General features: G+C 41.4%; 1 protein-coding gene and 1 long non-coding RNA gene across 4 annotated transcripts in view; both read right to left on the bottom strand.

Moving 5' to 3' along the window:
- Nucleotides 1-11,070, bottom strand: part of LMO4 (LIM domain only 4) — a 15,870-nt gene extending 4,800 nt beyond the window's left edge. Inside the window, exons 1-4 of one of the 2 annotated variants that reach the window (XM_005298097.5) lie at nt 10,377-11,070; nt 7,729-7,967; nt 640-736; nt 133-288 (exon numbers count right to left, since the gene is read on the bottom strand). In XM_005298097.5, the coding sequence (XP_005298154.1) occupies nt 133-288; nt 640-736; nt 7,729-7,964 (489 nt within the window). In that variant the 5' untranslated portion in view covers nt 7,965-7,967; nt 10,377-11,070. Of the gene's footprint in view, nt 1-132; nt 289-639; nt 737-7,728; nt 7,968-8,274; nt 8,413-10,376 lie in introns of those variants that run through there. The other variant, XM_065554195.1, reaches the window with a different exon arrangement.
- Nucleotides 11,071-52,531: 41,461 nt separating this feature from the next.
- Nucleotides 52,532-143,851, bottom strand: LOC122172192 (uncharacterized). 2 transcript variants are annotated; one of them, XR_010589688.1, is made up of 3 exons: nt 141,441-143,851; nt 127,259-127,313; nt 52,532-54,859 (listed from the first exon to the last, which is right to left on the bottom strand). It is a non-coding gene; the product is annotated as an uncharacterized LOC122172192 (long non-coding RNA). The 2 variants fall into 2 exon arrangements; XR_006172264.2 differs by lacking the exon at nt 141,441-143,851 and adding an exon at nt 127,548-129,329.
- Nucleotides 143,852-144,179: the final 328 nt, after the last annotated feature.

Raw genomic sequence — 144,179 nt, 5'->3', positions numbered from 1 at the left:
AACTAAATTCAGTTATTGAAAGGCTCCTTCAGGGTGGGTGGGAGTGGAGGAATAGTGTCCACTATTAGGTTGAAAAGAAATTGATCTTAATGTAACTCTAATAAAGCTTATTAGTAATTGCTGTGTATTCACCTTCTGGTCTGGCAGTAGTGGATTGCTCTGAAGTGAATTCAAATGGCCATTGATGAGAGCTGTAGGTCTATCATGTTCACAAAATAAACTGCCATTGATGTAGTGAAACCGGTCTCCTGGGACCAGGCGATTCCGGCAGGTAGAGCATGTAAAACACTGAAAAGGAAAGACACAGCAAATGAAACTGGCACAAATTAAAAATGCTGCAGGTTTAAATGTTATTCTTGAGAGACCATCAGTAAAGCATGAGGTCTGAAGCTACTTAGTTTCTAGTATCACCAAATATAGCATTTGTCTTACCTGCTGTTAAACTACATTTGAGTTGTGTTACTGATTATTAGAGGACAACGCTATGCACCATGGGAAGTTTGATAACACACACTCTTATTAGTAATTATTGCCCTTCACATTTATGAATATATGAAAGATGTAGACGTTATACCATATAAGAACCACAGAGCGAAGCAGTGCTATTAACAAAGTCAACAGACAGGAGAAGGGACCTACCTTAAGATGATAGACATTGCCTTGTGCCCTCATGACCAGCTCACTAGCAGGAATTGACTGTCCACAAGCGCTGCAAGCACCACTATTTCCAAATAACCTGAAATAAGGGTGATCATAAATGATTTAATACACAAGAGGCTCTTAATATTGTTTTTGTGCATCAACATGACAAGATATTATATAACTATTTTAGACTTCTGATCCCAATTTTCCAACTTGTTTGCATACTGTAATGTGCAAGATGCATTTCTGTATAACCGGAAGCTTCACCTTACCTCACAGACAGGGATGCACAGAATTTAATCAAAAATATTGACTAGCACCTCTAGCAAATACAAAACAATTCTGTACTACACACATTTTATCAGATTACTGGTTCATCATAAAAAAAAAAAAAAAATACAATTCATGACTGGAGTTTAAATGCATTGTGTCCTTGAAATTATATGAAGAACTCTTTTGTACTTTAATCATATCTTGAGATATGAGTCATCAAAAGGGTTAAGAGGATTTGATTGTATATCTAAGAAGACATCATGCTCAGTGTATTGAAACTCCAGTAAACCTCCATCAGTGCAGAGTTTCCATTAGAAACTCTCTGCTATCCAGGTTGATATATAATGTGTATGGGTTAACCTTTTCAATCATGGTGTCAACACTTTAGATTTGCCTCTGCTCATCTCTTTCATCCTAACCTTCTCTCTCTCTCTTGATAATGAAATGCTTGCTCCAACTTCCCTCTATCTGCTCCTGAGTCCACAATTTAGATTACTTCATCTCTGCTAGCAACAAACTGAATGAAATTTCGATTTGAGCAGAAAGTAATTTACCGGGATCTGGACCCATTTGTCATCATATCTCTCTGGGTGTTTGCTGTATCACTGCAGTTTTCCTATGCAATCAAATGAGACCACAACATCTGCCATGGGGTTGGGGGGAAGGGAGGGGGAAGTGTGTGTGTTAGGCAGAAGAGTAGTGAAGAAAAATATATACATAATTCTTCAAATCCATTTAAAGGCACAACACACTGAGTCAAGATATAATACATAAATGAATATTGAGCTTCCACTTTCACAGGACAGGTTAACTAGAATTAGAAAAGCTTTATTTGTTTTTGGTATTCTCCTTTTAATATCCACAAATATTTATAAGAGAAAAAAGGACCAAAATCATTTCATAGTGAAAAGGGAATCTGAACTAGTTGGCAGGGTCACAGACCCACTTTCCTACATGATGTAAAAACAGAGTAATAGGATTTACAAATTAACGTATTGGTGTCATAATAAATATTAATATTTGCATTTCCTTCCTGTCCAAATAAAGTCATAAAATTCTGTTTGTGTCAACTGAGGAGATGTGTTACTACAGAATACCCGTAATCTGAATGATTGCAGCATGCCTCCGTATAAAAATAATTGCTTTGAATTTTCAGAATCTGGGGTTGCAGAGGAGGCTTGTCATGTTCAAACTACTAATTTGCTGTCGCCACTTTATTGAAAATAGCCTGTAAGTTGTTATTAAATGTATCGACTGAACGACAGGGAGAGTAGTAAAACTGCCCCTTAAGATGGCTTTTAATAGGAAGCCCGAGAAACAAATTTTGCAGCAGCATCGATTTGAAGAGTTCAATCAAAACTCCATTTCAAAACTAATTAGTCTGAGATCCACGACACATTGACACGTTCTTGCAGAATCAGAATGGTTACAAAGGGAAAGCTGAACTAATACACTGTCAGGACCTCCTGCCAAAGGACTGCACTGCCTCGAACCTATGGGGCCTTTATTATGGTATCATCTAAACCAGACCCACTTGGCAGCATTTACGAAAACTACTGAGATTGCTCCCAGAGCTTTCCATCTTTTATTGTTACTATCAATGAAATTAGGATGAAGAAGAGGGGTATGGGAAGTAGTTTAAAGGCAGAAATGGGACCGTTTTACCACATTACTAAAATAAAACCCTAATTTGTATTTTTGGGTCCAAGTTTGTCAAAGGTATTATGGGGGGGGGGGGGGGGGGGAAATGAAAGGCAGAATCTTACAGCTGAATGGAGAAATGTCATTTCTCCTGGGGAGTATATATGCACAAGCATAATGTCTTTCATAACCCCATACAATTGTACCATACCATTAAAAATACAGCTTTTAAAATACTGATCTGTGTGCCACTTTTCTTCATTAAGTATTCATTTATTATACAATTCCCCCTGAATAAAATCAGTTGTACATCTTGACTGTCTGTCAAAGTGAATTTTAATAATCAATGTAGTCAAACTGTAATCCAGCAGCTTTTCACACATCTTACTCTTTCCCAACCATATTTCTAGAACAATTCAACATTTCAAAGTATCACAGCTGAAATCATAAGATTTACAGAGATTCATAAAAATTACTTGCAAAGTTAGAACATTATTACTAAATCTATCCAGTGCTTGGTCTATTATTTAACAAGAGAATGTAGCTTATGTTGTCTTTGCCATTGATATGAGTTCTCTTATTTTGTAGCAGCTTTAACAGAAAAGAGGTTTATGTCTTTAGAGAAGTCATTCCTTTTTACCAAGAACCAAGTCCACTATTGTAACTGTCCTTTTATCGAAAAGTTGTTTTTACATGGTTTCTGCAAGGCTGGAAAGCTAATTATCTAACCAGGGGGACCATCCAGAACAGTGTTTGATTTAAAAGGCTCGAGGCTTTAGGTACTCAATTAAGTAGCTATCGGTCTCGGACTGGACTTTAATGGGCTCTTTTCTCTTTAACTCCAGCAATGGGGAGAGATACCCCAGGTCAAGCTAATTAAAGCCAGGGGACTCTTTAATTGCAATGACAGAATTGGTTTCAGTTTTCTCTTTGGGTCCTCAGTCCAAGGAGGTCGTTAAATATTTCAACATTTGGGCAAGGCAATCAATCACAAACATCAAGAGGTTCCTTATATGTAGAAGAACCTTCCTTTTTCACTTACAGCATTATACCAACCTACCTTAAATTAACTACCATGTAATTCCTACATAGCCCCCAACTGGTTATCAGAACTTTGACAAGAGGGAGCCTGGGGGCAGCAGGAAACCTGTTCAGTCCAGTTCTACATCTTACTACCCAAAATCCAATGTTATCAATAGAAGTGCTACTCAAGTATACTAAAAAAATGTTAATAGATTCCAGGAGTTGTTTCCAAAACTGTAGAGACAGGCAGACCTGAGTGCTATCATTCCTTTTTTCTACACAGAAAGGCACACATTAGAACCCACAATATCCAAGCCTTATCTGACAGACAAAGGCACCTCCAAAACTACTGATCCATAAGCGACTGGTTTTCCAGCAGATTCCCTATATTCTGCACCAGCTATGTTAAATGTAACAAAGAAAGGCAACACAGAAATTGTGCCTAGAGCCAAGTCCATTAAAGGTACTTCATAATAACTGGAGGCTGAGCACCTTAAAAGCACCAGAAGCTATTGATACTTAAAGGGGGGCTGTGCATAATGGCAAGTGCTGCATTAGAGAAGGGGGGAGGGAGAGGAGAGAAGAAATCAGCCAAATTACGCTTGGTTAATTCAGAGTAACAGATCTGCCCCCAAGTGAATTGGAGGCCTTGAATTAATTCTGTTATGACAAATCAAGATAAACGTTCCCCCTAAATTGCATGCGATTTAATTAATTTTTGAGATCCTGTTTTTTTTTTCCTCCTAGCTAATAGTTCACATGCTCCTGTGCTGTCATTGTGCTTGAGTGGGCAGACTTCAAAGTGATATTAAATAACCAACTATTAGATTTACCTAGCACGTCCTATTGGAAAAGTGCCATTTAATTACCTAGCCTGTTCAATTAAAGGGACAGCATTCCCTGAATATAGCAGCTTGCTGTTGATTACCAGGGAAATGAACTCGTTGCCTGGCGGCTCCCTCCCCTCCCCTCCCCTCCATAACCCGCACGGCAGACTGCGGCTGCGGCCAGCCACGTGAATGGCAAGGAGGAGCGCGCTCTCCTCCCCCCTCCCCCGCCCCTGGAACTGGGCTCAAGCGCCTGCCCCGGCATGTCAGCGCGCAGCTCCACATTGAAGGGGTGGCCCCGTGGCGGCCGGGCAGGTTTCCTTCAACTCCTCTTGCAAACCCGGCCCGGTGAACTTGTCTGAACGGATGAGCTGCGGGGATTCATGCAGCCAGGGAAAGGAATGGGGGGTGCAACACGTTGTGAGAGTCCTCGCGGACAGGTTCCCCTTTCTCTGCTTTGATCCTTGTGTCCCTTCCTCGCCTAGCTGGGAGAGAGACAAGTCACCCATTCCCCACAGCCCTCGAGTGAGGGCGAAAGGAGGGGCGCACTGCATGAGACATTGGGGCAGGGGAGGATATGCAGGCGCTGCCCCTTTAAGAAGAGCCTGGTTAATCCTTCCTCCCCCCCCCCTTCCCCCACGTTAGAGGCCAATTTTGTTAATTAAATGTTTTGTTTGCGACGCGGCTCTCATTCATTTCGGACACGTCATTCCGAGGAGATCTAAGCCAGGGACCAGATCTCATTAGATAAAACCTATCAGAACGAAGAGAAAATGGAGGAGACACTAATTAAAGCTTTTAATTGTGCGGATTCACTGCCACGCTGCTGCTTTATCTGGAATCTTAAGGTGGGGAGGGCTGCGCACTCCCCTCCCTGCACATGGGGGGTGGGGCTGCATTCCCACCTCCCCAGCCCCTTTCCAGGCAGGCCGGCCTTCAGTGAAAGCTGCTGTTGCAGCTCTTAGATCTGTAGAGGGCTGTTTTCGAAAACCACAGCCCCTCACGTCAGACAGTTTAAAAGCCCCTTAATAAATCGGTCTGTGGTCCCTGCTCCGGGTTGGGAGCAGCCAGCCCCTTTCACGTGGCGGCTGCTGGGCTGATCAATCCTCTTTTCATTGTGATTCATGTCTAATTTTCCCCTGTGGCTCCAATTAAGAATTGTGCCTATGGATTTGGCCTCAGATAAGGGAGTGGTTGCAAGCTCCCTCCACAGCAATTGGAGAGAGGGCCCCACAGAAACAGACACTTGCAGAACGCTGCCAATCTAGCGGCATCGATTCAACACTGAAAGGTAGGAAGAGGAGTTAGTTACACCAGCGAGCAGCTGCGGTCCCACGTGGAAGACGGCTGTGAAGCCCAGGCAAACAAGGATCATGATTTTTAGCAACCAAATCATCTAGCCTAATGCAAGACTTTCTGAACCATCCTTGCATACACTATCCAGTTCAAGTTTCAGGGAGCCCCTTTCAATTGAGAGGTGTTCCTTTGGTAAATCAAATTACACAGATCCAGAGAGGAACCAGGCAGTAGAACAAGGAGATCAATTCAAAACCCTCACCTGATAAAAACATATTATTCATAATCACCTATATTAAAATAGTGGGTATTAAATTACGGCCACACAAAATTGGAGGAGATTCCAATAAGCATGCCTGAACTTGCCTTGGGGGATACAGGGGATGCATCTTCTCTTTTTAATTAGTAGTAATCAGAAGTGAAGGTTTGTTTGATGGCCTTGGTTGAGAGATGAATCTGTACCATTCAGTGCATCTGAATAGTAGTGTCAATTTTTCCACTTCAAACAAACCTCTTTTCTTAACACCGTTCTGCTCTATTTAATTACAGTTCTGCCAGGCTTATGCTGTTGGTTCGGAAGAGGACCAGAAAGCACCATTATAAACCTGCATGTGCTGATTTCCTAACATTTACTTACAAAAAAAAAGTTAAATGAATCCCTCAAACATCTATAGCTGTATTTCTTCTATTTAGCAGAATGAGGATGCAGGCCTATAATACGACAGAGGTTTCATTATCAGAATAAATAAGCATCCTTTTACCCCATTATTTTAACTTAATGAGGTCTCCAAGAAAAGTATTCCCACAAATGCAGTACAGTGCTATATCCAGATCTCTCACAATTTGGAGTACAAGGTAAGTGTTTCATTAGAAACAAACTTGAAATATTTATAGCCAAATGATTTACACATGGGGGAGGAAAACTTTTCAACCTTTACTGAAAGATAAACCTGGAGTAACTCTTGACATTTACAGTAAATGAAAAGTCAAAAGCATTTAAACAAAACAACTGTCTTAACTAGGAATTTCTCTTATGCCAGAATGTAGGGACTTGGCTTTTTGTTTTTTAATTACTGGATATTGAAATAGAACTGCTCCTTAAAGCATTCATGTGCATCAGTCTATCAAAGCATTTACTCAAATTAAATGTGTAATCCTTCAAAATGCCTCCTTTTAAATTAATGAGTTTAAGGAGCTTGAGTTCACCTGAGAAGATCCTATAGGAACCTGACCTCCTGAATTTTTTCCATTCATTGCAATTAAACTTGTTGGACAGGATACTGTACTTCAACTGATATAAGATTAATGGGGTTTAGTTCCCCAGCCATCCCCCAAATCTGAGGCATGTGAACTATTTAAAACAAAGGAAATCGCTTCCCTTAGATTCTCCCAACTTTTTCTATATTGAAAGTTAGAGAAATGTGGGTTCAAAGCCTCTCTCTAACAATGTGAAGACAAACATTACCACTGTTTTTTTTGGCTATAAGTAGAATCTCTGGCCCTCCAACTGATGGTTAATCAGCTCTTTTACAAAGAGAACAGAGAATGAGTCATTCTGTTTCCACTCAAAGGAGTTTAAAGGTGCTTATGTAAATATCATAATTAATCAGATACTAAAAGGCAGGCATTTCATTATTTAGCACCTCTACTGCAGCCTTATTCAAGCCCAGGATTTTAACATTTACCGTTTAGAGATTCACACTTCGCCACTACAACAAAGCAGATTAATTTAGCCTTTCTGATTGCTGTTTATTTTTAGTTAGGACTTGTTTTGTGCTGACAAGCACTTCAAAATTACAGGCCCTCCAATCTCTTCTCTTTGCTGGGCAGCCCAAACTGTGGCTGGAGAAAGAGCCAGAATTATTCGAGGTTTTAATCCTCCTTTCCCCCAAATCAAGGACTGACCAATCTGCGTCTCTGATTGCAGGAACTGGCCTGACCTCTCCTCTGCTATCCTGCGTGCAGGTACAGAGTTGCTCCTCCCCGCCCCTTGCTGTGCAGCCTCCTCTCTCTCTCTCTCTCTCACCTGATGTAGTCGTTTCTGCACAGGATCATACCGCTCTTGGTGTAACAGGAGGTGCCGATGTCCCCCAGCTGAGCCTGGCAGCAGGAGCACTTCAGGCATCGGCTGTGCCAGTAGCTGTCCATGGCGTAGAGCAAGAAGCGATCCGCGATCTTCCCCCCGCAGCCTGCACATCTTTTCCACGAGAGGGAGCCAGCAGTAACCGGGGGAGGTTGCGAGCTGCTGCCCGGGTTCACCATGGTCTGTGTAAGAAGAAGAGAAAGGGGGGGGGGGGGAGAAGAGAGATGTGGTTAACTCCAAGTCATGAATCGTGTCCATGCCCTTCCCGGTGCGGTAGAGGGAAGTGGGGGGGCAACAGAAGGAGGGATGGTGCAAAAGCACACTCCGTTACTTGTCTGGGGCTTTGTTCTGGATCCACGAGCCTGCCTCCCTCCCAACTTGTCACCGGTGGCCTGAGCTTTACTGCTGTCAGACTCTTCAAACGAGGCTCTGGTGCACCCCAAAATGCACGTGCACACTGGGCAACATGCACCGAACTTCGTACCCCACCTGGAGTGCCAGGGGTCCGGCACGATTGACATGAAAAAGGGAGAGTGGAGCGAACAGCAAATTGGCCCGCAGCCCTGCTGAAGCCATGTTCCGTGCGCAGGCAGAGCTCTGGGAAATGCAGCTGCAGTTCACAAGTTGGGAACAGTTCAGGGGTTTTGTGCTAAAGGAGAGATATGGGCAGCGTGAAAAGTTGTGAAACTGGTTTTTCAAATCTCCAAGCCATTGTAATGCCGGCTCCATGATTGTCCCAGATCTCGTTTTTATTTAGAAGATCAGTGGAGTGTTTTCTCTGGGTTTTTTTAAGACACTGGCCTGAATAAAAGATAATTGAACTTTAGAACTCCTATACAAACACTCCACTTTTGTCTCGTTAATCTGCCCTTGATCAGCAATTTAAATGCTAAACCTTTGTTACGCCAAAAAAGAAAAAAAGTTTACTGATAATACAATAGACCAGAACATTCAAGTGCACCACACTCAGGCTGGATCATGGCTGCCTCCAAAACTGCTAAAGTGCTTTTTTCACTTTCTAATAAATGCTTTTTACAAGCGGGACAACTGGGAGATAATATAGGAATCAATTCATAAAGCTTATTCTAAACCGATTAATTTGTTGCCTCCAATCCAGAGTCCAATAAGCTCCTAGTGTTCCACTAGTCATTTATAGTATAAACAGATCAAGTTATTTACTGCCAATTAAGCAGCATGTTTTGTCTTTGTCCTTTGTAAACCGTATGTGCTCATATCGAGGCATCTGGCTATCTGCTAAAGCCATTCAGACTGATACCTCCAAAGGAGGGAGGGCGAACTTTTCCTGCCCACTGGCCCAACTTGGCTACAGGGAGTCAGAACTTACATTCCTTAAATAGGCCGATTTTAAGCACACATTTCCCCAGAAAGAGTTCCTGAACTTCTGTCCAGTGACCGCACAATAAACCAGAAGAACTGCACCAATTAAGCTGTAACAAAAACCCTGAGACTTTGAAAAGAGAACCACTCTAAAAGCCATTAGCATTGCATTTATCTGAATGCATCATATACCTTTATGTAAATTGATTTCTGATGCATTTGCTCAAGGAATTGCCTTTTGTTAACAGTTTCTATCCATAACCTAAGCGAAGCTACATTTCCTGCTTTGAGACTTTAAACCTTTTTTAACGTTTTAAATCACTTCAGATCTCTTAAAAACTTAAGACTCCAAGCTGCCTTTCCCCAGTCTTGTTGAGCAGTAAATATATACTGTATTTTAAGAAAGGAAACGTTACACTGAGAAAGGCATCCAGTAACCCCATTAAGCTAAAGCTCTTAAGGACAAGCAATACCTTAATGCTGATTAAATCTAAAAGAGATGAATCAAGAGGACTGACCAGAAAGTGACTCCCCTGATAACTAAGGACGGGCCCTCATCAAGTTTCATTTAGAGTGGGGGGGGGGGGGGGAAGCTTTTAACTTAAATAGGCTTACTCTAGTAATTACATAGCCAAGCAATTTAGGTCCTGGGATAGAGTCAGTGAAATAGAAAGCAGAGCTGGCAGCTAGAGGCAAAATAACCCCCCTTTTAACAATGTCTCTGGTGTTTTTTAATGGAGACCAAGGGAGGGACAAGCGCAGAGCTGGCAATTTGTAGTTTAAAAAAAATGGATGCTTAATTCATGTCTTGGTTTTAATTAGGTGATTCGCCGGATTTCTTCTGGATTGAAACAAAAGACGGGGGGGCGAGAGGCAGGGAATTGGAAAGGAGAGAATTAGGGAGCTCACTTTGATCTTTCCTGCCACTGTTTCAAAATAGTGTTTACTACAAAGAGAGCGGGTGGCGGGTCCTCACACCCTCCTCTTTCCCTCAGTTCACCATTGAGCCAGGCAAAGCCCTTTTCCTTTAGCCGCCGGGAAGAGGGAAAAGCAGCCCAGAGCAGCAGCAAAGGAGCCTTTTGTAAGCAGAGACAGCTACAGTGTGTCCGGCCCCGCTGCTGCTCGGCTCCCCCAGAGTTTACAGGCACCCTCCTTATCTAAGGCGACCGATTGAGTTTACTCGAAATCCGAGACGATGGGGGGGGAGGTAGCGCCAAAGAAGACAGAGCGCATGCAAAAAAGAACCTCCTTACCTGTTTCCCCTCTATATTGCAAGAGGTCGGGGAGCAGCGTCGCTCTGGTTTATAGGGTGGTGTGTCGGGGGGCAGGCGGTTTTCTTGCAAAGAACCAACACAATGCTCGCTGGCTGGGGCTCGCGTCCGCCGGCAGAGTCCCCCACGCCCGTCAGTGCAGCCCGGCTAGCAAAATACAGACGAGAGACGTGCGGCAGAGTCCTCCCTCCAGCCCCCGCTTCCTGGAGGGGAGCCGCGGCGCTCAGTCCCGGCCGCTGGGCTGTAGGCGCAGGGCGCCGCTGCAATCGCTGGGTAAGTTTGGCAATGTGGCTTCACTTTGTATCGCTCCCCCCGCCCTCAACCTCCACCCTCCTTGGCCGGGTCCGGAGCCTCCTGCAGCAGAGAACCAACCTCCCGCCGCTCGGAAAAGCGCCTCGGAGCCCCGCGCACGGGCAGCGGGAGAGGGGCCGGGGCGAGGAGCCGCTGCTGCTACCGCTGGGGTTCCGTGGCGGCGGCGCTGGCAGGACTCGCAGGGAGGCCCCCTCTCCGTGCGCGTCTCTTTCCGCCGCCCATCCACATGTGTTACTGACAGAGCAAAATCCCAACTACATCCCGGCTCTGCTCCCACCGTCAGCCGCGCGCAGCCAATCCGCCCCCCGCTTGTTCAGGCGGAATAATAAAACCTGCCAATCCCCGCCAAGACAAAGGAATGAGCGAAGGCGCGGGGGGGAGGGAAGGGGCAGGGAGAGGAAGGAGGGAGTCAGGTGGGAAGCAGCAGCAGCAGCCTGGCTTGGCTAGGGAGCGAGGAGAGGCTGTGCTTGGTGCTGCTGATCAGCGTCACGGGGGAGGTGGGGGGCTGAGCGTCCCCTGCCCTCGCTGACTGTGCTGCCGGCTCTGGGGGGAGGCTCATAATATTACTGCCCCTTCCTCCCCCCCGCGGCCCTTCAGGAACTTGAGAGAATCATTTTTGATCGCATAGCGACCCCCCTGGGAACAGGTTGCAGTGGGTCCTCTTTAAGTGTCTCCTACCTGCCCTAAATCAGCCCTTTTATCGTCTGTACAGCAAATGCCCACACGCCAACTGTTGGGCTTTCCTCTTGCATGGGGTTATATTTAGAGCTCTTCTGCCTAAGCACTTTACATGGCTGGGTAATATTACTCGTCTCCTTTAAGCGAAGCGGAGGGGGCTAGGGTACACATAATCACTAAAGAGAGAATTCTGCTTCCTTTGGCATCAAGGGCTGCAGGATCAAGTCCTAATCTAGTTTATCCGGATACTTTTGTTCAGAAATTAGAGCAGGCACTTGGGACCGTATTCTATACACACAGCTCCCCATGAAAGGTGTGTATCGGAGGCCAGAATTTGACCCTTTGATAAGGAAAAGACGGGGAGGGGAGTTGCGAGTAAAGTGGTTCTCTAATTCTGCCAGTGGGCTAGACCATATCAAGCCATTGATTTTTAAGTACTCCCCACTGAAATCAATGGGAAGTTCTACTTAAAAATGAGTGCCACTATATAAGACAGTATTATTAATACTTCATAAAGGTTTAAAGGGGGAATATGTTCTACACTTGGCTGGCAGTTAACTGCACAGTGTGCCACTTGAAAGGTACTACTGCTACTCTAAAAAAGAAACCCAAACAGTATGAAAGCCAATTAGAGGAACTAATATTCAGTAGCTATACATAGTGGAAAAATTAAATATTAATTGCACAGTTCTCAAGTCCCCAGCATAGCACACAACACAGGCAAATATTGGGGGGGGGGGGGGAGACAGACACTGCAACTAAAAATTAGTAATGAAAGAAGCTTTAAATATAACAGTGGTTTTCAATCAGTGGTCTGCGGACCACTGAGGGTCTGCACACTATGTCTAAGATTTCCAATGGGGGTCCACACCTCCATTCAATTTTTTGGTTTTTTGTAGGGGTCCACAAATGAAAAAAAGGTTGAATACCACTGACATATAATACAACACAACTTTGGGGGTTCTATTCGTGCAAACAGTAATCCCTGCAAGTAATGGGAGTCTAGGGGTAACTTTTTTCAGGTTTAGTCTCTTATCTAGTATAGTCTCACACAGTGCAGGGCAATATGCTTTACAGAGCTAAACACAGCTAAAAGAGAGAGATAAATAATCATATATATAGGATTCATTTATTTAGCATAAAAAGTTTATAATCTCAAATTCCTCTTTTAGGATTTGATGTAAACAACAATAATTAAAGTTAGAACACCAGATTTATGTTGGTCAGAGTTAAATCCAGGTTTTTAATAAGGCACAATTAGTGGCAATATGTAAGGTACCTTTTAAAAATATCCCAACACTAGAATGAAATTAACATTTAGTCATAAATGTCCAAGGCCTACCTCATCAGGTAGAGCAATTGGTTGCTTTAGGCAGTAAAATGTTTAGTGATGATGCCACAGTGTGTGACAGTGCCCAGGGCAATACAAAATCTTAGAGCTGTTTCTGTAAAACTAATTTAGAAGTGATACAGTCACGTATGTTTGTGAAAAGCAACAGAGGGTCCTGTGGCACCTTTAAGACTAACAGAAGTATTGGAGCATAAGCTTTCGTGGGTGAAGCTTTCTGATGAAGTGGGCATTCACCCATGAACGCTTATGCTCCAATACTTCTTTAGTCTTAAAGGTGCCACAGGACCCTCTGTTGCTTTTTACAGATTCAGACTAACACGGCTACCCCTCTGATACGTATGTTTGTGAGAAGATTTTAGTTGGGGATATTTATTTGCAGATGGTGTATTTGTACTAATATGAAAACTGCGTTATCTCTTTGAAAGAGCAAAAAGTAAACGTCACTGTAATCAAAATCCAGGTGTACTTTAACCACAGCGCCACCTATAGGTGTCCTTTATTTCTGCATCTTGGCCTTAATTGGACCAAAAAGAAGTTAGAATTTAGATAGGAAAATGTTTAGATAAAAAAAAAAATCTATAGGAAAACAGTTGTGGATGACATAGATATAAAGTTATATTTTTGATGACATAACCATTAAATATTATACTTAAAAATCAGGGATACAATTTAAATGTAGAGAATCTTTCACTGCATTTCCACAGCATACATACAACACTTGATTGGGAGTTCATTGAAGGATAGGAACCTTAGTCGGAAGCGGACAAGGGTTGTGGTTAAAAATGAGGGATACATTTCTTTATCCTGTCTGTGCAGTTTATCACCTAGATATCTCCACGTATATACACATACATTCTCTCCAACTATATATTTGTCATTTGGGTTCTGGTACAATTTAAAACTTAAAGTGACAAGGTACATTACAGATATCAACAATTGCCATTTGCCTATGCTCTGACTGGCTAACAGCAATACAAACAGAACCAAAGCTAAAATAAATCAAAATCTTAATTATCTAAATCTGTAGGTCCTGAGGGCTACACCAAATTCCGACTCTGGTGGACCCATAAGGAGGGTTTCTCATAGGGAAAGGTTTTTTGTTTGTTTGAACCAAGAAAGCTCTGTTATTGACCCTGATGAGTTTACCAGTCTTAAACGTAATGGTATTTTATAAAGTGAGAGACACTTTCCCAAGCTGCCAAGTTCTAGACCAGTTAGGGTTTTAAAGATGCTTCCTAAACACCTGTTACAATATATTTAACTCTGCATTTTCTATAATATTTTCACCAATTGTGATTAATTAAAAAGCACCTTAACTAAGAGCATTTTGCATAATAATATTCTAATTTTTCTTTTCTGCAGCATCTGCTGTTGCTGAACTGTCACCTTTGTTGCTGTATTTTTCATTGTGTGTCACAATGTAATTAGTTCAACATACTCCGTTATTAGCTGAGGTGTTTCTATGGTAAGTTAATATAGTTCTGTTTAACTGGTAGTTTTCAACAGTGGGCATAAATGTGACCATTGACTTCAGGTGAGTTGAGTCCACAAGGTTTCAATTCACTTGACATGATTCTCCCTAGAAGACTCTTAATTGTGACTGAATACATAATATACACAACACAGAAGAAAAACCTGGCTGCTGATAACATGGCATTTTAAGAGTCAGGGAGAGAGACTCCTAAAGTGGCTTGGAAGAAAGCTGCTACCTGAATGGCTGAGAAAGGTGAAACTAAGGTTGAAATTACTTCCATGCCCATGAGATAGTGTCCAGAGAGTGCAGAATCCAGGGAGTAGAGTTCCTCTCCATTCCATGGAATGAGCCTCTCTTCTGTCTCTCACCTTTGCAGATTCCTGTGGACATTCAGCTGTCTTATTTCTTTTTCCCCTAGGTTCCTGAACTACTGAGGTGGCCACTTCATGGAGAGATCCTCCTTGTTGTACCTCTGCTATTCTCTCTCTCTTCCAATCTGTACCTCTTGGACAAGCAACCCAACCCTTAAAGCAAATCTTTCAATCCCCTGACTCTGAAGGCTGCAGTGAAAATAACTGCCATTTGCTATTTTTAAATACTACTACTTTGCATTAATATAGCCCCTTCCATTCTAGGATCTCAAAGAATTTTAAAACCTTACTGAAGTAAGCCTAGTAGGGTTGGTATTACTGTCCAATTTCTACTGATAGGAGAGAGAGCAAAAGACCAGAAAAGAGTCCAACAGAGCTGAAAAGAAAGTCCATACAACTTCCAGCACCTTCCTCTACCCACTAGCCCATGCTATCTGCTCTAAATAGCAAGTTGAACTATTTTTAGAAAATGAATAGATGCTTTGTTCTTCAAATCCTTAGTCACATGAGTAACATTACCCACAAGAGTAGCGAATCCTATGGAAATAAATCCGTGAGGACTATTCATATAGGTAAGAGTTTACAAGATATGGCTCTCATATCACCATCATTGGATTGCACAAATGTATATATAATGGAGTCACTTTAGGAAGAGGTAAAGCCAGCTAATTTGATAAAGCATATGCCTTTAAAATGACATTGCCAGGAATAAAATTATTTGTAGTTACTTGCACTAAGCCCAGATCCTCAAATATATTGAAATGGTAGCCAGCTATATATGTAAAAGCCATTTATAAATTAATAAATAGGCATGATAAGGTTGTAACTCAAGGGCCTACAGGCCTCAGGCCTGTATGACAATTCATTTAGCATAAATAAGGCCTGGATATAAAATGGTAGTAATGATGTAGATAGTTACTAAGTTAGTTATTTTTAACCAATTAATTTGATCTTAAGTCACAAGATAAGTATTACAGTAAAGAAAAGTGGTACATAATGAGAAAAGGTGAAGTGAGGTATCAAAAAAGTATTCCTTTGGGATCTTAGGGAAAGTTTAAAAGGATGTTGATCTTAACTGAAACTTACATGTACTAACTGCAGGTGTACTATGGCAATTAACTGATGTAAATGTTAATGTGTATAATGTGTAAGTGATTAATTGACCTGTCAAAGATGGGGACCCCAATATTATCAAGGTGTGGTATAAGGAAAGAAAAAGTTGAAAACATCATTGAATATGCACAAGGTATGGCGGATGTTAGTGTACCACTTGTAAAGGATGTTACCCAGCTTAAGGGCAGTGGAACACACTAGCCTGATGACCACACACAGATGGTCTCACATATGCCGGGGGTTCCCCAAAAGGATGATGTGAGTATGCAAGTGCTGGCCATTTTGTATTGGCTCTGTCTCCTTTGCTGTATTACAGTGTTTGTGATCTTGTTTGTTTTGCTAATAAAGTTTATAACATTACTAATCAAATAATACATGATAGATTGTTTCTCGTGTGCTCCTCATTCTACTGACAACTTTACTATTGTGCCTGATTCAGAGGCAGAACCCTTTGAAGCTACTGCACAGTATGTAAAAGTAAATACTCCTCATGAATCAGGCAACACAAATCAATGTGAATTAAGCCCCTAAATTTCTTTAAGGATCTGGGCCTAACCAAATAGAAATGCACACAAGACTAGTTAAAGAATTGCTATGCCATCATCACCTCCAGTAAAGTGGAGAGTTCTGTTAACAGAGTCTGACTAAGTAGATATAATCAGAGTTTGAAATTCTATTATATTTAAAATTATAGGTCCTTTGAAGCTACCAGAATACACATATTTAATAATAAGTTAACTACACCACATTACCTTACAACTGAAAACTTAAAATGGATTGATAATGAGCAATTTTATTGGATTGTAATAAAACAAGACACTTCTTTGCAAGTTAGGTTAGGTAATTTATATAATTATAAAATGTGTTTACAGTTAATTTTTGTGATCGCTCATTGTGATAGCAATTTTTTATTCATAAATATGAAACTGGTTAGAGGACACTCCTATCACTCAAATGTCATCTTTAAAAAGAAAAACTTAATTATAAAATAATTTTAATATAAATGTATACTGAATTTACTTTTGAAGAAAAACAATGTTGTTTTACCTAAAGACTCTCAAAGAAAACTGGTGAAAACATTAACTCTATTCACCAGACCCCCATTATAATAAATGCCTATATTAGAAAGATGAAGAGCACAAGTCAGGGCTGTCTAAATACCTGAAAGATAGACAGACTCTGACTATGAAGTACTTTATATTTACAGAATAAAAAGAATAACCAGATAAGGGATTTTTTTTTTTTAAATAAGAGTGGCTAATTTAATTGACTGAAATGTGTTTGCTAAATGCAGGGGTACGTTTATAATCCCATCATTTATACTTCTGAAAATAAATCATGTTTTATAATACAATTGTTTTTGATAAATCACTAGCCCTTCTTTCCAGCTTCAAAACATTCCAGGAGAGGAAACAAGTCTGTTGATTCTCTCTGCCTCCCCCATAAGAAATCACTGAAAATATATTAAATGTTCTCTACTCCAAGATGACAATATTTTCTGTAGCCATTTTAAAAATCTCATTAGTCAAAAGCCAGGTTCCCCCACCCACACTCCAAATGTTGGAATACATCCTAAGGATACTTTGGATTTTGATTTCTGTTGTTTCGCAATGTAGTTTGGTATGATTTCAGAAAATATGCCCAGAGGGAAGTTATTAAATAACACTATCCTGGAAATAATTTGTTACATAGGAAAAATAAAAATAACTTTTGCTTTGTTTAAAATAATAAAAAATAAATAGAAATTGTACTCAAAGGAAAGTTCACTCATACTTGTTACTTTTTGATGGTGTCTATCTAAATAAATAACATTGAGGTAGCATTGAAATTCCTTCTTACCAGTATTGTCCAATAATAAATCCTAGACTATTATTAGAATATCTGCCTGTTAGCAACTCAGTCAGGGAATGACACTGTGGTGAAGTTTTGATAACTTCTAGAAAACACTGTAATTTATAGAAGGAGGAGGTCCACAATGGATTTCTTACCTATCAGTATATAGGACACTTATTGATGGCCTGTTTGAGCTATCTTAAACATATGGAGGAATATTTGACTTGAGCCATTCCCACCCCACCCCTCCAAAAAATAGACCTTCAAAGGGAGTCCAAGACCCAAGGTTCCAGTGGATTTTGTTGTATGTTGTAATATTTCTGTGAGTAATCATTTTCAGCTAATATGTTTGAATGCTTCCGATGTCCTCTTGATGATCATTTATGATGAGACTGTGACTCTAGGTCTTATTCCTAAGAAGTCAGACAAAGTTTGGAACTCAATATAAGCTAAAATGTACAAAGTCTGATTTCCGGCTCAATTTCAAGTTGTGTTTTAATATAAGGGGCAGCACATCATGGGAAGAGAGAGAGGGTTACAAAAATAAAGAAATTGAGCAGCATGGTTACTTGTCTTTCACAGAAATTGTACATCATATCCAATTAGTTATAACACAATTGTTATTTTAAGTTCCCTTAACTGGATATAAAATAATAATGACCAACAATTCTTTCATTCTGTGGCTATGTTCATCATATCTCAAGTTTGCAACATTTACCCTGTTCACTTTTTTCTTATGGTGGATTCTATTAGACCAGGAGTCGGCAGCCTTTGAGAAGTGGTGTGCCGAGTCTTCATTTATTCACTCTAATTTAAGGTTTCGCTTGCCAGTAATACATTTTAACGTTTTTAGAAGGTCTCTTTCTATAAGTCTATAATATATAACTAAACTCTTGTGGTATGTAAAGTAAATAAGATTTTTAAAATGTTTAAGAAGCTTCATTTAAAATTAAATTAAAATGCAGAGCCCCCGGACCGGTGGCCAGGACCCGGGCAGTGTAAGTGCCACTGAAAATCAGCTCACTTGCCGCCTTTGGCATGCGTGCCATAGGTTGCCTACCCCTGTATTAGACAAATATGTTTTCATTATTATGATTTCTCTATTTTATTTATCGCAACATTGCTTTCTGGAAAAATTGCACAAGTTCTTAAGCTCTCTATTCAATTTTTAGATGTATCATACATCACAGAGATGGGTTATTAGACTCAACTTATTTAAAGTTAACTCCTTAATGGTTATTTCTCCAATTGCATTTATTACATGTCTAGTATATATGAATCTTTCCTGCATATAAAATATTGCATTGTTTATTTTTAAAAAATATCCCTCTTTTCCCTAAATTGTTCTTGAGAATTTGACTGAACATTTCATAACAACAACGCTGTCATTTTATTATAATTCTGTAGCTTCTAACAGTCTTATAAACAATCTTACAATTAAGATCTAATGTTAATGGACTAGAATGTTGTTATTGGATAATGGTTTCCTGCTGCTAGATAAATGCTACAGCCATGGTAAAGCATTTTTTGAAAGTAACCATGAAGACAACACCAAAAGATTATTTTTAAAGCAGGTGCCATGGATCCTGTGACACCATTCTGGTACAATTGCTTTATTTCTATTTTACTAAATGACTGATAAAGATGGAAACATTTTGGCTGATGTATGTTGGTGCAGTAAAGTGACAGTTGCTCATCTTACCATTACTGAATAGCTGCATTCTGCTTGGCTTAAGGAACAGATTTATTTTGTGGCTCATCCACTCAGAAAAGTTTATTCATTAAGTACAGCTTAAAAATACACTGTATTTCTATGAAAAAGATGAAGCACAATGTTTCCAATAGGTGGAATATATGGAAGAGAAGAAATAGGGCCTGCATGTCCCCTTTCTGTGGCCTTCCACAAACCCATTCCTCCTCTTTCCCTCTCTCCCCCCATTCCACAAGGATCGGGGAGCTGTGACTATCCATAGAATGTTTCCTACGGGTATCCTTGTAGGAATTAATGTTTCTCCTTCCAGCAATAATGCTTACTCTGCTCCTAGCTCTCTTTGAAGAAAGGGATATTACACAAGTGTGGGAAGATCAGCCAAGTGCAATTTTGCTCCTAAAACAATTGTGGAGCTGGCAGAGTGGGAAGTCCTTGATGGGTTTGGTGATACTTTCCCTGTGAATTCACAGGATCTGCAGGGTTTAGAGATCACAACCTCTGTCTTTTTCATGATTACTGAATAACTCTCCTTTTCTAAAGGGAAAGTTATTAGGAAACTATGAAAGGTTAACCTTACTGGGCTCTCTGTTCTTCTGCTGTGGAAGTTCCAACCTGGCCCATAGTTTTAGACTGAATGGCCGAGGGCCTGCAATGTGACCTGCATCGATGGCCCCTTATGCCCCCATGGAGTCCCATTAAAGTCAATGAAACTGTATATGGGTATAAAGATCCTCACTAGTAGATCTGATTGCATGACTGAGGCCTTAAAATGTAATTTTTCTTTATTTTAATACTATAAAGCACCTAAGCGCCAATCAGATACCTTAATGACCTGAATATGCCAATGCATTTTTTTTCAAAGCAATATCACATGGCACAATACCTATCATGAAGCGCTTGCTAGGATTTCCTTAACAAACTCTTTATCTTTTAAACTCAAAGGAGATTCCAAGGACCTTGATATCAAACCAGCAATTCACTGCTCCCAGGACCTGCTCTCCCTAAGAGCTCTCAGCACAGCTCTGAATTAACTTCCAAGGGCAGAGCTCAGAAAACAACTTTCACCTTTACTTGACCCCCAGACGCTTCCAACAAATAGGAGCTCAGCAAACACATGAACTCATCTTTAAACATGTGCAGGCAATGTATGAACTAATTAACTCTTCAGTTACTGGATTAAAAAAGAAATACCACCACCTCTCCTCCTCTTTAATTTACCAATCTTACTTTATTAATGTCAATGAACTTTGTCAAAGAAGAATGGCCACCTACAACCCTAGCATTTATCAGAAGTAAGCCCTGATGTGAATGCAAGATATACATTTCAAAGAGGGGGAACCCCGTAACCCAGGCAAAATGAGCCTCTGCAGCTATGAGGTCCATGGAAACCTTGAGGTTACCTGGACTGCTGAGCTGCAGAAGGTATTCCACTTAAATAATGGCAGAATGCCAGATTACACGTTCCATTGCTAGACTCTTCCTAAGGATAGTATCTGACTCCACTGAGCACCCTCCATGACCCTTGCGATTCACAGGTATGATAGGGATGGAAAGAAGCTAAGTATTGTCAACTATCATGATTTTATTGCAAGTCTTGCAATAGTTGATGCTTTTCTTAAAGCTCCAGGCCCTGAAGACAAGATTGAATGAGAATCTTGGCTTGCTTTTTGTTTTTGTTTTTTAAATCGACATTTCTAGCCCTGATGGTTGCTGAAAAAAAGCTTATAAAAGTTAACCTTAAAGGCTCAATACCAAAAGGCAAATTAAAAGACTCCCACATTTATGATTTTTAAAAAAAAACCTCATGATTTTTAAGCCAATCTCATAATATTCTGGTCTGGACTCCTGATTTTTGAGCACTTGGATTGACAACACTGTAACACTTGCCTCCATTACCAAACATTAGAGCTGTCCTCAATGCAAGGAAATATTAAACCTACTTTTGTTCATAGGCTAGGCTCTCACCATTGTCCCTTCTTACTTCACACCCAGAGCTGATCAAACCATAATGAGTAACTTTCAGTCCATACATTGGTCTCACAGAAGGCCAAATTCTCCCCTGTATCAATTATCCTGCCTTACAGCTAGGATCCCCAGCCTTTCAGAGCTTGTTTGACTTGGAGGGGCTGTGGATATACTGTACTGGATCAGGCCCCAAACAGTTGGTTTTTATTACACCGGATGATTAATGATGTGGTTTCTTTAAGTTTGTCTGATGGACACTTGGGTAGGAGATGCATCCGACGAAGTGGGCATTCACCCATGAAAGCTTATGCTCCAATACATCTGTTAGTCTTAAAGGTGCCACAGGACTCTCTGCTGCTTTTTACAGATCCAGACTAACACGGCTACCCCTCTGATACTTGGGGTAGGAGAGTGACAGTTGATCAAGGTACCATTATTAAAAAGGTGCATTTGATAGCCTTAAACAGGCTTGTGTTATGGGCTTCTGCTAGTCATAAAGCTGCTTACTTAGAAACATATTGTTTTTTTAATAGTATACTGTACTTTTATAAGTAAACTGGTTTCTGATTGGCTGGAGGTTTTACTTTAATCTGTAATTAAGGGTCAGCCAGCCAGTAAACTCATTAGTTTACACCAATTACATCTGGTATGGTAACTAATGATTCCAAGGATCAAGCCATTTATTTCTAACCTTTCAAAGTATAATTATTGTGAAAATCAGGGTGTAAATCTTTTCCATACGTTTTGGTTGGTAATTGAGAAATAAAATGGTTTCCAAATGTAGTCTCTGTCCAGTTTTTGTTCTGCAGTAGATCTCTCAGGGGACTCTTTAAAGCTTATGGAAAAGGTGATGTCAACAGCAATGTACGCTGGGCAAACAGAGACAGGATTAATTAATAGAGATGAAAGAGAAAAGCTAGACCCTTTCAAATTGTGGTCCAGGCCTCAGACTTGGACATCACACCTCAGCTGACAGTTTACAGTCCTGCGCATGAAGGGACATGGCTCAAAGACTGACAAGTATTCAAAATATAGGAGAATTAAAAATCCTTTGTTTAATGTATGAAGGCCTTTTCAATGTGCTGTATTTAAGATGGTGTAATCTCTGGAGCATTTTACTTTGAAGTTTAATATGCAGTTCTTCACATCCACAGAACATTTTCAACGTGTTAAACAAATTAGTCTCTGGCTACAAAAGTTTTTAGACATTTGCAAGTTGTTTTTAACTAAATTTAATATGTGCCAGTGAAGTTGATCATGCAGTTGTTCATTTAGAAGAATGCACTTTTGGAGTGATTAATAAATAAACCAGGCTCTTCTATTGCTTCAATTTCAGTGTTTATTTGAAAGCAATCTACTTTAAAAAACATTAATATCCCTAGAATTATTATTAGAATAATTGCTTTTACTTCTCTCAGAGCACACATTTTTTCTCATTTCCCTTCAGCACAGACAGCTTTCCACTCAGATATAAACTTCCTATTATTATTCCCCACCCCCACCCCAAAAATGAAGAATAGGAATTATACACTTTTCACTAAGGAATAATTAATTTGTCTCAAGTATTAGAATAGAGAATTGTAGAGTGACTTTGAATGGTAGTCTCTGAGGAGTAGCATTGTTTGTTCTTTTCGGTCTTTAATGAGTTTTAGTAAATGGTCGGGAAAAATTACCTTCTTTCTGTAATATGAGAGAAGTGAAGAATGAAAGAAGCTATAGAATCCCTAGGAGAAAAGGGAACAGCCAAACATACCCACACAACCCACCTTTAGTACAGCACTTCCATAGAACAGTGTTTTCCTTTCAAACTGGGAACTAGAGATCCAGTTTTTCCATTACAATTAAAACATAGAACATCCCTAATTTTTTTTTGTATCATTAAATAAGAAAGAAAATTCCTGGATGTCTCCCCACACATTGACAGTGCCTGGCTTATGTTGGAGGACAGCTGCATTTGGCCATGTGGCTGGGCTTTCGGAGTCTTCCTAGCTTCCTTCTCATCAGCATTGATTTTGTCTTTTATGCTGCCCCAGGCATAAAATGGACTGTAATGGACTTCCCTCCTCACTTTCACAGTCACTCCCACCAAGTACAGAGATTGAGCCAAAGGCTCCCTTCACTCAGGGGCCCAGGCCCAATACCAAGGGCAAAGGAGCACATTCAGTGGCACTACTCTTACTCTTCCTCCTCAGCCTTCACACTTCACTTTCCTTCACTACCTGACCTCTCTGCTCATTGGTGGTGCCAGGACAGCTGCTACTGTCTTAGAAGATGGCCACCTCCTGCTGCTCTGCTCTATGGGTTAGGGCAGCTGACTCACTATCCCCTAGCTGGCCCAGAACCTCAGCCACAGGTGACAGCAGCATGAAGCCATGTTGAGGGGGCAGTCTAGTACAGGAGGGAGCACTGACATCACTTAATTCCTTATGGTGCCGCCACTAATGGCAATAAGTAACAGACAAATCCATGCGGACAAGAACAAATCATGTCAAACCAACCTAATAGATTTCCTTGAGAGGGTAACAAGCCTTGTGGATAGTGGGGAAGAGGTAGATGTGATATATCTTGATTTTAGTAAGGCTTTTGATACTGACTTGCATGACCTTCTCAAAAACAAACTAGGGAAATGAAGCTACTATAAGGTGGTTGCATAACTCGTTGGAAAACTGTTCCAGAAAGTACTCATCAGTGGTCCACAGTCAAGCTGGAATGGCACATCAAGTGGGGTCCTGCAGGGATCAGTTCTGGGTCGGGTTGTGTTCATTATCTTCATCAATGACTTAGATCAGACGTGCGCAAACTACGGCCCACGGGCTACATCCTGCCTGCAGGACCGTCCTGCTCGGCCTCTGAGCTCCCAGCTGGGAGGCCTAGTCCTCAGCCCCTCCTCCGCTGTCTCCCCTCCCCCACAGCCATGCTGCCACGTGGGCAGCGCTCTGGCCTGCCACTCCCACTGGGCAGCATGGAGAGCGCAGCTGGCTCTGGCCGGGTGTCGTGACTGAAAGCTCCTGCTGCTGGTAAGGGGGCAGGGAGCGGGGGGGTCCTGGGAGGCAGTCAGGGAGGAGGGGGTGGTTGGATGGGGTGGAGGTTCTTGGGGGGCGGTGAGGGGATGGGGAACAGGGATGAGTGGGAGTCCCGGGGGGCTTGTCAGGGGGCAGGGATGTGGATAGGGGTCAGGAGGGCAGTCAGGGGTCAGGGAGCAGGGGGAGTTGGATAAGGGGGCGGGATCCCGGGGGGCAATTAGGGGTGGGGGGTCCTGGGAGGGGGTGGTCAGGGGATGAGGAGCAGAAGGCGGTTGGATAGGGAGTGGGAGTCCTGGGGGGGGCTGTCAGGGGGCGGGGGTATGGATAGGGATTGGAGCGGTCAGGGGACAAGAAGCAGGGGGGTTGGATGGGTTGGGAGTTCTGAGGGGGGCAGTCAGGGGGCGGGAAGTGGGAGGGGGCAGATAGGGGACGGGGGCCAGGCTGTTTGGGGAAGCACAGTGTTCCCGACCCAGCCCTCCATACAGTTGCACAACCCTGATGTGGCCTTCAGGCCAAAAAGTTTGCCTACCCCTGATTTAGATAATGGCATAGAGAGAACACATATAAAGTTTGAGGATGATACAAAGCTGGGAGGGTTTGCAAGTGCTTTGGAGGAGAGGATTAAAATTCAAAATGATCTGGACAAACTAGAGAAATGGTCTGAAGTAAATAGGATGAAATTCAATAAAGACAAATCCAAAGTACTTCACTTAGGAAGGAGCAATCAGTTGCACACATACAAAATGGGAAATGACTCCTAGGAAGGAGTACTATGGAAAAGGATCTGGGGGGTCATAGTGGACCACAAGCTAAATATGAGTCAACAGTGTAACACTGTTGCAAAAAAAGCAAACATCATTCTGGGATATATTAGCAAGAGTGTTGTAAGCAAGACACAAGAAGTAATTCTTCCACTCTACTCTGCGCTGATTAGGCCTCAACTGGAGTATTACGTCAAGTTCTGGGTGCCATATTTCAGGAAAGATGTGGACAAATTGGAGAAAGTCCAAAGAAGAGCAACAATAATTATTAAAGGTCTAGAAAACATGACCAATGAGGGAAGATGAAAAAACTGGGTTTGTTTAGTCTGGAGAAGAGAAGACTGAGAGGGGACATGATAACAGTTTTCAAGTACATAAAGTTGTTTCAAAGAGGAGGGTGAAATATTGTTCTTCTTAACCTCCAAGGATAGGACAAAAAGCAATGGGCTTAAATTGCAGTAGGGGAGGTTTAGGTTAAACATTAGGAAAAACTTCCTAACTGCTAGGATGGTTAAGCACTGAAATAAATTGCCTAGCGATAAGAATTTGTCCTGCATTGAGTTCATGTCTCTCTTGAGGTCCCTTCCAGTCCTATGATTCTCAGGCCCTGCGCAGCTGAGGTTATGGGGCAGGTGAAAGAAAATCCATTGGCCCTCCTAGCCCCACAATAAGCAAGAAAGAAAAAGAAATATATCTCTGCACCCTTTTTTTCCTATTTCATACATTAATATGCTTAGATAATTCAGATGGCAGCTGATTTGGTGACAGGTCACATCTTGCCTATATAGTGTCTCAAGAGAAGTAGTCTCTGAAGTGACCACTGCAAGTCACGTGGTGACCCCAGGTCAGAGTTCTCATCTGTGGTCATTGACTGAAACTACTGTAGGCACATAAATAGATGATCCCACATTGAGGGGGATTGTGAACAAGAGAAGGTCTGCCTTGTCCTTCTCCTGCCATTCAGGGAGAAAGCAAAGGTAAAGAGCTGCTGCTAGAGAAGAATTTTTTCCATCATTGGCCCTTCTGGTGCTCCATTGATGGAGAAGAGTAAGTGGAGAAAAAAAGTTTGAGGAGCAGGTTGAAGACAGAGAAATATTAAGTGAGCAGGGAAGACTGGGGTGGAGATTTAAAGGAAATGTTAAGAAAGGAGGCAGAAGACACAGAGAGAAAAAATGTGCAAGTGAAGTGGGGGATGGAACAAGAGAGATTTTAAAAAAACATCTTGACTTTGAGCCAGTCATTTCATGTCTTTGTACCTCAGTTTCCCAATGTCCATAAATATTTGGGAAGCAGTTAGATATTATGTTGATCAAGACCATGTGAGAAAAAAAGTAGAAAGTAGACTTTTAGAACGTAGCTGCCTAGGATGGCCTATTACTATAATAATGAAGGAACAAGCCTTGATCATCAGCTAATTCCAGATGGTGTAACCTACGAATCTACGTATTAACCAGATCCAGACCTGCTTACTTTTAAAACTGGAAAAGATCAGGCCAATTTCAGACCAGTAAGAATACATTCTTTAAAGCATGCAGCCATTCTTCCTTCAGTAACTACTTACTGTGACTCCTATAATTTATTCCTCCCAAGATGCATTTGAATATCTGAAGTATCATTATTTGAATTTGTTATACTATTAGCTTTAAAATTTTATAAGCCATATAGTAGCATAGGTGACAAGTTGAAAAGTTAAGCAGGGTTAATTTAGAAGTTTTAAAGCAAAGCTATTTTTGAGTTATACAAGTGCAACAAAAATCTGAATCCAAACCTCCATGGTTACATTTGAATAACTCAAAAACTGTGGAAAGAATTTTCTTCAAACTTCCCCCATGAAAATTCCCTGTGGGCTAGGACCAAGCACAAGAATTTTCAACTCAAAAAGTGATTTGGGGGTTGTTTTTTTTAAATAAAATAAATAGCACTGAAAATAGGGGTCTACAATATGTGTGCTACATGTCAACACTAACTATAATTACAATTGTAATGCTATTTTAAAAATATATATTGTGTGTGTGTTACAACCTGCCCTCTCCCGCAGAAAAATCTTACTACCCACCATCTGGAAGGCATTTAGTAATACCGTGACTGGGTGGCCAATACTGATACAGAAATATTGGGCCAGACTCTTAGCCCCATCTGCAGCTTTCTTGCACTGCCTCAGCAAGGCAAAGCAGCTGTCCTAAATGGGCAGTTGAGGATTCCCTTTAACAGGAAGTCTTCAGGTAGCATAGAGTTGACTTCAGTGGCTCTACAACACCATAGCTCACCTCTGCTCCGCCTCCTCCCCAAGCATGGCACCCCTGCTCTAATTCTCCTCCCTTCCCAGGCCTGGGGCGCCAAACAGCTGATTGGGACCGCAAGCCTGGGAGGTGGGAGAAGTGGAGCAGCAACGGTGTGCTCAGGGAAGGGGCCCTGCGGCGGGGCCCTGCGGCAGCTCCCACCCTGCCCTGAGGCACCCCCCCGCGGCAGCTCCCCACAGCAGCTCACCTCTGCTACGCCCCCTCCCCAAGCATGCCATCGCTGCTCCACTTCTCCCGCCTCCCAGGCTTGCAGTGCCAATCAGCTGTTTGGCGCGCAAGCCTGAGAGGGGAGGACAATTAGAGTGGGGGCAGTGAGCTCGGGGAAGAGGCGGAGCAGAGGTGAGCTGGGGTGGGGAGCTGCCACACGGCTCCCCGGGACGGGGGGGTGGGGAGCTGCCACGGGGGGAAATTGGGGGCACTGCTTTTTGGCGCCCCCAAATCTTGGCGCCCTAGGCAACCGTCTAGTTTGCCTTAATGGTAGCACCGGCCCTGGTTGGGACCCTTTTGGAAGTAGGCAACGTTCTGACAAAACCTGAGGGGATGAAGGCAGTTAAAATATATATTCCAAGATTTAGGAAACCATAACATTTACTTGAAGAAAAGCCGTTTTTGTTCACAAGTGTCCTGCCTGTTTGTACCTTACCACTAAATTTTCAAAGGCGTCACTTTTCAGTCAGCCTTGGCCACCTAGCACAGTGTCATAAACAAAAGGAGATATCTCACTGATGTGGCTTTTTCATTAGAGGTCAATAATATACCTGCTTTAGCAATTTTTTTTAATGTTAAAATTTAAACTGTGGTCCGACTGGCAAATTCAAAATCCAACGATATTCTAAGTTAATGCAAGTACAGTTTTTATGAAAGATGATGCACAAACGTGTATATTAAAAGGCTTTACAGAGTCACTGTAAATAAAACAATTGGAGGGTTAAATAATGCACAGCAGCACAGAAAAAGAGAAAAGTAGAACCACATGCATGGGGGAGAATGTATTTCTTTTTCAGCTGAAATGTGAAATGAGAGCTAGAAGTGATGAAGCACAGATAAGAGAAGTTTGTTCCAAACTGTTAGATCTGTAGTGAAGAAGGCTCTTGCATGAACAGTGGCAAAATTGTGGGAAGGGATGGAGAAGTGACCAACCTAACTATTTCAATAGGAATATTTACAAAGCTGGGAGGTTCCGATCAATTCAAGGATGTTGCCAAGGTACAATGAAGGCAAATGGAAAGTCTGAGCAGAGTATAGAGAAAAAGAAAGGAGAGATTGATCTTAAGGAAGCTGAGATGAAAACACAAGTTTAACTTATCAAGACAGGCAGAGAGAGAAAGTGAACAGGGAAGATTTATTTAAGGTGTCCAAAACTGTATTTAGTTGTGTATCAGCATAAAAGTGGTAACTAAGATAAAAGAGAAGTTAAGGAATATAGAAAAGAACATAAACCTTGTGGGGATGCCATAGAACAGAAATTTTGGCACAGAGCTGAAGGTGCCAACAAGGACAGAGAATAGGTGAACATATGAGAGTGGAACCAATCTATAAGTATGGAATGGTACAGAGTTCTGAAGGTTGAACAAAAGGCAAGGAAGAGCTACCATCAACAAAAAGAGTCTCAAGGAAGAAGTTGGTTAAAAGATTCTTTTCTTATCTGACTATGACTATGGTTTGCAGCTTGGGTGGCATTTATACCTATTGTCAATGGCACAGGGATAGTTTTAGAAGAGCACCTGCAAATGGGCTAGGCCGGTGGTCCCCAAACTTTTCACAGTTGCTCCCTCCCTTGCCCTTGTCCATGACCCACTGGGAGATAGGGCTGGAAGGGGGGCTGCAGCTGGGAGAGGGGCATGGACACAGGTAAGTGGGTCAGGACTGGGGCTGCAGCTGGGGACAACTCTGGGGCTGGGAGCCAGGGCCGGGAGTGAAGCTGCAGCTGGGGGCCGAGGCTGGGGATGGGGACAGGAGCAGAGCTGGGACTGGAGGCTGAGGCTGGGCAGGGTTCTGGGTCTGGGTGTGGGGCTGGATTAGAGCTGAGGGTGGAGTGGGGCTGGGTGGCACTCCCTCCCTGCCCCTCCTTTGGGGACTGGCCCAGGCCCCTCTATGACTCCCTGAACATTCCTCCATGCCCCCCATGGGGAGGGCATGCCCCACAGTTTGGGGACCACTGAGCTAGGCAGAGACACACCACACTAGTGGACAGTAAGTCGGTCAGGAACCACTGCACAATATAATCAGACTAACTTTCTTTCGTTATTTGCAGAAATGGAAAACTGGAATCATTGCCATTGAAGCCTTTTATATTCATCAGACGCAGATGCCAAGAAATTAGACAAACACTTGCCTTTACAATGTAAAGTATGTAAGTGCTGAAGATAAGATGGTTCTGAGGGATCACTGGGAAGCAGGGCCGGCTCCAGGCACCAGCTTAACAAGCAGGTGCTTGGGGTGGCCAAGGGAGAGGGGCAGCACGTGCAGCAATTCAGGGGCGGCAGGTTCCTCACTCCCTCTAGGAGCAAAGGACCTGCCGCTGAACTGCCGCCGCCCATCGCGGCTTTTTTTTTTTTGCTTGGGGCGGCAGAAATGCTGGAGCCGGCCCTGCTGGGAAGATATATGGAGCCTTTCAACTCTAGGTAACAGGTTAGTATCCAGCCAGGTCAGCAGTAATTAAAAGCAACCTCCTTATGGTGACTTATGTGAAATGAAGTGGTAATCTGAGACGGGCAGCAAGGATGCCAGAGTCTGAATCAGCAGGGGGACTTCACTGAGTGGACACCACTCCAGATCAGGGTTGAGGGACACTATAGGGGAGTTTGCTCTGCTACAGCCATTGCTGGATCTTTTTTTGGGGTGGGGGAGAAGACACAGGTTTTTTGCTCCATCTGACACCTTACAGGCATTAAAAACTCACTTAAAATGCATTGGGAATACACATCTAGCCACCTCTACATCCCAACTTGCTGTGCTGTGCTGAGGGTTATAAAAGCTGCAGTAACCAGCAACAGATTTAATCCAAGACAAAGCCAACCATCACTTTGCATTTCTTTGTTTTTTTGGGTTGCAGTTTTAAAATCTTTGTAACACTATTTCTCTTGTATTTTATTATACAGAAGGATGTTTAACATCTGACATACCAGCAGCTATGTTATTCCTACTCTCTGATAGGTTTCTTCATATTTTTGGTGCATGTGATTCATATTCGGCAAAGTTCAGTTGAAACCAATAGTGGCCTGTGTCATGTCAATGGTACTTCACAATGTGCAAATATTAAGGAGTGAAATTGCAATCCAGGTCGCTCACAGAATGCTCTTATGTACGGCATAACTTGCCAACAGCTAAATTAGCCTTGCTCCATACTAGACAGTATACAATGCATACTTACGCTACGCAGAGCTCCTGTGAAATCAATGCACTAGGCATCAGATAGGTTCAGGTTCGTGAAGATTAGAAGCATGGGATTTGGAGACATTGAAATGGAAAGGAGAATCTCAGCTTTCATTTTTAAAAGTGATTTTCTAGCCCCTTTTGCCTTGCAAAATAGTCTTGAAACCAAACAAGTAACTGACCTCCACTTTGGCAAGAGCCCATCAGCTGGTGTAAATCGACATGGCTACATTGAAGTTAATGGAATTGTGCCAATTTGCACCCCTCGAGGATGTGGCTGTGCATGGGAACACCTAAAGATCCTTTCCCTCATGCTCTAACCAACTTTGTATGTACATCAAAGAACCATCCTATTAAAATCCTTAGGCTGGCCTTTTGTAAAATAGTTTTCTCCTAGGGGATAGGAATCAGGTATGTTTTGGGGAAGAGACTGGTAGGAAAACTCAGTCAAAAATGCTAAGGCTGTCTCTCTCTCTTTGCAATTCAACCCCGTGTACCAGAAATACACAGCAAAAGCTAAGGGTGTCTTTAAATAAGTCACAATGGACACAACTGTCTGATATCATCTTCTGCACCCCATAGCCATTGCGGTGGGATGAAGGCTCCTGTTTTATCAGTTTTCCAGGTCACACGACTGTTGACTGAATCCATTCCCAACACAGCCCACTTCAGCTGACACCGCACTTTAGCTCTTTGTCCATGCAGGCTGGCCAGACAATAGCCATTCTATACACACAATGGACTCCGGATCATATTTTCAACTGTATGAAGCAGTAAAAGCAAGCAGACTCCTCCTTGGAACAGATGCTTTAAAAAAGGTGGTCTCTGAGTGCTTATTTACCATTGCCATGCGTTTCTGGGCTCATCATAAAGGAGGTAGAGGGAGAAAGCAGTGAGAAATAGACAAGGGGAGGAAGGTGTAAGAAGAAAGCAACATGGAAAGAAGAGACAGGATACAATAGGTGAGGAAGATGGGAGAGAAATGAGAAGATGACAAAAAATCCAGAGGAGTGTCACAGATAGAAGAAATCCTGACAGAAGCATCAACCCATGAGTCATTGAAAGGAAGAGCATCTACTTTAAGTTGTGATACTGGGCATGGGAAACCAACAACCCCCTTTGCCATCTATAGTCAGAAAACGAAATCCAGGACAGAATGCTCAGGCGGCAGAGGAGAGAGGAAATGAGATTAACAGTCTCTGGAGATCTGAACAACAGTTACTGTTAAATTTAAAACCTACAGTAAATATTATTTTAAAAGGGGCTTTTAGCTGGGCTCAGCAGGCCAAGTTCATTAAAAAAGGCAGAGGGTAAATTCAGCAGGGATGTTAAAATCACATAGCATAATTCTCCTGCAGACATTTTGTGCTCCCCACATCTGTCTGTTGCTCCCATCATTTGTCTCCTATCTAGACTTAGCTCTTTGGGGGCAGGAATCATAATTTGTTGTGTGTTTGTACAGTGCCTAGCACCGTGCAGCCCTGATCCATGATTGCTCACAATATAAATAATAATTTGTATTCCAGTGTAACTGAGTGAGTAGCATAGGCGCTGACTCTCTGGGTGCTCCGGGTCTGGAGCACCCATGGAAAAAAATAGTGGGTGCTCAGCACCCACCGGCAGCCCCCCCGATCAGCTCCTCCCCCTCTCTCCCAAGCCTCCTGTCTGCCGCCATCAGCTGTTCAGCAGTGTGCAGGAGGGACTAGGTGGGAGGGGGAAGAGCGGGGGCAGGAAGAGGCGGGTGAGGGGCGGAATGGGGGCAGGAAGAAGGGAGGCAGAGGCAGGGTGGGAAGAGGTGGGGTTGAGGTGGGGGGTTGGGAGCAGGGGTAGAGTGGGGATGGAGCCTGGGGCAGAGTGGAGCGGGGGTCGAGCAACCCCCAGGAACACAGAAAGATGAGGCCTCTGGCCAGTAGAGCACACTGCAGGATGGAGTGCCCCAATGGGAGAGAACAAGCAGCATGGTGGAACAGAGAGCTCAGCACATCCGTAGCAAACATCTCACCTACATTTCTCAGAATGTACTTGGGGACAGAAAGTTTTCCTGCAGCCTTAACTCTGTTGCAGTAGCTTTATTTTATCTCTAGCTCTAGCTTCTGAGTACCTTGAGCCCAATCTTTCTAGAGGGCCTTGGCATACTATACAGTAAAACTAATAGACCCTGACCCTATATTGGGATCGTTAGCAAACATCCATGTGGAGTAACACTGACGTCCATAGGACTTTGCCTGGTCTCAGCAATCCACATCCCAGCGCATGAGCAGGGCCATACTGTAGGGAATAAAAGATAAAACTGTTCTCCAAAAACTCCACACAGCAAGACCTTCTGCTGATATGAAAAGGCAGCAGAAGCAACTAGATTATGTTGCATCACGGTCTCTCTCTAAAGCAAGGCTACATGTGATTGTGCAATACCTTTGCATATTTTTATCATGCAAAGTCACATTGAGATCAATAGTGCAAAAACCCATTCATTTCAATGGCATTTGGCTATTTATTAAAAATGTTATCAGACGGTAAATACTGCACATGGGAAGGTTTGCTGTGGAGTAATGAGACTTTACTACTGTATGGTGTCGACAACCCAAAAATATTTTAACGGGTTTAAAATATTTTTGGTAATTAAAAAAAAAAAAAAAAAAAAAAGCCTGAAAAGAAAAATGTTCCTTCAGGCTGCCAACATAAGTTTTATAAGGAAAGAGCCAAGATACAAGACCATGAAAATTTTAATTACAGACACAAGTTTTCAAGATGTAACCAAGCCATAGAAAAATATAATATGATCACTCATCGAGCAGTATGGAAAAAATTATCACTGTAGAAAAAATAAATAAATCAGATTTTGGCAGGTACATGAGAAAGCAAAACAGATTCCAGGCTTATAACGATAACACTTCACAGTTCTCTCCTGCTTCCATCTGAAATCTCAAAGCATTCTCCAGTCTCTTTTAAGGTAGGTCCAGATTCGGAAAAGCAGTGGCTAGAGAGATTGAATGACTTGCCCAATGTCAAACAGCGAGTCAGTGGCAGAGCCAGAGCAAGTAATAGACCTAGCTCTCCTGACTCCCAGACCCATGCTCAAACTACCAGACAATGCTCCAGCTACACTCCTTGCTTCATAATTTTGCAAAACTGAAAGTAAGTTTTTTCCCCAGTGGAAAGTGGTTTTTGATGTGGAAATGGCAGCTTTTGTCTACATCCATCGTGAACTCTGCCTGTCTAGGCTCACATAGCACAGTGTAGGAGGGTCAGCTGCCTCCAATGCACCCCCTTGTAGCCAGGGATGCCTCCATGGTGCCCAGCTAATATTTCGTCCCCTATTCAGGGCTCTCTCCTTACACTCACACTAGACAGTGCGCAGGCCATTCTGGCAAGGCTGTTATTCCTCTTCATTTTCCCAACACCGTAAACCAAAATTGAAAACAACATAACAATGACCTTGCTGGGCTTGAGTTCTGACCCAGGGGTATCTCTTCCCCAGCTTACTACTAGGCCTCCTCCTTCTGGTAGTCTCAGCAACATCACAAAATAACGCCACTGCCCCTCTGCAGCTGCTACCTCTTTTTCTTGTGTTATATAATGAGGCAGACTCACCTGCTAGGCCTACTACTGCCAAGCACTGGACACCCTAGAAAATCCAAGGATTAAAGTTTTTCACCTTCCCAGTATTCTTAAAGAATTAAAATATTGCTTTTTTTTTTTTTTTAATAGAGCCCCATATTCCTGATGCTCTTACTAGGTGTTGCAGTGAAAATGTTGATACTTTAAGGCCTCTACGTTTCTCATATAAATACCCCCTTTTCACTGGTACACTCTTTGATGAACTGTGTCCTGGACCATACACGTCCCACATAATCCATCTTTATGTTTATTTATTAGAAAAAAATTCCTATTTAAGCCGGAATGGCCAGTTAAAATTCTAAATCGAGCCAATTCACTCTTTTTTTTCGGGACCTTGGAGTATTTTTGACTCTTGGACGTATTTCTTGGAATCTTTTCCCCTGCATTTCTTTTGCCCATATTTCCTGCCATTTCTTTCTTAACTCATTTTTAAGAGATCTCTAAATCAAGTTACTTGTGTTTGACAGCACTTTTTGCCATTTTGTCTACCAGCTCTTTGCCCACTACCCCTACATGGGCTAGCATCTCTGTTACTACTATGATTACACCCAACTGTGTCAATTCATTAAGCACATCATTTCTGCTATCTGAAGTGCCATTTCTGTTAGTCACTAATCCCGATAAAGAATCAAACAGGATGGCCCCAGCAGTTGGGCACACATCTATGACTCAATTTAATGCCAGCATTATATCCCTGCCGATTCAGTCATCAAAATGGCTACAAAATTTGATAGCCTTATGGCTTTCTTGATTCCAAGTGAAGGAACGCAGAATGCGGTTCCTACTCTTCCTGTTCTTACATCTTTGGAACCATCAGTATACATTGGGCAATAGCATCCTCACTAATCACAAACATACTGATTTGCTACATCTTGCACCTTTTACACTCCTTTTCAAATTTCATTATACGATTCTGTATCTACCTCAGGAAGTATACTTTTCCAATTATAATACATTTTCCCAAAGCTATAGCTTTTATCCTCTTTTAGATCTTTCTTTTCACTAAGACCCTTTCTCCACACTTTAACCCTACCTACATGAGGCATTTTGAGTTTTGCCCCACACATCAGCCATGTAATTCCCAGCATTCATAATATATTAGCTTAGTGATTCCATCTTCATTGTTTTCAATGACTTTAGCCCAAAAGATTAAGTCAAACAGCTTCATTCTTAAAGTAAGAGGCATTTCACCAGCAGGGATCTACAGTCCACACAGAGGTATTGTGATGAAGGCACCATATGCAATTCACAACACCTGAGCTTGGACTGAGTCAAGCTTTCTCAAATTCATTTTTGATGCCAAACTGAAATCCTGGCACCCATACTCAATAATTGGTCTTATTAGTGTTCTCTCTCGCATTACCATTGCTCTCTTATCCAGACCCCACAAAATTCCAGAAACACTTTTAAGTAAGTGATTCTACCTTTACACTTATCTCTAATATTTTCAATATGATCCTTCCAAGTGAGCTAGCTAGCTATCAAACACCACACCTAAACATGTGAAGCTTTTAACATTACTGTATTTGCTGTCCATACAGACACAATTTATCTTTTTTTAATTTTCCTTTTTGTGAATATTATTGTCTTAGTTCTGTCAAATGAAATTTTAAAGCCGCATGTGTTTTCCCATTCTTTTCCTTAGTACTTCATTTTCTCTTTTAGCAGCTATTTCAGGGTTTCTGTTTTTGGCCCGTACAACAAAGTCAACAGCAAAGAAAGTGATGCCTATTCCTGCAGTCACTTTTGGAAGAACATTTATCAAGATATTGAATAAGGTAGGACTGATGATACTCCCCTGTGGAGTGCCGTTTGTAAGTGTATATATACTGGAGTAGGCTTTTTCCCACTCTCCAAAGTGCATTGTTCTTTTATTTAAGAAATCCGTTATCCACCTATACATTCTTCCTTTTATATCCATGGTAGCCACTTTATGAAGTAAACCCTCTCTCCGTATCATGTTATAAGCTGTGTCAATATCCAGAAAAGTTACTATCATAAATTCTTTAATTCAATTCTAATTTAATTCTAATAGAATTAATTCTAATTCTAACAGTATGGATGATCGCACTCCTCCCCTCATAGGCCAACTTTGCATACTATCTATGAGTTTAGTTCTCTCTTAGTATGAAACCAATCTCTCAGTTACCATTTTTTCCATAGTTTTACCCAAACATGCTGTAAGCACAATTGGTCTGTATGCCTCAAGCCTTGATCGCATCTTGCCTGGTATCCTTATTGGAACAATAACCTCATGCCTCCAGTCTATTGGCAGCTCACCTTTTCCCCACTGCTACTGTACAATTTTAGTATCAACCTCAGTCTCCCTTTAAGTAGGTGTTTAAGCATTTGAAAGCTTATGCAATCCTTGCCTGGAGCAGAATTTTTGCTCTTTATTATAGCTTTGTGAAGTTCCCTCATACTGAAGTTTTAATTTAAAATAGTTTCCTCATCTTCCTCCCACTTCTTCAATATCTCATAGTTTTCTTCAATGAATTTTCTTGTCCTCTCACAAATCTCTACACTCTGATTCTCATCATTACTAATGCTTTGGAACATTTCTGTCAGGGTTTCCACTTTTTTTTTTTTTTAAACATTAGAATATCTTACTCCATGGCCTTCCACAACAAGGCCTTGTAGTGTGTTGCTCTTACTTTATATACCATTCATTTCCCTAATTTTCCCATACCATGCCAATATATTGATATCTTTATGAATCTTTCCACAGTATTTTCTCCAGCTTTCTTTTTTTGCCCTTTGTATAGTCATTTGTGCAACTGCCTTACTTCTTTTATAGTTCATTGAGTCCTCAGTATTCATTGTACTTTTTGCTTTTTTATATGCCTCATTTCTTTCCTTAATGGCTATTTTACACTCCTTATTCCACCATGATACACATTTTTTAATCTTTAGGCTAAGTCAGTGTCTTATGTATAGCTAGGCTTGCTGTCTTAATAATTCCCTTTGTGATATTACTACACTTCACTTATACATTGCTCATTTATGTAGTCAACACTTCTGTTTCTAACGAGTTCTCAATTAGCTCTTTTTAGATTTCAACTAATTATATAATCATCTTCAGTATTACCCTTTCCTTGACATATAATGAATGTCAGGAAATGGTCACTTCCCATTCCCTCCTCTTTATAGATTTCCCAGCTACACTTGCTTTCTATGTTGCTTGTTGCAATTCCCAGATCTAGACAGGAGCAACTTCCATCTGCCAGGTGCTCCATCATTCAGAATTACTAAATTATTTTAATCAATGAATTGGTCTAGACATTTTCCGTTATCATTTTTCCTACTTCTCCACAACTTCTTTGTTCTAGCTTTTAGATCTCCACATATAATATATGGGCTTGTAGCACCTGCAATTATCCCTGTCAGTTCCTTGGTCACTAGTTTCTGCATGCATTGTACACGTTATATATGTTAGGTGACATGGAATTATTTTGCAATGGAATCTAAGGCCATGTCTACACTACGAGAATAGTTCGATTTTACTTAAATCGAATTTTTGGAATCGATATTGCAAAGTCGAACGTGTGTGTCCACACTAAGGACAGTAATTCGACTTTGTGAGTCCACACTAACGGGGAAAGCGTCGACATTCGAAGCGGTGCACTGTGGTCAGCTATCCCACAGTTCCCGCAGTCCATTGGAATTCTGGGTGTAGCCGCAAAAGCCTTCTGGGTAAAAAAAATGTGTCCAGGGTGCTTTTGGGTAACTGTCATCATCTGTCCATCACTCCTGCCCTCCCTCCCTGAAAGCGCCGGCGGGAAATCAGTTCGCGCACTTTTCTAGTCAGTGACAGCGCAGACGCCACAGCACTGCGAGCATGGAGCACGCTGCGACCATCGCTGCAGTTGTGGCCGCTCTCAATGCCTCGCAGCTTATCATACACCTTTCCCTGAGGCAGATGCAGATAAGTCAGGCGAGGAGGCTACGGTGAAGTCTGAGAGTAGCACAGACCTCTCAGTAAGCACGGGACCCAGCGCCGAGGACATCACGGTGGCAATGAGTCATGTTGATGCCGTGGAACGGCGATTCTGGGCATGGGAAACAAGCACTGAGTGGTGGGACTGCATAGTGCTGCAGGTCTGGGATGAATCCCAGTGGCTGCGAAACTTTCGCATGTGGAAGGGAACTTTCCTGGAACTTTGTGAGTTGCTGTCCCCTGCCCTGAAGCGCAATGACACCCGGATGCAAGCAGCCCTGACTGTCCAGAAGCGAGTGGCGATAGCCCTCTGGAAGCTTGCAACGCCAGACAGCTACCGGTCAGTCGCGAACCAGTTTGGGGTGGGCAAATCTACCGTGGGGGTTGTTGTGATGCAAGTAGCCAAGGCAATCGTTGATGTACTGCTGCCAAAGACAGTGACCCTGGGAAACGTGGAGGCGATCATAGATGGCTTCGCAGCGATGGGATTCCCAAACTGCGGTGGGGCCATAGATGGAACTCACATCCCTATCCTGGCACCGGACCACCAGGCCAGCCAGTACATTAACAGAAAGAGCTACTTTTCCATGGTGCTGCAAGCACTGGTGGACCACAGGGGACGTTTTACGAACATCTACGTCGGATGGCCGGGCAAGGTTCATGACGCTCGTGTTTTCAGGAACTCTGGTCTGTTTAGACGGCTGCAGCAAGGTATTTACTTCCCGGACCACAAAATAACTGTTGGGGATGTGGAGATGCCTATAGTCATCCTCGGGGACCCAGCCTACCCGCTAATGCCCTGGCTCATGAAGCCCTATACTGGCACCCTGGACAGTGAAAAAGAACTCTTCAACTACCGGCTGAGCAAGTGCAGAATGGTGGTGGAGTGTGCTTTTGGCCGTCTCAAGGGGAGATGGAGAAGCTTACTGACTCGCTGTGATCTCAGCGAAACCAATATCCCCATTGTTATAGCAGCTTGCTGTGTGCTCCACAATCTCTGAGAGAGCAAGGGGGAGACCTTTATGGCGGGGTGGGAGGTTGAGGCAAATAGCCTGGCTTCTGATTACGCACAGCCAGACAGCCGGGCGATTAGAAGAGACCAGCGGGACGCGCTGTGCATCCGGGAGGCTTTGAAAGCTAGGTTCCTGAGTGAGCAGGGTAACCTGTGACTTTTAAGTTTGTGTACAGAGAAGCTGAACCTGCCCCCGTGTCTTTACCCAGTTAATGTTGACTATCCTCTCCAGTTACATACCCCCTTCACCCCCTTCCAAAACACGTTTCGAAATAAAATCAGTTCTACTTTGTTAATGAACACCGTTTTCTTTACTACTGTTTTCGCGGGAATGTTTTAAAACTGGTTTCAGAGTAACAGCCGTGTTAGTCTGTATCCGCAAAAAGAAGAACAGGAGTACTTGTGGCACCTTAGAGACTAACAAATTTATTAGAGCATAAGCTTTCGTGGACTACAGCCCACTTCTTCGGATGCATATAGAATGGAACATATAATGAGGAGATATATACATGTGTGTATATATATCTCCTCATTATATGTTCCATTCTATATGCATCCGAAGAAGTGGGCTGTAGTCCACGAAAGCTTATGCTCTAATAAATTTGTTAGTCTCTAAGGTGCCACAAGTACTCCTGTTCTTTTTTTAAAACTGGGACGCAAACTGTGTTGGGGAGGGGGTGTACTGTAGTGACGCAAATGAAGCTTCTAAACTCAAGGATTGACAGGCTCCGCTGTGGTGGGCTGCTTGTTTCAACGGAGTCTGTCACCCCTCCTGATCGGGACTGTGTGTATGGGGGGGCTATGTGACTTTGTGGCAGGGGGAGGACGGTTACAGATCTCCTGCTGCGTGGCTCTGTGATCCTGCATAAGGTCCGCCGCTTACGATCTGTAACTGCCCTCCCCCGCCACAAAGTCACAGAGCCACCCACCCCCCACCACATAACACGAAAACCACCTCCCAGACTGACCAGGGTAACTAGTAACTGCACTGTATATGTGCCCTGCTGCTGTACCTGCCCCCGCCTATGTACCCTGCCAAAGGTGACTGTCCTGTCCAATTACCAACCGCCTTTCCCCTCCTCCTCCAAAAGAACATGATGGAAACAGTAGTTAACAAAAACGTATTTTTTATTATCAACTACACATGGAACTGGGAGGTGAAACTTGGACGGGGGCTTGTGTCAGGTGGGAAGGAAAAAACTTTTCAAATTTTGGGGAATGAGAGCCTTCTGCTACTAGTGCTCTCTGCAGGGGTGGAGTGAGAGTTACCACGGACTCTGCCGCCCCTCCTTCTTTGGACTTTGGGTGAGGTGGGTATGGGACTTGGTGGCGGGGGAGGGCGCTTAGAGATAGACTGCAGCGGGTCTCTGTCCTCCTGCCTCCGTTCCTGCAGAACATCCACAAGGCGCCGGAGCGTGTCCGTTTGCTCCCTCAGTAGTCCAAGCAGCGTTTGAGTCGCCTGCTGGTCTTCCTGCCGCCACCTCTCCTCCCGATCCATGTTTGCTTGGTGCATTTGGGACACGTTCTCCCGCCACTGGGTCTGCTGTGCTGCCTGGGCTCGGGAGCAGGTCATAAGCTCCGAGAACATGTCCTCCCATGTCCTCTTCTTCCTACGCCTAATCTGCGCTAGCCTCTGGGAGTGTGATGCCAGGCTAGGTTGTGAGACAGTCGCAGATGTGGCTGTGGGAATGGGAAAAAGGGAGTGAATTCCTCAGAAAGATAAATGTAGTTGTGAACAAAGAACATAGTCTTTCTCTGTGAACAAGACCATGCACAGCACCTATCACATGCGCACTCAGCACAAGGTCGAATTCTCGGCCTTCGCATTCAGTGCCTGGGGTCTTGCACAGCACATTTGAGAAGCGGGGCAGCACAACGGAATTTCTGTTGCAGGCAGACATGGTAAGCCGTAGACTTGTGGCAGCTTAAAACTTTAATATTAGCACTGGCCTCATTTCACATTGAAAGCAATGTCAGTCCCTGCTGCCAGCAATCCAGCAAGCAGGAACTCTGCCCCTGTCCCACCTCCTCGCGGCTGTCCCCGGGAACGATCCCTGTAGGCTGCCCCTCTCCCGCCTCCACCGCTTGGCTGCAAACCAGCGGTTACAGTTCTGTAAAGGAACGGGCAAGCAGTCCCAACACTAACATTCCCCTACCTAATTCAAAGCAGGTCACCATGAGCGACATCACCCTGATGAGGATCTCTGACAGCGAGAAAGAGAGAATGCTCTGGGAAAGCCTCCAAAGACCAGGGCCGTATGCCGCCCTGCTGTGCAGAGCAATGATTCCCGAGTACTTGATTGTCTCGTGGCGCGGCAACGTGTCGTACTATGGAGGACCCAATAAGGCCGCTCTCCCCAGGAACCTCATGCAACGGCTTTCCAATTACCTCCAGGAGAGCTTCATCGAGATGTCCCAGGAGGATTTCTGCTCTATCCCCGGACATATAGACCGCATTTTACTGTAGCTGCAGTAGCAGAGACTAAACAGTAGAGCGGCTTGGGCAGGACAATCATGCAAAACCGGACATTGCTAGATTTTTTTTCAAAACTTGCACTGCCCATGACTGAACCGTTAAGCGCCTAGGGCAAAGTAATCATGAACAACCCATTCTTTTAATTGTTAATATTCCTGTTCTGTTAAAAATAAATGTTTAGATGTTTACAACACTTACTGGCTGATCCTTCCCCAGATTCTGTGTCCGGGGTAACGGCTGGGGATCTCTGTAAGGGTGATGAAGAGATCCTGGCTGTCGGGGAAATCAGCGTTGTGAGTGCTGCCGAGTGCCTCGTCCTCCTCATCTCCTTCCTCATCTTCCCCGTCCCCTAACATGTCCAAGGAACCGGCCGTGGACAATATCCCATCCTCAGAGTCCACGGTCAGTGGTGGGGTAGTGGTGGCGGCCGCACCGAGGATGGAATGCAGTGCCTCGTAGAAATGGGATGTCTGGGGATGGGATCCGGAGCGTCCGTTTGCCTCTTTGGTCTTCTGGTAGCCTTGTCTCAGCTCCTTGATTTTCACGCGGCACTGCGTTGCATCCCGGCTGTATCCTCTCTCTGACATGTCTTTAGAGATCTTCTCATAGATCTTTGCATTCCGTTTCTTGGAGCGCAGCTCGGAAAGCACGGACTCATCGCCCCACACAGCGATGAGATCCAAGACTTCCCGATCAGTCCATGCTGGGGCCCTCTTTCTATTCTGAGATTGCACGGCCATCACTGCTGGAGAGCTCTGCATCGTTGCCAGTGCTGCTGAGCTCGCCACGATGTCCAGACAGGAAATGAGATTCAAACTGGCCAGACAGGAAAAGGAATTCAAATTCAAATTTTCCCGGGGCTTTTCCTGTGTGGCTGGTCAGAGCATCCGAGCTCGTACTGCTGTCCAGAGCGTCAACAGAGTGGTGCACTGTGGGATAGCTCCCGGAGCTATTAGCGTCGATTTCCATCCATACCTAGCCTAATTCGACATGGACATGTCGAATTTAGCGCTACTCCCCTCGTCAGGGAGGAGTACAGAAGTCGAATTAAAGAGACCTCTATGTCGAACTAAATAGCATCGCAGTGTGGACGGGTGCAGGGTTAATTCGATGTAACGGCGCTAACTTCGACATAAACGCCTAGTGTAGACCAGGCCTAAATAGCATTATACTCAATATTAAGCCTTTTCACCTCTACTTCAAAATAGTTTAACTTCTCATTAACAAAAGTACAGATGCCTCCACCCTTTCCTACTTCTCTATCCTGCCTATATACTCCATATCCAGAGATTCTCTAGTCTAGATTCCCTGTTAGCCATGTCTCTTGAATGCATATAATGTCAGATTTAGTTTTCATGTCAACAGTATTTTTCTTTAATTCTTGCACATGCTACCAGGCTGCGTGCATTCCAACTAAAAATTGTCACCACAATTCAATTTTAACCATCAACGCTTTTTTCACTTAGGAAAGCTGGAGTCATTCGACTGATGGGTTGCTAATATGTAAATACTTTTCAGCTGCTTTAACTATAATTCTCATTTTCTCTGTTTTCTTTCCTATTTGAGATGTGCAGTTGACTGCCTCATAGAAGCGTAGGACTGAAAGGGACCTCAATAGCTCATCTAGTCCAGTCACCTGCACTGAAGGCAAGACTACATAATAACTCCAATGATGGAGATTCCACAACCTCCCTAAGCAATTTATTCCAGTGCTTAAACACCCTGATAGTTAGGAAGTTTTTCCTAATGTCCAACCTAAACCTCCCTTACTGCAATTTAAGCCCATTGCTTCTTGTCCGATCCTCAGAGGTTAAGGAGAACAATTTTTCACCCTCCTCTTTGTAACAACCTTTTATGTACTTGAAAACTGTTATGTCCCCCCTCAGTCTTCTCTTCTCCATAAATGCTATGAACCTCTCTTTTTCTCTACAAACAGTATGTCATCTATGTTATCCCCAGTAGCACTAAAAACATCCTTTCCATTATTTTGTTGCTTTGTTATTTCTTTTCCCTTATTGGGATTCTCTCTCAGTGCATCTTCCTGATGCTCTTATTATGGAACTGCCTGATCCAGGAGTGGGTCTTTTGTAGTCAGGAGTAGCTAGCCTGAGGTCCCCTAGCCCTTGAGGGGCAAGCCACCCTGTTACACATTCCCATCATCATATCTGAGTGCCTTGCCAGTTTATTAAAGACAAAAAGATCTCTGTAGACCACTCTTCCCCTCCTACTACCCCACTGCATAGGGAGTGTTTGTAGACGTTATTTAGGGAGAGCTGGGTTGAAGCAACAGGGTATAAATTTAATTCTAAAGGTGATCAATTCATTCAGATCTCTTCCTGGAGTGAATTCACAGCAGGGGGTCAGTTGCTCAGAAAGCTCTGATCCCTGAACACAGTTTCACTTCTGAGGTTGACAGTCCCATGGTGCCAGTAAAATATAGAAGTCCTGGGAAATCACAATCATGCAGGCTGAGGTGGTCTCTGAAGTAGCTTGGATCAGCCCCAAGGAGGGCATTGAAGATGAAGCTTGAAACTTAGTTAGACCCAGTAGTGAGCAGGTGCCTGGATGGACCACACTGAGAGTCCCACACTCAGGGCAGACTGCAAGGAATAGGACAGATAATTCCCCCAAACTGGTGGTTTATTCTATAATTAGATTCACCAAGCCAGTAACAAAAGACCTTCTGCAGTACCACAATGGTTAACCAGAATCCAAATATAGTCCCTGGCTCCCATCCAGACAACCAAGTCTAATATAGTGAGAGGTTATTGAAAACCCATTTCAACATATGTGAGGTTTTTGCTGATCTCAAAGGATCAGACACTTACTCCCAGTCAATATGCATCTCAGATCTTACCCAAATATCACGCTGTCAGCCAATCCTTAGTAAACTAACTAAAGATTTATTAATAAAAGAAAAGAAGAGAGTTATAAATGGTTAATAGAGCATATACATACAATGATTGCAAAATCCTTATATCAGGATTTGTAGCAGTGATGGGATAGATTGCTGGCTTGTAAAGGTATCTCTGGTAACTTAGAATATAAGAACAGCCATACTGGGTCAGACCAAAGGTGCATCTAGCCCAGTATCCTGTCTTCCGACAGTGGCCAATGCCAGATGCCCCAGAGGGAATGAACAGAACAGGTAATCATCAAGTGATCCATCCCGTTGCCCATTCCCAGCCTCCGGCAAAAGATTGGAAGGTCATCAGTCCATGGTTCAAGATTCTCCTTTTAGTTGTAAATCCACAGTCCATAGAATTGGAGCAGAAAAGAGGCAAAGCAGGGATACCTCAAGTATCTTTTATATCCTCTGCCACATGCCACATGCCACAGCCCAGGTGCATGGTAAGTTATTGGCTCAAGATAGAGTCCAGGGTCACATGTCCTTATAACATGTTCTTACATGCTTTGCTGACTCACAGGGGCAGCCATTGCCCATATTCTTTCTGAGGTGTCCACAGGCAAGGCTTCCTGGGTGGGGTGGATTTCTTCAATGGTCCATTGTGAGCTGAGTGTTCTTAACGGGCCATCGACACATAGCTGTCTAGCCCGAATGTAAACCTACCTGGAGGCTGTCACCCAGGAACAAAACACATGTTGTAGATACAAATACATAGCCAATATTCATAACTTTAGATACAAAGATGATACATGGATTTAATCAGGCTGTCATACTCAATCACTTGTAACTTTTCCATTGACACCTTACATGATACACTTTGTGGAAGATTTCTTGCAATTGTATATCGATGGTAATATGAATGATATAAAAGATCATCTTTACGTACAGCATCACACCAGTATGCAGCAGAAAGCCTGTGAAGTGAGCAGCACTCTCAGTAGCCTATGTTGCTTAGTAGATGGGTGCTGTGTTCTGAGCCAGCTAGTACTTTTTAGCAGTTTCACTCCTATATGGAACCTAAAATTGGATCAGAATCTGGCTTTTTATAGTATAAGCATTTGGAAAATTCCAGGCCCAATTTTCAGAGGTGCTGAGCACCTAGAACTCCAGCTGAGCTCAGTGGGAGCGATAGGTTTTCTACCTCCTCTTTTGTTTTTCAAACTCCGGATTTAGATTAGATGGTGGCTCAAAACCAAAACTCCATCAAACACCCTTTTAAATAACTCTTCTGTGCTCAGGGTAGGAGAGTATTAGGAAAGCATGTCCTGGCCCCACTTCTCACCACTACCAGGTGAAAAAAGGATAAGGGAGTTCAGCACGGAAGAACCCTTTATCACTTTTCCTCCTGCTCAGAAGAGACAATCTCTACGTAAAAAATACCAAAACCGATTTGGGGGAGAAAGTGCATTTGAATATGTGCCTTGTCTAAGACATCTCTACCTGTTTGGTTGCTTAAATATAGATTAGTGAATGGAGTGTTTTCGAACAGTAGCTAATTGACAGCCCTGGAGACAGTTACTACAGTATGGACAGCTGCAGTGTTAGCTTCCGCACTCTGCCTCCACCTTCACCTGGAGGGACAGCTTCTAAAAGTAGGTCTACGCTACAGCTAGGAGCAAGCCTTCCAGCCTGGGTCAACAGAGTCACGCTAGCACATGAGTTAGTGCTAGAGGAGCTCAAGCTAGCGCTCTAAATATTGCAATGTGGGACATTCTGGCTCAGGCTGGAGCCCAGACTTTCAATCCTAGGGGTTGGGTGGGCTTAAGAGCCCAAGCTTCCACCCAGACCAGAATGTCCCACATTGCTATTTTTAGCATGCTAACTTGACTGCTGGCAATAGTCTGTATACTTGGGCTGGGAGACTCGATCCCAGCTGGACTGCACCCTAAGGGTCAGAGGGGTAGTTTAGTTTTATGGCCCGTTCAGAGCTTGTCCTCTGCTGACAGCAGCACCAACCACGGCGGTGGTTTTCTGAACTGGATGGAGATCATCTTACTCATTTCACATACATCCCTAGAGCCTTCATTCCACCAGCCCTGCAGGAGGGCACAGCACTGAAAGCCATTGAACCAAACTGTAAACCCTGTGTATGATGGAACCCACATCAAGCCGGGGGTGATGCCGCACCTGCAGCACCCTTAGTTCCAGCACCCCTGGAAGGGCAATGTGTTTTTTACAATAACTCAATGGTATTCATCCTGTCCTGCAGGGTTAATTCATCTCCTACAGGACAGCTGAAGTGTCAAGGCTCCAGAACAGCAGCCATCAGATGGTACACCTCTACCCCGATATAACGCCATCCTCAGGAGCCAAAAAATCTTACCACGTTATAGGTGAAACCGCATTATATCGAACTTGCTTTGATCCGCTGGAGTGCGCAGCCCCGCCCCCCCGGAGCATTGCTTTACCGCATTATATCCGAATTCGTGTTATATCGGGTTGCGTTATAACGGGATAGAGGTGTAGTAACTTTTAGTCATGACCAACCTGGGCTGGACTCAATGCTCTGTTCCGGTATGTCATCGCCAGTCCCCTATTTTTGTCCATAGCATGTGAAACACTTGAGATATTAAATAGGACAATATTCAGGGAAACAGAAATTTTGATAGTGTTTTATTAATACTGTGTGAAGCCAATGTGGATGATATTGGTTTTGCTAATGAAAATAATGGCCTTAATTTTCTTTGCTGATGCTAAACATTTTGCATACATGCAGAGAATTATATTTACCCCCAAGCATGCTGTACAGAGGCAAAGGAATTTACATTGATTAAAACGTCAGAAAACAGAGACCTATAAAAACTGTGAAAAGAAAAACAATTTTGGCTGGGGATGTAGAGTGCTAAAATTGTAACATTTGTTGAGTCTTGTTCTCCTTGTTGCGTCTCACCATCCTAACACATCGAAAACTCTCCTGATGGGTGGATTAGAAGAGAACAGTTGTAATAAATATTCCATTCTGGAAAACCTGAGTGCTCTCCACATTGAATGCATGTGGCTGCAGATTCAGGTGTCTCATAATGAAACACAGGTGTCTTGCTCCCGCTCTGATTTCTTCCCTCCCTCTCCTGTCCTTGAGAATTCAGTCATGTTTGGATGGTACGCTGGCTACTCTTTGGCACTGCCATAATTACAGTGGTCAAGGCCTGTGTTCTTGACAAAGAAAACATTCCTCTAACTGAACCTGAGTAATCCTTAATGAGTCCTTGTATCTTGTGATAAATTTCATAATTATTCAGCCCCTACTACTAACACCGAAATTCATCACTCAAAGCAAATTAGCCGAGATTCATTAGAATAAGACATCTAGTAGGCACATGTACTTTATTAGCCTCTTACACCAATAGTTTTAATTAGGTACATATTTCACAGCTCTAGAGCTACTCGAGTGAAGGGCTGCTTTTATCTCTTTTATTTACAGTAACAAGCTATCAAACAAACACCACCATAATTAAACTTGGATGAAAAAAATTGTTTTTTTATTAACGGCAAACTATTCAAATCTTGAGTTTCATGAACCTGAAATGATTTTATTAACTACATAAATGCCATTACCAAATGACTAACAAGATGGGGTTGGATAGACCTTCTTTGGAATTACAAGTGGCTTTCCATTATTATTTTTTTCCTTCCCTGATGGTTTCCCTCTATCTCACCTTCAGGAAAAAAAGAAGATCTCTCCATCAGATATTTTAGTGATGAGAAAAGTGATTAAAATCCAGAACATTTTTAAATTATTAATAAGGAATTTAAATGATGTTATAAAAAAGGGAAATACAGGAGAAAATGTTACACATTCATGGATTTTTTACTCATGCATAATAATAAGTTGAAAACACTTTCGTTATAATACTTTCTAAATTAAAGAGGGGGGAAAAAGCTATTTCATAATCCTTTTACACAGCTGTTAAAGTGTCAATAAATGATAAACAGCGCCATCTGCTGGCTATTGTGTTAAATAGGCCCTTCAGTTCTCAGTCTCCTACATAGAAATCAATAACCAGATATGGTACTAGCCAGGGCAGTGTGTATCCTCAGACACAGTTGGATGTTAATTATGCTAATCTATATGGACTTTGGTCAGCATTCCTTACTCTGGCAAATCAACCTCTGATCAATGGAAGATTTGCCCACATTAGGAGAATACAAAGCTGAATAAGGCCTATACTGTACAAGAGGCAAAGGGGACATGGGAAGATACTGATGAAGGAGAATTATGTTGTTTGCTGTAGGTAGAAAGTGCCAACTTCAATCTCTGTTTATTTAAGTTTCTCTCTCGGCAGCATGTTTCTATTTCTATTTCATTAGCCTGGTAAGATGTACACTTTTTATATCTGTTATTATTGTATCTGATATACAATGTTATTAATAAACCCCTTCTTGGAATCTGAGAATGAATTTTCACACACATTTAGCCATCTTGTCTATGTCTTAAATATCTAATGCAGTTCTACTCTATAGATAAACAATTTTTAAAAATAATAAATTGCACTTTCTTGCTGAACAAACCTGCTACGTGTGTGTATTCAGAGTCAGATCTACCCCTTTTGGTGGCAAAAATAAACTTTCACTGCTGTTTACTCCTATTAGCCCTGCAGAACCTGCATAGCTAAGTGAGAGCAAGCTGGACTCTTTTCTGGCTCATGCATCGTCAAAAGAAGGATTAATTAAGACCTAAATCATCCCTTTCCCCAGCAGCGGGGACAGAAATCCAGTGAATGCTTCCTCTGCACCATCATTCTTTCCTTTCCCTCACCATCCCAGAAGCCCTTCCATGGGGATGGTTTGGGGATCTGCATTTGAAAAGAGGGCGGAGCTACATGTCAGTGAGCTGAAATGGGCCAGTGGGGCTGGGAAGGAATGCAGAGGCAATGGACTTCAACCCAGGTGGTTGCTTCCAGATGGTGGTTGTGGGCTGAATACTTTGATTCTTCTACAGGTGTGCAAGCCCTGAGGGAACAATGTGGTGGAAACTCCACAGAGGAACCTTACTGAGTTTCCTGTTCTCTACCCAGCCTTTTCCCAAGGATGGTACAATATGGCCTAATTTCCAATTATAGGGCTAAATTCTACCTTCATTGATACCCATTTTGCCCTTCTGAAGACAAAGTGGTTGTCATTGAGGACATAATCTGAAGGCAATGAGTGTGCACAGACATCACTAAAGGTTTATGCTGGACTACACAGTATTTGTCACTGGTGAAGATACAGGAACCCAGCTTTCTTTCAGATCCCAGGTTGTGCCTGCAGGGCTAGCAGTTAAGAAAGCCATCTTTTTACTCTGAACACTGAGTACATTCAATCTGGAGTCCCCGAGAGACAACAAACATGGAGCTCTCTACAATGCCAGTTTTACCAAGTTACTTTGCACAGCAGAACTACACATTCAAGTCTTCTAATCTTTAAAAAACCAAAAATACATTCTGCCATATCTAAACTAAAACAATGAGACAAAGATGTGATATTAGCGTGTTTCATCTGACCCCCGCAGATCCTGGAAACATAATACTAAAGTGCTGGAAGTCACAGACTATTTACTTCTCAGTAATGAAATTCATATTGGAAAATTCCATGAAATAGAAATAGGGAAACCCTAGCACCGCTTGTGTGTTAAATGTATAATCATGACTAACTGGCCTATTTTGAGTTCAACTCTCATACTTTTCAGCAAGTCATTCTAGATTTTTGTCTGTCCTTAGCTAGGACATACATGTGTGCTACATTTTAACTTTTTTATTTCTACCACTGCAGAGCTCTAGATGCTAGACAATTAAAATACAAAATACAAACAACATTCCAAATACACCAGTATAACTGAACTGACCGACCAAGATCATGCAACTTAAAAACAATCAACCCCTTTCTTCCCCCCGCCCCCAATTATAACAATAACTCTTGTTCTACCACCACTACTAATCCTCAGCCCAAACCATTACCAGCCTGGGCCGAAGACCTGGCCCCACTGAAGTTAATGGCAAGCAGTCACACCAGAATTTCACTCACAGATTTTGCAGTGTGCGCACAAGGTTAACAAGATCAGGCTCTGAGACAGGGGGAAAGTTGTCAAAAAGCCTTTCCTATGAAAAGCAGAGGCCCTCCATCTGATTTCAGCTGTGGCAGTATCAAATATGGAAAGAAGTGGTCTCTTAAGTAGCCTGGCCTACATAGGCCAAAACAATCACCGTGAACTCCGCCGGAATGCTAAAAAAATTCAGAGCAATGTGCTCTCAGAATGCTGTACTTCTCAATAAATGGACCACCACATTCTGCACTAATTTCAGCTTCCAGATTGTCTCTGGGTGATGAAGCCCCAAGTAGAGGGGATTGCAGTAGTCTAGTGTCAAGGTGAAAAAGCATAGATAATTATAGCAAAGTCACATCCCAAAAACTGTCACATGTTTCTCAACAGGTGCAGATGAAACAAAAAGCTCTTGGGCACAGCTGCTCCCTGGGCACCTAGGAGCAGGCCTGAGTCTAATAATACCAACAGTTTGTGAATCTCTGTCACAGATAGCAGATGCAGTCTCTCTGTCACAGGTGCTGGTTTGCCAGCCAGCTCATTCTCATCTGTTCTTCCAACTCCTCCTAACAACATTACCTCAAGTCTTCCCTTAACGGTTTCTCAGCCAGCTAGCCCTCATCCATGGCCCAGTCTCATATAAACACATTCCTCTTCACCCACTGAGTCAGATGTGTCAAAGATGTAAACTGCATGTATATGCCATACTGAACATACCACATCCCATTTTCCCTCACCAACCCTCCCAATGGCTTTATCTGTACATCGAACAGAAAGTGAGAACAAACAGACCACTGCAGAGCCTTGTATGAGGCAGACAGGCAACGGCGATCCCTGTGATGCCTTGGGGTAGAAGGGCAATTGCCCAAAGTACCCTCAGGAATCTTTCACAAAGAACGCAGCAGAGCCATTTTAAAACAACTCCCATCTACTCCTACTAGGGCTGTGACTACAAATACCTTCATGATCAGTAGTATCAAAGGCAACTGATAGAGGAATCAGAATGGAATATGTATTCTGCCTCTGGAAAGTAAGGGCTGCTGCTATAAGCCTTCTACAAGCAGGAAACCTTCACAACCATGTCTCTGTGCAGACAGCTATTACATGCAAAATTTGGTCCCCAGCTTATACCCTGTAACTGTTTTACATTTTTGACATTGGAAAAAGGACATGGGTAGCCATGGAGTTAAATGTCTTACTATCAGTTTAATATTTTATGCAACCAGCAGCATGACTGCAATGCTGTGATTGAGATTTTTACATGAACAAAAGTCAGCAAATTCAAAAGTTATATCTGCAGCAACTATTATTAGTCCCCATACATGAATGTCGCATTCAACATTATTATAGATTCTGGAATATTTATGTTCATGCTAAGAGTGAAATTTGCCCCTTGCAGAAGCCAACACAATTCTCTGTCACTTAAGTCCCACTTTTGCCCCATTTTGAAGGTTTAAGTCATATATAGCCCTGCATTGGCCTTCTCTATATTGGTGAATTTCACCCTAATGTCACATATGTGCACAAAACAGTCACATTAGGATTCCTGTGCTAAATTGCCTCATCTTTATGTATTTAAATTTTCTACCTCAATGTTCTGTTAACATAGTTACTGGCACTGACTTTCCCTTGGAATTACTTTTAAAGTGTGCGTGGGAGGTGGGGAAGAGAACCCCATTGACTACACTTAGTTCATTGTGTGACTTATGCGATAAATGCAGATGGCAGAATTCCGGATGCTATATATTCAGGTATGCATACGCGCCAGCTCTGTGGGTGCTCCGGGGCTGGAACACCCATGGGAAAAAAAATGGTGGGTGCTGAGCACTCACTGGCAGCCTCCCCACCCCGATCAGTGGCTCCCCCTTCGCCCCCAGCGCCTCCGGCAGCCCCGCTGATCAGCACCTCCCGCTCCCTCCCCACACCTTCTGCGCACCATGATCAGCTGTTCCGCAGTGTGCCGGAGCTGCTGGGGGAGGAGTGAGGGCAGGGTGTGCTCGGGAGGGAGGGGACAGAACGGGATGGGAAGAAGCGGGGTGGGAAGAGGCAGGGCATGGGGTAGTGGGGGCAGGAAGAGGTGGGGTGGGGGAAGGCTTGGGGTAAGGGGGGGAAGAGGTGGGGTGGGGGAGGGCTTGGGGTAAGGGGTGGAGTGGGGGGCGGGGCCTGCGGCAGAGCACCCCCCCCAGCACATAAGAAAGTTGGTGCCTCTGCATGCATGCAGTGTCACATCGATATGTATTTAAACGATTACACATTGAAATAAATGCAGTGTGCATGTGTGTCTGGAGATTTGCACCTGTACATATAATGAGACGTTAAAATAAACTAAAGTTTGTTGAAATCCCACTGGATGAAACTGGGCAACTTCTTTAAGTTTCTGATCATCTTAATAAAATAAGTAGAGCCCTGCATGGATCCAAAATTTGTATCCACATCTGATCCGCGGTCGGCAAAAATGATCCATGGATATCCGCAGACTTGCAGGGCTTTAGATATAAAATTTGGATCCGCATCCATCCATGATCTGCAAAAATGGTCCACTGATATCAGCTTCCACATCTGCAGATATAAAGTAGATATCCACATTTGCAGGTCTCTAAAAATAAGTTTGTCCTTATCCACCTCTTTTTTTGACGCCTTATTTCATCTACAACCACTCCATGACCTCTACCCAGATTTATTTTTGAGCATCTTATGCCATTAACAATCTGTCTCCCCTCTGGCTGGGTCCTGGAATGGAACTAGGCTACCCAACTTACCTTCCTCTCTCTGTTATCCCAGAATGACAGCCTCCTAGTCTGTCGCTTCCTTTTTCTCTCTGCTCTGCTGGTATTATTCTTTTCATTTAAGACAAAACCATGCAAGCCATCTCCATGCAGAACTCTAGTCAACGGGGGCATGCAAGAGTGGTCCCTTCCACAATATGCTAGTCACATCTTTCTGTGTCTACTTACCTGCTTCATAAGTACCATGCATTTTTCCCGTAAGCCTTGCTGCTTATGTACTGGAGATGCCCACTGATGTACAGGAAATATTATACATTCTGGAATGAGTTTTGAAGGCCCTCTGTCTGGTACTGAGAGGGCTCTTCAACCCAGGAGCCTCAAGGCTCATGTGCAATATAAGGAAAAAGGGTGAAGACCTGATTCAAGGTGCTTCTAAAATAAAAATCAAGCTTTGGGTTCATACAGCCAGCTCTGGGGATATTTTTGTGCACCATAAAGAAATGGCAACGGTGATCAAGAAAACATTTCCTTTGATTCTGCCTTTCACAGTGACAAAGCAAGGAAATGTTGCCTAATGGTCAGAACAATGGACTGGGGCTCAAGAATCCTAGGCTCCATTCTGAGTTTTGCCAGTAATTTGTCATGAAGTTTTGGGTAAATCACTTGGTCTCTCTGTGCCTTAATTTAAACATCTATAAAATGGGGTATTATAGTAATACTAACCTGCCCAATGAGGTTTAATTCACTAATAATTGTAAAGTGCTTTGAAATCCGCGGATAAAAAGTGTTATACAAGTATTATTACCAGTTTTAAAACTCGCTCTATTGAATCTACAAATCATTAAACAAACCTCGTCAGCCCATGAGTAGTTTCATAGTTGAGTGGTTGCTGTGTCCAGGGAAATTAGCCCTACTTATTATCTCCTCCTCATGAGGAAAGAGGCTCTCTCTCCCAAACAGGTTTTGTTTACCCCTTTCCTTTTGGATGGTTTGGCAGAGGAGACACTGACCCTATGAGATTTACCAGGCTGCTGTCACCCTATAGTCAATAAGAACAAGTATTTCTAGTTCTATTGTGCCTTTCGTTGAACTGAACAAGGTGTTCAACAGAACATTTTAATTATAATCCCACTTTTAACAGCATGAGTAAAGGTGTTTAAAAAAAACAATCAAGCATGAAATAGAACAGTAAACATGCCATTTCAATTACTAAATTATGTGTAAGCACATCCTTGCACAGTATAACATTTGAGGCATGACAGAAGTTTGAGAATCCTATCAGAAGTGCTGTGTACAGAGTCCAACAGCAACTGACATGCTTTCTCCTCCGACTTTTACATGCACTCCAGCCAAAACTCTGACTCCAGAGAGAGTTTTTTCCCAGGTCGACTTTTTCAAAATGAATTGAGTAGAGGACAAGTAGCCATATGGCAGTTTTGTGCTGCCATGAGAAAGATCTGGGTTCGATTCTGGGACTTGCCTTTCATGCTGGGTCAGCAACTCTGAAATGCAAAGGAATATGCATATGAGCCATGTTTAAATAGCTGTCTACTAACACCGGACAACACAACCAGTCTTTCAAACAAGTATTTTCCTCATGGCCATCCTGCTCTCTACCAGTAATGCCTAATTATAGTGGGTCAAATCCTGCCCCACTTTCAGGAATGCATGTGGCCCTACAGTCTTCCTTCTGGGTCTGGGAGGAAGTTGGGAGCCCCAGCAGAGAACTGTGTACACTTTATGCAACAGAGCCACAGAGCTATGTTCCATTCACTGCAATGGATGAATGTGTTGGGGTATCTACAACTAAATGGAATCATAAGCCAAAGCCAAGCTGTGTAGGAGTTCGGACCATGGATACTACAGGCCATCTTAGGCTGCAGTGAAATGGTTCCACTGATGTTCATGGGTTGGCAGGAGGATTTCATCCCTGGCAGAATACCATTCTACTAAGCCCATTAACCTGGGCTTGAAGCAGAGTGAAGAGATGGCTCAGTCTATACTGTTGTTCTGGAAGGTGGATTGCTATGGAATATTTTGACTCACAGAGTAGGCTCATTTGACATTAAAAGGCCACACTCCTTGAAATGGCTCCAGAGCCTCCCTTGCATTGCCACACCCCCTCTCTCCAGGAACAATCCAGGAATAAACAAATCCTGAAATTGTAACTAAAGATACCACAGATTGTCTCCAATGACTCAACATAGGGAGCAAGTTTCAGCATGATAGTCCCCAGCCCTTCTGAGAACACCCTGGTACCAGCGACCACATGTTTAAATGCAGGGCTTGTGATTGAAAGCTGAACAGTTAATCTTAACTGCTGAGATAGTGCCTAGGAAAGATGTAATCAGGTAACCAGGACTGAAACCAGAAAGGGCTTCATAGATAAAAATAAATTAAATTATATATATTGGATTGGACCAGAAACTGCGCTGGACTCTAGAGCAGCCTCCAAAGAACAGATGTCACATGTTTCTCCTGGCTGATTCCATTCTGCAAGTGGGAAGCTGTGTTCTACACAAGCCGAAGTGGGATAGTTTTCAAGGGTAGCCTCCTGCAGAACGCATTTCTGCAATAACCCTATTAGGTGGTCACAAAAGCATGACAACAGTGATAAGGTCCATACTGGAAAGACTTGAGAGAGCATAGTCTAGCCAAAAAATAAATTCACTTTCACATTTGATGGCACTTGGCACTCCAGGAGCCATCAAGGATCTAGAAACACCACCAGGCAAGGAGCATCCTTGACAAAAATACCCCATAACCACAAAACTCAGCTTTGACAGTGGCTAGCCAGTTTCCCAGTATGATACTGGGAGAGGGATAGCTAAGTTTGATACTTAGGGGGGGAGGGATAGCTCAGTGGTTTGAGCATTGGCCTCCTAAACCCAGGGTTGTGAGCTCAATCCTTGAGGGGGCCACTTAGGGATCTGGGGCAAAAATCAGTACTTGGTCCTGCAAGTGAAGGCAGGGGGCTGGACTCAATGACTTTTTGGGGTCCCTTCCAGTTCTAGGAAATAGGTATATCTCCATATATGTATTCTGTGATCTCTCAGAAAGGCCAGACTAGAATCACCCAAGATTTTTGCCCATAAAGATCTGCCCTGAACCACTATGTGATGCATTAAGCTCCCAATGACAGAGGTGCTGGTGCTGTCTCATAATTATTTTTTACACAAACAGGACTATTCTGTTTAACACATTATGACTATGCAATTGTCCATGGTATTGAAACATCTTCTAGAAGATCTGATCTGGAAATTACTCTGATATCACTGGAATTTGAAATTTATAAGTTTCTCAGGTATTCCACCATCACCCAGATGAACCCATAAATACAGCATATAGCAAAGTAAAATATTTAAGAATCAGTATTTAATAATCTGCCAAACATACATATGACACAATTTCATTAACAAGGGACTGTACTGGTGCCCATAGATATTTAATAACATGGACAGTACTAAAAATTTGATTGCTACCCCTCTTCCTGAAATACATTTTCTTACTACCTTAGCCAGGCTTTCAGAATAAAGCCGAGAGAAAAAACTTGGCACAATCGTCCCTTCTCTTAACGAGTCTGTTTTTTAAACCTCAAATCACATTAGTAGAGACCTTAGTTTGCCTGTCTGTTGCAGTCAGTGTTTTCTTTATTGCTGAGCAATAAAGTTAGCAGTTGGTCTCACTGAAATCAATGGCATAGCTTCCCTAAACTACAGTAGGACCAAGATTTGTTTTTTAGGAACTAGCCTGGACCTATCCTCAGTTATTTTCCTAATACCACGTTGAAATCAGTCTGCAAGGTACCATATAGGCATTTAGTCAAAGATTCCAACAGCCAATGGTAAACACAGATAACATACATGTGGCTAGGGTCTCCCACACACACATTTATGGGCCTAGAGCAGACATTTGAGAGACGATGTCATTAAGTGTAGTTTGAATTTGGGAAAAATAATAATTGTATCACTGGCATCAAAAAATAGGGCTCAGTCCTAACATCTCTTCCCTTCTAATGGCACTGAAAAGGAGTTCAGAGTAAGTGCCTTACATTTCACACCTTCTCACAGGTGTGATCCCGGTTTGGATTGATGACTTGAACTATAAAAAGAAGTTTTCATTACCTTTTACTTTTGTCAGCACTGCAGGAGCCAATAAAGTGAGGTGGATTCTAATCCATCAACAGATTTTTTTAAAATTAATTCCTGATCGCTACATCTGTGCCAACCTCCTGAAGACAAGGGGCCTGCACTGTGTTTATGACGGGTGGTGAAAAGACCCTAGTTTGACGGACAAGTTGAGTTTGCAAAGCTGGCAGTTAAAAAAGTCTTCTTACTCGTAAACTGGGCACCTTTGTTAAGGAGTCACTAAGTGGCAAACACGGAGCCCGATGAAAGTCAGTTTTCAGAGTGGAACCACACTTTAAACATGTGCCTTAGCTGTGCAAGGGTGTGATGAAGTGGGGATTTTCCCTTGTTATGTTGTATGTGAGTTTTACTGTTTTGCATAAATACTGCGTGCCTCAGTTTCCCTTTGTGCTGCACCAATAACTTGGTGGTGAGAATAGGGTTGTGTGACTTTGGCTGAGACCTCTGGGGCAGGTGAGGCTGCTCCAGCTGCCTGCACATATGCTATGACCGGTGCCCTTCGTAACCTGAGACCCAGGAGGGGAGTGCAACCCAGAAAGTGAGACAAAGACAAGGAGGAGCAGCAACGGGGTTGTCTGAGGTCAGGTCACTGGAAGCTGGCAGTCTGCTTGGGGGGACTGGAAGAGGGGGAGTCCAAGCCATCTGGCCGAGGACTCCCCAAGATGGACTTGGCTGAAAGTCAGATTTCTGTGATAGCAAGCTCTGTTCTATGCTGTGTTCCTGTCAACTAATAAACCCTTCTGTTCTACATGCTGGCTGAAAGTCATGTCTGACTGCTGAGTTGGGGTGCAGGCCCCTCTAGCTTCCCCAGGAGCCCCTCCCGGGCGGACTCACTGCAGGAAGCACACAGGGAGGAAGGGGATGCTGAATGCTCCGAGGTCAGATCCAGGAAGGTCGAAGCTGTGTAAGCTTCTTGCCCTGGTGATAGAATGCTCAGAGAGAGGAGGCATGCTCCCCCAGAGTCCTGACTGGCTTCATATGGAGTAGTTCCAGAGTATCGTCCCGTGACAGAGGACCAGATCTGTATTGGTGCAGCTTGACTCAACTGAAAGAGGCCTTTCCCCAGCTTTCTTCTTCCCCAATCCTGAGGTCAGCTGGGTGTAGTTCAGTCCCCTGTGCAATTTAGAGTAGCCTCAGAGCTGCACTAAGCCATGCCTGGCTACTATTGGCATGTGCCTTTCTCCCCACCATGTAAGGCGATCTACACCAGCTTTCTGCCAGCTGTGCCAGAGGAGTCCCCATGTAGCTGGTTCAGTTCCTATGCACAATACAGGCTTAATGGAGCCAGGGTAGGGCTCATGATCACTGAGCAAGCAATATCTCTTCCAGAGATGCTAACTGTTTCTGCTTTGTTGTGTAAACATGGTAACTACAACTTCATGTCTCACACTTTAAGAGGTGTATGTACTCTCAGGCTTGTTTTCTACCATACTGAGGCTTCAAGAAATCTGAACTGTGTTCCTATACTTCAGTTCTGGCTTGGGGTTAATCTCCAGATACAAACAATGTAGCATTTCCATCCACCAGACACTCTTTTCTCCTCTTTTGACTATTTTAAATATGCTAATATGCCCTGACATTTTAAACAAGATACATCTCAACCTGTGGTCCAATATGTAAAAGTTCAGCTGCTATATAGGCTCTAACATATTTTCCTCAGACAGTAAGCTACTGCTCTGGGGGGGTATTCGTTCCCTTCTGTCAGGAGAGATTTAAATGCACTGATCATTGTATATTTGACACATTCTTTGTCAGTGTCAAATGTCTTTTGTGGTTAAGCCCAGTAAAGCTAAAACAAAAGGTCTCCCAGATATTAGATATATGGTGACATTACTGAAATCACTTGGAGGCAGTAATTTTTTTGTCAGCCCATGAAAAGAAAAATGGAGCTGGTGGTAAAACAAAAGGAAGATGCAGGATTGTCTTTTTAGCTATTTTTGTTTATGTCAGATATTGTGATTGACATCTGGCCAAGTACACCCCTTCAGCCACTAATGCTGATGGCATGAAATGGGACAAAAAGAAATTACCAACCAAGTAAACACTGATGGGGAAGAAGGGACTTTTGTTTACTTGTTTGCTTGCTTTAAAGGCTATTCTTTCAGCACACAGTTATATTACTCAAAAGTAGTTCACACACACAGAGACCACTTACTATCTGGGCTGTTAAGTTTCTTCAGTGTTTTCTTTCCTTCTGCTTGTTTGAATGGTGTTGTCGTGCTGGTTTTGTTGGGTGTCAGTCCATCATTATACTGTTGTCTGAGGTTAGTGAAAACTGACATGGAAAATACAATCTACTGGCCTTAAACTGAAGTAGTAGCTCTGGTCTTTTTGAAGTTGGCAGGCTACATTTTTAAACTGCTTTGGCTGTTGAAGAAGTTGCAATATGTTTTTCTCTGTATCAAGCAGTTCCATCATAGAGTGTATTATCTGCTTCTATTATCATATACAGTATACTGCTTTTGAAGAGCAGCTTCTCTCAGTGACGTTCACTGAAAGGGTTATGGGAATTTTATGGCCACTTACTGGTGCTATGCCAGTTACGCAGCCCTAGCATTTCTTAAAACAGGGGTTCTGGAATATTATAGTTCAGAATAGCAGATGCAGATGCACAACAGCAAGTAGTTACATGGCATCGGCTTTCTTCAAAAGCTGCAGACGTACAGAGGCCTAGTCTAAATTGTGAACAAGTGGGATGGAATTCTGCTATACCTTTCTAAATTCCATTTGAAACTATTATCCCAAACGTAATGATTATAAAAGAATACGACAGACTCAAGACCAGTGAGATACATTCCATAAGCTTCTCCCATATATACTGCAGTTACAGGCTGAAATCATTTCAGTATTTTATCTATTTTTTTCCCCACTTTTTAACACCACTCTAAGAAAGTTGGCATTTTAATGCATTGAACTTGCTGGAGCTAAAAATGTCCAGATCTTTTTAATAAGGTACCTTTCAATATTAAACATTGGGGTATATTCTCTTCTTGAAGCACACACTTAACTCCCATTAGCATTAATAGCAGTTAGGCTTACATACTGAGTGGAGAATATATTTTTCTGTCTCTTTGTACTGTGCTTGAAGAAAAACTTTGAAGAAATTGAGAAAAGCAGAAAGAGCAGTATATTAATTTTAAGGAGATGAAAGCAGTACATGTCATTCCTAAATTTCATGGAAAAATGCACCGTTAGTAACAAAGATGAGTAGAAAATTTCAAAATCATTTTGAGCAACATTAAAATCAGTCTTCCCTGATTTTCTGTTTTCCCCTTCATTTCAAAGCACATACATTAAACTCATTTTATCCGTATAATGTATATAATGATTCTAGACAACATAAGAAGGACACCATGATTTTTCCTATTTCAATGTATAAACTGATGAGCCAATTTATGCAGCTTAAACCATTGCTAAAGAAGATGCATCAAAAATTGTCTGTGATCATTACAAATAATAGCATAAAATGGTCACAAGAAGCTGTTTTCTTATCATATTTTCATTAAAACATCTTTTTACCTGCTTTGCTTTTCCCATGTCTGTAACCTGCATTGTAATCAGTCTTATTAACTGAGAACATAAATATGATTTATTATGGTCTGATAATGGAAGCTGCATGGACCCAGAGAAGGGATATATTGTCCTTTGATAAAATGGCTCTTTTCTCTCAAATAGAGCTCTATCATGAGAACATGCAGAATGTAGTGAGTGATTATTTCCTGAGGGTGAGTGATGGCACAGCCCTACAGAAAATCTTCTTGTTGGCCATGACAGCCTCCGAGTGTCCCCAAATCTCACTGAGTTTGACAACCTGCAGACACGTTTGATGAACTGTATTCTTCTGTCAGAGACAGCCTGTCTGGGAGGAGAAAAGGGAACCTTTATCGTCTGATCTGCTATTATTGCCTTGATCTTTTATAAGCCATCTCTAATGCACATGAATATAATATCCTTTCACACAAGTGCCAAACATAATAGAAATGTAGTTAAAGGACCCTTCCCCAGTTATGTAAATGTCCTAATACCATAATTAGAAAAGATGTTTTGTGAATGATAGAAGTAAGGAAAGGGTAATCAAAATGTTTTAACATTATCTTTCGGTTTCAAAGACCAAAGTCTGTGATAAATAGCATTTATGGTAGATATAGGGATCCAGCTTATGTTGAAGCCTTTGCCCAAAACAAATAGTTTTGAGTGTGATGCTGGCATTATATTTTCATAAAACATGTAAATGGCAGCTGGTCTTAAGCCAAGAATGATTACTGTGCAGATACGACTTAAAAGAAAATGACTATCCCACTCAAAATCCCTGTATGACTGTTGCAGCAAGAACAAAGAGCTACTAATAAGTACTGCACTTGGACAAATGGGTCCTCAAGCCCAAATAAAGTTGTCCAATAAATCTCTCTTTTATCTACTTCCAGATGAACAAACATAACAAAATCTTTTTAAATTAGCAGATGTACCTACTAACAAAACACCCACATTTCTCAGCTCAGATTGTCTGGTTTATTTGTCACAGAACAATAAAAGGGACAAGGTAAAGATTTCCAAGTTGCCTTGTTAAGCAGGATGTGTAATTTTTCATTAAACTTCCAACATCTGGAGTTGGGATGTCCCCGTGTTAACTCTGTGTGTGTATATATATATATATATATATATTTATTTTGTGTGTGTGTGTATATAAGTAGAGTCTGTTCTAGATTTGATTTTGACAAATAAGAAAGAACTGGTTGAGAATTTGAAAGTGGAAGGCAGCTTGGGCGAAAGTCACCATGAAAAGAATAGAGTTCATGATTCTAAGGAATGGTAGGAGGGAAAACAACATAATAAAGAAAATGGACTTCAAGAAAGCAGTCTTTAAACTCAGGGAGTTGGTAGGTAAGTTCCCTTAGGAAGCAAATCTAAGGGGAAAAGCAGTTCAAGAAAGTTGGCAGTTTTTCAAAGAGACATTATTAAGGGCACAAGAGCAAACTACCCCACTGCATAGGAAGTGAGACAAAAGGCCACCCTGAAACTCAAAAAAGAATCCTACAAAAAATGGAAACTAGGTCAAATTACAAAGGATGAATATAAACAAATAACACAAACATATAGAAACAAAATAAGAAAGGCCAAGGCACAAAACAAGTTTAAACTAGCTAGACACATAAAGGGTAATAAGAAAACATTCTACAAATACAAGCAAGAGGAAGACAAAGGACAGGGTAGGCCCATTACTCAACGAGGGAGGTAAAACAATAACAAAATATGGAAATGGAAGAAGTGCTAAATGACTTTTTTGTTTCAGTTTTCACCAAAAACTTTAGTAGCAATTGAACATCTAACTTAATGAATGCCAGTGAAAATGAGGCCAAAATGAGGCCAGAATAGGGAAAGATTAAGCTATAAATTACTTAGACAATTTAGATGTTTTCAAGTCACCATGGCCTGATGAAATACATCCTACACTACTCAAGAAGCTGATTGAGGAGATATCTGAGCCATTAGTGATTATCTTCAAAAAGTCATGGAAGACGAATGAGATTCCAGAGGACTGGAAAAGGGCAAATATGATGCCAATCTATAAAAAGGGGAATAAGGACAACCCAGGGAATTACAGATTAGTCAGCTTAACTTCAATACCCAGAAAAATAATGGAGCAACTAATTAAGCAATCAGTTTGCAAACACCTAGAAGATAATAAACTGATAAGTAACAGTCAGCATGGATTTGTCAATACAAAAATCATGTCAAACCAACCTAATACCTTTCTTTGACAGAGTAACAAGCTTTGTGGATAGTGGAGAAGTGGTAGATATGGTATGACTTGACTTTAATAAGGGAAATACAATTTAGATGAGCTACTATAAGGTGGTTGGAAAACCATTCCCAGAGAGTCCACAGTCAAGCTGGAAGGGCATATCGAGTGGGGTCCCACAGGGATCGAGCCTTGTTCTATTCAGTATCTTCATCAATGATTTAGATAATGGCATTCAGAGCACACTTATAAAATTTGTGGATGATACCAAGCTGGGAGGGGTTGCAAGTGCTTTGGAGGAGAGGATTAAAATTCAAAATGATCTGGACAAACTAGAGAAATGGTTTGAAGTAAATAGGATGAAATTCAATAAGGACAAATGCAAAGTACTCCACTTAGGAAGGAAAAATCAGTTGCACACATACAAAATGGGAAATGACTGCCTATGCAGGAATACTGCAGAAAGGGATCTGGGGCTCATAGTGGATCACAAGCTAAGTATGAGTCAACAGTGTAACACTGTTGCAAAAAACCAAACATCCTCCTGGGATGTATTAGCACAAATGTTGTAAGCAAGACATGAGAAGTAATTCTTCCGCTGTACTCCGCGCTGATTAGGCCTCAACTGGAGTATTGTGTCCTGTTCTGGGTGCCACATTTCAGGAAAGATGTGGCCAAATTGGAGAAAGTCCAGAGAAGAGCAACAAAATGCTTAAAGGTCTAGAAAACATGACCTATGAGGGAAGATGGAAAAAATTGGGTTTGTTTAGTCTGGAGAAGAAAAGACAGAGGGGACATGATAACAGTTTTCAAGTACATAAAAGTTTGTTACAAGGAGGAGGGAGAAAAATTGTTTTTCTTAATCTCTGAGGATAGGACAAGAAGCAATGGTCTTAAATTGCAGCAAGGGAGATTTAGGTTGGACATTAGGAAAAATTTCCTAACTGTATGGGTAGTTAAGCACTGGAATAAATTGCCTAGGGAAGCTGTGGAATCTCCATCATTGGAGATTTTTAAGAGCAGGTTAGACAAACACCTGTCAGGGATGGTCTTGATAATACTTAGTCCTTTCTTGCGTGAACGTGACTGGACTAGAAGACCTCTCGAGGTCCCTTCCAGTCCTACTTTTCTGTATTTGTGTTACTAGTGTTGGGGGAAATTCCAGTTGCTGAACCAAAAGGTTAATCATTAATTTCACACTGGTTATGTGGTAGGAATTCACATGTTGGTGTCTGAACAGAGGGGAGAAAAAAACAAACTAATTCACAGAAAATAATAGGTCCCAAAGTTAAAGTCTTCCTGCTTTTTTTCCTTCAAAAAAATATTTAATGACTATGCCTCTAAAATATCCTATCCTTTAACAGTCTTGAAAAGCTTTTGTGAAAATGTCTAGGCCCAAGCACACAATATACTGTGATACTGAAGAAGACAATGATATTGAAAATTGAATGATAATTTATTCACCTGTAAAATTATTCAACAAGGCCCCGTGAGGGAACAACCTTGCAATTCTGTTATCAACCGCAATTTCAGAATAACAACTGGGGATTTTTCAGTGGGTCAGTTGGACTCATAATGTGCTTTCAGTGCATGCATGTACACTAAGAGCTGATTGGTACAGCACTAGAGGATATAGAAGAAGTTCAGCTACCCACGAAAGAGGTGTAGGAAGCTAAGTATATCTATGGCAATATTGGAATGGGTGTTTTCAAGGCCCTCTCCTTAGTGAAAATGTGCTAGCAACAATAAAAGTTTCTTTGAGAAAAATGGACAGGCATATTTCCCTCCCTTCCTGCCAGGAAGTTTATAGCACAGTATGGTTACTACATACTTTGAAATGCAGTGTGACTTGACACCTATAAGTCTTCTTATCCAGAGAGAGACGTCTCTGAAATATTTCCAAAGAAAGAGAAAAACGTAAAAATACTCCTGGAAAAATTATTGCGCTCCAGTGTTTGTGTAAACATTCTTGCCAGCAGCAAAGATGCTGTTACCATTTGTCTTGGCAATATTTTATTAAAAGTAAACTGCCAGCCATTGATCCTCTCTCATTTGGACCGTATCCAAAGCCCACGGAAGTCAATGAAAGACTTCTGTTTGGATCAGGCATATAGTGAGCTCTGAGATGTTCTATCTTTCCTGCTATGGCTAAGGTAAATGAGTTCTGAATTCTGTTCAAGAAGAAAAAAGCAGTATCATTCCTCCTGGATTTGATCACGTCTTTTCATTCCAACAACACAAGGGGTGAAATTCTGTCTCTGCTGAAGTCAATGAGAGTTATGACACTGACTTCCATGGGATTTCACCTTAGAAATCCTTTAATAACATGATGTATCTTTAAAAGCACCCCATTGTTTAGCCTTCTTAACCACTTGTTGACAGAAGCTTCCACTGAGCATGGGGAGTGTGGTGACTTGGGCATCTCTCCACTCTCCATCTGTATACATGGCTGCATATATTTATGCAGTTACAAATGGTGAAAATCTAATAAAAACAGGACAAACCTAAGTGAGCTATAATTCTGCTTAATCTCCCAAACTAGGTTGTTGGAAGTTTGCTGAATTCCCCAATCCTCTCTCAGGTGCCAACAAATGAGTCAACAACATACCAAAGTTGTCACAACACAGCAAAAGTAAGTTATTCTTCCAGGATCTCAAACACATTCTAGTATAATAAATCCACTCTAATCACAAAGTAGTGCCAGAATAAAGAGTTGTTCCCTTAATTTACTGATGATTTACTTAGGCCATGTCTAGACTGCACTTCTGTTAAAACTTTTGTCGCTCAGGGGTGTGAAAAAACACACCCCTGAACGATAAACGTTTTAAAGACAAAAAGCACCAGTGTGGACAGCGCTTCATTGGCAGGAGATGGTCTCCCGGTGACTAAGCTACCGCCCCTCATTGGAGGTGGTTTTATTTTGTTGCTGTGAGAGCTCTCGCCCAGCAACAAAGAGTGGCTACACTGCGCACCTTACAATGGCCTGGCTGCAGCAGCACAGCCGCGCCATTGTGAGGTGCACAGTGTAGACACAGCCTTAGCGGCACACCAGTGGGGAAAAGGAAGATGCACAGGATATTTGGGAATACATCTGTGAGGAGAGGAATTCCATGATGTTCTGAAGACATTCTGTCTCCCTCTAGTTTTAATAAACCTGGTTAATTTTCCCTTATCTGAGACATCAGCGCCATTGGGCTCATCACACTGGATCTTCTTGAGACTTCACTGTAGGCGTTGAAACACTTCAGGATGAGAAGAATAAAAGATTCATTTTTCCCAATGTTAAAAACTTCCAGGCATTGAAGTTAAATATGTCTGACACCTTTTTAATTGCAATAACAGTCACTTACTTTTATATAGCACCCATCCTCCAGAAGGATCCCCGAGCATATTACAAGTTTAATAAAGTGCTATGCAAACCACATAAAGGAATCTTCATGTCACCCACCATTTGACTTCTGAGTTATTGTCCGGTTGCTGTTTGATTCTACTGGCACCACCACAGAACAATACTGGGTCGGCAGTATGTAATTACCCACGTTTGACCAGGACAGAACAATTAACCACTATGTACTTGCAAGAAAAGCCCTAAGATCTTTAAAGTTATCAAGAGTTTGCTTTTACATCGAATCCACAATTTAGTATCCAAGTAACTACCTTGCTTACCCTTATAAGATCTTATAGGATACCAGCCAAAAGGGGTTATGGCTACAAGCAGGCCTCCTACAATCATACAATAGAGATACTATTAAGCCCCACCCCCCACTGCCTTAATTTATTAGAAAGCTTTGGAATAGTCATAGAAGACATTTTGTTTTAATTTGGAAATTGTAGAATTGTGCATCAACTTGGAAATCAACTTCTACCGTTTATGCAAGAGAAAAGCGGAAATGGCCTTCTAGAAAGTGGCTGAGGTAACTGAGAAGTGTGTCCTGGCAGTGGGAGAAACTGATGGATTTCCTATATAGCTGTATATTTTATAGCAAAACCTCTAACACATTTATACCATCTCCACTGTCTCTTCTCATTCACCTGTTTCTGTCTCTAGCACCCCCTCCTCCATTTTCCTTACCTCATTTTCCCTCCTTATTCTTCTATTATTTCCCCTGCTAGGTTAACTCCCTTTCCCTCCTCAGCTACCTTCTCCTCCATCTTTATATACCCACTCTCACATTTTTTCTTTTTCTGTTTTGCCACTTTCCAACTCTCTGCTCCTTCTTTTCTTTAAATATGTATTAGTGCTAAGATTGGGGACATGGATCAGCGTTCATGTCACACTCCTCATCAATACCTGATCTGGGCCGGGAAAGCTAATGATCGAATTAGCGGACCGATTTTGGTGATGAATCCTGGTCATGTGCCCCTTGAGGCAAGTTGTGCATATGCTAAGAAATGCTAAAACTGTGCTCTGAGGAGGTGAGGTGCTCCTGTCAGATATACGGGAAGGCCCATCTTGAGAAGCAGGGCTTTCTGAAGGGCCATTATAGTTGTCAGGAGAAGTGACTCTCTCTCATCCTTGATTTATATTTAATAAACAATCTACCCACCAGGTGCTTGAAAAATCACCAAGAAGCATGAAACAAGAGTCTGAATTTCCAATGGCCTTGCTATTGATATCCACTCATGTCACCTCCCCAGGGGGCAGCCAAAATGCCACATTTTCATTCATTGCGTTGCAAGCACTTTTCTTGTACAATGAGAAATTATACAAATGTATTCAAATTGCAATCTAAAGGTTGTGTTCTTGGGGTACTATTGGATGCCCTTGCTTTTGTAAAGCAAATAATGTGCTTTGAATATGCACATGGGTACAGCAGGAGTAGATATTAAGTCTCCTCTAATAAAGGAATTCAAAACTACTGACAGTCACATCAACAGATATCTACTTCCTGCTGATCATTAAAACACTAAAATAGGATATTTTGAGATTTGTTACCATGCAGGTCTGGCCTTATGAAGGTACAAGAAGCCAGTAGATTAAGTGATATTGTCCCTAATTTACACTTGTGAAAGAGAGTCCCATCAGCATGAGTTAAAGCTGGAGTGTCACCATTAACACTGAATTGTTTTACTTTTGTCTATTTAAGTCAGAGCCATTACATTATTTTCATGTACATGTAATATGTAATTATGGTTGCCTCCAGGCAGCTCAGTTCTAATCCAAGCCATATGGCCTGGAAGATGCTTTGAGGGGTGTGTGGATAAACACCAAAGCTCAATGCTCAGATGAAAACTCCAGGGTTTTACAAAAAGCAACTCTTTTGGCTTTTAATTATTTGACATAAATGTTACTAAAGAGACTGTGTTGCAAATGTGACAGAAACTAATACAGAGTGAGTAACTAAGCAAAGACTAAGGATACACCTACACTGCAGCTGGGAGCGTGCTTCTTAGTTCAGGTATGCAGACTAGCCCTAGCTTCGCTCAAGCTAGTCTGCTAAAATAGCATTGTAGCTGAGGGCAGCATGGGTGGTGGATGAGGCCAGCCGCCTGAGTACAAGGCAACCCAGAACCCCTGGGTACGTATTGGGCAGCTAGCCTGAGCTATGTAGTATTATTATTTGTATTACCATAGTACCTAGAAACCCCGTTTTTCTAGGCACTGTACAAACCCAGCAACATCTATATTTTTTCTAGTAGCAACTTGCTCGCCTTTTCTTCTGCAGGGTTTTTAAGCTAAGGTCTAAATTCTGCAATGACACCCACGGGGCAGACCTCCTCCCCCCCTCTCTTTTTGAGGAGTCTCACTGACTTTGATCGAGGTCTAAGCCTGAAATGTTTCGGTGCAATGAGCTGAGCTGAGACTATTGCAGCCATGTGGCTAAAAGGAGGCATAGTGACAAACGAATAGGGAGTTCAGAATGTGTCCTTTCCTTACACGAGCCGGATCATCTCATGGTTAAGGCACTAGACATGGCCTTGAGAGACTTGAGTTCACTTCTTGGCTCCTGTATGTCCTTGGGCAGGTCAGATCATCCCTCTGTATCTATAATACAGGGAGAAGAAAGGCTTCCATTGTCTTGTCTATTTAGACTGTAAGCTCTATGGTGCTCAGATCCACAAAGGTATTTAGGCTTCTACCTTCCACTGAAATTAATGGGAGTTAGGAGCCTAAATACCTTTGTGGATCTGGGCCAGAGTCTAACTATTTATATGTACAATCCCTACCACAATGGGACCGGATCTCAGCTGAGGCCCCGAGACACTACTGTAGTACAGATCATAATAAAGCTTTCCATCTTTCGTATTCAGTGAAGGCAAAAAATAACACTCAGACTACAGGAAACTGCTCAGCACAAAATGGCAGCTATAGTGGAATAAAGTCAGAGCCATTAGCTATCAACTGCTATAGAAATATTGAAATTGCATCAGGGATTTCTTTTTTTAATTGCCATTTAGGGATTTAAATGAAATTTTAAAAAAGAAAGAAAGAAAGAATGTTTGGGCTGCAATCTCTCCTTGCTTCCAGTACAGACTATCATATAAATTACGTAGACACTTTTAAAAATACATTATTTACTCAATAACCCATAATGGGTCCAGGGCTCCTTTTACATGCTATAATAGAAGTACATAATTGCAGACTTTTCAAATGGGTATTTCTTTTAGGCAATAGTCTGTAATGGCTACTTCAAAGCTCTTAGGCTTTTATCATGTGAAGGCCTAAGTAGAAAATGTTTAGTTCCCTGATCACTGACCTAAGAAAGGGCAACAGTTTCTTTGGAGCAGCTATTGTCTAGTAGTTCAGGTAACATACATTACATTTATAAAAGTTCTTTGGGAAAAATATGCTAGGGAAAAATTACTTTTCCTGTAGAGTAACCCTTTCTGGAAAGCAAAAACTGCTGATGAGATCATTGTTTAGGATTTTTATTTTTCCAGAAAAGACAAACAGATTAGTTTTCTGTATAGAGCTTGAGCCAGCTTCCAGTCAAGCCAATGGGAGTCACTCCATTCCATTGACTCAAATTGGAGTTGGATCAGGCCTTAAATGCCTCCAAGAGTCATTCATTTTAAAAAAAGTCTCAAATAAAAATGTGTGTTTTGCCCTCTTTGGAATCCAAATGAAACTGAAACCACAGACCAATATGCAACCAGGCTGCACCAGTTAGGCTCATCATGCACATTATGTACACTTGCAGGCAAACTTATTAGGGATCTAATCGTTTTAGGCACCGAGGATAATGAAAGCAGAGCACTTATGTGCGACATGTAGAGATGGAATTCAATTGTGCTGTTGAAATCTACAACAGCAGTGAACAAGTAAAGAAACAGCTACAAAAATCAAATACTGTAATTAAAAATAGTGCCCACAAATAAAGGCAAACATAGACTAAAATAACAGACTGCAGGCTGGTCAAGCTCCACGAACTAAGTCCATGAACTAGCACCTCTCCCTTCAGAAGAATCGAGTGGCAAGTTGGGACTTTTGCAAGTGATGTAATGACATGGCAATGTAATAGACAGTTCCAGCCATATGCTTCCCCCAAAGAACAAATCATCAGTATGGGGGTGTTTTTAAAAGCCTTGGATGCCTTCTTGTGGAATATCACTTGGAAATTAACTATAAGGTGAAACCTCTATGACAAGCAGCACACAGAAAACCAGTCCTTTAAAGAAGGAGGTTGAAAAACAGACAACCTTGTGAGATAGGAATTTGAAAATCACACAGCTGACAGACTGGTTCACCAATATGGTAGCAATTTAAAAAAACCAGGCAAACTCTTGATATGTATTGACCCCTTCTACTTCAATAAATCTCTAAAACACTCCCTTTTATCCTTTACCAACAACTGGAGAGATCCTGCCCAGATTCACAAAGGCAAAGGTGTTCTGCTATAGATAGCAAAGATGGTTTCTAGCAGGTAAAACTCAATGAAGAAAGCTGGTATTTGATGACCTTCTGTATCCCTTTTGGCAGATATGCTGCAAATGCACTAGAAGAGTACCAGAGTTGTCATCATGATGTGCTAGACGGCAGGAGCGGCACCAGCGTTTTTGGCACCCTAGATGGGGGTCCTTCTGTGCTCCCGGTTGTCGTCGGCAATTCTGCAGCAGGGGGGTCCTTCCGCGCTCCTGGTCTTCGGGGCACTTCGGCGGCGGGCCCTGGATCGAGTGAAGGACCCGCCGCAGAATTGCCACCAAAGACCCAGAGCGCGGAAGAACCCCCCGCCGATCAATTGCCGCCGAGGGCGGCAAAATGCCGCTCCCCCCAAATTCTGGTGCCCTAGGCGACCGCCTAGGTCACCTAAATGGAAGCGCAGGCCCTGCTAGAGGGACTTGAAGGGTTGATGTAAGTGTAGGGGACATCTTAGTGTTTGGTAGTGTAGACCCCCTTGAAGAGGCTGATGTTGGTCACATAATAGCCAGCTGTGTGGGAGACAGGCAGTGCTGTGTTTGAGGGCTCTGACTGACTGCATTAAAGCTTGCTGGATTTTTTGACAACATGGTCTTGCCTCATTCCTTCAGATACCCCTGAGGCGACAATAGTTTGCATTTCTATTGGACTTTTCATGCAAAAGTTTCAAAGCTCTTCCCAACTATTAGCTAATTAAGCCATACCCACTTCTGTGAAGTGTCAGACTCATTTTAGAGCTTGGTAGACATTCCAACATAAATAGATTAAATGACTTGTCCAAGGTCACACAGAAATTCAGTTGCAGAAGCAGAAAGAGAACCTCAAATCCCAATTCCCGGCTCCTTTCTCTAACAACTAAATTACTCCATTTCTCTTTTGTTTCTGTCAATGTATTGTTTTATGTCCAGCATGTACATACACAAAGGCTTCAGAAGATAACATACATTTAAAGGGAGGCTTCTGACCTTTAGAAGTGAGTGGAAATTGGTGGTGAGTGAAGTGGCAACTGACAACAGTATAGAAATTCTACTACATGCCTAAAACTTGTAATTGCATTTTAAATAAAGGTAAAGAGGCCTTTGTTTAATACAAATGTTTTGTTTATAAAATTCTGACTTTATAAGCTAATTAAAAGAAGGTTAGGATTACTGCACTGGGGCAACAAATGCATGTTGTTGAATATCTATACTACCGCATACTTTAACAGAACAAATTCTAATTCAGACTTGGTTGGCAGACTTGCTAATCTCCATTCACCAGGGTAAGCAATTTTTTTTTACTAGCATATAAATTATCATCATGAAGATGACATAAATAATAAAAATAAGCAAAGGGTACGCAAGTAGATTTTTTAATTAATTATTATTATTATTATTATTATTATTATTTTTTTGCCAGGGCTGGTAAATTTTCATGACACTTTTTGCAAAGCTGTCATATGGTCAGGTTAGATTCATAGATTCTAGGCCTGGAAGGGACCTCGAGAGGTCATCGAGTCCAGACTGGAAGTCTTTATGCACATAGCATTTAACTTTAAACATTCTTCATGGAAACTTACCTAGCACATAATTTACATATTCAATACTAGTGACAATTTACTTCTCCCATCTGAGCAGGGCTTTCAACTATGCCACTTGAACTAAATTAATAAACAGTAATTACAGAATGTTGTGCGAGCTAGCTGTTGATGTTGAGCAGATTCTAATCAACACCTTCTTTTAAGGGCCAATTAAAGCTGAATGTATGCAATATAAACATCTTCTTGTATTTAGACATGAACTGTAGAAGAGAGTAAAAAATAAAAATCAGAACAATTACAGTAAGATAGTGATGTCTAATGGAAAGGTGCATCTTCCCTCCATCTCAACCACTAAAGCAACAGTAATTCCCACAAATTGCTAGCCATCTTATAATGTGCAGCACTGCCAACTTGTGCAAGTGATCACATTGTAGCCTCTTGTGTCAGATAGTTCTTAGTAAGACAAGCCTTTAGGTTTGCACTGATGAACTTTTCTTTGAAAAACTTTTCTGTGTCTAGTTTCCTCTAGGAAGATGTACAGGTATTATGTGTACCAAATGAAGCCTGTACTAGCCATCCAGACTACCAGCTAGCCATTATAAACTGTCAATAAGTTAAAAATAAATATAACTTCAGCCAAACCACAATGCACTGCTTCATAAAAGTACATCTCAAAAAATAACTTTCACAAATAATCTGTTCTCTGATCAGATTCAATGAGCCACACACATAGTTTGTCCTCTAACACAGCAGCAGATGCAACAGGTCAGGAAACATATGTTTTGGTACTGCAGTAATATCATTTGGATAAAATTACAGAAATACAGTCATATATAGTCTATTATATAGCAGTGGGAGATCAGTATCTTGTGACACTGTTTGGTTCTACTGGATTATCTCTTAAATTATTATTTTGAAGTATGCATAAGAGGATGGGGGTGGCAAGTGGGACTTGTGAGCATGAGGCCAGATGTGTTCATAGAAGCTTAACCGATCTAAATGGCTAAAAACACAGGTCCAATATTTGTACTTATCAAAGCTAAAATTTTGAAGAATGACAAAAAAATAGCAAAGAGAAAAGGAAATAAATTGAAAAGTAAGTCTCTAGCCCAAGAAACACAACATCCAACACAGGAGCTCTACCGTATTGCACTATCCTTAGGAAGGTCACTTTGGAGGAGGTGAAAGTGGATGAAATGAGATAAAAATCATCACAGACTAGATGCTAAAACTAGACAGCCTAGCAAGGCAAGAATAGAAAATCTGAGGACCTGAACTCACCCACTTGGACCTGAGCTAAAGAAAACCTAAGGATAACATTATAAACTGGTTTAAGATTATCTATTAGGTTTGAGGGGAATTTAGAAAAAGTTTTTCAGGCTCTCTGTGCAGGCTTAGCTGATTTTCTTCTTCCTCTGTACCACATCGGAAAAATTAAGGCTTCACAAACTATAAAAGTGTCTGTGTCTATTTGCCAGGGCCGACTCCAGGCACCAGCGGAGGAAGCACATGCCTGGGGCGGCACATGCTAAGGGGCAACATTCTGTCCATTCTTGGGGCGGCAGTCCGAGTTGCTTTTTTTTTTTTTTGGCTTCCGCCGTTTGGGCCTCAAAAATGGTAGAGCCGGCCCTGCTATTTGCTTATCTATTTCACAGAGCTGATTTCAAGCAAATACGTTCAGTTTTCATTTAAGTATCCTCCAAGGATCTTCCAAAATTCACAAGGTCTTGAGAGCAAACATTTGCATTGGGATCTTTACATTAACAAATAGATTGATCCCAACACATTCTAGAAGATGGTTCCATGTCAGAGAATGGTGTAAAGAGTTATTCCATGGTAGGTACTGCACATCTGAAATAGGTGTCACATAAGCAGTCTAGCGCCTCCTTTATCTCTTATTCCACCCATAGCGTCATATCCACCAACTCTCTCTTTTGCGCGTATGCTCTTTCCTTTCTCTCTTCCTCTGTCAATTGCAATGATCCCAGCCTTCTCTTTTCATTTTATTCCCAAGACATTTTCTTCATATTTGTTCATCTGTCACAATTTCTATTTTTCAAGTTTCCTTTCTCCCTATTCCCGGACAATGCCTGCTCCACTGGCCACCAGTCCAGCCTCCTGTTGTGTGGGTCAGTAAATTGTGCAGATCTGCAAACCTCCCTTTCCACTCTTGCATGAAGAATGAAACAGTAATGTTGAAATTTAAATCACCATCACTGGTCATCAGAATTAGCACCTCACTGAAATGAATGGGGAAGTTCATCTCTCTCAGCACTATTTTTCCCTGAAGACTCGTGTAGACATATCAGCATCAGTTCCACTTGGTTCAGGTTTTCTCCAGAACCACAACAGCTAGAGCAGCGGTTCTCAAACTTTTGTACTGGTGACCCCTTTCACCTAGCAAACCTCTGAGTGCGACACCTCTTATAAATTAAAAACACTTTTAAATATATTTAACACCATTATAAATGCTGGAGGCAAAGCGGGGTTTGGGGTGGAGGCTGACAGCTCGCGACCCCCCATGTAATAACCTCACGACCCCCTAAGGGGTCCTGACCCCCAGTTTGAGAATCCCTGAGCTAGAGATTACATTTTCTTTTAAAATGAAAACTGAGACCCTAAAGAACAAGAACGCAGTTTGAGAGAGGCGTCTTATGCTTTAGTGTCATACGCTGACCCAATTAGAGCCTTGAAATCCAATATTACTCTCTGGCATATGATTTAAAACTTTTAAAAATCCATATTATTTGAATACAGCATTAATTCAAGCATAAAAAATGGGATTAGCACTTTGTTTCTGCACTTGTAGCAAAATAAGTCACACAAGGATGCAGGGAGTGATCAGTCAGATAAGCGGATTTGACGGGGGTTTGAAGAGACTTGCAGCAGGTGCTCAGTCGTCTCCAGGATCACACCTTCAATTTGTAACATTAATTATGAGACATTCCAAAACGTGAAGGAGAAAGAAAAATTCCAATTAATATTTTTCTCAAAAATCTCTGTCGGGTATATGTTTAGTGGTGTGTCAGTAGTGTCCTCTGAATGGCTGAGTAAGAGGAAACCCAAGGCCTGGTCTACACTAGGAAATTAGTCCGGTATAACTATGTCACTCAGGAGTGTGAAAAATCCACACCCCTGAACAACACAGTTAATCCATCCTAACCCCCCAGTTTAGACAGCGCTAGCTTGTGGGAGAATTCTCCGCCTATCAGGTAGCTAGGTTGACGGGAGAATTCTCCCACAACCTACAGGATTACCAAACCTGTAGGATTACCTACAATGATGGGAGAACCCTTCCTGTTGGCATAAGTAGTGTCTTCATGGGTGCTACATGAAGTGCTATATGGGTGCTGTCTACTGTAGACACTTTGTCTACACTTAAAATGCTGCAATGGTGCAATTGCACTGCTGTAGCGCTTTGGTGTAGACGCTACCTATGCCGAAAGGAGGAGTTCTCCCATTGGTATAGGTAATCCACCTACCCAAGAGGCAGTAGCTAGGTCAATGGAGGAATTCTTCCATTGACCCAGAACTGTAGAATTTTTCATACCCCTGAGAGACGTAGCTATGCTGATGTAAGTTCCCAGTGTAGACCAGGCACCTTTATCACAAATAAGAAAACTTGCTTTTTACAAAGAAGCTATGACAACAGGCTGTGGTTTGTGTTCTCTGCACTGCTTCTGTTTGTTTACAGGAGCACTACTATTGGTGTAAGAGTTATAATCATTCAGCCAGAGACAAACTATCCTCCTCACTAGTTAGCTAGGAATATTCAACATTCTGAGAGCCACCCAAAATGACTTTGAAGAGCATTTATTTTGCTAAGAAAGTGTGGAGGATGTTAAATGTTGTTTGGCTTAGATACACAGAAACATCTCCCATACTGTCTATAGTACACACCTAGTACACTGTAATGATCCATGTTGCCACTGTTAAAATGTGCATAGTGGTCTTCCTATTACAGTTCAAATGTTATTTTTACAAAAAGGATATTAAACTACTTGTATATACTTATCCAAATAATACATCCACTTCTTTGCCACAGAATGTCTGGGAAACTTTTCATAAATCAAATCTGAGCTACAGTTGTCTTTGACTTGTTCCCTTGATGTAGTGCACTATACCCTTAATACCATGGGAGAAACTTTTGTGAACTGAAAGCACTGCAAAATCCAAATGGAAAGAGTGCTTCTGAAAGTAATGCAGTGTAATGTAGTTCATGGGACTCCATAAGGGCAAAGGGGTCCAGCCAATAGGATCCAACTGCAGCCTTGAGACTTTAGAAGAGAAGATTATTTAAAATAGTTTGCTTGTTTGGAAAGATTGTATACAACTGTGATTGTTCTTCATTCTGGAGGACACCTGGAATGTGAAAGCAAAGTAGTTAGATTAGATATTCACTTCTCCACAATATTTAGAAATGTTTTGGAGTACTTGGGACTTTTATTAATTTGTAGGACGGTAAGAATTAGGAAGTTGAGGGTTTGGATAGACTTTGCTTTCTTTCTGAGAGTTAGGTCTAATTTCTACCAAATTGCCTTTTAGAAAAAGTAAAGACTTTGTGTAGCTAACCAGATTGTTTTGGAGACATCTAAATATTAGTGTTCCTGAAAACTTCAGGAGAGCGGAGAGATACAGTTCATATTTCCATGGTTTTGTTTCAAAAACCCTCTCAATATAACAAATGTGTGACTGAACAATGGATAGCATCAAAGTAAATGTCTGGAGAATATTGATAATATGGTGAGGGCTCTTCACTCCCATCGGATCTTGTATCCACTGGTTAATTCACCACGTAGCACGAGGCTAATTATCCTGGCTTGTTTCGTAGAACTTCTAGGGCCTGGCTCTGAACTCATTTGCAGTGGTGTACACCAGGAGTAACTCCACAGAAGACAATGGAGTTGCATTGGTGTAACACTGAAGTAAGCAGGAAGAAATGAGGCTCACCCATAATGCTTATGCTCTATAGGTATTTGTTTTCTACTGAACACTCTCTTTTTCCTGAAAACATTTTTGCTTTTCATTTTCACACCCATTAAAGTCCATTTTGCTAATACAGTAAATAAATGCCTTAATTGCTCTTGGTGCCTTTTAAATGCAATTGTTTGCTTTTCATCGCTGGACAACTGCCGCTATTGGCATCTCCAGCTTCCTAAGCCAGCCCCATGGTCATACCACCTCTCTGTGCACATTCTGAGTTTCATGCACAACTGCAATGGGCGATTAGTCCAATTAAGCCCACAGCAATTTTAATGGCTTATGCAAGAGTAGATGGTGCACAATATGTAATTTCACCTTTTTGGTGCGGGTTTTCAGTTCTTCCATGAACTAAATCATTTTCTCTCTCTCTCTTTTTAAACTTCTCCCATTAAACTACAGAACTGGAACATATTCATGAATAGTTTCTTTCTGCTTTAACTCAAGGAGATCCTGACATAACAAAAACTGATAATTAACTGGCTCGAAGACTTTTACAATAGCCTCTTTAAATAAGTTCCAGTATGCAGCATTTGCAGCACTAACTCTACATTGCTGATACCACTGCAATGCACCCTCTATTAAACAAGCTGTACTGCTCTGCATCGTCTTCATCTAACTGCTGTTTCCTCCACTGTTTTTCTGCTTGAAAAGACCAAAGTTCTCCCAAATTTCTTTCCAGGACAAAGGGGTAAACAGTGAGGTGGCAACATTTGCAGATGATACAAAACTACTCAAGATAGTTAAGTCCGAAGCAGACTGCGAAGAGTTACAAGGGGATCTCACAAAACTGGGCGACTGAGGAACAAAATGGCAGATAAAATTCAATGTTGATAAATGCAAAGTAATGCTCATTGGAAAACATAATCCCAACTATCTATCATCTATCTATCTATCTATCTATATAAAATGATGGGATCTATATTAGCTGTTACCACTCAGAGATGGTGCCCCTAGCTTCTGTTTGCCAGAAACTGGGAATGGGCTCCAGGGAATGGATCACTTGATGATTACCTGTCCTGTTCATTCCCTCTGAGGGCACCTGGCATTGGTTGCTGTCGGAAGACAGGTTACTGGGCTAGATGGACCTTTGGCCTCACCCAGTATGGCTGTTCTTATGTCCCCTGCCTTGTGCAGCATGGCTCAGTGCAGGGAGAGGCCAGACACCAGGGAAAGGGAGGATACATTTTTTTTAATTTTCCAAGGGAGAAAGGATTGCTGTGACGAACATTTCCTCAGACAACCAAAATGTTCCCTTCCCCTTCATGGACCTAGCCCCCTGCCCCCACCCTTCCCACATATCCCATTTGTAAGGGACAGTAAGATTGGGGAGGGGAGAGGGGGGAAATCAAGAGAAGCACTGAAACTTTAATCTTCCAAGGGACAAAAGACAGCTGTTACTAACTTTAGTCAAACAACTGTAAGTTTTCTACAACTGTCCCATGCCCAACCAGGACCAAAACTGCCCCCTCCCCCCTTTCCCTGATTCATGTGGCCTGGGACCATCTCTGCCTGCGTGCTGTCTGAGAAACACACAGACACAGGGGCACAATGATTGTTCATTAATAATCTGTTTTATAGCTTCTGCCAAATGCGTAACAGTGGTTTGTTGGAAATCAATAAAATCATTGATTTATAGCTGGGTCTTGCCTGGGGACCATTAAAGGCTAGAAACAAAGCAGGGGCTGGGCTTAAAAGAAAATCAGGAATTTAACACAGAGCAAGAGGGGATATTGAAAAGATCCATGTTCGCCTTCATGGCATCTTGCTTAAGGTGACCATTTAAACTGTTGCATGTTTTCAAGCATGGATGTTATGAAAGGTATCAAATGTCGTATCCTCCCTCTCCAATTTTTCTCCTGGAAGAGATTGAAGTTTGTAGTTCCATTGGCTCAAACTGCCAAAAGAACAGGGAAACTGATCCAATTTGGCTGCATCCCTCAACTTTGTAGATAAGCCTCCATATGAACGAAACTCCCTTCATAATAAAGAAGGGACAGGAAAATCAACTCCATATCATCACACCCCAGCAAAACAGCCAAAAGTGAGCAACAATTGAGGGTGCAAGTTTCTGCTGATAGAAACAATGTTGACTTACATAGATCTCTCTGGGCATCATGATTGAGCTAACTGGAGATGGTCTGCCAGCTCCAAGAGCTGTGGAAGTCCCGGCTTTTTTCCATCCTGCCACTGAAGCTAGAACAGCAAATGCCAGACAGACTCAGCCCACTTAGACATGTGGCCTGACACACCTTCCCCACATCCATGGAGCTTCTCTTACCTCTATGATTCTGCTTCTTCCATGTTCCTCCTTTGTCCTTTATAGAGATGTTTGGACATGACTGTTGACCCCTACACAGTATTGCTAACTAGAGCTAATCAAAACATTGTAACAAAACTTATTTGGTTGAAACTGAAATGTTTTGCCTGCAGGGGAAGAGGCCAACCTCTGCAGAACACCCATAGCCCAGTGTCTAGGACACACTCCTGGGATGTTTGAGACCCAATTTCAAGACCTTGCTGTGAAGTAGGGTCAGAGTCCTAACCACCAGGCTGTTAGCTATTCCAGGGTGGGGGTGTCTCTCTCATGAAAAATCTCAAAAGGTCTCAGTTTTGTTCCTCATCAGAATAAAAATAAACCTCAAACATTTTCATGAAACAGAATTGTTGACAGGTCTCTTGATAACCTTATCCCCATGGAATGTCGTCTCAGGAACTCTGGGTTTTCCGTTCATCCCTGGCCCTTTTGCTTTATACATGGGAGAATATGACTGGGACTCAGGCTGTTTCGGATTGAAGTTTTATCTTTCTAGTTCAGGTAATGCTATGGATTATACTTCACTTATTCCTAAATGCAGCAATGAACTGAGTATTTTCACTAAACCATCAAAAAAAAAACCCACTGCAGATAAATAACCGATACTCTATTACTGAATAAAAAGAAATAATAGTTAAGGTATAACAAATACAGTAACCCTACAGAAACACAAACCAAACAAGAAGAATGGAAATCATCTACCTGGCCAGTGTTGTCTCTAACCATGCCTTCAGATTACCTGGCAAGGCCAGCCCAAGACTCCCACCTTGGTGTGAGCTGCAAATTTTACAAGCATTCTCTTCACTATGTTATTCAAGTGATTAATGAAGATATTGAATAATACCAGATCTAGAACAGACCCTTTCAGGACCCCACTTCCCTCCAGTTTGACAACAAACCATCAATAACTACTCTTTCAGTATGATCTGTCAGCCAGTTTTGCACCCACCATATAGTAATTTCATCTAGACCATGTTTCCCTAGTTTGCTTATGAGAATGTCTCATGAGGCAGAACAGGAAAGATTAAGATACAACTTCAGCCACTTATTTAGTTCCTCATTTTTTAATAAAGATGTCATTGTTCAATTAGAAAAATGCATATATTCACAAAACTATGGACAAAATAGCTCAGTGTATCCAGGATAAAGGGGACTCGAAAAGTGTCCAAATTAAAGCTTAAGGGCCAAATCTAGCCTTGATTCTGTCAGAAGAATCTCTGTATAATACTTTTATTCAGTTTAGTTGTGAATGATCCCCGGGGAGCCTTGTTTCAGTGCTTTTTGTTGGACCTGTATGTTCAGAATAAACCTTTTAATGTTCTCATGCTGATTTTTGACAATTTTTTTCCTCATTTTATTTCCTCTTTCTTGTGGAAGCTTATTGGTAAAAAAGACCAGGATCTAGATTACCTCAGTTCAGTTTGCTTCGGAGCAGAATTATAAGAAACTTGAGTCAGGACAAAGTGAGACTATATCCCTCCCTTTCAAAACATTCCAAAACGAAGAAATCCTCTTCCCCCCAAAAATATTGCTACCTCAGTTTTCTTTCTTTCATGGGGGCTCATGACTTTCTACATTTCGGTCAATGATGAAAGATCCCAAAGCCCTGACTCTGGTTGTTATATCTATGATCTCTCTCTATATATATACATGGCTTCTTTCTTCCATTTTGATACTATGTGCAAGCTTCAATTTCCAACAATAACAATTTCTTCTCAAGCTGTTTCTTCTCCTTTACAGCTGTTACTTCCACTCAGTTATTTTCAATATAGTTTATTTTCTCATAATATATTATATCAATCTGGATCAAAACTGAGGTATCATGACAACAAGTGGTGTAGGAAAGTTATCTAAAAAGTTTTGAAAATTCAGTCCAAGTTGATTTCCAACTGTGAAATCTGGCTTTTTTCTCATATGTGAATGTGTGAACATTTGAATGTTCTATTTGCTTTAATAGGAAAATTGAAATGTTACAGATTTTTGCTTGGAAAAAAATGGGCCTAATTTCACTTTAATGATGGTCCTTTTTTGTGAACAACATGAACATTTTCATTTTTTTTCCCTCAAAATTGGGCCATTTCATGAACTCGCAAAGCTATAATGGAGATGGAATTCATTGTTGGCTGAACACTGAGTTAAGTGTTTGATATGCCATGATATCTTGTGATAGAATGCATCACAAAGTAAAATGATTCTATCAGATGGACTAACTAAATTTAGGAATCTTGTGAATTACCACTCCATCAGATTTAGTCAGATCATAATGGGAATGAGATATATAAACTCCAAAGTATAAGATCTCTGATGAGGGGGTAAAGAAAGGAGGGGGAAGGCTGCATTCCAAAGAGCACAAAATCAGCTCGATCCAAATACTTAGGGTCAGATTCAGCCTGACAGTGTAAAAAGGCCTTCAAGTGGCTGTAAATGTAATTGATGCCCACTTTGCACCAGAGCAGGGTAAAGAGGCTTTAGTTTAAATATAAATCAGACCATAAGAGTCTCTACACTCTTATGAAATGCATGTGAATGGTGCGTTCAGCATCTATTCAAACTATTCCTTTAATACTTTTACTTTTGCAGTTTGTAATCTTGATGCTAGTTGGAGTGACACATTTCTATCTAGGTTTTCATACATTTGTGAGCCAGCTTTACAGATACTAATCTGTTGGGTCACTTTTTCAAAGCAGTATTCAAGGTGTTACTCTCACAGTTCCTCATGTTTGTTAAGGGGATTTGTGCTTCTATGACCAGGTGTGCTGTGACCCAATTACTGGTGTGAAAAGGTGTAGGAATTTTTTTTTTAATGGAATCCAGTAGAAAAGGGGGCAAAAGTTCTCTGCTAGTTAACACCAGAACATTTGTTAGAATCATAGAAATTAGAGATGAAAAAAAGAGGTGCCTTTGTATCACTTCTCTGTCCTTAATAGTGCTCCCAATACCTCCAACCTTAACATCATCTGCAAATTGGTTAATATTTTGTTTACTATGTGACCCAGGGTGCCTGGCATAGCCCTCACTGGAAATGCTAAGGCCAGGGCAGGCTGCAAAAAGGACAGCAGATATTCCCAAGACTGATGGGTAACACTGAAGTTAAACTCCCCAACAAGTCACAAACTGTGCTTCTGATCTCCCACACTGGTTATCAAGAAGCAAAAAAGAAATCTCACAGCCCCCTTTATTGCATTCCAGTTCTCTGACTCCCAGTCAGCACATAAGTCCAGTACAGTGAGAAGTTATTTAAAAAACTCTGCTCACATATATAAAATGTTCTTGTTCTGACCCCAAAGGGTCAGCCACATTGCCAGGTCAGCATAGGTTTGGATCTTACCCAAAAAACCACGCTGCCAGCCAATCCTTTAGTGTCTAAAACAAAAGGTTTATTATAAAGAAAAAAGAAAGAACAAGACAGCTGGTAAATGGTAAAGCCATTTGGTACATACATCAGACTACAAAGGTTCTATATCAGGTTCTTAGCAGTGTTGGTGAGTTTGCTGGCTTGAGAGTCCCTCTGGAACATGTCCACAGCTTGGATGGGTCATTCAGTCCTTTGTTCAGAGCTTCAGTTTGTAGCAAAGTTCCTCCAGAGGTAAGGAGAAGCAGGATTGAAGACAAAATGGAGATGATGTGGCAGCTGCCCTTTATAGTCCTTTTGCCATGTGTCTGGTACTTCCTTTGTTTCAAACACAAACAAACAAATTCATAGCACATGGCATTGAAAGGCCATAGTGTTCTCTCCATAGGCATGTCCCTGCATGCCTTGCTGAGTCATAAGGTATAGTCCCTGATCCTTTCAATGGGTTTATTGTACAGTAATGTCCCTTGATGGGCCATCAAGCAGGCTAGGTAGCGCTGATGCCAATCTGTCTGGGGGTGTCACCCAGGTGTTTGGAAATACAGATATACCCTACATATCTATAACTTACAATACAAAGGTGATATAAACAAGATTATCATACTTGGCAAATCACAACATTTTCACAGGTACCTTACACAGCATATCTGGCACAACTCATTGCAATTTTACAACACTGGTATTCATAATCCCCCAGATTCCACACAGCATCACAGACCACCCACTTCTGGATCAATAATAAAGATGGTACATAACCTAACCAAACTAGGTCCAAGCCTAATACTGATCCCTGCCTCAGTCTACTGGACACCTCCCATTAACTCTATACATTACCCATTATGACTATAGTTGGGCCCAACTCAGTTGCCATAGAAGGCAATGGAAATTTTGTCATTTAGATCAGTAGGAGAGGGAGAAGCCCTCTACAGTTAAGGTCATACTGAATCATTATAAACCAATGTTGATTCACCTTCTAATTTAGCCAAATGTAATAGGCCTGAAATTTCTTGTGGGTGGGTTTTTGCAAGAGGCATTTTTTATTTGGGGGGGGGGGGGGGGAGGTTGTATCTGGGGAGTGTCTGGGCAGCCAGACTGACTCTGAACATACACTGGCTTTTTTCCATTAGGATCAACCCTTTAACTCTTTTTCGAATGGCAGCTCTAAAAAACAGCTTGGCCTAGAAACTCCCAATTTTCTTTATCATCTACCCCAGGGAAAAAACAAACCTAGCGTCCTTTGAATTGTTTTGGAAAGATGTGACGCCCAATTTTTGGAGTTGTACTATCTGCTAGGGACTTCTGAAACTTCTAATATAGTGGATAAAAAGTAAGTAGCAGAAGACAATAATTGTAAACATCTACATGCACTATATGAAATGATTTACTGAAGTCCAGATATTACAGCCCAGATCCTCTACACAGGCACAGCAGCAGAGGAGGATCTGTCCTGCATCCATTAAATTTCTTTCATCTCCTAATTTTGTAATTGTATAAAAATTAAACCTAATTAGTGTAATATACCTTACCTTCTTAGTTCCTCCTTAGTGCCAACTCCTCCACTGATTCTGGTCGCTTGCTAGTTTTGGTACTTCTTCCTGGGTGATGCCAGCACATTCAATATCCTCTGTCACTGTCTTCTGCTTCGGGTAGCCAAGGTAATTCAATGCTTGCTTAGCTGAGCCTTCTGTCTTTGATGATATTTTCTGACGTGTCCTGTTCTGTCAGCTCCTTACTCTCACATTTGTTATTTTATCTTTCCATGAAATGTGTAATATCTTCCTCAGCCATCTGTGATGGGCAGCCTCCAATCTCTTTTGTTGTTAACCACTGTCATCAGCCAAGTCTCTGATCCTTACAGTAGCATGCTCTGTAAAATCACATGATATAACCTGACCTTTAGTTTGGTGTGGAGATTTCTGTTTGACCAGATGTTCTTCGTCCTTCCAAAAGTAGTGTTTGCTTTTCCTAATCTAGCACGAATATTCTTATCACACCCATCTTCAAATGTTATCACACTCCCCAGACAGCAGAACTCTTCTGCTTATTCAATTTCTTTTCCATCAACCTTTGCATCTGTTGTCCATTTTCCTACCTTCATAATCTTGGTTTTCTCTGCATTTACTTTTAATCCAATTTTTGCTGCTTCCTATTCGACCTCTGAAGTAAGGTCAATCATCCCATTCCACATCACACTTAGGGCTTGTCTACACTTAAAATGCTGTAGCGCTTCAGCAAAGATGCTATCTACACCAGTGGGAGGGGTTCTCCTGTTGGCGTAGGTACTCCACTACCCCAAAAGGCAGTAGCTAGACAACAGGAGACTTCTCCCATTGACTTAGTGCTGTCTACACCAGGATTTAGGTTGGTTTGACTGTGTCACTCAGGGGGGTAGATTTTTCATACCGCTGAGCAACCTAGGTATATTGACTTAATCTTCTAGTGCAGATTAGGCCTTAGTAAAGGAATGTAACTCATCTCTGCTAACCCATTTTGTGAAAAAAACAATAACAGAAAATGTGGAAATGGCAGAAATGCTAAATGACTGTTTTGTTTCAGTTTTCACCAAAAAGTTTAGTCGTGATTGGACTTCTAATTTAATGAATGCCAGTGAAAATGAGCTAGGATCAAAGGCTAAAAGAGGGAAAGAACAAGTTAAAAATTACTTAGACAAGTTAGATATGTTCAAGTCACCATGGTCTGATGAACTAAATCCTAGAACACTCAAGGAGCTGACCGAGGAGATATCTGAACCATTAGCGATTATCTTCGAAAACTCATGGAAGACGGGAGAGATTCCAGAGGACTAGAAAAGGGCTGATATAGTGCCAGTCTATAAAAAGGGGAATAAGAACAACCCAGGGAATTACAGACCAGTCAGCTTAACTTCAGTACCCAGAAAGATAATGGAGAAATAATTAAGCAATCAATTTGCAAACACTGAGAAGATAATAAGGTGATAAGTAACAGTCAGCATGATCCACCTTCTAACTTCGCCAAGGGTATGTCTTCACTACCAATATTAAAGCGCTGCAGCAGTGCTTTAACGTGGCTGTGTAGTCGCAGCACCAGCGCTAAGAGAGAGCTCTCCCAGTGCTGCGAAAAAACCACCCCCATGAGGGGAGTAGCTCCCAGTGCTGAGAGCACGGCTCCCAGTGCTGGTGCACTGTCTACACTGCCACTTGCATTGCTTGGGGGGGGGGGGGTGTTTTTTCACACCCCTGAGCGAGAAAGTTGCAGCACTGTAAAGTGGCAGTGTAGACAAGGCCCAAATATAATCTGCCTGAAATGTCTTATGTGTGGTTTTTTGCAAGTTGTGTGTGTGTGTGTGTGTTGCGTGGTTAATGTCAACCTAATAAGCTTTCTTTGACAGGGTAATGATTCCCCCCCTTTGTGGATGGGGGGAAGCGGTATATGTGGCATATCTTGACTTTAGTAAGGCTTTTGATACCGTCTTGCATAACCCTCTCATAAACAAATTAGGAAAATACAACCTAGGTAGAGCTACTATAAGGTGGGTGCATAACTGGTTGGAAAACCATTCCCAGAGAGTAGTTATCAATGGTTCTTAGTTAAGCTGGAGAAACATATCAAGTGGGGATGCACAGGGGTTGGTTCTGGGTCTGTTCAATATCTCCATCAATGATTGAGATAATGGCATAGAGAGCACACTTATAAAGTTTGTGGATGATACCAAGCTGGGAGGGGTTGCAAGTGCCGAGGAGGAGAGGATTAAAATTCAAAATGATCTGGACAAACTGGAAAAATGGTCTGAAGTGAATAGGATGAAATTCAATAAGGACAATGCAAAGTACTCCACTTAGGAAGGAACAATCAGTTGCACACATACAAAATGGGAAATGACAGCCTAGGAAGCAGTACTACGGAAAAGGATCTGGGAGTCATAGTGGATCACGAGCTAAATATGAGTCAACAGTGTAACACTGTTGCAAAAAAAGCAAACATCATTCTGGGATATATTAGCAGGAGTGTTGTAAGCAAGACACAAGAAGTAATTCTTGTGTTCTACTCTGCACTGACTAGGCCTCAACTGAAATATAGTGTCCAGTTCTGGGTGTCAATTTCAGGGAAGATGTGGTCAAATTGGAGAAAGTCCAAAGAAGAGCAATGAAAATGATTAAAGATCTAGAAAACATAAGAGAAGATTGAAAAAATTGGGTTTGTTTAGTCTGGAGAAGAGAAAACTGAGAGGGGATATGATAACAGTTTTCAAGTATATAAATGGTTGTTACAAAATGGAGGGTGAAAAATTGTTCTCCTTAACCTCTGAGGATAGGACAAGAAGCAATGGGCTTAAATTGCAGCAAGGGTGGTTTAGGCCGGACATTAGGGGAAAACTTCCTAACTGTCAGGGCGGTTAAGCACTGGAATAACTTGCCTAAGGAGGTTTTGGAATTTCTGTCATTGGAGATTTTTAAGAGTGGGTTAGACAAACAACTGTCAGGGATAGTCTAGATTAGGAGCGGGCAAACTACGGCCTGAGGGCCGCATCTGGCCCTTCAGACATTTTAATCCAGCCCTCAAGTTCCTGCCGGGAAATGGGGTCAGGGGCTTGCTCCATGTGGCTCCCGGAAGCAGCAGCACATTCCTCCTCTGTCTCCTACACGTAGGGGCAGCCAGGGGGCTCCATACGCTTCCCCCGCCCCAACTGCCATCCCCACAGTTCCCATTGGACAGTAAACGGGGCCAATGGGAGCTGCAGGGGCGGCGTCTGTGAACAGGGCAGCGTACAGAACTGCCTGGCCGCAACTCCGCGTAGGCGCTAGAGGCGGGACATGCCACTGCTTCCAGGAGCTGCTAGAGGTAAGTGTCGCCTGAAGCCTGCACCCCTAATCCTCTCCTGCACCCCAACCCCTTGCCCCAGCCCTGATTCCTCTCCTGCACTCTGAACTCCTTATTTCTGGCCCCACCCAGAGTCTACAACTCCAGCCAGAGCCCTCACCCCAACCCTCAATTTCATAAGCATTCATGGCCCACCATACAATTTCCATATCCAGATGTGCCCCTCGGGCCAAAAAGTTTTCCCACCCCTAGTCTAGATAATACTTAGTCCTGCCACGAGTGCAGGGGATTGGACTAAAAGACCTCTCGAGGTCCCTTTCAGTCCTACGATTCTATGATTTTACATCCTTTTGTTGCCCACTTCTTCAGCCAGTCTATTGCCAATACAAAGGGGATTGGCGATAACACACACCCTCATCTAACTCCAGTCACAATATCTAACTCCAGTCACATTCACCCAAGCCTATATCCAATCTTACTGCGCACCTACTTCCATCATATCAACTCCCTATGTTGATCAGTTTGTCTGGTATCCCATATATTCTAGAATATCCCACAGGATCTTTCTGTGGACAATATTGAGTGCTTTCTTAGTCAATAAGACGGGGGGGGGGGGGGGTTGCCAAGCAGTACCTTTTTCAATTATGTGTAACATGGTTTGTTTTTTATAAACCCATAGTATTGATCATGGTTTCATTACCATATACAGCACACAGATTTTATTTCCTTTTAATATTATTTCCCCATTTCATTATAGCACTTACTGGACAGTAATTACCAGGATCGATTATTTGAAGATCAGTACCACACTTGCTTATTTTGAATTTTCTGATATAGTAACTCCCCACGTCTCCCTGATTTTTCCAAACTAACTGTAAACAGCTGTAAACAGTTAATTAGCTTAGCACTCTTAAGACCCTAAGATTTTATTGTTCAGATTGTGCTCATTTGCATATATTCATGTTTTCCAAGTTTTCTCCAACCTGCTTTTTAGTCAAACAGCTGTTTTTGCAAGGACTCCATTTCTTCATAATTGTCAGTCCTTATTATTTTTGTTAAAGACTGATTTTTTTCGTTAAGAAAGCAGTTCTATTGCTCATCCATTTTAAAATCATATTCAACTTCATTGCCTTCCTTGTTTGCTAATGGGTCTATTTTCTCTCCAGTATTTCTTTTTCCCATGATAGACTTGCAAAAGCCTCTCTTATTTCTTGTACCCCCTTTAGCTAGCATTAACCCATTCGGTATGGGTGGGAGGGCATTCATAACATAACACTTATCATTTGCACAGCATTTTATACCTTCAAAGTGTTTTACAGACATTAACTAATTACCTCTGAAAACATGCCAATAAGGTGGATGAGTATTATCATCAGCTTCATTTTGCAGAAAGGGAAACTGAAGCAGAGAGCTTGAATGACCTACCCAGGACCCTCAGGAGTTGCCCTCAGAGCCAAAATAATTCAAGAATGTTTAGCTCCCAGTCATGTGCTCCAGCTACTACGCAATTCCTTTCTTTCGTGTACCAAAGTTATTGTCTCCATTACCATATTATCTAAAAAAATCAGAAACATAGAATCAGAGTATAAGACAAAATCTCTCTCTATCTCACTTTTTTAACCAAATCTCTTAGGAGGCTACAGACTTGTATTGTTGTCTTTAGATACACCAGTAGGTATCCCAACAATACAAGGAGATGCTCCCCTCTTTGTATTATCAAATCTGGTGGAAAAAACTTGGTGGGTGAAGTCATTAAGGCAGTGACCTTATTTGTCTTTTGAATTGCCTCTGCTGAGGACTCTTGTTCCAGTGTGAGTAAGGATGCGGGCACTCACCTGACAAATGTCTCATGTGCAAACATAGAAGGTCATTACTCTTTGAAACATAATTTCAAAACCATAAGCTCAAGCAATGTGACCTTAGATTTAGCTAGCTCCATGTTACACATGTGATCCAAGTGTCAGTCTACATTTTCTTGTTATTTTCATTAGCTTTGTGTGTGAGGGAGACACATACATACATACACACACACACACACACACACACACAGAGCAATGTGTTTTTATGCTCTTTACAACTATATGCAATTAAGTGGCAGGTTATACATGTCATTCCTTTATAGTGGCTTCATGTGACTCTTCCTCTCTCAAGTTTGTCTCCAAAGGGTCTTTGTCATTACTGGTAGAGCTCTGAAGATACTTCCTTTTCTCCTGTTTTAACCCTCAATGTATCATAACCAAGGGATGCTGAACAAGACCCCGTAAAAAGCCTGCCCATGTTGTTGTTGTAAATTTACATGTTCAAATTTATTTGCCACAGAGGACACTATTTTGCTACATTAAGAACTATTCCCAACCAATACAGACCAAGCTGTGCTTATGAGGCCTGATTCTCCTCTCACTCACACGGGCATAAAGCAGACTAAGTCGACAACAGCCAATGAAGTTACACTGATTCAAGGGACAGGAGACTCCAGCCCATGATTTATGGGGCTAAAGACTGTGAGAATAGGAACTCTGGGCCTTTATTTTCTTGCTCCTGTGGTCCCTTGACAGAGGAAGGAAGGTGAGATTTAGTGGTAAGTTTCCTCCCCCTCTAATATCCATTGCCACAGAGAGATCAAGTTAGTTCATGAGGTATAGAGCTTGTGGGAGACTTGGTTAGATTATGTGAAGCAACGGAGGCTGAGTGTATGTAGACTGTTTAGTGCTTCCAAGCTTTGCTGGCCAACTACCCAATTCAGATGTTTATAGAATGTTCTTTCCGAGGAATGAAAGCTTGCATCTGTGCTTCTAGTTCAAGTTCTTTGGACACAAAGCTTGTAAACGTTAGCATCTCCCAAATTACCCCGTATATGTCACTATTGAAACCATATCCAAATGGTTCTACACATGCACACCCCCATACCTTCCACATAAATGGCCTAAACTTTGTCAGGTTCACATGTCCCCAGAGATGATCTCATTTCACTGCTTCAAAAGAGCTTTGGTCTGCACAGCCTGTAGCAGCAAATTTACACTTCAAAAAGCAGACAGCTTTTTCCACATCTTATTCACTTAATGGGTGAGAATGTAAAATTAGTTCCGTTGCTGATGGGGACCTTGAGCCAAATGAAAAGTGTTCATTTGTCAGCACAGACTTACAGCCTGAAACATGATTATATAGCTAATCCAATAATGGGTTTTGATGCTGAGCATTTATTTATATACACTACGTCTTGTTATCTGTTGATAATCAGACTCTACAATTTACTTTTTTTTGTGTGGTTAGAAATAGCAACATCTTCCAGACATATTATAGATGCATATCAACATACAAACACACACACACAATCTCAGTGACTAAAATACTGCATTTGCTTATTTGTTTTGATTTTAATGAATCAATGTATGCATTTGAGCTTTTTTATAGTTTAAAATATTAATGGTGAATAAATCATTTTAGACTAAGAGCCTCTTCATGTCTTAAAAATGGTAATGGATTAAAATTTAAAACACAAATTTTGTTTATTTAACTTCAACTATTTTATGAACTGATTTATTTTTTGTTGCCTTCCTTGAATACTAATATTTGATTATCTTAGGTATAGTTTATATAAATGTAGCAACCTAAGCCTAGAAATATGAATTTTAATACCAGACAGTGTCTTAGACTTGCCCAAATTCACTAATAATGCTGATGGCTCAAAAATTTTAATTTTGTTTACAGCATAGCAAATAGATCTCTCTTGTTAATATTGATACTAAACAACGCTCTTACATTCAGTATATTAAAATACAATCTAAAAATGAAAAATGTTTTTTCAAACTTTTGTGAATAATTTGCAGAGCTACATTATATTTCTCCAGCCCCATGGATGAATGTAAATGTCTATCACTGAAATACAAAGACAGTTAATGTCTAATTATTAATATAAACATAAAATCCAATGTTTAAAACAGGCAAGCATTTTAACGGCTATTGTAGAGTACGATACATTGTAATGTATTCCAGATATAATAAAGCCTATGGGAAAGTAAAATAACTACAGTATTAAAAGCTGGGTTAATTGCAAACGCGGGGCACACCTGCAAACTCTGTGAAAAATCCCGCAACACTATTGGAAAATCAACACAACTTGATTTCAGTGCTAGAGGATAGATCTATCTTTCACAAAACCCCTCTGAGGTTTGGGTGAAGCCTCATCTAAATTTGCCAGTTAGAAATCTTTTAAAAGTAAAAACTAGCAACTAAAATTAACCTTAAAGGACAGAGCAGATCCAGGATCTATGTATGAAACCAGAGGTGTCTGGGTCTGATCCCACACCACTGACTTCACTGTGATGATCAAGTCCCTCTAGGAACTTCTGTTTAGGGGGAGTTTATTCTACCATAAATGCTTATATATGGTTGCAACATGATGTTTCTTTGGGCTGCACTAGTTTACTAAAAACAGCATGCTGGTAACAGCAATGCTTGTGGCTTAGCCTGTAATTCATTTGTGCATGTTAATGTATTGGTAAAGATGGGATATGAGATAATCAGGCAGATTAAGAAATGACTATATTCTGTATCTGCACATATATTGTATACTATGCCTCTGTTCAGACAAGCAGGTTCTTTGAGTATTTTTACTTAGCTGGGTAATTCATTAGACATTCACTTGGGTAAAGAATAAATGAATATAGCATACATTACATTCTAACTTTAGTTGCAGAAACAAATCTTTCTTGTACCAGCCAACGTAATCTTCAGAGTTTTAGTTCTATAAAACACCTCGAGAAAAATGCACCTTGGTAAGATTTACACTTTATTACTCTAATGATTCCGCAAACACTGCCACAATGTGATGAAAGGCAAAGCAGTCCTGATCTGATTGAGAGCTAATAAAAATCAGTACTGAAAACTGAAAATAGCACCCTTATCATCTTTCTTTCATTTAGACCTGATTACTAGGGGATTATAATGCAATCACAGCTATGTGTGAGAGGTAGCTATGGGAACCAGTTTTAACTGTTTATCTAGCCAAAGATCTTAATTTAAGTTTGAACACTCTGATTCATTTATATGTAAGACACCAAGGAGACAAAATGCAGAAGAAACAGATGCTCACTTGTTCTTTCCATTTAACTTCATAAGCTACCAGCCAATTTGTCTTTCAGGGACAAAATTAATTTCTGATGACAATGTGAGCAAGTAATAAACTAGGAGTTCCTGTCCTGGGAAACTTGTTAAGGCTGTGTAATGTTCTGGAGTTATTTAGAAAAAAACACAATTTGTTCATAGACTTGCAGGGACATCTGTAACAGAGTTTTCTTTGTCCCTGTGCTGTTATTCATTTCTGGGGAGTTTATGACACCTTTTCCAGAGGTTGATTTGAAAAAGTTCAAAAGGAAACATATTGCCCATTATTTCTTTCCCGTGGGGTATTTTTTAAGCTGCTCCTTTTTTCTTCATATTCACAAATCATGCAAACCTCAGCCCAGTTGCTTTCCTACTTTGACTTCAAGAGATAGTTGGCAAAAACAACCACAAATTATCTAATGAAACCATTTTATCCGCAACAACATGGCAAGTAGACACCTGAAAACATCGTAGACACAACACAAAGGAGTCTATTATCCATTTAGTGTGTGGGAGCTTTACCCATTAGTGCAGTTAGCTGTGTTAATCAACCACCATCAGTGGGAGAAAAGATGCCAAAACCCTATAATATGCATGACACACCTTGGATTCTTCATTATTGTATCCCAAAGAACAACTAAAACAGCACGTACATGTTCACTTACTTAACTGACACAATTTACAGTCTCCTTTACCTCAGCTGATAATATTACCCTATCTCAATATTTACTCCATGGGTACAGTATTTCACGACTCTGGTAATATTTTTCTATCACTTGGCTAGGCTAGATTTATTCAACAAGTTATCGTTTGCCCCTCTACCCCTCTCCAGCTGTGCCTTTCTCTCATGTAACTTCCTACAATATAATGTCCATTAGTGTGTTTAAAAACATTGCTATCTGCTGTACTTAACACTCGCTTACAGTTTTATATGCTTCATATGAATGTTCCTTTTTCAGCAGTTCTTTTGAAGAAAGTTTCAAGTAAGTTGCAAAGTGTTTCATTTTCATCTAAACAGGGAAATGAATTTAAGAAAGGAATAGAAGAGCCTGAAGGCTTAGCTCTTTCAACAGAATTCAAAACACTGTTGGAACACACATCACAGAAAGCAACAGAGCACCTGCATTTAAACAGTGACATTACCTTCTTCCTTGATAAAGGCTTACATTAGCAGCATTTTTAATCCAGATCAATCCCAAAGCACTTTCCCTCTATACTGTAATCATTTCACTTACCATTGAAATGCATTTGCTTCTGGAATGAAACTTGGCAACTGTTTAGCAGCACGCTGCACAACAATTTAAAACAAGGAGTGATTGAAACTTTAGTCAACTGAAACTACAGGCCAAGGCGATTGTAAGCAGGCACAATATAACTACCCAAACTGGAGTTTAGCTGGAGTACGGAGTTTAACAACCCTAACTCTTGGGGGAAATGTCACAGGGCCTTAAATGTAAGTAAGAGAGATGAGTAAGTAGGTATTTATTTATTATTTGTATGTTGATAGCACCTAGGAGCCTTAGTCATGGACCAGGACCCCACCATGCTAGATGCTGTACAAACACAGCATGAAAAGACAGTGCCTGCCCCAAAGACCTTTGGGAGAAGACAAAGAATTTGATACCATGTAACTTTACCAATAATAGCAGCAATATTTCCCTTGCTATTTAAATAACAGAACCATACAATCAAAACTTGGTTGTGTCTAAGTGTTCAATATGCATCATGAATTCATATCTTTATAAAAGAACATATTTCTTCTGTGGTTAAACTGACTGATTATTCCCGACCACTGTACATTTACTTCAGCTATTTTTCACTGATTGAGTTAGTATTGCATCCCACTGGGCATTCCTATACAATTATGGTGATTTAACTTTAAAATAGACACCAATAGAAAAATGTCATATGCAACAAACATGGGGACATTTTACCTGTGGAACTTCCTTACAGTTGTAAGTTTTCCTATAATTCCTTTTAGCACAGTCCTTTCTATGCTCTTTTGAAGGCTAATGCCCATAGACAATCTATGACCTCTACAAACAAAATAGAAAATTAATTCAAACATCAAGAAAGGATTCTAAGAAAAAAAACCTCATCTGTATCTTTATGTACATTACATAACCTTCTACAAATGCTCATAAGAATGGTTAGATTGATAGCTCAAGAGAGTAAAGTGCTCTGATCAAACCAGTAGGTCCTAGGTATACAATAGAGATGGGAGAAAACAATCCAGATTAGTTTCTTTAAGGGGGCAGGATTGGTGAAATTTCCCACCTGAAACACTGCTTGTCTTTTGAGTATATTGGTTTTTGAGGGAAATTTCTCTTTAATTCAAAAAAAGTAAGGAGGTAAGTGAAACAACTTGATGAGGTGTTTTGTGAAGGACTGCAACAAGATTGTGAAATTTAATTTTGGACCAGAAATAGCATAAGTGTCATGTTGAAAAATAGCCTTTTCTGGGTTGTTGGGTAGGAGGTGGCGGTGGTTGTTTGGGCAGGCTTATATCTCTTTCACATTGTATTAATTTCCCCCCAGGCAAAAAGTTAGTTAACTTGTACTTAAGATGGAAAGTATCCATTACTTATTTACTCTCCCCAAATTCCCTACGGTAACACTATAAACTAATCAGAAAAACAGAAATTTTAGAAAAGCTGAAAATTCAAAGGAAAGAATTCGTATTACAAAACACACATCATCTCTGGAAAGTGTGCAAAATGCATCCGGGGAGGAGCTTGGGGGTTGGGAGAGAGTTCAAATGCAAGTTCCTAAGACCTACAGGAGGGACTGAGGATAATGGTTAACTCCTATTGATTTTAGGAACCCTGCTTCACAGAAGCACAGCTCCTATCTAATTCCTCTCTTACTAGTGTATAAGATAGGCAGGAACGTTACAGAGCACACATCTGTGTGATGCATGTTTTCCAAATTTGTATCAACCTGGTGATTTGCTTTTAAAGCACATTTAGCCAGACAGACACTATTATAAATGTGAAAACTGATGTTTACATCTAAATAATGCCATAGCCAGTTTCGAAAACTAGTCACCTCATTCTGCCACAAAAATGAACAGAGCAAAGCAGTTTACACTTTTCTAGATCAAAAATATTTAAAGTTACGATTTTTTTTTTTAATTAAAGAATGGGTCAATTTTTAACTTCCACAGATAGGACATCTCACATGATTTGCCCCAAACTTTCCAAAAATTACACCCTGGGGCAAGATTTGGCAGTAGAAATTTCAGATTTGGCTTGGTTTTGATAAGAGGGGTAAAAACAATGGGTCTTATAATAGGAAGGTCTCCAACTTTAGCTTCTTTAGATCTACATACCCACATACTGTACACAGACACTCTGGAGGGAATGACATAGCCAGAAAGAGAAGCGGATTATCATAGAAAAAGGTGTGGAGAGGAAGGATGCCGAGTTCACTGCAAGGGAGACTTTATCATGAACGTGGCACAAGGTAGGTGCAGTGCACACATTGTACAAAGAAAGTCAGCTATGGACCTGAGACACATGAAGCAATGGTGGCAATAAGCACCCACAAAGAGGTATACTTGGACTTATACCCCAAAACTCATTAAATATTCCAAGAAAGGAAAGCCATCAGTGTCTCAGGGGCAGCAGCTAAGTCTTCTAAAGGAGTGGCGCTAGATGTGGTAGCACATCCGAGCACTGATTGACCAGTCAGTAGCATTACAGTGAGCAGAAGGGAGCATGAGCTCTGTCAACTCTAGTCATAACAGTGGCAGGGAATGTGGGACCACTTCTCTTGATGCTGCTACTGAAAAGTGTCTACATTTTCTGAGCAGCATCTGCAGTTGAAGTCAATGTCAATGAGATGAGGGCAATATCGAATAATAAATCAGTCTTCAGCCAGTAATAACAGATAATTCCAGACAATAGGACTACGAGTCTCGGAGTGTAGACATATGCTAGGCCAGGAATACCCAGGCAACAGGCACTAGTCCCTTCTACAATGCCTCAGTAGAACTGATCTCTCTCAGGAAGGGAATATGGTTCATTTGTGAAATGTAAAGAATAGAAACAATGAGTTTACAAATCTCAGAGACTATACAATATATCAATACCTGTGCCGATATAGTACAGGGAATTCCAGAGGAAATACTAAAGCAGGGAAATGCAGCCCTTTGCCTAAATACACACAACTGACAATACTATAATGCAAATTCCAGTTGAAGTTTTTCAGCTGGTTACTATTCGTTTCCCTGCTAAATTTTAGATTTTGGATTACAGCATTGAGTCTATTGATCTATCCAATCCTGACCTTCAGTAGAAATTACAGAGAATAGCGGAGGATTCTAAAGGAATCTACGGGATTGCCACTAGGACATGCCTTGGACTTCTCTGTAACACTACAGATAGCTCTCATACAAGGATAATTATTTTGAATGGGCTCGTGGAGATGCAGAAAGACTGCCTGCAGCCTCTCCCTTTGAGAAAAATTAGTGAAAATAATAGCTCCCCTGCTCTTCCGGTTCACATTGGGGAGGCTCAGCCAGTTAAAAGACAATGTCACTTCAACCAAGTAGACAACACAGCTTGAAATTAGTCAATATGCATCATGAAAAGTGCTCTTAAATTCTTGCCTGTGACCAGTAAGGTTGCCAGTTAGTGCTAACTGAGGTAGATACGTATCCACTAGGAACTAGACTAGTAAGACCATGAATTCATCTTCCATAGCCAGACACAACCTGTAGAAGTAATTACTGTCAGTCACTACAATTCTGGGGTTTGTACTGATTGTATAAATCAAGAGTAGTCCCCCTCCATTGAAGTTAGTGGAGTTACACTGGCATAAAACCAGTGTTACTGAGATCAAGAATCAGGCCCCACCCCCAAGTCAAGAATCCCATTGTTAATCCCCTGCTTCAACTTTCCTCTGACAAACAGGTAGCAAAATGCGGAAAAGAATTCAAAGTTATGGCCTGGGCAGGCCTTTCTGAAGGATTGTAAAGCACAGTAAGTTATTCACTAACTTCAGACAGTCTTAGCCTTACCATGGCTGAGATTCAGGTAGTCTATGCTAATGAATCTATGTTAAAAGATCCTATTATTTTCTTAATCCTTTCCTTCCCTCCTCCTACCCACTTGGTTGTCTCATGAATCTGTTATGTCTTGTGTTTTTGATTGCAAGTTCTTGGAAATAGTGACTGTCATTTGCCAGAGAGCCATGACCTAGCTGAGGCGTCTAGGTGCTACCACACTATAAATGTTAAATAACTAATAATGAATTATTATGGAATCCCCTTTTCATTGCAGGATTCTTTCCATCAGCTAATCAAAACCTAACAAAATCCATTGTGGAAGCATGCTTTACAATGAGGAAGAGTCCCATATTCTGGCCATCGATTATCCACAAGCAGGTTATGATTTGGGGAATTTCTCTGCTGCTTGTAACTGTTCAGCAAACATACCTGTTAAAGCTGAAGGTCCAGAAATCTGGAAATTTTACATAAATAATATAATTGCTCAGTTTACATAGTCGATGAATATACATTACCTTATTTGCATAGACGACAGCAAATGTTCTGATTACCAGAACTTAAGCTGCCAGAACTGCAGCATGGAATGAGCTTTAGGAACACAGGAATTGCTGTGCTCCTGGCTGGCTCTGGCATCTCTTTGGGAGGGTGTCCAATCAACTCTGGTGGCTCCTGAGTGTTCTGCCCTTGGTTACTTCTTGTCCTGGACTGGGAGTTAGATTCTGGTTGGTATACTGGCTCCTGCTGCTAGCTGCTGCTGCTTGTCTTGGGCTGGGAGTGGATTATGGCTGCTTCTCACCTTCCACTGGGATGCTCTGGCTGACCTGTTGGCCACTACTAGCTGGGTGCCCAGCTCTGGCTGCTCCTTGCCCTCTTGGCTGTGGGACAGCTCTAGCTCTGTCTGTTGCTTGTTGATAACTGTATAGAAGGCCCTGTGTCCAGGGACATTACTAGAGCAGTGTCCAGTATCACTCTAGCCATAGCTCCATGGACTACATCTGGATCTCATAGCTAGAGTCCTTGGGTACTGTAAACATAAAAGTCTTAGGTCTTGCCTAGAGCAGCCCTTCCCACAGACATGCAGCTGGGACTGTCTTCTCAGCTCTCCAAAAAGGGAAATAGTAGTTCCTGGTTGTGAGTGGGGGAAAACATAGCTGAAAGCAGGAGTCTTCCAGCCAAAACAGAACACCCAACAGTTGTGTGAGGGAATCATAGAATCACAGATTAGGGTTGGAAGAGACCTCAGGAGGTCATCTAGTCCAATCCCCTGCTCAAAGCAGGACCAACCCCAACTCTAGTATGAGCTCTAGTATGAGTTGAAAGGGCCTTCCCCTAAGGCTTTCAGTGCTCTGACAGTGCCAGTGCTCTCTGCTTGCTCTAGCAGCTGCCTTTCGTCCCTCTGAATGTTCTTGTGGCTGAAAACTCATGTACCTGAGTGCCCACAAACAGCTAAAAAAGAGGCCACAGATACCAGCTAGTGCCTTTGGCATTCATAAGTATATGTTTTGCTGAATTGGCACAGCTCTAATTATTGAGAAGTGTTGCTTGATTTAACAAACTATGGGATTTCTCAGGCAGGAGAAATAAACATGGATTAATGAATTATCTCTAGCAATTTTTTCCAAGACCAGAACCAGTTTGTCACTTCTGTCAGTTGTATAGACAAAAACAATGTGGTAATTGGTGACTGCTTATTGGCCCCACTATAGAAGACAGTAACTACCAAAAGAGAGCATAGCATAGAGCAGGGGTTCTCAAACTGGGGGTCAGGACCCCTAGGGGGTCACGAGGTTATTACATGGGGGGGGTCACGAGCTGTCAGCATCCACTCCAAGCCCCGCTTTGCATCCAGCATTTATAATGGTGTTAAATATATTTAAAAGTGTTTTTAATTTATAAGGGGGATGGGGGTCGCACTCAGAGACTTGCTATATGAAAGGGGTCACCACTCACCAGTACAAAAATTTGAGAACCACTGGCATAGAGCATCTTATTTGTGTGTACTGAAGTGTCTCTGTAGCTTGTGCTACGTTAGAAAAACTTCCCAAGAACTTGACAGTGCCATAAAAAGAGGTGAGCTGGATTTATCAATTAGAAGGCAAAGCACATACACACTTAACTTTAAGCACGAGTAGTCCCATGCAAGCCAATAATCACATGCTTAAAACTGGGTAAATTCGTAAGCATTTACAGGATTAGAGCCTTAGACACCTAAATATCACTTGTTCTGTATGAAATATGCAGCCATTAAAAAAAAGTAATATTTTTCATATTTAAATATTGAATGACTAAGGGTATATGAAAAAGCAAGGGACTTAAAAACAGGGTTGATCACAGTGAAATTAAAATATGTTTTGCAAGGGGTACTGCAGACTAAGAGAGGTCCATGCTGCTAAAGAATTTCATAAATGTGTTTGTGCTTGGAGACTTTAAAGTAGCACATCACTGATTGCTGTATAGCAAAACTGAAACTGATGCTCCTATACAATGTTTTCATTTGGCCAAGCTTCACATGGCTAGAGTATTTCACAATGCAATGAAGATCCTATCAAGACAGTGAGACATTAAGAACGGCAAGTAAAGACAACAGATATGAATCTGGAGAGAGACCCTTTCCTCACAAAAACAGGGTCTGCACATAGGTGTTACTTTTTTTTGAGAGATTAAAAATGTGCAGCTTCCTCAAAATGAAAAGCGATTCAAAACTGCACATCATTTTAACATAGCTACGCCACCAGTAGCCCAGCAAGAGTAACTTTCACAACTTGGCAGCTGGACATTGAGATAATCCTGCAGATATGGCCACTGATCTCACTGCAAGAACAGATAACAGAACAGAAAAGAGGCAGATGCCAAGAAGATATTTGATTTTTTTCTGCTAAATTATGACTTGCAATTTATTATCACATTAAAATTGAGCACCAACAGGTTTTGCTCTCTTTTGGTGTGAATTCTGAAGGAAAATTGATAACATCAGCACTCAGCTGTCTCCTGTTACCACTGTCCTGTCTCCTGACACAACAGCATCTTATCACTTGGACCTCATGGAATCCTACTGCTCTTGATGGGTGAAGGGCTGTGGTTATACAAAATGATTGCAACAGAAAGAATGACTGACCGGAAGGTGCTATAAACCACAGGACTAACGTTATGTATAACCCACAACACATTATAGATACGGTATCATGCTTGGCATCACGTATCTTGCCTTGATCTGTAACTGACCAGGCTACTGGGGTAGTGCCTAGGGTATAGGAACACTTCTAATGTAACATTGGTCTTTACTCTCTCTTCTGCAGTTGGGAGAGTTTCTCCTTCTAATAAAGAGCGAAGTGGCTACATCATTAAGAGACCCTGACTGTCCTCAGGCAATCTCTTAGATTTCCACCCTATTACCAATCCACATTTTTTAGCAGAGGTTATAGAATGGGCAGCATCTTTATAATGTCTTCTTTATAATGCATCATTTGAAACATTTCAATTAAGCTTCAGATCAGGCCACAGTGCTGAAACCGCTTTAACGAGGGTGAGTAATGACCTTGTGTTGCAGGTGGTTTCTGGCACACCATCAGTTTTAATTCTTCTTGATCTTACTGTAACCCTTTGATACTTTGGATCAAGAGTGCTCTTGAAATGCTTCAAGCACATCGTAGGACTTTCAGGGTCTGTTCTGACATGGTTTCATTCCTACTTGTCTCAGCAGAGCCAAACTGTCACCTGGAAGTTCTCCATGTAAATTCAAATTACCAAAGATTAAAAGCTGCCTGGAAATCTGGTCTGTGTGCAGAACAGTGGGTACCTTCATGTGTCCCTGAAGCAAGTGAATTTAAGGAAGACTCTGCACTAAGAGTAAGGTAACTCCTTTGATGTTTGATGCCCAATTGGAATATATGATGATTAAAGGCAGCAAGCTAGAGAATAGTAGAGTACTAAATTTAATAAGACATACTAAGAGATGGACTTTCAGAAGTTTTGATCTAAACTTCATTTTTGGTCCCTATCTGTATAGCTTATGGGCCAAACCAAAACCTGAGATCTAAAAACACTTGTCGTGAAATCCTGGGCCCACTGAAGTCAATAGCAAAACTCCCATTGACGTCATTAGAGTCAGGATTTCACCCTTGAACTTAGGGGATACTTGGATCTGGCATACTTGGCAGCTTGAACTAATATCTAGACAGGCTGAGTGTCTATGAACTGGATACTCTGAAGTTTTCAGACTCTTTCCACAATCAGTATTGGTTTTGATGGACTCTGATTTACCTCCGGGGTAAATGATGCAGTAATTTAATCCCCTAACTGAAACATTCATCTCACATGCATCTTGGAAAAAGTTTCCCAGAGTCCTCAAAGTCTCAACCTATTTTGTGGTATATTTATTTCCCAAGGTGAGAAACAGGGGTCTCACTTGTGGTCTTCCTAACACTGACACCCAGGATCTGGGACCAGTACATAAGACAATTCAATAGGTAAGGACACTCACCAAACCCTGTAGTAGATTTTAGGTATGAACACTGAAAACATTTCAGCATATGAGTTCTCAGTGTAAAAGATGTATAGAGTCATGCCCAACACAACAGTGCAATTCCCATTAATGACTTCAGTTTATTATTCCTGGCTGGCTCCGTGCCCATACACACGGAAAATGGGTACAATGAGCTTTTCCTGTGCCAAGCACAGGCTGTAGGTACAACCTCTCTGCTTGTCCTGCTGCACAAGTCAGGGGACTCCAGCACCAACAGTGATGCTAGAAACCTCATTAAGATGGGAGAAAGACAGGGCAGTAACGCCACCTCTCTCCTTGACAGTGGAGGTATGCCAAAGCAAGGGGAACACACACACTGCATCTTGTTTCATGGTGTAGCAGTGCATATCCCACACCAGCCCATTACTAGCTGTAGCTTAAAGCCAGAATCTCAACCTCAGTCTTCCCAGAAGAGCCTTTTCTCATTCACAGTGGATTCGGATTGTGTCACTGAGCACAGTGATTTACTCCACATCGACGTAGACTCAGATGTGTTCCAAAAAACAGAGCCAAGCAACAATACATTTAACGGTTCCACTACTGCTATCATTTACAGATTGTCACCCCTAAAAGCAATGGGCTGAGCCATTTACAAATAGCAGCTTCCTATGTCTTTTTATTCTTGGAGTCTTTTTCCGTGCAACACGAGGAGGGTTTATCTGGAAGGGTATCGGAGAATTCTATATGTTTTACTGCAGTTAGACGGCACTAGCAGACAATTGAAAAAGCCTTACAAATTGCTATCAATCATTTGATATATATATATAGGCTGTGATCTATACTGATATGGCTCCAGTCATCAACTGAAATGGTTTGTCTTTCATTTTACCCTTTATGTGAGGGTTACTACAGTGCAATCCACTTATACCAGCTATGGCTATTATGGACAATTGGTTATAATGGACAAAACTGATTTCTCAAACCAAACATATTAGATACAATACATTTTTCATGGGATAATGAAGAGAAGTATGTTTCAGCTGACATTTTCTTGGGGAATAGTGGATAGTTATAAGCAAGACCACAGTGCTCTAAGCTGGCAGGTGCAGAACCGAGACAAGGAAACTCCAGACATTAAGCAGCACAACTTATTTTGCTCAGTGGAACTTGACAAGTAATATTTTGTACTTACACTGCCCCTTCCACCTGAGATGCTCAACATGCTTTACAAGCATTGATGTCTAGATTAGTCTAACAGCTATGTGAAATAGGGTGTAGTATCATTCCCATTTTGCTGATGAAGAAAGCATAGAGAGGCTAAGTGACTTACCTGACACCCAGAAGTCCCTGTAGTAGAGCTGGGATTATAACCTACATCATCAGACTTCCAATTCTGCGCCTTAGCCATAAAACCAACCTTCCACCGCTGTACATTCTTCCTCACTGGGAAGTGAATGAGACACCTGAGCACAACTGGAAGTGCTTGTCTCTAGTGGAGCTCCAATAGGGTTAGTAGGGTCTAGTAGGTAGGGCATTAGACTAGGCCTGGGCCTGCTTCCTGCTGTGCCACTAACTTGCTGCATGACATTGGGCAAGTCACCTTATCGTTCTGTGCCTCTATTTCCCCTCTGGCCCTTTTTCTTGTCTAAATAGATGGTAAATTCTTTAGGGCAGAGACAGTCTCTGACTATGTGTTTGTATAGCACCTAACACAATGGTGTCCTGATCTCAGTCAGGATCTCTAGGGGCTACCATAGTATAAATAATAATAGGTTGCACTCCATCATATTCGTTCTGGCCAACCAGCCTGAGACAAGTATACATTTACTTCCCTATCAGTTCTCTTTCTTCTGCATCCAATAATCGCCTTGAGCAGTACATGAAACAGAGAGTGGCCATAGAAAACAAAAGGAACAGAGGTACCTATCATACACCACAGCTGACATCCTAAATGCCTTTGAGTGATGAAAGAAGCAGACAACATTTCCCCAGGGAGTGTTTCACATTAGTGCTGTGGTATCTACTGTGAACCCCAGAAAATGTAAACTAGGAGAAGTGGTTGAAATAGATGTACCCATGTTTACCAGGAACCATCAGGCTTTTCACACAGGCACTGTGGCTGAGGTAGGCAACCTTAAGACCCCTCTTGACTCAGCTGCAATCAAGATACTACCTACTTAAATAAGCAATTTTACTCCCAGAGACCTTAGAAGATGATCCCATTACCATGGTAAATATTCTTGAGACAATGCACAGACCTAGACAAAGTTACTTTCCATTGGTACAGTACCTGTATCCAGGAGAACCTTAGGAATTTCTTGCCCAGTGGATACTGATAACAAGCCTTACTTAGGTCTACATTTGCCAGCAAACCACCTTTACAAATAGGGACTTTTAAATCTTTGACACTGTTCATGGGAAACAGCTTGTCGATCATGAAAATATTTAAGATGTTTAGATTTGCTGGGTGTCCAGAGGGGTGTGAACCAGCTCCTGTATATCAGGCCTACCAGTGGGGAAAACAGATTCACATGGGTCACTACAAAAACTAATTTCCCCATGCTAATTTCCCCCTACTGTTACTCACACCTTCTTGTCAACTGTTTGAAATGAGTCACCCTGATTACCGCTACAAAAGTGATTTTTTTCTCCTGTTGATAATGGCCACTTTAACTGAATTGTCTTGTTAGAACTGACTCCCCCACTGGGTAAGGCAACTCCCATCTTTTCATATACATCTTCCTACTGTATTCTCCACTCCATGCATCTGATGAAGTGGGTTTTAGCCCACAAAAGCTTATGCCCAAATACATTTGTTAGTCTCTAAGGTGCCACAAGGACTCCTCGTTGTTTTTGCTGATACAGACTAACACGGCTACCCCTCTGAAAAGATGCACAGGTGACATAACTCAATAAGACAAAGTGGGGAAGGTGTTCAGCTACTATAGTGATGGGAGAAATATGAAAAGCTGGCAAGATTAGCTAAACCAATAGAAGGAACACATGTCCATATGTGTCCTACCTCATCTGCAGGACTACAGGCCCTGTATTAGGCCAGAAAAGTCTTCCTTTGAAGGGAAGGGCAGTCAAAAATTATGCAGTCCCCTTTTCCTGTGAGGAGATGATTTCCAGTCACTGTCCAGAGCAGGGAATCAGCGCATCACAGAAAGTCCAGGCCGTGGGCGTGGCTCCACTTCAAGCATTCTACCACCCTCATCTATCCATTGCTGATCCATCTGGCCAGCAGGAAACGTCCATGAAATGGTAGTGTCTGCCAGGCTCCATTCTTCTCAGGCATATTGGAGATGGGTGAAACTGGCTCAGGCCACTGCACAGGAAGCCATATTTGAAGGTAGGAGCAAATTCTTCCAGGAGTGGGTGTGTCAGCTTTTGTGGCCCGCATCATGCAGGAGGTCAGACTAGATGATCATAATGGTCCCTTCTGACCTTAGAGTCTATGAGTCAAATAAAGTCACGTAATAGAAGCAGCATAGTAGACATAAAGGAGTAGGTGGCCTGGAAACTTGTAAACAGTCAGTAGCTGGTTCAGTATCTATGAACTTTAGATACATATAAGGTAGAGGAAGTGGGACAGGACTTCAGATGGCAGAGGAAAATTAATTGTTTAGTTAATATGGATCAACATCTGCCTTGAGTTGCACTTGTGCATCCCTCCTAACTTCAACAGCGGTGCACACTCACAATTGAATGAAGAATTTGGCCCTTGGTTTTTAAATAAGTCCTCTGGAGCAGAATATACGCAGAGCTTCTGTGATGCATAGTGTTTTTATAGTCATATGGTTCATGGAGGGCATAAGTAATATGGTGTTAATATCAGTAACGGCCTTTATTAAAACAGTGAGGAATAATACAACAATATTTTTCATTATCAGGTGTCCCCTGTCCCTTTAAGCAATTGTCAGGTGGAGGCTCCCCTCAGGCCTAAAACTTTATGGTGGTTTTCCTCTAGTTATCCATTTAGTTTATCCCAAAACTGTAGGGCTCACTTAGTTCCTTGCCCATTTTTCTTATCTGCTACCAAATGAATATTTTAATGATTTTAACATTAAGGACAGAGGAATTGCCTTTATTCATTTTTATCTGTTACTCTTTCTGATGAAGAGGTGAAAAAATTGCAAAATTGCAACAGAGCGACACAAGTAAACAAGGCTCTGTCTATACTGCAGAGCCTACAGTGCCATAGATGTGTTGGTGTAACTATGCACCCTATTGCAGAGACGACCGACACAGACAGAAGTTGTTCTGCCAGCATAGCAACACCATTTCCCTAAACAGCGTTAGCTACACCAACAGAAGCACTCTCCTTCGACTTAGCTACATCTACATTGTCGGTATAGCTATGTCGGTCAGGAGTGTGAGGTTTTTTCCATGCCCCTAACTGACACAGTTATGCTGATATTAGCTTTAAGTCTTCAGACTGAAGGCTACGTGAGGCAGTAGATTAATTTACCAGTCTTTTACCTCAAGAAACCTGTATTCAAAGAATAAGAATGAAAGTGACTTTGATGGTCTCAGACTAGACTCTAGTGGATGTTTGGCCACACGACAAAAATCACTGCCCAGATTCACAATGGGCAGACCTTCTCTCAGGAGGCCCAAAGTTGTGCTAGAGAATTGTTGTAGGAAGAAGCATGTGTGGAAGCTTGCACAGCACACCCCTGCACTAGACTTAGCACTAACCAGTAACCTCTGTCCCATACTCGCCTGGGCACTCAATACATATTTAGAAATAATAAAATGAGCTGCAAAATAATTGTATTTAATCGTGTGCTTGGTCACTGGAAAGGAAAAGGGGATATTTTCGCCCAGGCTTGTAATTTCTCTATGTACAGTGAGCCTGATTATCCACTTCATGACACCAGCATTAAGCCAGTGTAATGCCATTGATTTTGGATCTCATTACCAAGTAGGGAATGAGGCCCAGCACTGTGTGTCTGTGCTTTTTTAATCCCACCCATTTTGTGGTGCCCATTCTATAAAACCAGCTTGCTTTTTTTGAATCATTTTTAAATATCAGTACCATAAATTGTACTCTTAAAAAAAAAAAAGTCTATAGAAAAGGCCTTACCTGAACGCAAAAGAATTTTTTCAATGAATGGAGTCCTTAATATTTAGTTTTGCCTAATGAAGTAAGGCATGAATGTAAAATGATTACTATTCCCTTAATGTTCAATCCACACACAAAAAGTGTAGTTCATGGAACTTGGCTTTAACTTTTTATATATAAATAATTAATGCTGCATTTAAAACATGTTAAAATGTTTTATTTCTTAATCAGCTAATTTGACTGCCAAACAAAGCTGTCTTTATTTTCATTTTCCTTGACTAGAGTTACTGTAGTAAAAGCTCCCCTCCAGCTTTGGCCTTCACTCATGCGTTTGCTGCTGCCAATTAGTTTTCTAAAGTCACTATTTTACAGAATGCTTTTCACTTTTTAAAAACCGTAATTGAATGTCTGTACATCACAGAGTTTCTTGTGTTGAGACACAGGGTGTTAAACATTCTTCGGGTTGACTTGGGTCAGCTTTGAAAAATCTCAGACCCTGAAACTTGAGAAGCAGTCGTGTGCTGTAGTGTTTTCTCCACATCCTGTTAAGTATTAAGTGGTTATTTAAAATGGAGTTGTTATACTCAGCAACTGACTTAAAGGGCTCTATATAGTTTACAAGATGATTAATTAAATGAGAGTATTGCATGTGATGCACATGTATTTCCATAATCATTCACATTGGCCTATAGTTGCCCTTTAATTTTCATACTAATTAAAGTAGCACATTGAACTGCAAATTGTAAATGGCTGCATTTCTCAGTACATGTTAATACTGATGTAAGCTGAATGGTGAATTAAAAAAAAGCAAAACAAAAAACAAGAATTAAGCAGAGTGGTTTTTGACTCTGATCCACTCAAGTTTCCCTACTCATTCCATTACTAACCAAGTCAATATTTTAACAAGACTGCATTTTTCTGAGTTTTCAGCCCCATATTTTTCTGGGGTGCTATGTACTTATTTTACTACTATTATTATTTCTAGTTAGTTAGTTTCTATTTTAATACAATAGAGTGGTTGTGTAGGGTTAGTTTGTTTAAGCAGTGGGGTGGGACTGAGGTTTTGTAATCTGATGGGCAGAGTAAAATAAAACAAATGTGCAGCTATTTTGCCAGTAGTTTTGCCTGTTAATTACATTTGACCCATTATCCTCCTTGATTCTAGTTCAAATTCTGACACGGCTGACTTGGAACTTGAAATGTAAACTGAAGGGCTATATTTTCAGGTCAGATCATGCTACGGGAAGTTACTCCCTAGAACATTTACTAAATCCTGGAAAAGAGAAGAAATAGATATGTACAATTATCCCATGGCTCATGCAGCTGCTGGCATTTGGGCTTGGCACAAACACTGACAGGAACCACTCCATCTACCTTGGACCGTGTCTAACATGTAATGGACATATGGTAATCACTACTGACTGAGGAGTAGTCTTGAACTACAGGTACGTGAAAGACACCTAAAAAAAGGAACACTGTCAGAGTCAATAGGCTCAAAATTTAACAACTAATCCCTCCTTTCAACGTGTCTTCCATCTAATGGCTTCCATTATGAGGGTTTTTTTTCCTTTCAGCAATGAGCATTATAAAAGATTTCGTTTTAATTTAAAAAGAAAAATTCCTCCATTCCCAGGTGACCCGTCCCAGAGAAATAATAATAAGCACGCCATTGCTCAGAGAGCATCAGCCCGCACACACATTACAAGGGTGAGCGTTCATGCTCAGTTACAACCCCTCCCCCAGCTCCTTTCCTGCTGTGTGTCCTATCTCCGGATCCTAACTTGGCTCAGGCTATGGGGTTATTTGTTAAAATTAACTTTCAGATCAGGCTGGAGACAGTGTTCTTGGCAAGAAGGGGAGGAATGAGAAATGAAAGGAAGGGAACAGCTCTTGGAGGCAGGGAGGGGAAAGCAAAGGAGGAATTTGGAGTGGGGATTTTCAGCCAGGCAGGATCTAGCAACTGAGAGGAAGTAATCGGGCCACAGCTAGGCTTAGGGAAATAAAAGAAGGTGGTTTGCTGCATCTTTGTGCCTACCAGCAACTAGCAGCAACAATAGTGGAGCAGGGAGAGGCCTAGGCAAGACACTTACCCCTTAGTGTGGCAGCTTCAGCTTCATCTGGCATCCCTCTATACAGGCTCCCATCCCACCTAGTGTCCCAAGCACACAGACAAGGGGAAGAAACAGCAGGACCTTACAAGGTGGAGTCAACGCCCAGAAACAGCAAGTACTTCTTCAGCAAGTCAGTGGGACAGAGTGAGGCTCAAATGAGGGAGTACTTTGCATTTGTCCTTGAATTTCATCCTATTTACTTCAGATCATTTCTCCAGTTTGTCCAGATCATTTTGCATTTTAATCCTATCCTCAAGCACTTGCAACTCCTCCCAGCTTGGTATCGTCCGCAAACTTTATAATTGTACTCTCTATGCCATTATCTAAATCACTGATGAAGATATTGAACAGAACCGGCCCGGAACCGATCCCTGCGGGACCCCACTCGTTATGCCCTTCCAGCATGACTGTGAGCCACTGATAACTACTCTCTGGGAACGATTTTCCAACTAGTTATGCACCCACCTTATAATAGCTCCATCTAGGTTGTATTTCTCTAGTTTGTTTATGAGGTCATGCAAGACAGTATCAAAAGCCTTACTAAAGTCAAGATATACTACATCGACCCCTTGCCCCCTATCCACAGGGCTTATTACCCTGTCAAAGAAAGCTATCAGGTTGTTCTTGACAAATCCATGCTGACTTATTTATGACCTTATTATTGTCTAGGTGTTTGCAAATTGATTCCTTAATTATTTGCTCCATTATCTTTCTGGGTACCAAAGTTAAGCTGACTGGTCTGTAATTCCCCAGTTTGTCCTTATTTCCCTTTTTATAGATGGGCACTGTATTTGCCCTTTTCCAGTCTTCTGGAATGTCTCATGACTTTTCAAAGATAATCGCTAATGGCTCAGATATCTCCTCAGTTAGCTCCTTGAGTATTCTAGGATGCATTTCATCAGGCCCTGGTGATTTGAAGACATCTAACTCTGATCCTACCTCATTTTCACTGGTATTCACTATGTTAGACGTCCAATTTCTCACCCCTGAAACCTTGGCAGGCTCTGGATGCAGGGCCATCCCTAGCCATTTTGGTGCCCTACGCCTCAGGCCTCCTCGGAGAGGGGTGCTGGGGAGCAGAGGGAAACCACCCCCCAGCCCTAGCCCGCTCCACTCCCCTGGCTCCCAAGCCTTGGGGGGCAGGGGGAACCGACCCCCCAGCACTCACCGGTGGCACGTCTGACAGCCAGTGGAGTGGAGCAGGCTGGGGCCAGGTGGCTCCACTTAGCACGCGGTGAGTGCAGACCTGACCCCTGCAGCAGTCCTCAGGGGAGTGGGGGCGGGGCTGAGGCAGAGCAGGGGTGGCAAGAGGCAGGGCAGGGGCAGAGCAGGGGTGGGAGCTTGGGGAAGAGGTGGAGTGGGGGTGGGGCTGGAGCGGAGCAGGGGTGGGAAGAGGCGGGCCCCACATTTGGTGCCCCAAATGTCCTGGTGCCCTATGCAACTGCGTACTTCGCGTATGGGTAAAGACGGCCCTGTCTGGATGTCAGCAGATTGTTTGAACCCTGGAAATATTCTCCTTTCTGCTGATTCAGAATCAGCTTTCTTCAGCTTGGCCCAAAAGAAACAAGCAACAAAAGAAAAACACTCTAGCAACAGAGGAACTCAATCAGAGAAACAAACGGTTCTCATTTCCACAGTCTCTCAAAGCAGCATGTAGTCCTGCAGTCCCTTCTGGCTGGCAGGGCCAGATTTCCTCTTCCATTTTCCTTCAGAGCCCTTCCCTGAACATTCCAGTGCCACTTTTTTTTATAACCCCACTGTTCTGAACCCCTGCCTTTGATGCGGGGCATCACCAGCTGTTTTTAATGCTTCTGTGATAACTTGCTGTAGTTTTCCCACTATTACTCTGTATTATGGTAGTGTGCACAATGCATTAGGTGCTTTTTACACACACACACACACACACACACACACACACACACACAGTTCTGAAAAGCTGTTGCGCTAAGACAGGCAGTAAACAAAAGCTGAAGGAGAGAGATAAATACAATCAATGATTTAAAAAAAAAAGTCATAAAAATCCACAACTTCAACCCCTTTAAAAAATATTAAAGGCATTTCTCATCAAGCTCCACAAAATAAAACACATGTGGAGTTTCTAGGCCCTAGCATTTTACTAGTCTTCATTCCCCCCTCCTCCATCCCCTCCCCTCCTCCCTCAAAGGCAGAAACATTTTCAGAAGTGAATTACAGGTGAATCTTCAAACACCACATGCCAGATTCACTATTTCATTGCTCCAATTTTACTCCACTAAAAGTCCATTTTTGCCAACCCAAGCAATCAGGTGGGAAATAAGGCTTATAATGTGAAACTAGCTTCAACTTTAACTAAGGAGTTGCTCCATTATATGTATAGATATAAAATTACATAACCATTAGATTAATTGCCATAATGATCCTACGTAAGAGTTTCCACACAATGGTTTAATTACAAGTGCACTATTTCCAAAGGCTACACAACATATTTGTCAGCAGCTGACAGTTTAACCAAATACCTGATCAAAAATGTAGATTCCTGGACACACCCATTCTTGCCCAGGAAAGCACAGACATTCCTGTTTATGAATGACTGCAAACACACACACCCAACAAAACAGTAATAGATTGGGCTTGTTTGGATTTATTTTTCTTGAGGCTAGTAACTATGTAGTGTAGTTGTGAGTTTATTGTCATTGCTAGGCTAATTAATTTTGAAACTGCTTTGTAAGAACCAGTTACAAAGAAAACATTACGGAAAAAGAAATCCCTCTAAGGCTTCTAACTGCTTGCGTAACAGATGAACTTGATGCTTGATCCAGTTCTGAGCAAGAAGTCCAGCCAGTTTCATGTTTCCACAGGAAGCCCTCTGCCCTGCCCCTTTCTCCCCTAACTTCCCTTTGCATGCACCTACTAAATATAGTGCACGCGCTCTTCCTCTTTGTTGTAGCTTGCAAGTATTAGTTCAAACAGGATACAGCTTGTTAAAGCAAAGTCAGGCTATTTCACATACAGGCAGAGCAAAGTGGAGTTCACTTTGCAAATTGTCTCTGCTTCTAATGGAAACAAGGTGAGAAAGGAAATGCATCTGTAGAAATCAGCTTATAATGGAAACCTAAATTAAATTAAATTAAAAAGGTACTCCGTAGGGTGGGTTAGGTGCTGAGCAACAAGGAAAGGTAGTTACAGAAAAAACAAAGGGTCTTTGAAGTATCAGTTCTTTCATCAGTTTGAAAATCAAAAACTTCTCACACAAAAGTATGACACCTGATTACAATTTACTGTTGGAAATTATTTTTTTAAAGTTACTCTTGGGCACAGATATAACACTCTGATTCAGGAAAGCATCCAAACTTCCATAGGAAGTCAATGGGTTTAATGCACCGGCTTAAATAATGTCCTGCATAGAGATGGACTTTGATACATACCCAAATGTTCTCCTGAATGAGGCCTAAACCAGGTGCTTCACTATCCAACCCACCTATTTCCAAAATGGTGACACTGTATTTTGGATTTCTGCAGGACATGGTGGTTCTAGACTAGTTAACTAAGTTTGACAGGGATACTGTTCTGAGAACATGCTGCATCCATACTATGGTACAGATTATCCTGCTGGGCAGTCTGAAGTAGGATATTCTGTATTATGGTGTTTATAATCAAGGTCAACAAAATCACAGTTAAAAATCATTGTTTTTATAGCAAAGTTCTATCAACACAAGAACAGGGCCTAAGAAACACTTTCTTCAGCCTGCAATTAGGACTGATTACCTTTTAACACTATCTCCAATTCTTGTGAAGGCCTTTGTGTATTCATAGTGTACCCCCTATCTGCTTAGTTGCTGATGACTCTGATACAATAGATTAGAATTTACTAGCACTAGAAACAGAGGGACATAGGGCCAGATCTAACAGAACATATGTATGACATTCCATACTGTACAAGAGGATCCTGTCTCCAAGGCAAGCCAGACTGATCAGAGAAAAAGTTAGCATGCTGGGGAAAGCCAACCTGGGTTTAGAGTGGCAAATTGCAAAACAGTTGGGAGAAGCGGAGCTCAGAGAAATACCATTTTCTTCTCCCACTATGCTACTATGATGATCCTCGGTCTGTTGAAACTTCCACATCTATAGAGGAGTTACTACAGCTTTAAGGGATGGAGAAGTTCCAGCCTCTGGGCTCATCCTCTGCTGAACATGCTCCATGCAAGATCTATCCTCCAGAAAAGATTTTTGGCAATTTCCTTTCTCTGAATGGCATTAGATTTTGGGGAGGGAGAGTGGCAGGAAAGGACTCTTGGAATTCTGAAACACCAGTGGTGGGTGGCTCTTCCCCACTCTCCCTAGGGAGAAGGTTCATTTTCAGGTCACACAGCTCGTTTCTTGCTCTGCTTGGCTGACATCAGCGTGGCAATACGGGAGGAGTTGCTTGGAGAGCAGCATGGCTGAGATGTGTAACAGCAGGAGGAAGCGAAGCCAAGATGTTAAACAGGAGGTAGCATGGAAGCTGAGCCTTTTTGGTGAGAAACCTCCTAAACTTAAGCATGATGTTTCAGTAAGTGATCGGACACTGGGGTCCAACCAGAAAGGTCTCGATTAAGAGAAGCTTCTGATCCAGGGGCAGAGAGAGAGGGGGGAAGAATATGGGAGCTGGACAACATCATTATTGTTCAATATTTGTTAAGCAATAACAGAGTCCAGTGCAAGACTGAAAAATAAAAAATAGGGCAGGCTGGAAAATGGTTAAATATTTTCCATGAAAAATTTCCAACAAAATAAATATATTTTCACTGTTTATCTTGTTTTTTCAATTAAATAAAATCAAAAGTTTTCAGTGGGAAGCGGATGTTGGAGGGGGGGGGGAAGAGATGAGAGAAAGAAAACGGGGAGCGAAACAGCAGGATGGAAACCACTGATTGTTTTAGGTTTTCATTGAAAAACTGATTTTTTTAAAACCAAAACAGTTTTTCCATGACAATTTTTATTTCAGTAAAAAAAACCATTTTTCCATTGGAAAATTTTTTGATCAGCTCTAATGAAGTCTTTGTCCTGAAAAATCTTACAACCTAAAAGACACACACAGAAGCCAAAATGCAATAGAAGACCCGTGGATGTGTTACAAAGTTTTCTTAAAAAACAGTCCTCTCTTTATTACCCTTAATTAAGTGGAGGGGCCAAGGCAGAAGATCCAGAGGGAAGGACCTGTTTGACTATGTACTACAGCCTCACCTCAAAATGATTTGGGGGAGATCTGTTTAGCCAGGTATTAAGTTTGAGACAATCATCTTTCTGCATAACATAAGCATGGTTATCTAATCATTAAAAATATATTGTATTAGCGTCTGAACATTTTTGCTTTAACATTCTTCCAAAAATGACTATTGTGAATATCTCCTTATCAGTTTACTTTGTATGACAAGTTAGTTTGATTTTGACCAATTGGTCAGTTTGAGTAAAAAAAACACATGTTTGTTTCAGGTTCTGACTTATCAGCATTAGTTATGCACCATGTACTGTGAGTTTTAGAGAACACACTGTTGAACCAAAGCACAAGCTACTGATACCATTATGAAATTTATATTAACCATATTGAGCTTGGACAATGAAAGGACAGTGCTGATAATTTCTGAGCGCTCCATTATCCTAACTGTAACTTTGCTTTTGCATTAACTGTATCTTGATATTAAATTTAAGGCCATGGCTACACTACACATTTACAGCAGTATAACAACGTCGCTTAGCGATGCAGTTATACCGACCTAACCCCTCGTGTAGACAGCGCTATATGGACAGGAGAGCTTCTCCCATCAACATAGTTACCGCCTCTTGCAGAGGTAGATTAACTATGCTGACAGAAGCAGCTCTCCTGTTGGTGCAGTAGCATCTTCACTGAAGCACTACAGTGTGGTAGCTGCACTGGTGCAGCTGTGCCGCTGGAGCGTTTTAAGTGTAGACCCGCCCTAAGACCTCCAAAATCTCTCCCAGATTCTGTCCTTATTTAAATGGGATAAGAAAGATCACAGGATAAACTCTGTTTATTTACAGTGAAGCAGTCTCATTAAAATTAGTACAGTTGAGGGGTCCGATCCTCCAAACAATGCCAGGCATAGTGCCTACTTCCATAAGTGCCATTAATGTCAATAGCAGTATTCACAGTAGCGAAGATTATATCTGTTGGTAAATGTTAGCGGTACTGAACCCCAGTAGCTGAATGTGGCCCCAAATCAGCAGCTGTTTGAGGTATATGAGCTCTTTATTGCTTTTCTAAAACAAACACACAGATAAAGAGTAGGTAGAAATGACATTTAGGAAGGACACAGAGAAGAGTTATAGTACCCTGCTTTGAAGATGGAAATTGTGACGTTGTGCAGTCTATATGGTTTTATAAAAATATGGCAATGAGTGAATATAATGTAACTGGAATATGGTTCATGCAAAAGGTCTCTTGTAAGGCATCATTACAAAGCTTATAATCTACTGAGTGTGATCATCCTATTTGTATAAATGTATCACTCTTGTATCTGGGACTAGAAATATGAAATATAACTGAGGGCCTAGTGTAATTATGCAAAGTGTGGGCCATAATGGTGGTTTGGAATCTTAATGGCTCCCATCAACCAGGACAATTGACTGGGGCTTTGTTTGCAGGCAAGTCTTCCTGTGAGTCAGGCTGGGAGGAATGAAGGCTTGGGGTCTTATAGTGACATGTGATCATGTCACATGAACTGGAATCCATCTTTAACCTGGTGCTTTTCCAGTGTGTGTGTGTGTGGGGGGGTAGAAACCCAGAAAGAGACAAAGGATTCCTGCCTTATGCAAAAGATATATAAAGGGGTGGAACAGAACAAAGGGGAGAGCCATCATGAAGAATCCCCTAGCTATCACCTGAGCTGGAACAAGAGCTGTACGGGGGAAAGAATTGTGCCCAGGCCTGGAAAGTGTCCAGTCTGAGGAAAAAAACTTACTGAAGCATCTCAGAGGGTGAAATTATCTGTATTCAGTTTGATTAGACATAGATTTGCGCATTTTATTTTATTTTGCTTGGTGACTTACTTTGTTCTGTCTGTTACTACTTGGAACCACTTAAATTCTACTTTCTGTATTTAATAAAATCACTTTTTACTTATTAATTAACTCAGTATGTGTTAATACTTGGGGGAGCAAACAACTGTGCTTATCTCTCTATCAGTGTTATAGAGGGCGAACAATTTATGAGTTTACCCTGCATAAGCTTTATACAGGATAAAACGGATTTATTTGGGTTTAGACCCCATTGGGAGTTGGGCATCTGGGTGCTAAAGACAAGCACACTTCTGTGAGCTGTTTTCAGATAAACCTACAGATTTGGGGCAAGTAATTCAGACCCTGGGTCTTTGCTGGAGCAGACAGGAGTGTCTGGCTCAGCAAGACAGGGTGCTGGAGTCCTGAGCTGGCAGGGAAAACAGCAGAGGTAGTCTCGACACATCAGGTGGCAATTCCCAGGGGGTTTCTGTGATCCAACCCGTCACAGAAATCACTATGTATCTGCTTATTACGAAAACATTCACACCCTACAAAAGTGCTATCACTGCTGTTCACAATATTAATCATTTACATTTCCAGTCTTGCCCAACCCTAAATGAAAGACTGAGCTTTGTGGCTCAGCCCTGCATATGAAGCAGCTTTGAGTTGTGCCACCCCCCAGGAGGAGCCATGGGAAGGAATTGTGACTCATAATTCCTCCCCTGCTTCCTTCTTGCACTGGGGAAGTAAGTTGCAACATCCCTGTTTGGGGTTTGGTTTAATTCCGCATTTCTGCCTGGCTAGCTCTGCTGGCTGGTGCACAATGACAGTGGGGATCCATGTCTCCACTCATTCCCGGTCCTCTCTCAGCATATTAGCTCCAAACGAGGCAGTATTGGGTGTATGCACTTGCTCTTTCTCCTGCACACAGACCCAAGATCCAGGAAAGTCCACAGAAGAGGACAAGGGAAGTCTTACTCCCCTGTTGGTCTGGGAAGGAGCAAGGAACAACCTTTTCCTAAAGCTGAATGGTTAAATTTTGACCTGTTTAAGTACCTGTCACCAAAGCATTAGAAGTTACGAGGCAACGCACAGCCATCAACTGTGAACAAAATCAGACTCCTAATGTTTAGCATATAAGTAACATATAACATCCTAAATATGCTGTTTGTGTTTGTAAACCTGCTGTTAGAGTACTGTCTGACTCATTTCCTTTCATCACTGGGCCTATCACATTGTTAAGTGAAGTACTGTATCTCTTCTCCGAAGAGCTGGAGAAGAATTACACTTAGACACAGCATTTGACAGCATTGTACCAGCCATTTAGCCAAAAGAGAATGATAAACTCCCAAAACATCCTTAATGACTTTGTGCAATTTTCATGTTAGGCTTTTGCAAGGAAATAAATATTACTGAGTTACTCTTTAATACCTTTCCTTATTATTATTTTTTGTCTCTACTGCTTAAACCACTGTTGCGTGTGAAAGTTAATATTGCCAAGGCACTGGGTGGGATTCCTTTCCCAGAAAGCATGTTCTCAACGGGAAACCAAAATAGTGCTGGAGAGTTATCTTAAGTAGATTTAAATAATTAAATTCAAAATTCTCAACCCACTTGCTGTTTCAGATTTATTTCTTTAATAACAATCTCGCTTCAGCAACACACTGGATTAGGGTTTCATTTATTTGAAATGTAAGGTCTGTCCCACTCTGAGTGTTATTTTAAGTATTTAGGGGAATTTTTGTGCTTGTGAAAATGAAGAGATTGTTGCATTATAAATTCATTTCCTCTGTTATTGCACAGGCCATGCACGCTGCAGCTGTGAAAGCTCTGTAGGAGCCCCAACAGTGTCCTTAAGCTAAACCTGTAAGGGCTACCTTTTGTTTTCATACAAGGGGTGAGTTAGCCCTTTCTGATAGCCCCAGCTAGGAGTGTGTTCTCAACGGCGACTGTCAACAGGGCTCAAACCTGCTGAATCATTAAGGAGTGTCTAATGATGCTGAAGACTCTCCATTAGGGACTCAGGCTAAAATAGTCATCCTGGACCTCCAAAATGGACTCCAGCTATGTCACTAGAGTTGGTCAAAGGCCACTGCTGCATAAGTCAAGCTAGTCAGCCCCACCAATAACATGCTATATTAAATTCAGTAAGTGGAGCTGTTCAGCTAACAGGTGTTGCATTGTAAGTAGTAGCTCAGTGGTAGTTACTATTCACACTAACAATTTTACAAACAAGTGAGTTTCTTATACATTCTTCATCACCTCCAGGCATTCATATTCTTTTTAAGTACAGGAACATTAATTAGATTTTGACCACAGACCCTGGATTTGACTTACCCTGACAGGGTTTCCATGAGTGTAATCTGTAGGGGAATTCACTGTTTTAACATCTGTGCGCCTGAGGCCTATCTCACATTTACTGCCGTAGTCTGAAAAGCCTCCCTTGTATGGTTGTATGTTTCTTCATGCTCCCAATTTCACAGAAGTCATTTCAGCACCAAACGGTAATTAGCAAAGGGATGGGCCTCGGCTGACATGAATGCAATTTATTGTTTTCCACAAGGCCCTGAACCGAGCAAACAAAGAACACAGTCTTGCTGTCTGGCATTTTATTAACTTGTATTGTGCTAGGTACCTTACTGAAGGGAGAGCTCCAAGTAAACTCAGCCGCTAATATGCAGTAACGTGTGTGCTTTTCAAGAATATTAATTTCAGTTCAATTAGGCAAGTTTTGAGGGACCTCAGCCTCTAATATAGGACAGCCACTTTTATAATTATCTTCGGTATTAACTTTATCATCACCAGACTTTTACATAAATGCAACCTTTCATCTTTAAAATGCCAACACTTCTTCAATTTTGGCAACCGTACAGCATTGCTAATTATTTGCTCATTATGTGTGGTTAACTGATGAATCATTAATAAATGAATGAATGGCTAATATATTTTTATGGTAATTGGAGATATAACTGATTGCAGACTTCCTTCGGTTCTCAAAACTGCACTGAATGAGCAGTAACTGCTTAATTGTTTACAGATGATATTTATGCCACTGACAAGCTTTTCTCACAGTTGTGGTTTATCACTGGTGAATTATCTTACCAGGACGTGTTCTACACCAATAATCACTAAGTGCAAAGGGCAGTAGGCAGAAGAATGACCAGCGTTATTTTATTATGTTTCTATCACCTAATCTGTTTTATAGCTGACAAATAATCATGTACATGCTTCATATGGCTTTCCTAGCAATTCCAAGTGTTCACATGAAATCCATGTGCAATGGCATTGGCAGGAACAGATTTAGGCCTTGTAAAATAAAATGAAGCCATCTTTTGGAGTGTTCTTCATCAGTGCCAATCTCTGCAGCCAGTAATACAGTTAAAGCAGAAAAATCAGGTTTCAGTGACATTTTATTTTAACTCCACATAGTGTGTTACAGTAAATGGTTTATATAACCTCCGTCTGCCAGTGCATAGTTAATGAATTCAGTGATAATTGCTGGGTTTATTTATTTATTTAAAATAATCTCTCCTTCCATAAACCATTCTTAGGATACATAGCTGCAAAATACAGCATTTAAATCTTCTTGGCAATTCAAATCAAATTAAAAGGTAGCATGACGGCTAAACAAGGCGTGTTTAGTTTTATGCACACATCCTGAAGATCAAGTTAAAAATGCAAAGGAGATTACCAATTCTTAATTATAATTATTTAACCAGGTGGGTAGTTTCTCTAATGAACATTTCTATGAAAACAGAATAACTAATGATGGTCTTAAAGAAGTCTTTGTCTTTCCATGTACTAATGATCACATTTATAAATATGCAGGAAGGCCCCCGTGTACATTGCTAATGATAAGTAATTAAGCACCGGGCATGGCAAGCTATAGAAAAGGGTCATGTTAATGAAAGAGAAAATTAAAAACACAATAAAATAAGTTGTCGGTAAAAGATTAAACTTCTGGCTTCTGCAGCTCTTGATATGAAAGAAATTTCTTCCCCCACAATACAAACCAGGACTGATAGTAGGAATCAAAACAAAATGCTCAATGTCTTTTCATTTGCTTTTAGTTGCTTCTGTACTTGGTACTCAATTTTTAAAAAAGTAAAAACACCAGCCATTTAAAACAGATACCTTATTCAGGTCAAACTGCAGTTTCTCACAATGTTTGTAAAAGATCACTACAGCCAAGTTTGTCATTAGTAATAATCTCTTCTGCAGAAGCAGTTCAGAACTTCTGGCAAAAGAAAACAGGGACATATTGAGATTAAAATCTTAATTTTTATCTCTCAATTTATCCATAACGATGCTGTGATTCTATGCTCAATGGAATTGCCACCAAAGAATACTCTCAATTTGAGTCTTTAACAAAAATCCAACTCAAGGTTAAGTCTTTGGTTTAGCAAGTGAATTGAAATCACAGACGGTTATTGAGCATTAAAGTAATTTAGAAATGAAAAAATGGATCTTCTTGGGTAGCACAGAGAGTCTTGTGTTTGTTTCTTTAAAGCCTTTAAATATGGATAATTTTGAAGACACTTTTTAAGAGTCTTAGAAATCTGTGACAGTAAAGATTTTTTTCAGACATTTCAGAGCCATTATTCTAAAAAGTCTCTTAGATTTCCACATTCCAAAACTCTTCATTGCAGTTAATCCCTATGTGGGGAAAACTAATTATCTGCTGCTGTAGTTCAGAGTTCAACAGGATGACAATCTTGGTCTGAGGGAAATAATTTACTCTTTTTTTTTTTTTAACTGAAAGCAAAATTATTTTTCTTAAATCATGTTGAGAAAATAGTAAATCTCAAATGACAGGAGATACAAAGCAACAGAAATGTAAATGAACGACTTCCTTTTTACATGTAACCCATGAAAAGGCCATGTTTCTTTTGTTACTAAAGTACTGTCATCTCTAAGTCTTCTTGACTGTTTTAAAGGCAATTTAATACCACAGAGTTATAACAACTGAGCACAAGACTTAAATTTGCATTACAAATAATGACAGGCAATTGAACTCTGAGACAGGACAGGCATTAAGTACCTGGCAATACTTGAAGGTGAATCTCCCATCAATAATTCAGCCTGTTCAATTTGTTTAGTGTGGCTATGTTTTACAACTGCCTTATTTTATTGGAAAAATTCAGAACAGTGGCATATTGCATTATACTATGGTTATCCTGACGCCCAGTGGCTGGACACATCATGCTGCTCTACATATTCCTGTCTCTACAAGTTACAGAGACAAGGTGGGTGAGGTAACATCTTTTATTGGACTAACTTCTGCTGGTGAGAGAGACAAGCTTCTAAGCTACACAGAGCTCTTCTTTAGGTCACCCACCATGTCTCTTTAATATCCTGGGACTGACACAACTACACTGTCTACAGCCCACAGATTATCATAACTTTTGTTTTGCTTCTAGAGATTTATTGGGCCAGTCCCAAATTACAATGTAACCAATCTATTAATTTCAAAACCACACACTCCCCTCACGTTAGGAGCTTGAGCAAAAGTTAGTATTATTTATAATTATTGCCATGTCATTTCTTTAAGGTGAAACCAGTAAGTTTTACCTAGTCCTAGCCTAACTCTCTCAAAACTTTTGTGTGTGTGTGTGTGTGTGTGTGTGTGGGGGGGGGGGGGGGGGGGGGGGGGGGGGAGGAGACAACTGAATAGTAAGTTTCCAAACTGGCTTTTAATTACTTTACTGGATATTTCTACCACCCCCTATACATAGGTTCGGTCTCCAAATCTAATATGAAGCACCATAAATAGTACACTGTGTAAGCTTTAACGGGCAATGCAGTGCACATTGACAAGTCAGCTTGGTTTTAGTTTTTATGGGCTATGTAGCCCAGGCTGCCTGTTCAAGCTGTTTCATTTTGTCTGTGACCAAAAATTAAATAACCTGAAATAAAGCCCTGATGGCTAGTCGCTATGGTGCAAGCAAGTAGGCTTGGGCCTGAGACAGAGGAATACATGTTGTTGACACACGCACACAATATGTTGCCAAACTCCATGGTGAGGTAGGAACTTAAATCCACACTCAGGATTTATGTTTGGATTTAAACATTCCATACAAAAGTACAAATACGGGCTCCTTGATCCTCTAATATTTCATGATACCCCTAATGCTGTCACCTCCTTCCCCCCCAGCCTACCACACACACACATGCACTTCTCTTCTGCCTGTCTGATTTCATAGGACAGTGTCCGAAAAGAGCACAGTTCAGCCAACTCCTTTTGCAGCTTGATCTTACATACCGAGTTTGCCATGGCCATCCTACAGGCTGATGGCAAAGAGAAAGCCAGAACTCTTCTATTGAGGGAAATAATGAATTCAGTTGCAGCTGGTGTTTAAAGGGACAGAAGACTAATTTCTGCATTGCTGTTCGTAACCACTAAAATATAAAAAAGGGTCAGAAGAGCAAGTTTTGAATTACAGATATCTTCAATTTAATTTTTTTTTCATTCTTGGGAATACGTATCCGTTACTGACAAGCTCTGAAAACCACCGCTCCAAGCTTGTCAGTAAAACCAAATGTTAAATGGAAAATATTTGCCAGGATTTAAAATTAGACCCACACATTACTTACAGATGTTTCCGTGAAAAACACTTGAAACTCAACCCCCCAAGTAATAAACCCCACAATGGTGGTGGTGGGGGGGGAGGTTTATACTGCAAGTTAATTTTTATTGTATAAGTAGCCATATGAAGAAGCCATTGCATATTGCTTAAATTAAATGTGGAGGAATGAAATCAGCAGTATCCCTTTACAGCATATGGTCCAGCAAATCAAATTACAAAGCTTTCCACATCTCATTAACTGCAATGAGTACAGTGAGTTTTCTAATAAGTCACTTCTTTTTCATGTGAGTGGTGAGCAGTGACTTATTGTAAGTATTCTCACAGGATGACCCTTGTGCTGAAATTAAGAACTAATCTAAAATGGGAAAGGTCATTTGGTCAAGTCTGATCATAACATTTCCTCATTATTGTTTTACTTGGCATTGAAGCATATGCTTTCCCGGTGCACCAACTGAAAAATGCCTTTGATAATCTCACTGACAGCAAGTAACCCACACACCGCCATTAAATGAGTTTGGGCAGGATTAGTTGACAATAAAGAGTACAATATAAATGTTTTTAGAGAATGAATTTTTCAGCAGGAAAGTTTCATGCAGACATCCTCAGCTAATTTATTTTAGTTTACTATTGAGATGTCAGTCCAAATACTTCTCAAGGTGAAAATGTAAGATCCCCAGTTAGACTACCCAATCGCCTGAATCTCAATATTGCAAATGGGAGGGGAGATGCACACACTTTCCACCTGGAAACTCAGCTTCAGTTAGGCTGTGTGGGCAAGGGAAAGACCACCTCTGAGAATCTGCACCCTTCTCTGAGACACAAAAAAATTATTTTACAATTGCTCATCATGTGGCTTTCATTTCATGTGGATTCCTGACTTAGTGGCAAAGCTGGGACTGGAACTTCAGGAGTTCTTGGCTCCTAGACCTGTTCTCAGATCACTAAGCTGAATCCAATCTCTCTTTCATTGTAAACTTAAAACTAACAATAGAATACACGGACCATAAAAATACAGCACAGTGCACATTGAGAGAAACATCTGAAGATACTGATAAAAGAGTAAAGTTCCACCATGCCAGCTGAACCATATGGGTTAGGGGAGAGGAGGAAAGTCAGCAGGTTTTTTTTTATTTTTTTTGTTAAAGCAATTACAAAGTTGTTGGCTAATCTGATGTAGCTGGGCAGGAAATTCCGTAGTTTTTGGAAGCCATTGACACAAATGTTCTGGCACTTGCGCTCTCTGGTTCGTATTTCAAGAAAAGTTAAATGTGCTGTACTCAGGACATTCAAAGAGCAAAGTAAAATGGAGGCACAGGAAAGTTTAAACCAATAAATAGGGAAATGTAAAGTCTTGCATGTTAAAATAAAAATATTGCAATTTATTCAAAACTTCCTGTGATGCCATAATAGTGCTTGTAGAGCAGCAGTGATCTGATCATTCAAGTCAGGGCATTTCCACTGGGTATTAACCTTGCGGTAAAATTCTAGATTATTGAAAATGGATCCTCTAAAGATGGATTTATTAGTTTAAAAACATTCCTTCACTTTTGTGCAACTGCCACTTAGAAGCTTGAAACCAAGCTATTGTTTAGATTGAGCTGTTATTGTAGGGTTGCTCGTGTTGAATTACTAGCATTTCTTGTTAGAAAATTTAACAACAAAGCATTGGATTTGAGAATATATTTATCTGTAGAAAGTGACATGGACTCTGCAAAAAGAGAAGGAAAGAGGCAGACCGAATTTTGAAGATTACATGTAGCTCTATCAATGTCAGTATTTCAGCTCTCTGAAAACACTTGGGTCAATCAGGACTCACTACTGGTGTACATTTCTAAAGCAGAAAGTTGGCCTTATGGCCAGGATACAAATAATATAACAAGATTCAAGCAGTGGTCAAAGGCCTCGCTCTGGGCTGAGTTAAGCTTGCCTGAGAGATTTATCTGGTGCCCTTGACAAATTCAGACTCAACAGAAACAAAACGTTATTTTTGGTTTTTTTTTTAAAGGCAACATTTTTAGCCCACGTAGCTGCTGTTGTAGTTCTCGGAGGATTGAGTTAAAAAAATTAGGGGACCTCTTTAAAGCCTGAGCCTCAGGTTAGCCAATCAGGTTCATGCACTCCTTCTTGCCTCAGGGTTCTATGGTATGTCATAGCTAACAGGTCACAACAGCAGACTCAGAACCATACCTGAGCAAAGATATTGTTTTCCAAACACTGAACTCGAACTTGAACTGTTTACCTGTAACAGCCACTCAGCCTCCCTTTAGCAGAAAATTATATGCATATACTATACTACTACCTATATGCATATACTTTTTATGTGTCCGCATATATTTACTTTAACATACCTCATGCGTGTCTAATATGGGCACATACAAAAGTTCCTGGACAATTGTTCTTTTAGGAGTAACAACACACAAATACATAAGATGATTCAACAGTGGACCACGCATCGGATGTATTTGGCATGGTGCAAGCTTTTAGTATCCGTGGAGTCATCATCTGAGTTAGTTCCTGCCTGGCTCATGTTGTTTCTCCAGTTGAACGTTAGTCAAAATGTTCCTATCACCTCAGCAGCAATTTAATATGTGCTATTTTCTCTTAGCAGAAGTAAATGATATTGCAGACTTGTGATTATGTGTTATTTGAAGCTGGTAGCGCTAAGGCCCTGTGTGATAATAAAAGGTAATTGTTTATCTTTGAAGGTGGTATCAGTGGCCTTCTCTGCATTACAGGCAATTGAGCTTGCCAACCACAATGTGGTCCCCCAGCATGCTATAACACACATCACATCCACACCCAAATGTACTCTCAACGGGGCATAAGTATCACAAGCATGAGAACCATGCTGGTGCACTGATTCAGAACTGAGTCAGAAGAAAGAGTGTCATCTACTGAATCACCAATACCACCACAGCAAATAGGTTTTCTTTGAGATCGCCTACTCAAGCACTAACAAGAATGATCCAGCTCAGCTAAGGAGAACACAATCCAACATGGTATTTCTTGTGTTCATAGAGCAATAGTTCATTCATTAAGCAAAAGGGTGGAACAAAGCCTCACACATCTAAGCGATTTGAACAGGCAATGCCAGAAGCCACAGCCCCAAGGTCCCCAATGACAAACTTTTGAAAGCAACAAGATATGCCAATAAAATAAAACGTTCTCAAATCAATAATGAATTCCATTATCTAAGAGGCATATTAGAACATGGACAAAGATATACTGGAACACTAGCATCACCCTTGTGACACCATTAATATTTTGTCAGCTCTCATAACCCAGTATTTTAAGGAATTTAAAATTATGCAACCAAAATCCCCCTGGAGATAAGAGGGGAGATGTCAGCATGGATTTGTTTTGTTTTGTTAAATTCTTCCCCCCCAAACCTTATAAAAATCCATATATTCAATTCTTAAATAGAGGCATATTCGGGTTTTGTGAGGCTTTGGATCAGTTATTCTTCATCTTTCTGGGGAGGGGGGGAATGCCATATTTTCTAGACACACATGCCTGGATATTTAATAATAATATAACCAAGAAATAGTGGCTTCTTGTGAAACAACTGATTTTAACTGAGCACATTTTGGTTGAGCTGTTCTGTTGGACACACTGCCAGATGCAACAAAAACAAGCCCCAGTGAAACCAACTGAGGAAATGTCTCATATTCTGATTAGTAACAGCCTTACAGATTATTTCAGGGGGGAAAAGGACATTTATTAAAAACCCAACTGACAGACTATTGCATTAAGGTTCAAATTTAAATCCACTGAAACGTTAATCTTTACCATGGAAGAGCCATAAGTGAAAACAGACCTTCAGCATTGGCCACAGAAGATGTCACAACAAAACAAGAGGAAGCCACTTACTGTAACTCTTGTCCATGGTCAAAGTATGCAAAGAAATTGTGTCCCAATGGGATGTCTAGAAAAAGAAAAGATTATATTTGGATTGAAATAAAACTTTAAGAGATTACACCATGATTCCCACCCACAGGGAGTGGGGCGGTATGAGGCTAGAGTAAATGCAAGTCCTGGGTAATCTCCATCGCTACTCTCCAGAGCACTAGGAAGGAATTTCAGGCCATTAGCTCAAGTCCGTTGGAACAGTTTAGCCCTTGTGTGCCTGGCCTGCAAAGTGACACTGAACTCCGCTGACCTGGAATACTGTTGGTTTGTATGTCTTCATCCCATCAGACAGAATTCTTCACAGTGGAACTATCAGAAAACATGGTAAAATGGAGTCTAGGAAACAGGAGAAAGGAAATTCCTTGTGGAGTAGAAAGCATGCTCTCAATATGTTCTGTCGTGCTGCTAAGTTATGGATGAGTAATCTATGGAACTGGAAAGAAAATAAATGCAAACACATGGCAGTCAAAATGGATTTCACAGAAAAGAAAATATTCTGTTGTAGTCAATATAGGGGACCAGGCACCCTCCCTTTTGTGTGTAGGGCACATTCTATTATTTGTTTTTGTACAATCTTCTGCAGTGTTATGAGGTCATATTAATTTTATGTTCTCAATGTACACGCAGAGAAGTTAGATAAAAAAACTACTCTTGCTGGAAAGTTGCAATGTAACACTACTTTATTTCTTAGAATTCAAAATGATAATACACAAGAACCCAAAACAGACACACAAAACAGGCTGATCCTTAAATCAGAGAGGGTCCAACTCACCCCACCTTACTCTAGGCTGGCTGGCTGCAGACCTAACACTGGTAGGCAGGGATGGGGTAAGAAACTCATTTTGAAACTGCTCTGATATCTTGGTTTTGAAAGTTTGTCTTGTATGTTATTGTTCCACCAGGGAGAGAGAGTTTAAAAAAAACACACAAAACTAATGAGAAGCAAAGCAGGGAAGAAAAGGAGACAATCAAATGAAACTAACATAATAACAGGGGGCAGAGGGGAAAAAAATCTAATGGAAAAATACATCCATTCTATCTACAGCATTACATACAAAAAACTATCTAAACAACTGGATTAGGCTGCAAAGTCAAGCAGAAATGCTAGTACTAAGGTTGCCTGTGAAACTTTATTTTGGCTCCCTTGTTAATTACATTATTATATACTTATTTTTCCACAGGACCCCTGCCTCATTCACTGCAAAGGATGGATGGTGCTCAGGGAATAAATTAGGATTGTGTAATGAATGAGGCTATTGTCAGTAGAATCACTGCCTCATTTGCTCTAGAAGGAACTTTTGGGAAGTTTGGCCAGTCTCTCTCTACCCCCATCCCAGAGAAGCGGTCTGCTTCCAGTGTTCCCAGTACAGCATGTGCTGCTGCTGCAGTGGAAGTGTGGGTCCAGTATTAGAATATTCACATTCAGTTATTAATTTGTCAGGCTGCTGAAGTTTTCCTGATGAATATGAGCAAGAGAATGGAAATGGTGATTTTCCATGTTTAATATACCTCAGCAAAAGTGAGCAGAATTTCATGGGACACAGAATGGATTCTTCTCTAGCCTGAAGGCTTTTCCCCTGCCAAAATTCAAATATCTTTTTTAAACAATGGTGATGTAAGAGCTTCTCAAAAACAGATTGCAAGAATCTTTTAGAGTGGAAAATGTTAGGCAATGTAAATACAGATGTGGCTACCTGCTCCCTTACACAATGAAGTCTAGCCCCTGGGTTCATGTTTGTGTGCTATGTTCCTTATAAATAGTAGAAGCCCTCCCTGGAGCTTGGAAGACCACTTGTTTTAAAAACTGAATCTTTCATGGACACACGGATTTATATCACAAGAAAAAAATTCATGAACACTAACAGGTGTTGTATACCCCCAAAATAGCTCAAGTCGATGGCAAAGCCTCACTCTCCACAGGGTTTGCCCTATCTTCATCCAACAACTATTGAGCTAAGTAGTGATTTTACTCACTTCAAGAGACTCCAACTCTACAAGCATCTGCTGCATGCTGTAGGGGCAAAAGGCCAACCGAGGTCCCAATCCTGCAGTCATTTACTTTATATGTATAATTTCAGTCACATGAGTAGTCTGACTCAAGTGAAACAGGACTCCTCACATGAGTAAAGATACACACGTGCTTAGGCACTTGCAGGATGGAGTATTAGTTATTTTAAAAATATTTGTTGACTAATTTGTTACACTCTTAATCAGGGGAGAAGACAGCATTGGTTCTATGGTGGGATGTTCAACCTACACAACTCATGAACGAGTTAATATGGGCCAGAAGGGGCCAATTAACCTTATATGCTGAACCTGGAATGGAAGCTGGGTTTGATAGGGCCTAATGACAGATGACACCCAGCTGTGGGAGGAGCTAGGATAGGTATATAAAGCCAGCAAGTGAGAGCAGGAAGAAGGTCTGCAGTCACTCCTTAAAAGGAAAGGGAGTTGGCCACGGACAAGGAGACGATCCAGGGGGATAGTAAGCCCTGGGGTCCTGCCCTGGATTAGGAAGTCTTACAAGAGGCCTAGAGGAATGAAGTAGCCATGGGGGACCAAAGGAAGCTGCAGTAGTAAACCCAGAAATAGGCAGGAAGATTGGGGTGTGGTCGGAAGGAGCCCTGGGAAATAGCAACTGAGACTGAGAAGACTTAGGTTGCTGGAACCCAAAATAGCGGGTGGACCTGAATTCTCCTACCAGCCACAGGCAAGTAGCACAGGACCTGGAGTTGGAACAGACAGCATACAGATTGCTTGTCCAGGGAGGGGTGTTGTTACTCCAGAAAAGGGCTACTATACAGCAACCTGACCCGAGGACCAAGTCACAGAAAGTGAGTACCCTGAATGACAGAGAGAGAGAGAGAGAGGGGGACCACAGCATAAGCAACAGATGTTAGGATGCACCAGATGAGGCGAAAGCTAATTCCAAGATGCAGCCACTAGGAGGCGAACCTGTGGTGAGGGGAACCCCCTTCACAGGCTCCCATACATATTTTTCTGCAGTCTTTTTTACAACACTGTCCCATTTTCAAATTCTGGTCTCGCATTACACACACACACACACACACACACACACACACACACACACACACACACACACAGTTTCAAGCACAGCATTGTAAGAGAATTGCCATTGGTGCTGTTCTGTTAATATGATGCAATACAGCCTGCTCAACTTTTGCATAACAACAATTCAGCAAACATGATTTTAAGCATTCAATTCTACTTGTACAGCTTCTTAAAATTCCCTGCAATATAATTATACTGATGGGAATGCAGAAAGATAATTGCTTTTAGAGGAAAGTTTCTCTTTTGTTTCATGTCATCTGGCTTCCATAAATAGAACAAGAGACCTGGAAGAGCAGAAATACACAGCCATGTGTCTCTAGTTATTTATTTACAAAGATAGACCTTGACAAATGTAATTTGTTCAATAAAATGAAAAGGGTGCATGATAATTCCTTTAGACAAAAGGGCTTGAAAAGGAACGTCATCAGCAGTAGCTCACTCCATCATTGCCAGTGATCAGCTGACTTTGAAGAAGTGGCAGGTGTTCCTCTTTTGGAATGCCGCATTGAAATAATATTTAGGAGAGGAAAAAAGAGCGCTAGGAATTGGAGCAATTCTTTATTCTGGCAATAATTATACAAATTAGATCTATGAAAGCCAGAGAATGACTGTGCCTTGAACCCTATCTGTGTGCATAGAACAATGGAGAAATTAATAATTAAATCTATTACATATGCTCATAACTCAGCACAAAAACATACCTCACTAGTTCAAACACTTCTGCATTTTCATTTGAATAAAGCTTTCACACATTCTCCTCATTATATATGTATTATATTTTAAATTGAACAGCTTATTTTGTTGCCTTTATGCTTTGAATTAATAAGGCCACACTTTAATGCACTAATGTTGAATAGCATTAGCGTGCTTTATAGTTATTACTCTGGGGAAAGAATCCCTAGTTTCCCAATGGTGAAATCAATTTACCCCATAAAAAACAGTTACTTACCTTTCTGTAACTGTTGTTCTTCGAGATGTGTTGCACATATCCATTCCACCGTAGGTCTGTGCACGCCTCGTACACAGTTGTTGGAAGACTTTTCCCCTCAACAATACCCACTGGGGCAGCTTGAGCGTTAGTGTTTAGTGCTGGATAGACTCTGATAGAGAGGGGAAGGAGGGCAGGTTGTGGAATGGGTATTGGCAATATACCTCAAGGAACAACAGTTTCACAAAAGTAGGTAACCATTTTTTCTTTTTCAAGTGCTTGCATATGTCCATCCCACTGTAGGTAGCTTACAAGCAGACAAACATGGAAGTGGGCTCAGATTATACCTGAACAATGATTGTAGGACAACTTGTTCAAAATTGGCATTGTCCCCAGACTGATGGGACATGGCATAATGAGAAGAGAAAGTGTGGACTGATGACCAGAATACTGCTTTACAAATGGGTATTGGTGCCAAGAAAGTTGGTAAAAGGTGCCTGTGCTCTAGTAGAATGTGCCAACTCTAGCTGGTCGGGTTATATTAGCCAATTGACAGCATAAACGCATGCACAAAGAGATCCAGGATGAGATTCTCTGAGTGGAAACTGGTTTACCCTTGGCTCTGTCCACAACCACAATCAACAACTGCATGGAGGATCTAAAGAACTTCATACGATCCAGGTAGAAAGCTCTTCTCAGATCCAACAAATGACAGCTCACCTCATCTCTACGTGTATGTGATTTCGAGAAGAAAGTCAGCCTGGTTAACATAAAATTAGATACTACCTCCATGAGAAATTTTGAGTGAGGGCAGAGATAAACTTTATTCTTATGGAAAACGGGTTCGGGAGGCTCTGACACTAGGGCTCTCAACTCACCCACCCTTGTGGCTGAGGTAATGGCAACTAAAAATGCTACTTTCACAGAGAGCTGGAGCAGAGAGCAAGTTGCAAGGGGTTCAAATGGCAGTCCAGTTAACTTTGCTAGGACCACATTCAGATCCCAAGGATGGATAGGGTCTTGCAAGTGTGGTTACAATCTAACCAAGTCCTTTAGGAATCTGGTAATGATGAGGCTGGAGAAAAGAGATCTACTATCCACCCAGGAATTGAAGGCTGTGACCAAACTCTGATGTTTTAGGTATAGAAGATAGTCCAATATGAGGTTCAGGGATGCATGCTCTCGGGATAAGCCTTTCTGATGGGACCAAATGGAGAAGCCTTTCCATTTAGCCAGATAAGTGTCCCTAGTTGAGTGTTTTCTACTATACAGAAGCACTTTCTGAACCTCCTTAAAACAGGATCTCTAAAGGTGTTAACTACAATGCATCTACACTGTCAGGTGGAGGGCTTGCACGTTGGGATGGAGCAAGCAGCCAAGCTCATGAGAACTCACATCTGGATCCAGAGGGGGAGAGAGTGAAAGCTTAATTGACAAGCTCAGTAGAATTGAGTATCAGTGTTGTTGGGGCTACAAGTATAAAACAAGCATGGTCTTGTTTGACTTTGAACAATACCCTGGGCAGCAAGAGAAGTGGAGGGAAGGCATACTGAAGGGGATCCCTTCCAAGATAGCAGAAAAGCATCTGTTAGTGAGCCTGGGCTGAGAATTCCCTGAGACCAAAACAGATGGCATTTTCTTTTTGGGCTTTGTTGCAAACAGGTCCACTTGGGGAGTCCCCCAGAGCTGGAAGATGGATCTGACAATGTCTGGTCATAAAAACAGTCATGGTGATTGGAGAAGGTCCTGCTCAGTCAACCCACCAATGTGTTCTGCTTCCCTAGAAGGTAAGTCACCCTGAGATGAATTGAATTGGTTATGCAAAAGCCCCAGAGGCAAATTGCCTCCTGGCATAACTGGATTGGCCACACTCCTCTCTGTTTATGTAAAACAGTCTCAGAGTTGTCTCTTAGAATTAACAAGTTCTTTCCTACTACATACAGGAGGAAAGCTGAACAGGCAAGACACAAAGCTCTCGACTCCCTGACATTTATGAGCCATTCATGAAACAACCAGAAACCTAGAGTCTGCAGGGACCGCATGTGAGTCGCCCAACCTAGGGCTGAAGTGTCTGTGACTAGAGTGAGGGTTGGTAGCAGGAGGATAAAGGGCACTCCCGCACACAGACTTCGTAGATGTGCTGCCACCACAACCATGCACTTCGTGAAAACCTGAGGAACAGTTGAGAGACTGAATGGGAGCACCATGAACTAAATAATGAGACCCATTTGCCACAAATCTGAGAAACCTCATATTGCAACATGGAAGTAAGCATCCTTTATGTCTCGACCAACACATCAAAATGTTTCTTTGGATGTAGTGGCTGGACAGGAGGAGCTCACTGATGCTGAAGAGAAGGGCGGTGGATGTCGTCTCCCATAACTCCTTTCTCTTCAATGGATCTTGAAACCAGCAAGCAAAATCCTGGTGTCTGTATGGCAGCTGAGGATGGAGCTATTTCCTCTTTGATGCCAAGATATTATAATGTCTCCCTGGAATCTTTTAGGCTATGGACCCTATCATCTGTCTTATCCAAAAAACAGAAAGGGACCTTCAAAAGGCAAGTCCTGGACTTCTGGGGGAGCCCAGATGATTGTAACTACAAACATCTCATAGAAATGGTTGATGCCCTGGTTCGAGCCACCACATCTGTGCCATCAAAAATGTTCTGGAGAGCAGTCCTGGTAACTAACTTTCCCTCAGCCACCATTACTGCCAAGTCCTGCCTAAGTTCTCTGGTAACTTGTCTTTAAGTTTTATAATGTTTTCCCAGAGGGTGAAGTCATAGCAGCTCAGGAGTGCCTATTGGTTTGCAAACCTTAGTTGCAGACTTCCTATAGAATAAAGTTTGCATCCAAATAAGTCCAGCCTCTTTGTCTTTTGGTGTTGATGCTTAGTGTCCTAGTAGCTGCCACTACCAAGGAATCTGGGGAAGAGTGAGAGTACAAATACTCAACCTAATGATATTTTTTACAGGCAAGAAATAATTTACCCTTAGAAATACAGATTGTTCCCTTAGTCCTAAGAAAGAATCATTTTCCTTTTGCCTTCTGGTAGAGTGGCAGAAACTTGTGGGACTGCCATGCAGGAAACATAGGTTCAGAATGGGAGCTGGAGCCTGTGGGTGTCTCAAGGAGGCTAGTGACTGAAGGAATTGGCCATCTCTGGAACAGCTGGAAAAAAAGATTTGCTGCAGGGCCTGAAGCGTTTGGTGAGGGCAGAGGAGGCCCACTAGGAGAGATTTCTGATTTAAAAAATTACAGAGAGCTACTCCCAACTCCTACCTTCTAGATGAAGCCTGATTTCAGGCTCCTGCAATCTGCAGCTGACGCAGGGCCTCCAAAGAGTGCCAAGTCAACTAGTGCTAATTGCACTGCAGATTTTAGCATAATTAGTTGTTCTGAAACTGATTTAACCAGATTGAAGCCTCTACTTCCATTTTGTTTTGGGATTGTAAGCAGTGTGCATATTTGATTACATTGACTTCAGGTGTCAAATGAAAGGGTGACAATGGCTTATTCAGAGACCTGGAGAAGGTGCATTCAAATCTGACTGCCATGAAAACAAACAGAGATGGCAAGTAAATGAGCAGTAGGGAATTAACGAAGAGTGACTGCTGTTGCAAAGCCACTGTGGATGTAACTGCCCTTCCCCGCCTTTTATAATAGCTCAGTTAATCTCTAAAGCTTTGATCCTGGAATCTGACTCTCATGACTGGACCTGGTTGGCTATACAGAGTACCACTGGCTTCAGTGGCAGTACCAGTACCTGAATTCAGTTTTCTTAAAGAATGCAGCGTTAGTGAAAGGTGCCTGGTTGACAACCCTGGAAAGCAAAGTCCGCTTGTTGTCACCAACCAGGTGCAGCATAAGCCATTAGAGTTCAAGTTTCCCCACCTGTCATCTGGAAAACTCCAAGGAGAAAGGAACTCTACTTTTTGGAATGCCGATGGACAGAAATGCTAACAAACCCTCATATCATTCATATAAATTGTGAAAATTTCAGTCCCCTTGAATAGCTATTCAGGATGCTATTGTCACCCTATCAGCTGCAATGTAATATACATTTGGCATTGTGGCATCGCTTTCCTTGGTATTTCAGCAGAAAAGAAATGTTATTCTGTCACACTTATCTAAGCAGAAAGGGCATTATCATTCCTTCATACTATATGAGAGCTCCCTAAAGGGGCAATACAGGGCTAAGCAATATGCCGAAAAGGTTTGGGAAAATAAACAATGTCAGTTTGCCCCTTTAAATACTATCATGACAATTTTTCAAGGCATTTAGTGAGAAAATGCAGCTCTTTAAACGCCTAACTAATCAATATAGAGAACCAAGTGTGCAATCCATTTTGTGAGAAAAGGCAACCTTTTCAGGTTAATTCTTCACTCTCAGAGACAACACCAGAGTCAATATATAACTTAAAACAGCCCTTTTAAAATATACAAATAATTAGGTCCCATTTAGCACTAAGAGGCCCTCTGGAACAGGCCACCAGAAGCAGACAATCTGATAAACACCCAGGGGAATGAGCCTGAAAAGAAAAAAAACAAACTATGCCTGTAATTTAAAAGAAAAAGGACACAATGCTATCGCATTCATTCAGAGTTAATAGCAATTCTAGCAATTCTGTGAATATGAAACACACAACCTTTCAGTTGCAGAAAAGCTGTTCGTTTTATGTGAAATTAAGCTGGAATGAGGTTAGCAGCAAGAATCCTGACCCTTTGTAAAAGGCAAACTTGACAGCAAAACACAAATATTCCATTAAACCCAGGGAGATGGCATCACGTGCTAGTGAAGCCTTTCAAAGTGCCAACATGCCTTCCTTCTTTGAGGTGTATATTCCTTTTGCACCACCTAGCGACTGAAATGCTACATTATCCACATTCTTTGTGGCTTACTGTAGAAGCATCAAATTCACAATGGGACTATTTTCTGGCTAACAAACATTTAGACTCAAAATTAGGTTGTTTCTTGCTTAATATTTAGGTATGCTTAAAAAAATAAAGTGTAGACAGTAGTTGAGGCAGAGGCAACAGACAGGGTAATGCTATGAATTTGTCACTGCTTATCTATTACGGTCCCTAGTTGTGCAGCTAGATAATTGCCTCCTGATAATAGTTCAGAGTTTGATAATGACTGAAGTTAGGCAGCTAACAGTTTATCAGTGTCTAGGTGCAGGTCTGTGCAACTTTAGATTAAAGAGCAGGCACTTTGGCAATAGCTATAGTGATAAAATGTGCAGATGATCTTCCTGATTACTGGTCATGTTACAGCATAACTGCCATTTCCTAATAAGGAGGTAGATCAGAAGTGCAGCTGGATCCAAGAAGTGACTGGGCCTAGTGCAAAGATTTATTTTCATATGGTACACTACATAGTATGCAGTCTAGCAGTCACATAGGGCTCTTTACATCCAGGGACCCTCTGCCCCACTGCCAAACAGCTGAGAGCTCCAGTTATAGAAGTGTTGATTGACCATCATGCTAACAGAGCCCTGCAGCCCCTCCTCCACCCTCTGTTTCCTTCCCATCCAACTATGTTCTGACAATACTGTTAGGAAGGGGCTGTTTAGAGGTTTTATTCCTCTTGTCTCCTATCCTCAATTTGTTTGTGTTGTACTCCCTCTGCTGGCTGGCATATATGCCCAGATACCTCTGTCCTCATTAGGCAGCCAACTTCTAGGGCTGGGGTGTTGTACATACACTTGAAGGTTCCGGAGCTCACTAGGTGTCAGGGAGAACACCCAGATAAAGCCTAGGACCAGCTCTGATGGCTTAATGCATGACCTTTCTTTGCAAGGACTAGTTCATCTCTCCCACAAGCAAGTAATTGCTGGGACATATTAGTAAAGAAGAAAAACAGAAGCCCTCTGTTTTCATGTTTTCATTTCAGAGTGTGATGCAAGCACTGTGTTAGTGTCTTATATTGCAGCACTGCTAACTGCCACATTGTTGCATACCTTGCATAACACCATCTTCTAACATGTAACCTTATGGTCTATATAACGTCCACCTGGCACCTTCCATGAGTACTACTTTAAAATACTAAATAAGGACCCAATGTAATAGACTTTGTGCTGTCTGTTGCATACAGTAGGTACTAGTGTGTGTTAAGGAGAAAGAAGCAGCTAGTTAAGGCAACCTGCAAGTACTATGAAAGATATCAAATATGATGTACTGAATGTCCCAAATGAAAAGGGGCATAAAACATATTAGGAATTTAAACCCAGGTTTGTATGGTCTTGTGAGTGAGGCACTAGGACTAAGGCTGTGCACAGACTTCCTATATGACCTTAGGTAATTCACTTGATTTCCCCGTGCCTCAGTTTCGTATTGTACAATGAGGATAATACTACTTCCCCTGCCTCACAAGGGTGTTGTGAAGATAAATTAATGTTTCTGAGGCACTAAGAAGATGAGGGCTATACACTGCTGTCCCACCCACCACCAAAGAGCAGTGGAGGCTTCAAAGGCTGCTGGTGAAGAAGGATAAGTGCCATTAAATGAACATCATTGCACCACAGTTAGAAAACCTTTTAAAAATGCCTTCTTAAGTTCTATCCCAAAAAGACACCTGGGGAGTGCAGGCACCAGCAGAGAGTACATGCTGGGGTGAAACACAAAGCAGGAAGAAATTAATAATTACTATATTTAGCTTTGTCTTATACAGGCCCTTGCATCCCTGGCTCTCAAAGCCGTTTACAAACATTAATGCATTAAGCCTCACAAAACAAACGAGTTAGGGAAATATTAATTGCATTTTGCAGATTGGGAAACTGAAGCACAGAGCATTTAATATGACTTATCTCCAGTCACACAGGAAGTCTGTAATAGAGCTGGCCGCATAACTCGGATCTCATCACTTCTAGTCCTGAACTTTAGCCACAATTCCATCCTCCCTAAGCCTATGCTCAGAAATGCATCTGCAGTTCAGGACCTGTGAAAAGGAAGAAATGTGAGAGATCTGAATTCTCAGTGTGCTGAATGCCCCTCTTTGCTGATTTGTGACATTTATTATACTGAGATGGTTGGATTGTCCTTAAAGGTGAACTGCAAATGCACAAAACCAAGAATTTCAACCTTAATATTAAATTTCTTTGCCTTTTATAGTTTTTGTCATGAGATTAGCATTATTTAAACCTAGCACATGTCTAGGAATTTCCTTGGTTTAATAAGTCCCAATAAAAGTTTTTAAAAGCCACAAGCTTTCCTGTCAGGTTATAAAACCTAAAACTTATAAAAATATACCTAAAAGATCAGTTTGAATTTTCTAAGCCAATACAAGGATTTTTAAAAATAAAAACAAATGAAATATCTTCTTCCTCTTCCATTTTAGTCACTTGTGGCGTGTAGGCAAACAGAATCTGTTTATTAATCTAATTGATTAGAAGTAGGAACAAAAATAAACCCAAACTCTAGGGAAGAAAGGCAAGGAAGGAGTGTGGATCCATCCTAAATACTTGCTTTGGAAAGCAACAGTTACAGGCAAGTGATTTACCACTTCTTCAAAGTTCAGTACATTAGCATAGATCTCTACTGTAGGAGATTTAGCACTTGGATCAATCACATACCAAAGACATTCATAGGCTCCATACAAGGATAAACTGAAAATGCAGAACAACAGGATGTTGCTATACAAGCAAAGAGTGAAACACCAAGAAGACTGCCTGACAGCTGTGCACTTCTCATGAATGGTTCAGATGTAATACACCGTGTACAGGAAGGGCACTCTACTCCTATATAAAAGAAAAAGCTTCTTTTGAAAAAACACCAAGCAGCGAGACATTGAGAAACCCGGGTTCAAACAAAGTTTTATGAGGAGAGTTAGAGTGCACTCAGCCTGTAAAATAGACTAACAATGATGACAGGCCATAGCTTGACGTGGAGTCTAGGCAATATCATCTCATAATAGTATATAATGATCCACTGCAGTTTTTATGAGATGGTTACCATTGCCAACAGGTGATTGAATGGCTTTTCATATGGCCATCAAGTGATGAATCTTGCTAGAGAATAGAAAGGAGAAAGGCAGTTAGAGGGCCATTTATTTTGACGTTTCTTTGACCCACGCCAACTTAACTGTGTGTGTCAAAAGAAAACGCAATGCATGGCTTTTGTCCATTTCCGATAAAAATCAGATGGATCTTTTCAGATCAGTCTTATCAAGCAGGCCCTTCCTCCAACATAAGCATGCAGAGGAGGGGAAAAATACAGGGTTTGTAGATAAGGTGATTGCCTAATTAAAGTGGACATGTAATACAAGCCTGCCCTTCTAAAATATGGTGCAGAGTCGATCCGTCTGATTTTTTAGTTCACTCATACTGCTACCTAGTCACAGGGCACCATAATAAGGGTTCAATGAGGGCCGGATTGCATGACATAATGGGCTTTTAAATAGGTGGCTTTAGGTGTAACAAGCTCTTGCTACACCAGACTACTAGCAAATGTGTGGAATCATTTTCCCAGTTATTAATGAACATATAATCTATAAATAACAAGCACAATGATCACCCACAAAAATGTACTCAGGTTTGCATATAGAAAAATTTGAGTTTCAGTACAAGGTATTACCTCAACCACCTTGTGTCTCTCATACTCTGGGAACAACATAGCTCCAACAACACTGAAATGAGATAAGTAAACCAATTTACTACAAAAAGAACAGGAGTACTTGTGGCACCTTAGAGACTAACAAATTTATTTGAGCATAAGCTTTTGTGGGCTACTTCATCGGATGCATAGAATGGAACACACAAAAAGAAGATATTTATACATACAGAGAACACGAAAAGGTGGAAGTAGCCATACCAACTGTAAGAGGCCAATTAATTGAGATGAGCTATCATCAGCAGGAGAAAAAAAAAAACTAGCCGTCACCTTCAGCCCCCAACTAAAACCTCTCCAGCACATCATCAAAAATCTACAACCTATCCTGAAAGATAATCCCTCACTCTCACAGATCTTCTGTGTGTTCCATTCTATGCATCCGATGAAGTGGGCTGTAGCCCACGAAAGCTTATGCTCAAATAAATGTGTTAGTCTCTAAGGTGCCACAAGTACTCCTGTTCTTTTTGTGGATACAGACTAACACGGCTGCTACTCTGAAACCTGTCAATTTACTACACTTGCTCAGACATGACACAGTCTCCTGATGTCACAACTATAAACGTTGTGAGTAAAAACAGTTGTACAAGATACATTGGGGGGAAAACAAGGTTCCCTTGAGTATTTTATTTTGGTTCCCAATACAAAATCTTAAACAAAGAGCATCTTTCCCCATTGCTAAAGTTATGCTAGCCTTCTATTGTATGTTTCACCCTGTCCTCTTAACACCCCCCAAAACTAAACCAGTGTGCCATTCACAGAGCCCTAGAGCAGGCACTGTTACACAGAAATTCCATGAAATGAATTAAATAAGAGTGAAGTGTATAATACTGTTCCAGAACAGACTCTCTCTGTGTGAGAGGGGATTAGGGATAGTAAGAACAATTTGACAAAAGTAAGAACCTTTCATATTTAAACCTGTTGTTTAGGGGATTTTTGGAAAGTCAGACCCAAGATCATCTTGGGCACTGTCAGGGTTTCCTCCCCACTCTGAACTCTGGAGTACAGATGTGGGGACTCGCATGAAAGACCCCTAAGCTTATTTCTACCAGCTTAGGTTAAAAACTTCCCCAAGGCACAAATTCTTTCCTTGTCCTTGGACGGTATTGCTGCCACCACCAAGTGATTTACACAAAAATTCAGGAAAAGTGTCATTTGGAATCCCCATTTCCCCCAAATATCCCCCAAGCCTCTTCACCCCCTTTCCTGGAGAGGCTTGAGAATAATATACTAACCAATTGGTTACAATGTGAGCACAGACCAAACCCCTTGGTTTTTAGGACACTGAAAATCAATAAGGTTCTTAAACGAAGAATTTTATTTATAAAAAAAAGTAAGAGAATCACACCTTGCAAAAATCAGGATGGACGGTAACTTTACAGGGTAAAAAAAAAAAAGATTTAAAACACAGAGGATTCCCCTCTAGGCTCAGCTTCAAAATTACAAAAACAGGAATAAAACTCCCTCTTAGCGTAGGGAAAATTCACAAGCTAAAACAAAAGATAATTTAAGGCATTTCCTTGCCCTTACTTACAATTTTTGTAATCTTAGATGCTCATTTAGGTATGTTTTCAGGAGATATTTCTTCTGCCTGGTCTCTCTCTCTCCGTCCAGAGAGGGAACAAAAAAGAGAGCACAAACAAAATCTCCCCTCCCAGATTTGAAAGGATCTTCTTTCCTTATTGGTCCTTTTGGTCAGGTGCCAACCAGGTTAGTTGAGCTTCTTAACCCCTTACAAGTAAAGTGATTCAATACCTCTGGCCAGGAGGGATTTTATGTTATTGCATACATAAAAGGTTGTTACCCTTTCCTTTATATTTATGACACCAACAAAAATACAAGTCTGGTTAATTCTGCCATCCACAATTTCTGCCTTTGATATTTTTGCAGAGGTATTTAAGACAATTTGGGGAAATTTCTGAGGCTCAACATATCTTAGGCATGAACTGTGATTTCTATGGTCTCATTGTATCACAATGTCTGTGGATGCTGCCTGTGGCTATTGTCACCCAGAAGTTCTGGCAGGTTAGAACAGTAGATAAGAAAAGGTGCAGTTAGAACCGTGAGCAGCTGGAAGGAGGCAGGAGGGGCTGACCCAGAACAGGGGACCCACGTTGGTAAACTGAAGTTAAGCTAAACTCCTCAAAGCACATTATTATTTAAAACCTACAAGGCTTGGAAATGCCACATTAAGGTAAAAATGACCAAAAACGCATATACAATCCAAAATCTGGCACTATTTGGCTGGACACCAACTGGAATACCCTGTCCTATTCATCTCAGGAGGCAGGATCCCTTCTCTAGCATATCAGAGCCACTCCCTAGCTGCTGTGTTTCTGATGGATATCAGAGCAAGTCACCCTTCTGAAAACCAAATCACTTATTTAGGCACCTAAATATGGATTTAGCACCATAACTTTAAACACCGATTTGTGAACATTTGACCTTTTCATTTGTTTTCTTGCTGAGAATGGCACATTTGGCTGCTTTAAATGCATAATGAAAATTCTGGTTACTGCAAATTGGAGGGGACCCCTAGGATTGAGAACAAGATTTGATGGTAACAGCCTAAGGAAGGGCCGGTGACTTTGGTAAGGTGTGCAGTAGGGAAACTCTCTCTGATGCCCCTTAGGAACTACACAGGTTGGGAGGGATGTGTTAGAGAGGGGCTCCCACCTGTGGGATTTAGACACCTAAAATGCCTAGTACAGAGACTGGGTAAATGGGCCCGGATTATGGAATTTACATGCCTTGTTTGAAATTTTTGGAAGCCAGGAAAATTGTAAAGTCCTAGAAAAAGAAGCTCCTTTTTTCTTTACCCATCTTTCTTTTCATAAAATCCCAGAGAAGCCCATAGAAAAGACTATGTTCCATTTGCATGCTGAAGTACCCAAATACTAAAGTTACAGCTGTGCGTGGAATGTTAACTCTGCCCCCATGTGCAAATGCATTATTATAGAGCTCTTAATTTACATGATTACAGATCATACAGAGTATAGTACCATACAAGTCCGGGGTGTGGGAATACGATTCATATTGTCAATGTTAGAGGTGCACCCAGGGCACAAGCATACTGTTGCTTCATTTTTTGCTGAAAAGTGGGCAGGAATACAGGGAGCAGAGTTAAGGTTCATTTTGAGAAATCTTAGTCCAGCATCTTTATATTTTCCATATTTTAAAGGTTTTACCCTTTTTCTTGGCTTTCCACTTTTTTTAAAATTTAAGAGACTAAAATATTCAAAGTCCCCCTCTTCATTATGTATTCATGGGTTTCATGTTTCTTGGCTGGGGTATTAGCGGACACACTTTTCTCTATGCAATGTGACTTTTGTTTTCTAAATTTTTTCCATTTCTTCCCATATCTAGCATATTTTGCCAAGTGGCTATCTTCAGCATTCACTATAGACGGCTTTGAAAAACTTTGTCCGTGCTGGCTACAATGCAGTTGTTTAAGAATGTTATATTGCCTTCCGCTGCCTCAGGGTTTTTATGTGGATATGGCAAACAAATAACTGTAATCCTGGCAATTTTTTCCACCCCACAAAAACCACAGAAGCAAGAATCAGATTTGGAAAAATTAGTGCAGTAACCCCTGCAGGCTAATTCCCTAATGCTAGTTGCTCACACATCTGTTCTAGCCTGACCCTTTTCCAAAGGGAGGGTCAAATTTGCTGGTTCCAACTTTCAGAAACTTGCTGTTCACTGCATTTTTATTCCCAGCCTAATTAGAGGTTTTGTGATTCAACGTGAAGCCCTAGGGAGCATATACAGTACCCAAATACGATTCCAGCAAGTTACAAAGAAAAAATAAAAAAAATCCAGGGCATTAACCTTTTCATCATCAAAGAACATGGAGTCTGTGTCACCTACATCTTGCAGTGTTCCACAGGAACTCTCAGGTATCCTTTTACCATCATGCTTTAGGCAATGAAAAAAAGAGCTAAGTAAAAAGTTAGATTATATGAAGGCAAGGGGTACTATTATTTTTATTATTTTTTTAAATCCAAAAAATTCAAAGCCATTATGTTTGTTCAGAATAAAGCTGATGCCAGAGTACAGAGATGTCTGAGAGAAAAGATGGCTCAGCAGTTAGAGTGCTAACCTGGGTCTCAGGACACACATTTAATTTCCTGCCCCACCACAAACATCCTGTGTGACCATGGGCAAGTCACGCAGTCTCTCTGTTCCTGAGTTCCTCATCTGTAAAATGGGGATAAGCAGCTCCGCCCTACCTCCCAGGAGTGTTGTGAGGATAAATACATTGAAAGGTTCT

Source organism: Chrysemys picta, chromosome 8, assembly GCF_011386835.1.
Source record: "Chrysemys picta bellii isolate R12L10 chromosome 8, ASM1138683v2, whole genome shotgun sequence".
NCBI classification, from domain to species: domain Eukaryota; kingdom Metazoa; phylum Chordata; order Testudines; family Emydidae; genus Chrysemys; species Chrysemys picta.
Note: the sequence above shows the minus strand (reverse complement) of the source record. Positions and strands in the feature narration are given on the sequence as shown.